General features: G+C 38.5%; 2 protein-coding genes across 5 annotated transcripts; one reads left to right on the top strand and one right to left on the bottom strand.

Moving 5' to 3' along the window:
- The first annotated feature begins 1,707 nt into the window (after window positions 1–1,707).
- On the top strand, window positions 1,708–48,534 carry ESRP2 (epithelial splicing regulatory protein 2). 4 transcript variants are annotated; one of them, XM_057425414.1, is made up of 17 exons: window positions 1,708–1,839; window positions 2,236–2,388; window positions 3,287–3,415; window positions 22,459–22,572; window positions 24,428–24,542; window positions 25,263–25,361; window positions 25,487–25,541; window positions 26,348–26,458; window positions 27,290–27,422; window positions 27,618–27,660; window positions 28,169–28,470; window positions 30,168–30,389; window positions 31,600–31,798; window positions 33,041–33,233; window positions 34,224–34,401; window positions 43,229–43,340; window positions 47,188–48,534. In XM_057425414.1, the coding sequence occupies exons 2-16, from the start codon at window positions 2,254–2,256 to the stop codon at window positions 43,316–43,318; spliced, it is 2,118 nt and encodes a 705-aa protein (XP_057281397.1). In that variant the 5' UTR covers window positions 1,708–1,839; window positions 2,236–2,253; the 3' UTR covers window positions 43,319–43,340; window positions 47,188–48,534. The 4 variants fall into 4 exon arrangements, with proteins under 4 accessions (XP_057281397.1, XP_057281399.1, XP_057281398.1 ...); XM_057425413.1 differs by having other exon boundaries at window positions 1,729–1,991; XM_057425416.1 differs by lacking the exon at window positions 43,229–43,340 and having other exon boundaries at window positions 1,721–1,991.
- A 23,353-nt stretch (window positions 48,535–71,887) lies between these two features.
- Window positions 71,888–127,019, bottom strand: NFATC3 (nuclear factor of activated T cells 3; the record flags this gene model as incomplete). The annotated part of the gene is made up of 10 exons (XM_057425384.1): window positions 71,888–72,753; window positions 82,844–82,945; window positions 93,494–94,546; window positions 96,296–96,422; window positions 97,046–97,101; window positions 101,410–101,550; window positions 102,343–102,515; window positions 103,713–103,912; window positions 114,720–114,882; window positions 125,888–127,019. Coding segments are annotated over 10 exons (3,272 nt in total), but the record flags the coding sequence as incomplete, so codon positions are not given.
- Between the last annotated feature and the right edge of the window lie 17,160 nt (window positions 127,020–144,179).

Here is a 144,179-nt window from a genome sequence, read left to right as displayed (position 1 = left end):
CATTTACATGTATAGATACAGCCTCTCCCCAAACATCCCCATGGTATATGTGTATTCAAGAGGAGAGGGAAAACACTGGGACAAGAGAAGCAGTTCTCAAGAAGTCAGTATATTTTTATGGTTCTTATTACAGATTTAAGGGCTCAAAATCATCCCATACACAATGAACAGGCTGTTACCACCATATCCAAAGGACATAGCCAAACAAAAAGAACATGAATGGAATTTTATTCTGCCAAGGACTTCTAGACTTGTATTGACAGAGGAAAATACAGTTGCTGGGTAAATTCAGCAATGCCAGAAAATATACTGCTGAAAACATTTTGAGCATGCAATTATGTGTATGTTACCGATTAAAGTTTTCATCTCTGAGAGTCTAGGAATGTGCCCTTTCTGTAACAATGATCTATCTTCAGGACTGCTTTTCAGGCAGTTGCACGTGTGAACAGCAGAGACAACAGCTGAGAGGCAATTCACAATTACCTTGTAATGTTCAGTAAGATACATATGTGCCCTGCACAGTTCTCTGCATGGCCTATGCAGATATATACGTGCAATACATGAATTCTAAGACAGCATCCTTGAACTGCAGTTTATTTTTATTGAAATAAATGGAAATAGTCTTGGTGATGGTGTTAGCATGTGAATTGGTGTTTGCTGAATGAGGTCCACAATAACTGCTAAAATTAACCAATTACAGAATTAGAATGTTAAAAGAAAAAGAAAAAATTTTCTGTTAGTATTTAAACCCAGAAGATATTCAGTTAAATGTCCAGCTCTGCATTCTTCTGTGATAGACATCAGCAGTGAAATAGCAGCACCATTTTTCATTCAGTGAAAACTGTATTTCAATACCACACTAATACTGGAGTACAAACTGAAGATGTAATTAAGCAAAAGAAAAATCATGACTAATCTAACTTGCAGCATTTGACAATCATTAGTAACTTAGCAGTGGTGGCAACAGGAAAAATAGTAACATAGACAAAACAACTTAGATGCTTTTTGATTTTCATTTTTGATTTAAAGTAAATGTGAGTTTGACAGTATCTACAAAAACGGTCCCAGCCCCTTTGATGTTCCAAATATTAGCGCTGCTCCCATCTAGCAGAAATGCTTGGAGGAGTACTTTTGTAGTAGCTAAACTAGATGGTGTTTTCCTATTGGAGAAATAGAAGAGGTAGAGAGAAACTGTGGACCTCGGACCGCAGTTAACGTCCAGGAGGCAGCTCCTCACTGAGCAGTTAGTAGAAAATACAGGGCTTGCATTTCTGTTTTGCAAGACATCCTAGATATACCCTTTCTCCAAAACGAAAATTGTGTTATTAAGATCCACCTTTGCAAACCAGGTGCCGTGCAGAGTCTGAAGCACAAAGTACTTTCTGTCTGTGTAGCCCTTAAACATCCCCCTGTACTCCGGCGCTGTGACTGCGCAGTTACCACCGGCACAAAGGACGATCGGTCACCAGCAGGTGAACACTGTGGAAAGCGAAGTTGTAGAGGGTGTTTTAGCAACTATTCTTCACATCGCCAAAAGAAGGGTCCCGGTGTGAGTGCACAGACATCACCTGTCCCCTCAAGGGCGAGCACCGGAGCGCGCATGGTCCACGGCCGCGCCGGGCGGGTCCCCGCAGAACTGAACACAGGTAGAGGCACTTCCTGTAGGCAAGATGAAAGGGAGGGGAAGGGAGTTTTCCTTTGATCTCCCTCAAAACCCAATCAGGCCAGCTCAGCTGGGCGCTGATTCTCCGTCTGTCCCTCCTACACCTTTCCCAAAGGCCCAATGGCCTCGGCCCCCGGGGAGATTGACTCGAGTCACGTGAGCTGCACCGCGGGCAGGTAACTTGGGCGAGGGGAAGGGAATGGGGAAAAAAAAAAGAAAACTGCTCCAGCCCAGGCTGGATTTCTGCCATGATGTCAGGAGGGAAGCAACCCACAGCTTGCTAATTTCACCTCCTAATCAGCCCCGGGAAGGAGATCACCGGGAACAGGTAGAAATGGGAGCTTTCTCCATTGTTGTTGACTTCCAACATCCTAACCAGCTCTTTCGATATTGTGACTCCTTGTTTGCTCCTTTCTCCTTTGATTATTTAGCGGTAGGGGGTAAGCCTCGTGGGATTTTTTTTTTTTTTTTTGTTCTTGTTTGTTCGCGTATCTTTTTTTGTTTTGTTTTCTTTTTCTGTCTTTTTTTTTTCCTTCCTTTTTTTTTTTTTTGACCTCTGCTTTTGATTGTAGTTGTTTCCCCCTGTGGTCATGACGGCTTCGCACAGTGACTCTTTGGTGGTGTTGTTTGGGGCAACCGCTGGTGCATATGGGGCTAAACTGGGTTCGGATGAGAGGGAGCTAATTCTGTTGGTGTGGCAAGTTGTGGACCTACACAGCAAGAAGGTACGGCTTCGACCCCCGGGCCGAGGGCGCGTTCCCCGGGCGCTGGGCGGGCAGGCGCCCGGCCGCTCGCTGCCTCCCCGGAGCCGGTTCTTAATCTCCGAAAGCACTGAGGGGAGGGAACTGGGGGAGTGGGACCCGACCGCGGGGTCACTCCCTCGAGAAGCGCCGTTTTTTCTTCCCTTTCAGAGGGAAAAAAGTAACTTTTTAAGAAAGTTTAGCCGCTTCTACCCCCCCTGTCCCGTCCTCTGTAAAACGTCTGTAGCTTCAAATCTGAAGATGGCTACGGGCTTTTGAAGGTTTGAAACATAAAGCTGCCTCCTTGAGCTCCATGTGAGCATGCTTTCCAGGAGCTGGCTCAGGGTAACCACTGGACCCTCTGCGGCCTACTTTGGGAGACTGGGATTTTTCCCAGCCACTATTTGGATAAGCTTTAAGAGAATACTGACCTCATTGAATTTTTAAAATAACCTGAAAATGCGCTCTAATTTTTCTTTCTGGAAGCCCTACCCTAAACAATAACAAACAATGCCCCTACAGATGAAGGGCATTGCTAAGACAAATACAGCTATCAATTGCATTAACAGATTCAGGAAGCTGCCTTAATGTTATGTGATTTTCCCTTTGCAGTTAACAACTCTTGCAAAAATCGGTGTTAACTGCAAAAGCTGTTCCATGAAAACCGGCTCCGATTCAGGGAAGCTGAGAGTGTGACCCTCCTGGTGGGAGGGGAAGAAACCCAGGTGCAAGGTTTCGATGAACAAACGCTTCTCCTCATTGCGGTTGTTATCGGGACGGTGATAGTGCAACTTGCTGATTTTTCTGCAGCCTCAATGTATTGTTAAAACCAGCCAATTCGATTGTTCCTCACTGTTATCCACAATTTCTTAAATGATTTTAGGTAGGGACTCTACACAAATCCCTGGTGAAAGCAGACAATTTGGATTTAAGTGACCAGTGTCGTGAAGTGAGTGGCTTAACACCAGAGGGACTGGACAAAGCCGAACCACTGGACCGGGTTCTTCAGCAGGTGAGGCCCTGCTCTTGGGAGCAGGGGCTGCTCAGGGTTAAGCCTGGGGATGAGATTCAATTGATTTGGTGAAATTAATGGACTTTATTTTGCCTTTCACTTTGAAACCACTGGCAGGGTTTGTGCTGATTTTAAAGCCAACCCAAAAGAGACATTAATCATTTGAAATGGGAACCCTGTAATTCTGGAAAAGTTACATACAATACCGGAGTATCTGAGCTGATGCACTAGTCCTTGGAAGATCTGGCTTCTGATTATTTCAATAGGTCTACTTTTGTTCCAAATTTCTTTTACTCGAACCTTAAAAAGAGTAGGGTGATAACTGCACTACTTAATTTAGCAGTGCTAGTAAAACATTCAAAATTCAGTTTATTTTAATCTACAGGTTTATTGATCTAATGTCTATTAAAGACCTTGTCCTTATTTGTTATTCTGAAAGTGAGTTGAAAACTTTAAAACTATGCTTTCACAAAACATCAGCTGTGTTTGTTGTACCCCACTCATTTCCAGATGAGCCTAATTAGTTTAGTGGATTATAAGGTGATTGGTTTGGTTTGGTTTTGGTTTGGTTTGGTTTGCTTCTTTTTCCCCCTACAACTTCTGTATTTTTCTCTTTGATTCGTTTAATATTACACCGAGAGTGTAATTCTGTAAATTTATTTGATCCTTGCCAATCAAGAGTCCTAAGTTACCTAAAAGATTTTAATGCAAGTAGCGTATGCCTATGCAGTTCCTGCAAGTTTGTTTGCCTTCCCTGTGTCTTCTTTATATGAAATGTACTTGAATGGAAAAATACAATGGTGAGTTTTTGTGTAACATATAAAACTGGTTTTCCACACCTTGTCTGAATCATTCATAGGTGTGTTTCGGCAAGAAACTTGCCTAGGCAGTAGAACAGGTTCATGTTGCTGTAACTTCTGGTGACACAGATAACTTGGCAGACTAGGTTCTAACCCTCTTTGATACTGACTAGTTAATACTTCACTTCAGTTAGTATCTTGGAAAATAGAAACGTGTAATTTTTATGTGTCTTAAAATTTGTCAACATGAGCTACAGATGGCATTTATTGTACCTATGCTAGTTTTGTTAGAGTCCAAGAGCAAGGTGATTTCTTTTTAAAAAAAAGCTTCAAAATAACCCCTGAGAAAATGTGCAGCTGCAGGTTTGATCTTGTCCCAGATCTTGAACTAAAGACATCAGCTCAGCCTAGTACACTCCGTTTACCTTTATAACAGACATACTTTAATTATACTCAATACTTTATGAGAGATTGTATCTTACTGCCGTAAATTGCACTGTAGGTGGGTCTGCTTTAGCAAATAAAAGGAAATACTACCTTTGTGTGTAGGTGGGTAGAGACTCTTGAAAAACATTTTTTTTTTTTCCCCTCATTTTTTGTTTGGCATATCTATGCAACTAAATAATGATTTTGCAGTTGATTGTTGGATGGCAGTTGTGATATGGCCAGTTCTGTCATGGGTTTTCTGGAGCACACTTTACCTACGCTCACCTCTCTTCCCCTCTATGTGTCCTGACACCATGGAAGTTAGGAGAGAATTAATGCATCCTCTCACAATGGTGGCAAAAAGGAAACTTCTATATTCTCTAATAGTAGATCATTTTCTGCACCTTCAAAGACAAGTCCATCAAATATTTTAATTGTATTTTAAGAGCGATTTGGGTATTTGTCAACACATTTTTTTTTTCCTCAGTTAAATGTTTTGATTAGCAAAAGCACACCTGGGTGAAGAAGTGGTTATTTGGAAAGAAGGAGGAAAAGAAAATAAACTTGTACCTTGATTGGAGATGGTGTCATAGAGTATGTGAAATTAGCCTTCCACACCCTGGTTGGATGGTGGTAGAAAATTTGATGATGCAGCTGAAAATTGCACACTTTAGCACACATCTCAATCATCTAAATGAAAGTTTCAGTGCCTGCTTCTGGCTTTTGCCTTGGGTACTTAGTCTGTACATGCAGAAGGAAGTAAGAATCTCTAAGCACAAATCCATTGCAATTTTTATCTCTGCTTCAGAGGTTTCTCCCAACCTCAGCTGTTCTGTAATTCTGATTCTGAGATTTGTAATTGGTAAACAGTAGATCACTTGCTGTGGGTCTTGAGTTTTTCCACAGAAAAGTTTTTTTCCACAGAAATCCTCCTTCTCTTACTGTTTAGTTCCCTTTCCAGCAATGGTAGGGTCTATCAAAAGTTTATGGTGAAATATTTACTCTGCTTGTCACAAGGCGCTTAATCAAACGATGTGTCATTTCAATTTGACTTCATATCCTTACAGTGTTACGTATTGCACAACATACTACCTGAGTTTGTCTTAAGAAATAGTCTAAAATAGGGTTCCCCGCTGGTGTATTTTTACTGAGTAATTTTACAAAGTGAGGTCCTGAAGCACAGTGCTCCTGAATAACCAAGGTGTTTGCCGCAGCGTATGCTCCACACATTTTGCTGCAAGTTGTTAAATACTATGCTTGTGCAGGGTAACAAGCATTTGATTCCACAGATGCTAGTGCATTTATGGGATCGAGATGTGTTTTTCTGATAGATGATGTGCAATGTTCCAATAGATATGGTTGAGATGGGGAGGAGAGAAAGATCCTGGTAATGTACGAATAGTTACCTGAAGTCATAAAATGTGTGCCCTTTGGAACATTCTGCTTGATGTATTTAATTCATAATGACATTAATAACTTACCTGTTGTTGGACCAGTAACTTGCAGCTGCTGACTGAGGTATGTCGTTGTAGTTCCAGAATGCTACTGAGTAGAAAAATACGAGGTTTGGTGTTTTGTTTTTTTTTTTTTGCAGGAAAAGTAGGTGTTCTCTTATTGAAGTGTGTATCTGGAACTGTCTTGAACCTGTGACGCAAGCCTCTAAATATCCATTACCTACACTGCTTGCTAAAGGGAGCAGTTTCTTTCTGCACTGCTGGGACATTCTTGCTAGGTTTTATTGTTCACATCCTCAAATCACAAAACTGGCTTATCTAGCATATTTTTCTAAATAACTGCTGGAATTTTATGGTTTTCCACTTTCAAGCCTTTAATGGAGAGAATTATTTTCAGGTTGCTCTTTGAAACCTTGCAGGAGTGGAAGGTTGCTTTTCAAGAGCCAAACCAAAATGAAGTTTGCCTTTCTCTCAGCCCCATTACTGGATCATAAGAAAGCTGACATCTTAATATGCTTCTCTGAGTCTAGCCATCGGGGTTTTAAGTTGAAGATTGAATACTAATTTGAAAGTGTTGTGGATATCTTAATCCTTCCCATACAAAAAAAAACCTGGCTGAATCAGCATGATTTGCCTTAAGACATGTTACTTTACTTTTGCAAGGCAATATTTGCATGTCTCCCTGACAAAGGATATGTCTTAAGAAGAGCTAATAATTTTAAAGAGCTGTTTGCAGTATTTAGCTGTAATTACTGTCATACTTTGAACGATATACTAAAAAGGGAGAGGTTCTCATGAGAACTGGGTCTGCTTTTGGACCTGTTGAAAGCATCCACGTTTCATCTATGGATTGACATTTAAGTATTAAAAATTGGTTTGGAAGACTATCTGAGTCTTTCTAAAAGTTTGTTGCATTGAGTCAAGTACATCAGTGATGGATTCAATTCATATTCTTAAACACGGAAAGACAAAGCTGGGCCTTTTTTTCCCCAGTCTTCTAAAAAACTATGCACAAATTGAAAATCTTGAGGGGCAGCCACTTCATCAGGTGGTTGCAAATTACCAGTTCTCTGGAGCATGTTTGGATGCCTATTGATCATCCACATGAGCTGCAGGCACAATTTATTTTTTCACATATCAACAAATTCAGCAAAAAACAAGCTTGTTAGATTAGTAGTTGGAAACAAATGGGATGTGGGGAGAGGAGGAAGAGCCAGTGAATTCCTCTAACCTGACAAACTGGTTAAAACTTTTTTTTTATTTTATTATTTTTTTTTTTTAGAGAAACTTGTTCTGCAGCCTCTTCTTCACAAAGCACCAGCTAGAAGTTTTCTTGGCTCACTTGCCAGCTGTCACAAATGCATTTTGGATAAAAGATTTCTTAAAAAATTATTTTTTAATGCACCTCTGAACCTTCAGTCTGCAGAAAAAAAAGCCTGAAAATGCAGGATGATCTTTTTTTTTGTTGTTTGGTTTTGAGTCTTGTGGTTGGTCTTACAACTTCACATTATTTGGTGACTGCGTCACCTCAGTAAACCTGTTTTGGAACATTTACAGGATCCGAGTTCAGAAGTTTTGGAGCAGGTGTTTGACAACCATTTGGCAAGTGTTACTGAGCAAGCTGCTCTCTCCGCAACAGATACTTAGGGAGTAGTTTCACAAGATTTGCCTTTAGCAGTGAAGCCAGCTTCTTTCTTGCCCCTGCACCATACTTTGCCATCTTTTTTTGTTGTGACAGTAAAACTCTTTGTGAAGCTGAGCTGTAAACAGGATCACTGAAATAAGCAGGTAGGGTGGGAACTTCTGAGATGCTTTGCTGTCCAAGCTTATGTCCCATGAAACTACATGATCCAACATGTTTGGTGATACCTGCTTAAGGTATTTCTGCCCCCGCATCACATTCTCAAGCTGCAGTTGAACAAAAACTTTTTAGTGGCACCATTTACTTAGGTAGGTGCTGCTTCATGGACCTCCCTCAACAATTTTATTCTGCCAATACAAAGGTTTTGGGGGCTGCATATTAAATGAGTGGTGCACTATTCAGAGTGAAATAGAGTTCTGGTCTGGAATAGTTCTGTTTGATGTACAGTGTGGAAGATTAGGTAGCTTTTCTGAGGGCACCCATGGCACTGGGGTATGGACAAGCAGTGTGGGTGAAAGCAGAGAAATGTTTTAAGATGGGTTGACCAGCAAGCAGTTGGTATTGTGAAACTGTGGCCTTGGTTTGGGATCTGCAGTGAGTGGGAAGGATTCCCTGATAGGTACCTTCAAGTTGTCAGGGCAGGTCAGTGATAAAATCCTGCTTTTGCAGGAGGACAGAGTGTACTGTTTGCATGTAGCCTTATGCAGGGTTCTTAATATACATTGTCATCTACTAGCTCTTTATTTCCATTGGTAAACTTCAATGTGCATTGGTTAATTTGTGTTTGATACCTAATACTAAAATATCCTGTCTTTGCTGTGGGGAAGTAAGGGTGTGCTAATGCTTCCTGTAGCTGCAGGCTGTTAGAGTGGTTTTTTTTTTCCCTTAGTGAAAATGGATGGCTAACTTTTGTTTCAGAACCCTAGTTGTTATTCTCTTGTTGACAGTATATGTGAAAATTTTTTCTTTTACAAATCCACTGTGCACCAGCTCCCACTACATTGTTACTGAAACACTCAAATCTGTTCCCTCAAAACCAGAGAATAGTTAATAGTAGAAAGAGTGCATCTGTTTTATCTATGTAATATATATATATGTATACATGAATATACATATGTGGATCATGTGAATGCATTTATTGTTGGCAGCATTTATGTTCTGCTAGCTTCTGGGGAAAAGCAATAACCATAGCTTCTCTGAAGGCTGCAACACTTTCATCTGAATTCCTCAATGGTTCAGCTTGCTTTGTTCCTACAGTTTAAGTGCATCTCAGTTCAACATGAGCAGAGAATTAGATAAAGGAATTTATCCAAAGCTGCATATACTTATCTCTGCAAGCATAAAAAATGTGGTAGTCCTGGCTGGCTGGGCTCTCTTGTCCTTAAGGTGTAAGTGCCAATATTCAGTAGAAATGAATAATTTGGCCCAGTGTCTTGAGTATGAGCCTGAGCAGACTTTCTATGACAGCAGATGCTGTGACTTGTTCTGGTGAACAGTAACATTCAATCTCTTACCATGCCTGGGTGGATTAGCATATACAGAAAAATAAACTATAGAATCACAGAATGGTTTGGGTTGGAAAGGACCTTAAAGCTCATGCAGTTCCAACCCTCTGCCATGGGCAGAGACATCTCACACTAGACCATGTTGCACAAGGCTCTGTCCAGCTTGGCTTTGAACACTGCCAGGAGTGGAGCATTTACGACATTTTTAGGCAACTTGCTCAGTGCCTCACCACCCTGACAGGGAAGAACTTATTCCTTCTAATCTAACCTGAACTTCCTGTGTTTCAATTTACATCCATTGCCCCTTGTCCTGTCACTACAGTCCCTGATAAAGAGTCCTTCTCCAGCATTCTTGTAGGCCTCCTTCAGATACTGGACGGCTGCTATGAGGTCTCCACACAGCTTCTCCAGGCTGAACAGCCCCAGTTTTCTCAGCCTGTCTTCATAAAGGAGGTGCTCCAGCCCCTGATCATCCTTGAGGTGTCCTCTGGGCTTGCTGCAGCAGCTCCATGTGCTTCTTATGTTGGGGACGCCAGAACTGCACACAGTGCTCCAAATGGGGTCTCACAGGAGTAGATAGAGGGTTATGACTTTACAATGACTGCTCTGGAATAACTTGAAATACCTGTCCTCACTCAGCTATAATATATCTGAATACTTGAGTTTCTCTTGAAATTGTACTTGTGGCTTTTAAACAAGTCATTGGAAGACATTAAAACAGGGTAGAAGCCTTTTAGTACAGATTACTGGATTACATGATCCTCAAAGACTGTTCTTTCCTCTAACTTGCTATAAGTAGCTACTGAAAAAGTCACTTGGAGCGTGTTAATGAACAATTGTCGGTGTCCTCAAAAGTGGCTGAGGAATAATAAATGAGGAATGAAGGATTTATTTTCTACCACTTTGACAGCAAATTCAGTGCTTCTATCAGTTCTCACATGTTAACATTGAAGTAGCTTAGAAAACTGTGGATGCTCTGGTTCGTCTGCAAACTTCCACTGTTTCTCTCTTCCTCTGGTAGCATTTTATCTAGTTCTCATTACAGCTTTTGAAAGGGTTCATAGTTCTTGCATCTGTGTGTTGATTTATTTGGATTAAAAAAAAAAACAACACAAAACACAAAAAACACCCCCCCCCAAAAAAAAAACACCCAAAAACCAAACCCACAAAAAACACCCAACCACAAATCCAAAACAACAATCTCCCCTCCCCCCCCCCCCCCAAAAAAAAAAAAGAAAAAAAAAGCAACCAACCAAAAAAAACACCTGAAAATCACCACACTGAAGTTCTGAAGTTTTTTCTGCAAAAGATCTTGGGTAGTCAAGTGTTGCCAAACAAGAGCAACATCTCTGTCAACATGTTGCAGCTCTGTCAACATGTTGCTGAACAGTTAGGTTGAAGGCTGATGCACAGATACTGGAATAGCTCCTACCAGCAAACCAGTGTGGTGGCAAAAAAAAGTAAAAAAGCTGATTGGAGAAGATTTTTTTTTTTTTTTGCTTTCTCCCGCTCTCTTTTTTTTTTTTTGGCAATGTGTCAGCCCTGTTTTGTAATTTATGTGGTTAAAATTGAAATTTTTATGTCTCAATTAGAAACATAAGCAGCATTTTTTCCTCACATTCTTGTCTTTGCCATCTCTTGTCTGCTCTGTAAAAGCTTTTTTCATTTTTCTTTATAATAGCTGCTGCTTTGCTTCAAAATTGCAGAACTATCATGTTGTTTTCCTTCGTGATCAATTTTTGTTAGCTACAACCTTATTTCAGGAAATGAGGGCAATAATGGTACTCTGAAAGACATCTTCATCTGTGTGTCATAAGGAGCTACTGAATCAGAAGTCATGTTTGCCCTGTAAAACTTTAGTGTGTTGCTCTGATAAACATGTGTTGATGTTCTTTAAACTGTTCACAACTTACTCCAGTAGACTTTTATACAATAACCTCTGTTATTGCTTTGTTTATAAACAGCTGCTTTACTCATCTGTCCCTCATTCATTAAATCCACATGCTCTGAAGATAAATGCGAGTTCTAAGATATATATTATGCAAAAGGCATTGGCAATTGAAATTTAAATGAAATTTAAATGAAATTAAAATGAAATTTAAATGCTCACCACTTCCATTTAAAAATACTTTAACTTCTCTTCCACTACGTTTCTTTGCAGAACTATAGTGGGCAGAGAAGGACAAAAAGTGTTGAGAAATAGATACTGGGTTAGAACTAAAACATGGGAAAGAAACTTAATTTGAAGATTAAGAAACAGCTCTATTCTCTTTTGCAAAAACTTGGCTCCTGTAATGATTTTTGGACACCTGAAATTTAAGTATGTGCTTTAACATTATAATAGATTTTGTAGACATTGGCAGTGTGTAAAATTAAATGCCTTTACAGAAATTGTGGTAGAATGCCTTTCCTGATAAGTGAATCTCTTGCAGTGAATTGCACTAAGACTAAAGTAGAGCTATAGTATGCAACTTGGAAAATAAAAGTGCAAAAACCACTGTGTTTTGTGAGTAGATCTTATTGTAGCTGTGTGCCTAAAAGTTGATTTGGGAATCCTTTGCAGCTGAAGAGAGACACAAAACAGTGTATAACACATCAAACCTCTTGAATTAAATAATTATGGGATTGGAGGGGGATGCAAGAGACTGAGAACTGGAAAATATATAGCAGTCACAAAAATATGACTATGACAGAGTTTTGGGGTATGCTTGATTGATTATTTGAGTGTAATAGCCAGTGCTATTTCTTATAGCAGAATTAAATGGTTACAGGATGAACTTCTGCATATTGTAAAGTACGTAAAATGGCACCATGTAAATATGAAGTGCAGGAGAAGAAAACTGCTCATCTCATGGTATGCTTAATGAAACAAAAGAAAGCATAAATCAATTTCCCTCTCCCAGTAAGTCTCAGACATTGAGAACCGATCACAGGAACCTGTGTGACCTGTTTCATATGCTGGACAACTCGTACTAAGTCTTTCACTTTGGAAACAAGAAGCTGCCTGAACAAGAAGCTATAAGAGGAAGCAACATCTAAATAATGTCACCATTATAATGTTATCATTAATGTCCTTGGTCTGTATTGGGCCGGTCTGAATCACTTGCCCAAATATAAGTTCTGATATTACTCAGTTATGAACTGCTAAAAGTTAGGAGGCAATAATCTCTTATTCTCTTTTTTTACTTTATAACAATCAAACATAATTAATTTCCGGTGCATGAAGTCACTGTCCTCATCTCTGACTTTAAAATTTCAGAAATTAAAGGCAAGCTGGTTTAGGCATCTACTTCCACTTCTGCATTATGTTTTTGTGAAAGCATGTTGAATAAGAAAGGGGGAACTCCCCATTTCTGAAGCAGAGAAGAGTGATTTAATAAAAGTTCTACTTTTTCATTGATGTTTGTGTGGGTTTTAACAAAAATTGCTCAGATTCTTCATGGATCACAGCTATTATTCAGGAATATCCGTGCCTGTGATATTCTTATTTGTAGTATCAGTTTGAAGGAGAGGCACGAATATGAGAGAATCTTGAAGGAAACACTGAATTGTGGATAATATATATGTCTTCTTTCTTTCTGTATCTCTACTTCTTTTTACTTTCCCTGGATATTAATACAAAAGCAACTTGAAAAAGAATCCAATAGAAAGAAATGCTGTAATTTTGCAGGTATTGGCTATTCTCCCACAAGTGGTTATGCTTGCACTACAAACAATGAGGTAGTGTTGAGTAAATACAGCAGTACCATGCATTACAGTCAATACAGCTAGTGCTAAAGATCACATTGCTGGTGAAAGTTTGTCCTTGAAACAGAGGTAAGTGAAAATGGTGGAGCTATAGAAAGAACACTGTGAGAGGGAGCCTGGGCTTAAATCAAGGTTTTAGGAAGAATTGCAGCCATGGCATTAATTAAAACATAAGGTTTGGAAAGTATGTTTGACCTTGTCTTTCAGGCTGCAATGACTTGCTCTGTGAGCTGAACTGATAGCAAGCAGCCTGTGAGGAGTGTGAGGCACCATGTAATCCTGCTTAAAATGTAGATGAAAGCTTGACAGTATGGATTTTTTGCACTACTAATATTCAGAGCTTCCTTTTGCTTAAAGACAGACTCATAAATAATCTATGTTAACGAATGCCAAGGCATTCTGCAAGATGTATATCTATTCTGCATTATTTTGTTGTATTTGGTAGCTAGTGACCTTTTCATACAGGTTAATTTAAAGATGAAAACTTATTTTATCACAGTGTTTCCTTATTTAGCAGTTTCCTGACACATAGTAGTAAAGTAAGTCCCAAGACCTGTGAAATTCTTATGTTGCTGGAATGGGGTGCTTTATCTTTCACAAGGCTAACTTCAAGTAGTTTATTTGTGGAATACTGTGCATATTTCAACACTCTTTTATTAAAACAGATTGTGCTTTTGAAGATAAAAGCTGTGGTCTGATTGCCATGACATTTAGATGGCCTGAACCATGATCTTACCTTTTATGCCTAATGCATTACCTAAATTTGATGCTGTAGACACCATAGCTGGAAAGCTTGCAAATACTCCAGTGTTGCAATTTCCATCTAAGAAACAACTAATAAAGAATGGGCATATCATGCTCAAATGGCATGTCTTGAACAGATCTTTTTCTTGGCAGAAGGTTAGATTTTTGCATTCTTTCCTAGAAAGAATTACTACTTTCAGTTAGCTATTGCTTACTTTGTCACACAGAGACCCAGGCCATATAAAAAGAGCCAAAGAAAGAAATTATAAGGAAGCTTAACCCTTGAGATAGTTTATCACAGTCTTGAATCACAGTGATCTGTTTTCTATGCTCTACCAACTGTTAGTGGACAAAGCATGAAGACTGTTGTTCCATTTCTGTATTTCGTATTCTACCTGTTCCTGAACTGTGTTAAACAAACCTATTTTAATGCAGAAAGTTAGTTGTAGTCTACCCTCATGTAAGCTGAAAGTTTTCAGGGCATCTATGTAATTCTCAAGGAGTATGTTTTGTGGAATGTAAGGATGTGATAAACTTCCATTATTTTTCTCCCTTGACCTCTTGCAGTCAGTATAAAAGGTATATGCAGGCTGTGTGTCTTCCTGACTTGAGAGCTCTGTGTGACAGCAATGAGGAAGAGGACAGGGTGATATTCCTTCCTGGTAGTTCAGCTTCCCAATAAAGTAGTAGATAAAAGTGGATATCTAAAATAACTTAAAAAAATAATAATTTTTTTTTTAAACTATTTTATTTTTTTAACTACTACTTCTTTGAAGAGTCATGATGACTGGAATTTTATGACAGAAAGCAGAGCATGGGGTAGGTGAGACCTTAACCCTGTTACCTTTGTTAGCTCATGCCACAGGTGGAGAAGAATTAGTTTCTTTTTATGAGAGGTAAGAGCGTGAGTTTATGTCTGTATAGACACCCAGTTCAGGTGGAAGCTCTTTTGGAACACCAGCAGGATGTGGGGAAGCTGCTTTGCTGTTGTTGGACCTCTCCTCAGGAAAGAATACAAAAATGGCAAGATTAGTAGGTAGTAATAAGCAACATAATATACCTGGGGAGAAGACCGTCTACAGTGTTTGAAGCTCAGGGCCACATTCTGCATCTGAGACTGAGGAGAACAAACCTGCTCTTACACTTGCAAATTCCAAAGTTGGATGGAAATAACTGGTTTTGGGTAATACGCATGTTTATCTCACATACATTTTTGATGGCCATTGTGGTTGATTGCTCAGTTATTTAATACGTTTTATAGTACCTTAAGAGGCATAAGGTGATATGTAACTTGACTGGTCATATTGAGCACAGTTGTAATGTCTGTGGTGTGCCAGAAGTAAAAACCATGCTTTTGTTCAGGCTAGTCTTAAGTCCCTAAAAGTTTTGGGCATCAGTGTTCAGTAGAGCAAAAAAAATTATTTTCCTCCTAATAGGAATAATCAGACTGGCAATATTGGTTTTGAACGTTCTTAGTGAAGTGGGCCTGATCTCCCTCTGTCATCTTCTGCAAGTTTCCCCTGCAAAGAAATAAAACCAAGGGGCAATTTCTTTTTCATGTTTGTGTCTGAATAGTATTTAAATATAGTAATTTTTCCTATTTTGGTAGAAGGGGAAAAGGTAGCTGCAGCTTGTGGTTGCACTGTGGCTTACACTTAATTTTATTTCCTTTTAGCAGCTTCAGTACAAGGTCACTATGTAACCATTATCAGCCATGTGGAAGAGCAGGTAACAGTGAAGTTAACCAGTGAGCAAATGCAAGGTCTTGCTATGGGATTCTCTGTTTAAAAAGTTACTTAGCACAATAAAGGGTTATCATATTTGTAAATACTGCTGAAATGCAGTCTGTGCACCTCCCAGGAGTACTGACATGCTTTAAATTCCTTCATAGCATGGATAAAGCTGACATTATTGCCATGGTTTGAAGAGTGAAGGAGCAGAAACTGCCCATGGAGAGTGTTGTAAATAAATGTGAAACCCTTATTGGATGTAGGAACTGAGGTGCAAAGTCCAGTCAAAAATATTTCCCAAAGCTGGTGTGTCATGGTATGCTGTGTGTGGTCAAGCTTTGTGTACCAAACCTGTGGCTTGTTACTCTTGAGATTTCTCATGCGCCATTAGAGCCTTAAAGTCTTAAGGGAGACAGTAGGGTTGCTGGATATTTGTTTTTTTTCAGTGGTGCTCCAATCTTGTTTATGATTTGGTGGCACAATTTGGCTGCATCTCACCTTTTGATTTCCTCCTCTCTACTTCCTCCTCCCCCAGCAGACAACACATTCTTCCCCAAACACACACCCCCAAACTCCCATATGTACAATCTGATGGCATTGATGTAATGATCTTTACCCTAGCTGCAGAGTAAGCAAAACAGAGCCCAAATTGATCAAAGAATCACAGAATGGCTGAGGTTGGAAGGGAACTATAGATATCTAGTCCAACCCCTTAAAACAGGGTCAGCCAGAGCTGGCTGCCAAGGACCCATGTCCAATTAGGTCTTGAATATCTCCAAGGATGGAGACTCTGCAACTCCTCTGGGCAGCCTATTTCAGTGTCTGACCACTGGAGATTTACTTTCAGGAACTGCACCTGTAACTGTATAATTGTTTTGTGGTGTTTTCTGTCAATAAATTGTAGAGGACTTTCCATAAAATCAGCCTTTCAGGCAAGAACTGAAATGTCCTTGCCTGTTGAAGCAAAACTTGGAGTAGAGAATATTCAGAGACACCTTTCTGGAGATTGTTTTCCGTTTCTGTTAGCTGAAACAAGGCAGATCATTGTTATATTCTCTATGCTACCAGCAAAGAATGACCCACGCCACATGCTTAGAAGACAGTCTTAAACTAATGTAGTGAATAACAGTAATGTCTAATAAGTAATGATTTTTCTTCTTTAAAACACAAGACTTCATATCATACTTCAGTCAAAACACATGTGATATTTGTTGCAAAGTGGTAATGTAATGTTAATGTATGTATGGGGTCTCATTCCTAGAAAAGCTGCAATTATTTTAACATCCCTTTTTCAACTGATAATTCACATATGGTGAAGAGTGGAAGTATGCATGAAAGTTAACTCTGACATTTCTGGATTGAAAAAGAAGTGTTCTATGTGGTTGCTATTTAAGTTGTTTCTACAACATAAAATTTGTACTCTGTGTGTGAGTCTGTAGAGACCTTACAGTATTACTGTTGTTTTGGTAAGTTGTTAGATAATCTGATAGAATAAAAGATGTAGTTCTTTCACTTCATTATGTTAATAAAATGTAACAAATTTCAGGACTTAAAACATTCAGAGGTATAATGAATTGAAATTTAGAAATAAGCTTTTAAATTTAGAAACTGTGTTAGACATGCAAACATGAAATTCGAGCTGATCTGATGAGACTTTTAATATTATAATTTCTGTCACAATAAATCATTTTATACATAAAAACGTGCATGTATACACAGAGATGCATGTACCTCTGTGCTAGAGATGACTTCCTGTAGTGGTTTCTATGCTGCCCTCCACCTTTCTTCTAATAATTCCCTACTGGAGGAAGTCTCTTATGTAAGTAAAATAATTTGTGAAAGAGATCTAAAATCTAGCTTCTGCTTCTGCTTTGCATGGACTTGTGTGCTGGTCAGAGTGGAAATTTATGGAACAAAAAAATCACATGTAGCTAATTTTCCAGGTTTGAGCTCACATTTATGTTACTCAGATAAATCTTATTCTCAAATGATGTATTTTACAGATATGTAGAGTGTATTTTCACTTTCTCTAGGGCAGTTACATATTATTAATAGTAAGAGATACTTGTCTGTCTTATGTCTTAATTTTTGACTGAAACAAGTGTGATTTGTCCTCCCACCTAGGTGTAAAGACGGTATAGAAGTCAAAATGGGCAGGTTTTTACATGCTGATTTGTAGAAACTTGATCATGTATTCATGTGTAATCATTAAATTGTTATCTCTTGGCAATTTAGTAACATACTTGTCAATACCATTAATTAGAAATCAGGTCCCCATGCTGCGAGGACCATCCTTTTTTCAAATATTTATTAATAACTTGTATCTTTCTATTCCAGAATAGATGTATGTTTAGCTGAAATGTGGACTACAAGCTAAGTTTCTTCTGGATTTTTACATTATGCTTTACCATAACATTCCAGACCTGGTTATATTGCAAGGATGCCTTTAATTCTGAAGTTATGTGAATAATTTGTCTTGTCTTGTACCATTAACTGTGATAGGTCAGTAAGGCTAAAAGAGGCAACACAGAGAAGCCTTGTGCCCTGCTAGGGAAAAGGATTCCATTTTGAAGACACACTAGGAGCTGCTGGAGGTCTGAGAAAGCAGCAGCCAGATTTTCTGTTACTTCTCAGAGGTGAACTAAAGAGACTGTACCCCAGAGCATGTTTGTGTTCTAGAAATGGTTCAGTTGACAGTGTGGGTGCATTCTGTAACTGGATTATCTTAGTATTTCATTACCAAGTTATGCACAGATACAGCACCAATGCAGTGGCCTTTCTCAAGGATGTGAGCTATTTTTATTTGGGGAAATGGGAATATCCAAATAACCAGAGGTTTATTTTAGCGCTTTGTGCATCATAACTATATAAAGAGCTTAATGAGAAATCATCTTGTTTCTCTAAGATCCACAGCTTTGCTCAGTTGTAGTTAAGGCAATTCGAAGGGGGCTGTATCATTTCAGCCACTTGGGATTCCTTTGCAGACAGCACATCAGCTTGTGCTGGCTGTCATCCAGCTTTGCTGCTGGCAAAACATGTCTCTCCATTCTCTTTGTACTCTCAGCTACATCACCAAAATCCTGTTCAGCCAGTTTTTCAAACTGGTGCTCAAACTTTGTCTTTCCCTCTTACCACCTCTTCTCAAAGAACTGTTTCAAGTTTCATGGAAGTAAATGTACAGAGCAGGTTGCTTGATTCTTCCTCTTCTCTCTCTCTTCAGTTTTTAATCTCAGTATTGAATTATTGAATACATTCCTTTAAATATAGAGTGATTCATCAGAGCTCTCCTAGAAAGACTGGTCTGCTGGAATAAGCAATAAAAGGTGGAGGGTGATGCCAATACATGGTGGCTCTTGCAGTTGAAATGAGGGCTGGCTGCAAGATGCAAACAGTGGTAAATAGCGCGTGCTAACTGTTCCTATGAAATGAGTAGATTAACAGGGGAGATGCAGGGTGTGTGAGCTTGGTGGAGGAAGTCTTAAGGTGGGGCAGCTTTGGAATCTAAAGTTGGGGGAGTGCTATGGAGGGCAGCATGAAGGTGAATGACAGGATGTAAATAGCAGAGATGTTTTTTATTAGTGGAATGAAGGAGATGTGGATGAAATTTACGAAATGACAGAGTTGTGGACAGGTTGTTCAACATGTGAGAAAGAAATTTTAATGTAAATCTGGCACTGGTCTTAACTTGTCCTTAGCTTGCTACATTTGGGTGTGTGCCAGTTTGAGGCTGATATTTGAGATGCTGCCTGAAATTTATAGTGGGGGAAAAAGAAGGCTGAAGATGGCTTTTCCTCAGGAACACTGAATTGCTTAACTTACATTCATAAACCCACACTGAAATATGTCTGCACTGGTTGCTTTAACTCCTTTTGATACATGTGGTAGGCAGTATTTATTGCTTGAGAGACTTTGAGGTCCAGTGCAATCTGCAGTAATGAGAGCAGACATGCTTTTTATACTTAACCTTTCCAGAATTTGGAGATATCTCATGTTGATGAAAAAAACCAGTTCAGGGTAATCCCCAATATATGCCATCTATGTGATGGTGCTTTACTCACTATTTTGTCGCCTGTTTTTCTTTTGGGTGAATCTTCCCATTCACACTCCACTACCCCATTTCTCTCCTCAGTTAACCCATGTGATAGTTAAGCTGTTTTGGATAGGAAGCATTGTTTATGTCTTCTGACTGTTCTTCCCACACTCCTTTTGCCCTCTTCTGAAGCAGTACACTCCTAAGTTTGAAAAAGGCTGGGTTTTAAAATAGAAGTTTCTAAATAAGCACTGAACAGGGCTTGCCAACCATGTAGCAACTGTAAGCTGCTAGCCTCTACTAAGAAAAGTAGTGAATAGTTTTGATGTGGTGATTTTTCCACTGGAAAGGACTTTGCAATGTTGAATATTATTGCTGACATTTAATAAATATGCAGTGCAAATACTTTGGCTCAGTTGAAAATAAAAACAAATGCTGCCTCTCATGCCGTCTTTAAACCATAGTACACTTGGAATATTTGGCTTATTGGTGTCCTTATGCAATATTTCACTCTTCTTGGTATCTTCTCTGGGCCTTCTTAAAATAGCTGTGTTGTCTATCAGTCTTTTCAGCTGTACATTGTGTGGGATACACCATCTGAAAAAAAAAAGTGACTATTTCAGTGCAACAAAACTGATTTTTACTAACATAACTTAAACTGTTTGGCCTGAGCATTTTCTCCCTAGTCCAAACATTTTTCTCCTCTTGTTTTCTAACTTGAAGACTTTCTAAAACTAAAGTTCTTCTGGTTTATTTCTGAAGCAGGTGCCTGCATACACTTGCTACTTCCCTCAGATTGTGTGTGTTGGATTTCTTCTTGTTGCTGATCAAAATAACTCCCTAATCGCACTCTCTATATAGGCTCTTGTGCACTTTCAGAAACAAGAAGCGCAGGGTACAAAGTTGAAGGTTTGGGGAGTGTTTTATTACTGTTCCATCAGTAAGACTCTGCTTCCTTTTTGGCAAGAATGCACCTTCTGGAGGTTAATTCCTATCACCATTTCCAATCCCTTTTTACAAATATTTGCTCTTTACTGTGCCCAGAAGTTAAAACAGAAAGTAAGATGGTCCTGTATTTAGTAAGAAGACAATTCTTATGTTTGTGGTGTGAATATTTGCTCACATTCTCATTTGTTGTTGGTCTGTGATGGTGTCAGTCCCCAGAACTGCAATTCTGAAGTAGTTCCTTTTGAGTCCTCTGGAATTTTCATCCTTTTCTGGTGTTTACACATCAGAAGAAGTATTTTGAGCACTCTCAGATCTCAGTTTTTTGACTTTCAGCTACCCTTAAACAAAGACTTGCCATATAGCCTTAGGTTCTTCAAGACTTCAACTTGGGTAGGAACACAACATGAACCTAGCAGTCAGAAGGAAACTGGCTTTCTGAATCTCCAAGAGTTAGGATTAGTTGTTTGATTTTAGTGTTTGCCCACTACCAAAGCAAACAGAACCAAAGAATTGCATTGTAGAGGGGTTTTTTTGAAGGATATTTCACCCTTATTAAGGTTTAAATTATCTTCTACTTTGGTACTACTATCTATAACTTTGGTTTATAGATTTCTATCTACATCTGTATTTTTTTATCTGCAAATTAAGCAGCTTGCACAAGATGCTTGTGTAAGTGTCTCTGCTTACCCTGCCCCTCAGTTCTCTGTCTGGGTATGTAGTAGCCACTACTACAGCATTTCTGAACTCTAATGGCAGTGGGACACTGGTTAGCTGTCCAAGCCTAGAAAGGGGCCTGAACTGTATTTGAGACATTGTTTTGAAACAAAGCATGGGTAATCATGTCTCTGCTCCTCATGTTCAATACATGTTTTCTCCCTTGAGGAGCCTTACCTTTGGGAAGCAGATCTGTAACGTTTGTTCGCACAGTGAATACAGTATAGCTAGGGATCAGATCATTGGAACATACTCTTTTCTGAGCAGAGAATGTAACTGTAAGCCATTGATGATAAATCAAACCAACACGCCTTACCTCAATACAGGTTAAAAGACAGCATAAAGATATTGTCTGAGTTTCAAGTCAACTTGCAATTTGGTTTTGGGGGTGGTTGTTTTGGAGCTGCAAACTACTGCCTAGAGCAGTGGGTGGCTTCTGCATCATGACGTTAATTACTGCTTGCTTTGTGAGGTGAGGCTTTCCTGGGAGGGAGTTGCATCAAGAGGGAAGCTTAGAATAATTATATCTGTCCTCTGGAAAGTTAGCTAACAAGCTACTACTTACTGATTCAATTTGTGTAGGTACTATAATACATTAGTTGACTATTATGAGCAAGGAATTTGACACTAGTATGGAGTAGTAAAAGGATGGAAAATAACATTGAGCAAGAGAAATTGAGTCCTTTCCTGTTGAGAATTAACTGTTGGGGGTTATGCATCCAGAAGTTAGTTATAACTTCTATATATATCCCAGGATAGTTATTATCTATTAGCTAGTGTTTGTAACACTGTTCTCCTCCAACAACTTTCATTCGTTTGGATCCAACTTGATTATAATTTCACTTTCGAAATTATCAGACCACATTTGTTTGGATTTTCTTGGCATATAACTTTAAAAATTTTAATAAATGCTGATGAGTGGCTATTGCAAAACCAGTATTGTGATTGATCTTGAAAATATTTTTCTTTCAAATATTTCATAGTTTTTATTATAGTTCAGCTTACCAGTATAACAGCATGACTTTTCATATGAGCTCGTAATTCTGCCATATTGTCCTAATGGTTCTTTTTACCATACTGTTGGTGTTCTTATTTTCTGTTCCACGAATGTATATAGTTTATTTGCCTGCCTTTCTCTGGAGCCCCTATTTGCTCTTCAGCATGTTTGCAACAGCTCGGGGGGGGGGGGGAAATGTGCTGAATTATTGTATTTTCTTAAAAGTAAGTTAGTAGTGGTAAGTGCTCATTTTATGGAATTATCCGTATCAGTCAGTACAATAAAGTTTATTGCTTTATTTTTCAGTTTAGTCAGCTGGTATCCAGTGATTTGAAAGTACTTGGAAGGAGCAATTACACACTCTGCAGTGATGGCCAGTTACTCATTCGACAAGTCCTCCACCCAGAAACTTCTAAGAAGGTATGAGATGAGAACTGCTGTAGAAGGGCAGTACTGTGTTTTAAGGACATCAAAGAATATAACTTATGAGCAACACAATTCAACCTTGAGAACTGTGGTGTTCCAGGAATATTTAAGATGATCCCCACCCTGTCTCAGACCATGAGTAGTAGAGAAGTAGTTCTTGGCATTTACTCTTAGAAGCCAGCTACAGCACTTGAGGACTCCCAATGAGTGTAATAAAGAGGAAAATTAGGAAAGAGGTTAGAAACAGGAACAAAACAAGTACTTTAAATTTTAGGTCTTGGGAAATGGAAGCAAAGGTACGGGGTTAACCTCAGCAGTGGTGATGGAGAGCTACTGCCTTGTTTAGGCTTGAGTTAATCCACAGGTTCTGTGTGGATCCACGGGTTTCTACCAAGATCTGAAATTGGTAGGAGCCATGTGTCAGTGTTCTATAGAGAGTAAGCACACAGGCAGTGACTTGCCCTGGAGAATGGCAGTGATTCCCCATCTGTGTTTATTCAGTGGGAAGTATTAATACAGCTTACTTGCTACTCCCACAAGAAGCAGGAGTTTCTACATTCCTGAAAGGGCTTAGAGCAGACTGTCCTGCACAGGGAGAAGAATCTTGCCTATGTGTAGGGTGGTGGCTCATGGGTTAACCTGCTTGGCAGGATCTGCAGGAACCCCACAGGAATGAGAGCTGCTGACACGGAAGGAGTTGACTGACCAGTTGTATTTATTTTTTTTTTTCTTTTTTCTCTATATATAAGGGTATACACTGAGTTTCTACAAATATTCATTTGGTATTTGTGTTATATTAAAACATAACACTGACTTTTTATGAAAAGCACCTGTTTGTGTAGGGATGAAGCAAGTAAGGAAAAAGGAATGATATTTAACATTCAAACATGATAGCACTGGTTTTTGTAGGTAATTCTTTGTACTTCTCTATTGAATCAAATAAACTAAAACAAAGCTAACACTGTAATGCTGTGGAAGAAATAATTGTCCATACCAGATCAAGGAATGGATCTGATCAAGAGCTGAGCCTCTTATTAGAGCATTTCTTTCTCTTTTTTCTTTTTCCTCCTCCTATGATACTTTTTCATTTGCAAAAGTGTATTTCTCCCTCCAGAAATGTTAATAAGCCTCAGATCTTGGCTCTTACTCTTCCTACTGTTAAAAGAAGCATTACCTTGTGACTTTTCTTAATTCTTTATTTACAAAGGTGAATGCTGTTTGACTAGGCTGAAGTAAAACTTCTATGTAGTAAAATAGTTGCAGAGTGAGAAAGTACTGAATTAAGCTAGAATTATCTGTTTTATCCCTTGAAAAAACAAGCTAATGTTTTGTGAAGTGCTGTTTTAAATTTTGATTAACAATGTGAAGTATTTTTAATTAATAATGGATAAAACAGATAATTAAAGTTCCTATCCAGTATAGGACAGTAATGAAGAAATGTCTTTAACTTGCTGGAAGATATTTTGTACACTGTTATCATGTTTCGGTTCATTATTGCTTTTCAGGGTAGCCACAAAAGAGAAAATACAGTATCCTAAATGGGAGTGGTTATAAAACAGCACAATGTAGATTTTTTTTATTTTTTTTTTTTTAATCTTCCCAGCTGTCTTGTCCAGAGGCAGACCTTTGCATAGGTCTGCCTCTGAGAAGCTTTTTGGTTTTGCTCATCTAGAGGTCTGTTAGGCTATGGAATTTGAACTGTGTCTCAAAGGAACTAAACTGGTCTATCATAGACAAGCTGGTGACATGCAACTATGTAATTTTTAAGACTACCTCATTCAGTCCAAAAATATTAATCAGAATTTAAAGGAATGGTGTGTACAAAACAAACTTTTTGCCTTCCTTGTAGAACTTCGTGCTGTCAGACTGCTTCTATTCCTTTTATGATCTGCGCAAAGAATTTCACACTTGCTACCCTAGTTCAGCCGCCGTGAAAGATCAGACTATCAAGACCATGGCAGAATGTATCCTTTTGCTTCAGCTTCTATGCCAGAATCAATTCTACATCCTTAGGTTTTTTATCTCTGTGATCATCACAGGTCTTATTCCTCTAATCCAAGATGTGGGTTCTAAAAATTGATAGGTAAAATAGAAGGATGTTCACTTGAGTGTGGGTTGGGAGGAGCAGCTCTGCTTGTAATAAATTTTTGTTTTCAGTTTGAGTCTGACACTGAGTTCTAAACCATATTTAGTAACTCTACCAAGGAAAAACATTGCTTGTTGATCTTAAAAGAGGGGCTTTTCAGTACCAGTTGTCTGTAAGCTTCTGCTGTTTGCAGGTAGTAATAGTTATCTTGCATGATGCTTAAAAAAAAGCCCCAAAACCCAAACCAGCAACAATAAAGCAAGTTAAAAAACTTGCATCTAAATTTTAGGAGGATTGCTGTGGCCTGGCTGAACGTGGTTAAAGTTCAATTGTGTTTGAAGTGAAAGGAACTTACTCAGCCTTTTTTTTTTTTTAACTGTTAATGCTGAAATGATGAAAGCTATCGCTAGTTTTTAGACTGTTGACCATTATAGTGAATATTAACTGGTTTATGAGCAGAGTAACACGTCTAATGGTCATGTGTCTCAGCTAAGACCAGTAAATTTGATTACCAGTTCTTTGTTAATATCAGGAAAGCCTTATGGCTTGTTTACAAATGATTGTGCAAGTCTTTTATTTTCTATAATCGCCTGTTTAGATCTAGGCTTGGGAACAGATGAAGCAGAGGAAGACTTTGGTGTCTGGCAAGTGAAAACCATGGTGGCTATAATATTCACCATGCTCTCTGAAAGTTGTAGTAAGTGAACTATTAATACAGACTGCTGGAGTTTTTTATTTTTTTTTTTTAAGAATTGGCAGTGGTACTGTCATTCTTAAGTAATCTCTGACCCTGGTTAATTTAAACTTCCTGTTTTGTTGCAGGTCACTTATTTACTGAGCCTGAAAATGTGAAACACAAGTATGAAACAGGTCCTTGGTAAGTACCTTTGTCATGGTTGTTTACAACCAAAGATGAAACTTTTCTTCAGCCGGGAAAGCTTATGGATATTTCCCCATTGTCACTGTTGAAGTAGGTTAGCCCTGAAAACAATAACAGGGTATTCAGCCTCCTAGGGCACACAGACTATAGCTGTTATTTTGAACGCTGTACTTTAGTCCATCTCTTTAAAGTCACTGCAAGTTAAATGCTCTTTGTTCTTTAGTTTCTGTTTAGCATGGCAGCGAGGCTGACTTATCTTACCCAGCGGTGAAGAAATATTTGTTAACTTTCCCTAAGTCAACAGGGGTAATATCTAGTGCATGCTGCTGAACTACATGGTACTTCTGAAGAGTGATCTAATATGCTTTGTATTACATATTGGATTTAGGGAGAGAAGAAACAGACTAGTTCTTTGAGAATGGAACATCTTAAGCATAAATTCTATGTATTCATAATTAGGAGTGCCTTTATAATAATCTATGCTGGATTGTTTAATTTTTCCAAACAAGATTAATCCAGTTCCTTATTACTTCACTTTGAGACAGTCTTCCTACATTTTTTTAATTTTTTTTTTTTAAGGATCTGCAATGTGCTAATGACAGCACGTATTTTAGGCATTGTGTATATAAAAAGGATTAGCCCAGTTATCTTTTCTTTCTTTATTAAAATGATTAACAGAATTAGAAGGGACTTAACAGCAAATACACAGATTTGCAAGCTAAATTAGTAGCAAACTGAAATCTGCTAAGGTAAGGAAAACCTAGATTAAAGCTTACTTTGACTTTTTTCTCCTTTCTCTGCAGTAGTAAATCTGAAATGGTGAACAGTGAGACGGTAATACGTGCCAGGGGTTTGCCATGGCAGTCTTCAGACCAAGATATTGCTCGGTTTTTCAAAGGACTCAACATTGCCAAGTAAGATAATAAGAACCTGTCTTGCTTTATCACTTTGTCTATATAGCAAGTTTTTTTAGTGTTTGTTTAACATGCATCCCCCACTGGAGCCCTCACTTCTGTCTTTCCTCAGCAAGGCCCCTTTGTACCCAGTGGTCATGATAACTGAACAGGTTTACCAGACTTAGGTGTGCAAGAAAGAGTTATGAGTGGAGAAGAAAAGAGACTTGTTAGTTAAAAACCAAAATCCTTTCATTTTTTTGCTAGTACTGAAAGGGAGAAACTCCTACTGCATTAATCAAGGTAGAGTCCAAGATGTAAAAGAAGGTTGAATTTTGTGTCAACTCTTCGATACCTCTTAAACAGGCTGGATTCAGGAGCATTCAAGTGCTGTTTGGAAGAAATTTTCGCATGACTGACGTGTGTACACCTTTCTCTGTGTGTGTGTATTTATATATATATATGTTATATAGAGTGAGTTTAATTTAGCATACCTGTCAATTAATATATATTCCAGTTTCTTAACACTGAGAGAGCCTATTTTTCTTCTGTTTAGAGGTATAAGGAAATACAAATCTGCATTTCTGAGATGATAGGGGGGTCTTGCAAATTTACATCTGCATGGAAGCTGAGAAAGTGGTGAAGAGCATGACTTCCAGGATCTCACTGAAGGGGATTCTGCAGTATAATTGTGTTACATAAAAAATGAAATTAAATTATGTGTAGTAGCATTTTCTTTTTTAATCTGTAAACTCTATGTCAAAGTCTGATTTCCCTACTATTCTTACACAATTTTTATTAAATGTATTAAAGATTCAAACTAAGTCTATTTTTGTTGGCTTTACCTTCCAGAGGTGGTGTGGCTCTTTGTCTGAATGCTCAAGGAAGGAGAAATGGGGAGGCATTAGTTCGATTTGTCAATTCTGAGCAGAGAGATCTTGCACTGGAAAGACATAAGCATCACATGGGTAGCAGATACATCGAGGTAAGAAGCAGTGACCTGAAATAGATCCCTGGGGAGCAAACTGGATGTTTTAGACTACAGTTTTAAATGAGAAAAAAATGCACTTACATTTTGGTACTTTGGTAAAATAGAATTCTCTGACATGTGGAAAAGTGTGTTTTGGTGTTGAATGTTGTAATTTTCCTGTGAGGTTTTTAAAATCTCTTTCTCTTTAAGGTTTACAAAGCAACTGGGGAAGAATTCTTAAAAATTGCAGGAGGTAAGTGATACTGGAGTTCAGTGTGGTTCCTTAAGTTCATAGGAGTATAGTACTAGTTATGATATTTTTATTTTTTTATTTATTTTTATTTTTTTTTCCTCTTGGCTGAAGACACAAGTAGTTAATAAAGTAGCTTTCCTTGTTTTGCCTTCTAAGAATACTTGACTCTGTCAAGTTTTGGTTTCACATGGTTGAATTTGAGTTGTGAGCATTTGGGCTGTGATGTTCACAGCCACATCGGTCTGTTAGGGAGGAAGACGAACCTTTGCAGTAGAATTCTGTGTATCTTGTAAGTGCACACCCACCCCATCTTTGTTGCAATTTCATTAAAATATGAGATACTTTCAGGGTAAAGGATTTTCATTTCAAGATAGATTACTGGGTGTTAGTATTATCTCAGGTCTTCTGTGGGTTTGTTGCTAGCTAGTAATCTCCTGCTTTTACTCCTTAATGCTTGCTGCTCCTGCAGCCTATGGAATTGACTGAGCATATGTTATCTTTCTACCAGGAACCTCCAATGAAGTGGCCCAGTTCTTATCTAAGGAGAATCAAGTTATCATCCGGATGAGAGGCCTTCCCTTCACTGCTACTCAAGAGGATGTCTTAGGGTTCCTGGGGCCAGAGTGTCCAGTCACAGGAGGGAAAGAGGGACTTCTCTTTGTTAAATATCCAGATGGCAGGCCCACAGGAGATGCATTTGTGTTATTTTCCTGTGAAGAATATGCACAGAATGCACTTAAAAAGCACAAAGAAATACTTGGAAAACGTTACATTGAACTCTTCAGGAGCACAGCAGCAGAAGTCCAACAGGTTGTAGCTATTAGCAGTGAGACTTGAAACTTAACAGTTAAAACTTTTCTTCTAACACTTGCACATAAATGTGTTGTAGACAACCATGAAAGTCTATGACATTAACAATGTCAAGTTCTAGAAAGGGCAGTATGTGCTTCCTGATTGCTGTGGAAAATTGCACGGCATTGTTTTGGGGTTTTGCTGTTTACTTTTTTACTACCACTTTTTCTTTTTTTTTAACATTCCTCAGATTCTGAAGTAAAAATGATGGGATAGTTTTCTTCTACTTCCTCAAGGTTGACTGAAGTTACACAAATAATTCTAAAAACATACTAGATTGATAGTACTGTAGTAATGCTTCTTGAAAATCTGCAGTGTTGTCTTTAAATTCTGGTCTCTCTGTACAGAATTTCTAACATTAAATTCAAATCTGGATGCATTAAATCAGCTTTTCCTCCAACTGCTTTGTTGGCAGCAAAGAATTACCAGGATGTATCTGACTTTTGGTGAAAAGAAGTGAAATACCTGTTTTACTAAGATAATATATTTCACTTTTGTCCTTCACCAGTTCCTGTCATCACCTTCTTACACTGGTACAGCCATTTTGTATTGGCACCAGCAACTCAAGCCTGTGAAAACCATCCCAAGATGCATTTTTCTGCCACAGTGACCAAGTCTGCTCTCACTTTTGTTATGGAGACCAGGATAAAGCTTCTATTCTACCATTACTTCTTCCTCTATGACAGTTTTGGATTTTTTTTAATTTTTATTTTTTTTTCCCCTTAAGCAAGAGATGATTTTTAGGGAATTACAGGTTTGAGTAATTACAAGAGGTAAAGCCAGCTCCCAGCTATTCAGTGTTAATACAAAGTAATTACAATAGTCTTTTTGCAAATAAGAGAGAAGATTTCTGGCCTGTAATGTGCTAAAAATGAATTCCTGAAAAAAGGCTTCTGTTGAGACAACCTCCCTAGACTGAATCAGTATTGACAAAACTAAACCTCTTGTTTAGTATCTCTTTCAAAAGAGTGAAATCTCTTTTCTTTATTTCTGGTAATCATCACTAAATACGATTTTCAGCATTACATCCCAACATCCCTTTGTCATTTGGGAGTGAGTCAAGAGAAAATAAAATGTTGAGGTCAAGGTCTCCTATAGTTCTTTATCCCTGTTTTTAAATACTAATTTTTTCCTCTCTGCACTGGACTTGGAGATGAGCACTCAGGTTAAAAAAACAAGCTCACTAACTGGTCAAGTTTTATTAATCAATTAGAGCCACTGTTTTTATTTGTTAGTTATTTAAGGTCTCAGTTCTTCTAGAATGACTGGTTTTAATTTACCCTAATTTAAGTAAGAACTGCATGTGACAATACTGGTTTATTAGGACAAATGTGATTTTCAGATGTTCCTTTTTGGGATATTCTAAAATGAACTGTAATCTGCTTTTAACTTATTATTAGAGATTAGAAAGGTCTGTTATTAGGGTTTAGCAAATTAAATTTTTTAGACTTCCCCTCTCCCCTTCTGATTTTGAAACTAGATGCCCAAAAGGAAACAATCAGAAATCATTTGGTTTAAGAAGGTTTGGTTTTATTTTGGATTTTTTCCCTCTGATGTTGGAAGTAATTTAAGTATGTGAAATAGTATTGTGAGAATTGATTTGTATTCAGCAAGATGATGTGTTAATCTCTATCTATGTGCTTTTTTGCCAACAGGTACTCAATCGATATATGTCAACACCTCTTATTCCCACCCTCCCAACTCCCATCATTCCTGTCATACCCTCCCCATACACCATTGCCACGGGTAGTGTACGTGACTGTGTTCGGCTCAGAGGCCTTCCCTACACTGCTGGCATCGATGACATCCTGGAATTCATGGGAGACGCCACGGGGGATATCAAGCCCCATGGAATTCACATGGTCTTCAATCAACAGGTAACAGGATTTTGCACAGGAGAGCTAACTTTCCTCTTACTGAACAGGGTTAGTAGTCAGGGTAGCTTACCTGTTATTGGTTGTGCTTTGTCTTCTGTAACTTTGAGAAAATAGTGTTGTTTGTGACTTTTCCTCATTTCCACTTTTACATACATGCTTTTCTTCCTATATATGTATGCATTAGACTGGGGAGGATGAAGTTGGTTCTTTAAGAATAGCTTTATCCTGGAGGCTGTCTTAAATAGTCCCTTGTGTTTCAGGCAAGTGCAGGTAATACACAAGATGGAGAGGTCTCATGTTTGGTAGCGCAGCTGCTCTGTCAGCTTCAGGGTTTCTGCTCAGTGATAGCTGTGGAAAAATGAAGGTTTCTAACTTGATAAGACACTTATCAGGCTTTAAAGAAAGTTGATAATGTAAAATTGTGCTTTGGGTATGTTTTAATGACATAACCACAGGGATAGTTTTCCCTGTTGTCTTTTATTAAAAATAAGCTCCATTAGCCACAGAAATATTGAGGTACTAAAGAAAATAAATAAGAGATTTGCTACGTTTGTTTTGTTTTTTGTTAAGAAAGTTTTAAATATTTTTATATATACAACAATGTCTGTCAGGTCACAGAAAATCAGACCTGGAAATCACTCATGTAGTTATGGACCTTATAAAGTCATGTCTGGAGCTTTATATTTTTGCACTATCACCTACAAAGCAGTTACAGGGAAGGCAAAGCCAGACTCTTCCTACAGCTTACAGAACAAGAGACTGTGTTTATAACCTTCATCAAGGAAAATTCCAATTAGGTGAAAAGGAAAGAAAATAAAACTATCCTAAATAGAAGTTATTTAGGTACTAGAACAGGTTCCCAGCGATACTCTGGAATCTTAGCCTCTGGAGATGTCTCGATTTCAAATATAGAAGGCCATGAGTGGCCTGATGTAGCTTGAAAGTTAGCCCTGCTCTGAACATCTTTTGAATTGAAGGCCTCCAAACTGTCTCCGTGATAAATTACTCTCTTCCTCCAGAAGGTGGAAGCAGAATTGTGTTAACTGGCTGATTATACAAGTCTCTTCTGCTCCTAAAAGTAATTGTTATTAGTGATTAGTGCCAGATGAGAAAGAACAATACAGATTTTCAGTAGACATTTGATCTCCATTCTTTCTGCATTTCTAGCCTCCTGGCTGTTTTAATAACAGATTATTTCCCCATCCCATAGGGACGACCATCAGGTGATGCTTTTATCCAAATGAAATCTGCTGATAAAGCCTATATGGTAGCTCAAAAATGTCACAAAAAAATGATGAAGGACCGTTATGTGGAAGTATTCCAGTGTTCAGGAGAGGAGATGAACTTTGTTTTAATGGGTGGCACTTTAAATCGTAGTGGCTTATCCCCACCGCCATGTAAGTTACCATGTAAGTCTCCAATTCTTCTGCTCTTTGCTGCTAAAGGCTGATATGTGGTAGGTGCTGAAGCTTTGTGGCCTTTCACCTTTTGAGTTGGGTTTTGCCATGATCAATAATTATCCATCTGTGTACATGCTGAGATTGAAATTGTTCCCTTTGTTCAATAATGGGACTGATCAGAGGCATTTTTATTGTAATTTCGGTGATGAGTAGGGGCCAGCAAGGCCTTGCTAGTGAAATTGTTGCACACTTTGCTTTTTGTGGGTGTACTGTTCTGAGCTCTGCAGTTGACTTGCCTGTAGTGTAACCTACTTGGAATTAAAGGGATTATTAAAATGGGGAGAAATTCTAGATTCTATCTGTCTATGAGTGCTCTTGCCATCTTGCCTTAGAGCATTCAGAAGGTACTCTTTGGGCTTACTTTTGAAGGAAAGCAGCCACTGGGATGGTACATTAACAGACCATAGTGGTGAAGTTGGATTGATTTTTTTTCTTTCCCTTAATTTATTTATTTATTTATTTATTTATTTATTTAAGATTACAGTGATAGTCTTATTGTGGCACTATAATGGAACTTTACTGTACCATTCTAATTAATTTCAATACCAAATAACAAAGCAGATATCAACATGTATTTGCAAAATAGTAAAAAACTGCCAAATATAGTATATAAAAAGAATTTCACTGCACACCAAGCCAAACTTGATGTTTTGACACAAAGCAGGTATTTGTTCATGAAAATGCATTAGACTAGTGATCTAGTGGGGTATTATTTTTTCCATTTGCTAGATCCCAAAAAGTATTTTTGAAGTTGCAAGAGGCTTACACATGAGGATCCTGGTGTCAGCAACTGTGGATGCCCTTGTGTAGCTAATCTTACGGTACTTCTGCCCCACAGAGTACTACTTCTGTTAGAAAGAACAGAGGATGTGTTGGTGTGCATGCCTGTTTTCTGTATGTACATGGCTTTATGCTTTCTTTGAATAACTCTGCGGTTCCCTACTTTCCATTTACATATGGACAAGGTTGTTCAGGTCTAGGAGTTGTGAACTCTTAGGAATTGCTTATTTCGAATGTCCCCGTTGTCATTCATGATGATGTAGCAGGGGTCTCCAGGGGAGAGGCTATAGAGGTCTTTGCATAAGTGTTCGCACCCAGATGGTATTAATCACATTGGGATGAATAATTCCTGTTGTATTGCAGAGATCTCTATTCTGATCCTTTTTTGTTGCTCTGTCCTTGTTTGTTTAGGTCTCTCTCCACCAGCCTATGCTGCTTTCCAGGCAGCAGCTGTGATCCCAGCAGAGGCAGCGATTTATCAGCCGCAAGCCCTTTTGCCAGCCACCAGGACTCCCCAAGCCTCTGCAGCTGCTCCTCAAACTGTTACCTACTACCCAGCTCAGGCTGCTCAGCTTTATATGAATTACACTACTTACTATCCCAGGTAACCCCTAGACTTAGCCGCTTCCCCTCACATGTCATCTCCGTGGAGCAGGCAATGTGTGCAGTCACCTGTGAACACCTCTTAAACTTGTTTTTCTGGTGTAGATAATCCTGGGAACTTGATGTTCGTCAACAGAAGCAGCAGTCATTTTGCCTGATTCTCTGTGGCCTTGTAATGAGTGGCTTCTCTGTAGGTTCTGTTTGAGTTTCTTGATAAAGTTGGTCTAATATTTAACAGTGTTTTTGACACTGGGGCAATGTCATCAAGGCGGTTCTATTTCTTGGACAAGTGAGAGGCTGCGTCAATACATGTCTCTACCCTCAAGTTTGTTCTTGTACTTAAAATACTGTTTCCATACTGGAAGACTCATCACAGGTGTGTACTAGGTTTGATTTCTTATATCAGTGAGACCAAAGAACACTCTGCATGTGTAAGCAGAGCAGAAAATCTCCACTTTTTTCCCTTCCCACAGATGGTATCAACATTGCTCACTAAAGTCTGGAAATAGCTTGCTCATTGATAGCTCTTAGGCTTCTGACACTTACTAGCTGGAGCATCTGGTAAATTGCTAGGTGGGCCCTGACTAGAGCTGCTACTTTACTCAACATTTTGTGACTCAGAAGTCCCAGTGTTGAGCCCTTGCCTGCTTCTTATACTATGACTTTCTCTCTCTTCCCCATTTTCTTTTTCCTCATGGTTTTATTAACAACCTTAGAACAAATCACCTGCAGCTACTACTTTTCTTCTCCCCTGTGAACTAACAAATGACACTCTTTGCCTTCAACTACAAACATTAGCTATGTTCCTTTCCCTCTCTTATCTAAAAATAAATTATCAGATGCTGAAGAGAAATTTTAAAAGCCCACGTCAGGGCTGCTTGGATTTCTGTGGGTTTGGGGCTTATTTAAATTTTCATTTTCATCTTTGCTTATTTCAAGTACTAAAACCAGTTTTTAGTTTTCATAACAATTTTGCCTCCTTCTCTTTCAGTCCTCCAGTATCCCCCACCACAGTGGGGTATCTTACAGCTCCTCCAGGAGCTGTAGCTGCTGCTGCCACTGCCACCCACACTCCAATTCTGCCCCAGCCTGGAGCATTAGTCCGTATGCAGGGCTTGCCATATAATACAGGAATAAAGGAGATACTCAGTTTCTTCCAGGGGTACCAGGTCAGTATGTAATCCCCCTCCTTGGTATTGTATTTGGAACCCTGAGTAATGATCAGTGGGGATCAAACTGAGCAAGTGGGTGTTGTTGGAAACTACTGAACAAGTGTGCAAGGTCAATGTTGTATATTTAACTGGCAGACTAAAGTCTACGCAATTTGCCTTATTTCTTATGTAATAAACATATACTAATTTGACAGCAGTAGTTTGGTGTCTAAGGGTTAGGGCTTGAGCTTAGAGAGGTACAAAGCCCCAGGGTGAGTGGGGCTGCCAGAGGAAAGTGGGCGCTGTTAAGAGCTTTCAGTACTGGCCTATTTTTGGTGAAAGCCCTATGCAGGGACAGTGTTTGACCTTCAAGACTTGGGTGTTAAAGCCTCCTGGGGGCAAAGTTTTAGTACAAAAGCCTGTGGCATATATGTGGTAACTTGTTTGCAGAAGGAGAGGGACAGACACCTCTGTCAGACACTTTTCAAGGACTAATTGTTTAGGTTACAGCCAGGAACAATTTCCATTAAGACTGCATTACATTGTAACCTAAAGGAAAACTTTATTCATCAGACCATTTTCTACTGTTAGCAAATGTTCTGTGTGCTGTAGGTAACTTCCGTCACTATGTGCTGATTCAGTGCTCTGTCAGTGAGCAAACATATAGAAACTTGAGGGACATTTAAAACAAAGCAAATCAAAAAAAAGAAAAAAAGGCAGAAGAAAAGGCAGGAAAGCAAAGCACCATGTAAAAACATTTTTTTTTCCAGCAGCACTTATTTAAATTCATGGAATTGGTCCTTCCATGTCTTCTGCCTTTTTTCTCAGAGGATATTGTACCTATACCTTTGTTTTGTCATCACTTTTGCTGAAGGGAAGATAATTGAATATGGTTATATTCTGGTGAGTATTTAATTTCTGTGCATAAAAGCAGTTGCACAAATAGCAGAAATACCCTGTTGCTACTACTGCCAAAGCCCTGACTTAACATCCTTTTGGTGGGTCTCAAATGACCCATTCAAGTGATGTGCGTGGAAAAAAAGACAATTTTTGCATGTTTGTCCTTCAGAATTCTGTAAGTTGTGTAACAGTGATATTGCTAAAGCATAAGATGCAGATGAGTTCTTTTCAATGCATAGCAGGAGTTAATGTGAAACATTCAGGCATGATATGTCTTTTCTTTAAGATTGTTAGAGAAAAATGGGCTTTAATTAATAGAGTCAGATGTCTGCTATGCAAATGAAGGTAGACTGAGAACCGATGCTTAGACATGCATGTTTGATTTTTGGAAGATGTAGTGCTCTACCTGTTGTGGCTTCTTTTCAAATGGTACATTTGTGTTTGAATATAGTTTCACATACTTAGTTTTTCAGTGGAAAAATTTGTAAGTTAGATTATGAAAAGTGCATTGAATTTTGATAGTAATCAAAAAGAAACAAAATGTTGTATTTCAGAGACTTTTCTTTAACAGATACTTCCAGAGTTCAAACCAATTACGTGTGGCTTTCATTGTTTCCAGACAAACAGTAGTAATCATTCGTCTGTTGCTTAGCCGTCGGTATTTGACTTTTGATTTTGTTTTTGTTTTGTTTTAACTTACTGGGCATTTTGGTGGATGAATGGTAGTTGTATTAAAACCTAAAGTGGAGAAGCCTATTTTCTGAATTGAAATTCATCCAGAACTGTAAGTGCACCATTGAAAAATGTGACCTGAACCTGTCCTTGCATGGAACAGGTCAGTGACAATGTCTAGTAGCTCTGTCTTCTACTAGATCTTCAGTTTGGTGAATATGGACTTTGGGTCTGGTGCTGAGTTTTCCCTTGTTTCTGCTTTTGGAGAACAGTTCACAGTGTTTGTATTGCACCATTCAGTGTTTCAAATGAACAGAAATTTTGCTACAAGGTGGAAACTATATACTTCTGCTGCAACCTCTTGTCATCATCATTTACTGTTATTACATTGGTCACCTCTTTGATTTCTTTAGAAGATGTTGTCCAAAAGAGATCGGGTTCAGTATCTTAGAAAGGAGCCAAGGAATTATTTTGCATTGTTCTTGGAATCCCACATGTGGTAATACTAGTTTTATACTCGCTCATTCCTTTAGGGGAGAAAGAGGTGGTGACTTACTATACAATATTATGGCTCTGGAGCAATAACTGATTTTTTGTTTGTTTGTTTTTCTTCCCCCTTCCTCTCTCATTACATTATTTTTTCGTTTTCTGCTGCTGCCAAGGGTTTATTGCATGATGCTCCTGCTCGTTTATAAAGTGAGACCCTAGTAATCATCAGTGGTTTGGGCATGGTTTTAATCTCTGTATAACTAATTGATGTTGGTATTCTGGGAACCAGATCAGAGATGCTGAGATCAAAGGGTGATTTTTGTCTTTCTGTGTCCTTGTCTGAAAGGAACAGGTTTTAAGTTTCCATTCTTGCTTTATTCTCTTCTGTTTTCTTCCTTCAGTCTTGATGGGCTTTGTATGTTGCATGTATGCACATGTTGCTACTTAAAGTGAAAGCATCTTTCATACCAGACCTGCCTCTTAAGAGATAGACTTTGCTTATCATGGGCTTCAAAAAGCTGGTCTCAATATCAGTACATGCTTCTTATAAGTAATGTAAAAATCTGTAGATCAGCATTTTAATTTTCATATAATTGTATCAAACCTTGTTTAGTGGTTCAGAAGTTTGATTTATTCTTGTAGTTCTGCTTTCTTATTTTTATTGTTGAGAATTCCTTCCAGGTTGCATGTGTTCAATGTATCTTGCATTAAACAATCTTGAAAAACCTGTGAGGAATTTTAATAGTAAATCTTGGAGATGTTATTTTTTCTCATCATCTTCCTGTATAGTATTGTACTGTAATCTTCAAAAGAGTTAATATTAGTACACTGATTCAGTTAGTAGTTCATGTTAAACTGCTCTTTAGTTGTACTGTAATGCAACAGGGCTACTGATTTGACTCCAATCTTATACTGGATACATAGATAAAAGATACTTAAACCCCAAACCAACCAAAACCACCACAACAACAAACCCCATCATACAGTTTGGATAGCACACTGGGATGATAGTCATTGCTCTGACAGGTACTGAGTACAAGTGATGCAGCATTATGGGCATTATGTGAAAGTAAGGGATTTGTGGATGTTTACAGGAAACTTCCATTATAATTTTTTTAAAAAATGTGATTGTGAAGAGACCCTTCTAGAATTAAGAAAAATAATTAATATTTCAGATCCTATAGGGAAAAGTTTGAGGAAGAATTGGTGCAAAAACAGTAATTACATGCAACACACTGCTCTTAACAAAGTAACCTTTGTTAAGTAACCTTCAGACCATCACTCTACAGATGTAGAAACAATGAGAGAAATTAAATAAGGACCGGGTATAGATGAGTGATGGATTTCCATGTAGTTGTTTGTACAAATCAGAATGAAATGCTTTACTAAAAAGTCATTTTCTTTATTGACTGGCTAAATCCTCCATGGATTTTACTTTTCAGCCTTTAGATGAATCAATGAGAAATACTTCTCGTATCAAAAGAATGAGCTGATTTTATTTTTTTCTTTTTTTTTTACTGATTATGAGAATGCAGGTTTATTGCCAACACTGACAGAGTTAGTATTCTGACAACTGGTAGTTTATGTACAAGTGGGTGCAATTTAACTATGGCCGTGGTCTTACCTGACCAAAAGCTGATTCACAACTGTCATCTTAGCTAGCATTCAGCATGCATTTAGTAATAGTAGGCTGCTTTTTTGGAAGTTGGCATGTAAAGTGAACTCATGTCTAAAAGTTTGTATGGATTAGTTCTTAGAAAGCAGACTTCCTATTTAGGTAAGTTGTGTGTGATTATGGTAGAGCTTCAACTAGTAAAAAAAATAAACTAGGAGAAGACTAAGATTTAGGAGCCATGCTCATCATCTGAGCATTACTTAAAGCCTTCTGAATGTGCTGAAACAGTCTAGGGTGGAAATGAAGGGACTCCTTTGTGTACATGTTTTTTTGTAGGTGGAGTTTAAAATAAATACTGTTCCTTAAACGTGTACTGGGCTTAGGTGCTTTTTATCTGCAGCTAAAAAGAGCTTTTGCAATATATTAATCCTCCAAGTCTTCAGAGACCCAGAATTCAAGGCTTATTGTTGCTGGGGAAGAAGGGTAGCTTCTGCTTAAAACAGTAATAAGGAAGTGAAGGGGAGTGAATGGATAGCTTAATTCCAAAGGCATTAGCAACATTTCTCTTGTATCAGGACAGCAGGCTTCATTGTTACTTACATTTTAGGGATTAGGTTGTTTGTTTGTTTGTTTGTTTTTTTTCCTAAATTGTATGCTTGAACGAAGAAGTATTCTGTTTTCTATGGGTTCCTTTTGAAGTCTGACCCTTCATAGTCTGAAAGGGATATCCCACGTCTGTGTGCCAGCTCCAGGCATAGCACCTTGTGACTAAGCAAGAGAAAGAGAATGTGGTAGAGGATGAATGCCCACTCATTGGTATTTGAAGTCATCTGGCAATATAGATGTTATTATATGCTCTTGCCATGTACTTGTAATAGAGTATCTATTTTATTTGCTTTATTCCTAAATTTATCTCCCACCTGGGAATGTTACTTATGTGGGGAAAGCGTCTGTGGAACTGAGTGTAGTAAATTAGTGGTTACTGTTTCTTCTGTTTACTTCCATGCTTGAAGTAAGAGACTAAGTGGCACCATCTTCAAGCTGTATTTTTGGGAACAGGTATTACATATTTCACTGTGTTCCACAGAGCATTCAGGTGGTGACCAGTGCTTGTATCGGCACACTTGGGATACAAGTGATAATGGCAAAGCCATGCTAGGGTGTTTCTCCTCACTCTTGTGCCAAAGATTAATTACCTGGTCATCAGGTCAGACTCTGTGTTCCAGGCTTACAGTATCTAAACTTTTTTCCAAAGTCTGAGAGATAGATTTTTTTTTTCCATTGGGAACAGAGTTTATTGGCAGTTCAGGTTAGAATTGCAACAGCAATCCTGAAAATGCCATTTTGCGAGTGATGTTTTTCCTTCCACAGGGGAGATATATATAAAAAATTATCTTTTCATTTTAGCTTTCATTCTCCTCCTCCTTCCCTCTCCCCCCGCCCCCGCCCCCCCCCCCCCCATTTGTGTGACATCTAAATATACTTTCCTTTTTTAATTTTGGTTTTAGCAATGGATTTCTTTTTTTTTTTCCCTACGTTGCTTTGCATATGTCTTTTTAGACTGATCCTTGAATGCTTACTCTAGGAGATACAGAAATGAACTGGAAATCAGTGTCTTTCTGTTTGGTGTCCTGTTTAAATCTGTGTACAGTCTGTGAAAGACAAAGGCAGTCCCATATTCCTTTCAACATAGCTGGTAGTACCGAAAGAAATAGCATGGACAAAGAAGAAAACAACAGTTACAAGGAAAGTGTAGTATACTTCTTTTTTTTAACCAGTCTGTCTCTGATTTCTTTTATTTTTTTTGTTTGGTTTTTGTTGGTTTTTTTTTTTTTTATATACAAAACTATGGTTTTGCACTGTAGTAAGCATAGCAGGTGGTCTACCAAGGAGATGCTACTGTACTGGATACAGTCATAAATGTTCATCCCCTTTAGGAGTGGGGAGGTAGTGTTATTTATCATATATCTGTCACTTATTATCATGTTATTGAATATTATAGACTATATTGCAACATAATTTAATATACATGAGTTAAAATATCTCTGCCATTTCAAATGTTAATATCTAGAAATGTATTTACCTTATGCTTGTAAGGTAAAGTGCTGATTCTGTAAAGAACCAACATGTCCTTCGGGAAACAACATTTTGCCTTTGTCTTCAGCTATGAAATTCCCCATTGTCACAGGGAGATAACCGAAGAAAAATGCAGGGAACATAAAGTGCTATTCTTCACTATTTGATGGAACCTCTGTTCCATTCAGCTGTGGGATTTTTTTCCCCCATATATATATGTGTGTGCATGTATACATATACATATATATGCATATTCTTCTTGTCATCTTTCAGTCTGCTGTAGAGCTAATAACTGACCCCAGACTTCTACTTAGTAACTATTTGCAAAAGTTCTGTTTTGCTTCTATCTCCTAATTATGATTCTAAATGTCAACCCTATCCCATACCTAGTTGCCAGCTTTCTTGGATCCTACTTCTCATCTCTGATCACTGAAAGAGGCTATTATAGCATATGCTGAGAACCAGAGCGTATACTGAGAACTGTATCTTAATGACCTTCACTCTGTAGCTGACTTTTCTGATGGAGCTCTCAATTTGTATGGTATTTTGTGTGATCTTCCTTACTAGGTTAAGCAAGACTGCTTGATGGCTACTCAAAGTTAAAAGAAATTGCTTTATTGTCTGAATTTATTTCTGCATTCTTCTTCAGTCATTCTAGGAAATAGGTTCCTCCTTTTTATCATCTAGACTACTATATTTTAATGCTACTATTGACATACCAAGAGTAAGAGGAAACCCCTGGGTGAGAAAGAATAATAGACACTTCTAGGTTGGAATGGGAGTCCAACTCCTCCCAAGAGCTGTGAGCTCACAGGGAGAAGGGAAGAATGCAGCAGCTCTGAGGAAAGAGGTTGTGTTTCTGTTCAGAGAAGAAAGGAAGGTGGGAATGAGAGATTAGTGGGATAAGATGAGGGTAGTGGATGCACTAACACTGAGGTCTGCTTTAATCTTATTCCACTTTAAGAGGGACTATTGGAGTATTTGGTAACATTTTACTAGCTGTGTGATAAATGTAGGTATTTCAATATACAATGTGGAGTTTTATATTATCTCAGTATTGTCCTACTTCGATGAGAAACAAACTACAAGATTCTAGCTTAGTGAACTTTCGTCTAATTATACTGGGCCTGTTACATTGGAGGTGAAGAGAGCAAAACCGTATTTCTATTTTGAGCAATGAGCTTATAGGTTTACCCTTGGCTGTACACTTTATCCTGCACAGTTGAATGTTTTGTTTTGTTCTTATTGGTTTCTGAAATGCAGACAGAATCAAAAATATTCATGATTATGTACTTCCTCAGGCAAGTTACGGTAGTTTCAATTTCATACACAGGGAATAAGAATTCTGCCCCCTTATTTTCTACCTCGGTTTGCAGTACTACTTTTCAAAATCTGTATGTTCAAAAAACTTACTCATCCACAATTTCTGTTTTATTTAACTGCAGTCTTTTACCTTTCTTGTGATTAGAAGTTGCTTCTGTTGCTGGGTATTTTGATTTATTTTTTTTTTTCTTCCTTCCTTCCTTCCTTCCTACATGGTTTGTGCATTTCAAGTACAACCTTTTAAACACTGTCCCTCACAAGAAACTATAGATCTTTGCCTACTATACATCTACTGATAATCTAAAGTATGTACTATCTTGAGACATTCCTTCCAAAGAGTAAACTTAGACTTGTTTCAAGGGCAGGTCTGGGAACTGATAAATCTAATATTTGCACGGTCTGGTTGCCCTGGCAAAGACTATCTAGAAGGTACTTCTTGTATTTGTCTTTTACTTAATGGCATGGGTCTAGATGTGAAGGTGGCTAGAATTCAGTATTAAAATTCTGGGAGGTTCTTTTCTTTTATGTTCTCTGGGCTCTTGGTTATTGTCTCTGTGGAAGGTGTATACTGTGATGGTTGGTATTTTTTCTTTTCAACTTCACTTTGGATGGATACAATGTGTTTTGTATGCCAGAATATAATACCTTTTTCTCCCTAAACTGGCAGGAGACTCTGTATTACAGAAATAGAAAAGAAAGACAGCATGGTATGTCTACATTGTGTGCATTTTTCAATCCTCTAAAACGCTAGTCTTGGAGAGACAGGAAACTTCTTGCCACTGAAATGATATTCTGTAACTTGTATTTGTCTTCTGAATTACAGGAGCCACCCCAGTAGTCTTTGTACCGTGTGCAAGAATGCTCAGTCCCTTTCCAGGATATGTAATTTGGAAGGATTACAAGATGCAAAACAATGTTTCATATTCCCCAAGATCTATTTTTCTGGCAATAGATTTTATATTTGTACCAGGCCCTGCAGTACATATTACTGTTCAGATTTAGGATGTCAAATATTTCCTAGATCTGATCCACATTTTTGTTTTGTTTTTATTTTTGTTTTAATTTACTGGTGTGACTGTACTTTGAAGTCACTATAACTTAATATACTGCTACAAATCTATCGCAATGAAGTTGCACTCTATAGTTTTTCTTTTTCCTATATTAGTATAAATGCTATTTTATCTTAACGTGTATTCATGCTGGGATTTTCTTTAAGTATGCAGGTGTAGTCTATGTAATGTCAGTATTACATGCAGCTAGAGTGTTTATCACTCTACCCTAGGAAAGCTGCAGTTTATTTCCATGACTACATGAAAGATCTGAATGAGATCCATAATGCCCCACTTCATTCCCCACGCTGGAAGGTGCTCATCTGTCCCAGTGAGACTTGTTACTGAAAGCATGGTTATGCAGACTTAAGAGTTTTGGTACTGATGCTTCTGTCTCATAAAGTAGAAGGGAAAAAAGGAGCATTTTGTGGTCTGAGCTTGATAAGGAACAGTTCAAATATACAGTTTAGAATATTCCCTGTATGAGTTTACTTTAAATCTGTTTCTACAATCAGTAGCTCCAGGAGATTGTTACCTTGCATAAACCAGAGGTTTTTTCTATTTTGCATATAAAAAATAGTTATCTGTCAAATTCACTGTCTCCTGCCAGTTACTATAGATGATGTACTTAATTATGGTTGCAAATGATCATCTGTGTGGCTTGCTGTACCAGAGCTATTCCTTCTCTTGCTGATTATCGTATGTCACACTTGTACTGTAGTATGCACCTGATGACTACAATGGCCTTATTCAGCTGAGCGATCAAGCAAGGAGTGTGTTACAAGCACCGAAAGAGTGGGTCTGTTTGTAATTCTTTGTAACTTCTGAAGAAGGTAAGATCATCCGGCAAAAGCTGCTTCTCCAGTGTTGAATGGGAAGGGAAAGAAGGGCTTAGTGGTAAAGTTCTTGTTTATGACTTACTCCCCTTCTTAGCTTGCACTGGGATTCTTGCTTTAATCGTTCTGCTTTTGTCCTGTCAAAAAAATCAACTAACCTAAGGAAGTAGGCCAATTGTGATCTGTAGGTGATGGGATAGTAGTGGTGGAGGTAGTGTGATTGCCTTGTTCTGCGTAGATGACGTGTTAAATTTACGGAAGGATTTATTAGTCCTTGATCTGTATGTGAATCTTTCTGTACAATATTTTTAGCATAGCAGATGCTGACTTTATTTTTTTTTTCTGGATAGGGCTACAAAGCACGCACAAGTATGCATGTGAAAAGCCCTCAAACCTCTGACTTTCTTTCCTGTATCATACAGCCTCTGTTTCTTGGTCTCTCTGATACAATGTAAACTCATTCTTTTCTTTTGGGAGAAGCTTCTTTGGTGTAGTGGCTTTCTAATGCAACTGACTAAATTTGCTAATGGTAAGTTTCCCTGCTTTTTTGGTACTAATGCATAATTAAAAAAAAAAATTAGTATGAAAATTCTCAAAAGAGAATCTGGAATTTATGATGTGTCAGTACTATTCTACTCAAAATGCTACTGACCAGTTACTACTTATGTTTTTTTTTTTCCTTAAAAAAAAATAAAATCCAAAACCAAACTCCCCCCCCCCAAAAAAAAACCATCAAATACCAACAAGAACAAGACAAAACAACAACAAAAAAAAACCCACACAAAACTTTGAGTACAAAAAAATGACAATTAGATATTGGGCCTTGATAGAGTTATCTTCATATACTCACCATCACTTCTGCTTTTTTCAAATGAGTTGTTCTCTCATGGTACTATTAGATGTGTTAGGGAGAAGATACTGAGGCTGCATAAACTGGTGGCATACAGAACACCCATTATTACTCTGAGATTTTCTATGTTTATGTGACCTTAGGCAATCTGTTTGGCACTCTTGTTTTACTCAGAGTAACTGGAAAATAAATCGGTAGCATAGCAGGTTGTACACTGCATGAGATGAAAACAATCTTTGACTAGAAAACAATTCATGGAGTAGTTCATCCTGAATTCTAAGCAGTCCTCAGTAGTATCACACAGGGCTTTATTTTACGTTAAGTAGGTTGCTTGCAGAACATGTAGGCTTCTCTACTTTCTATGGAACTCTTATGATGTGAATTTCCAAATCCTGATATTGGTTTTACACCAATGCTCATATTTGAACTACTTTTTAAAGCTCTCCTCTGTGCCTACAGGTCCAAATGTGCTCCATATTTGTTTTCAGCTGACTCTAAACTGCAATATTTAACTTATGTCCAGGACTGATGGTAAATGACTCAATATGGATTAACAGCAAAGAGCTGGTTGAAAGCAGACCATATTTTAGCTCAGATTTATGGCTCAACCCAAACTGTGTGCAACTTTCTTACTGAGCACAGTGTTATTCTGAAATAAACCAAGATTAATTCCAAACCTGAACTAGGCTTCAGGCATGGTGTGTTTTACGTCTGAATTTCTTTCTGCATGCTATTTCCTGATTAACTTTGGTTCTGTGAGAAGAAATTATTGGAAATCTGCACTCTCTTATACCTGCTTTTAGTTTCTGAAGTGTACTGTTGCTTATATCTTAAGAATACTTCTAATGCCTGACAAGTGTTTGGGTGGCATGTGCTTGCTTTATTTTCTTATCTTTGGATGTAAAGCTGCTCAGAAAGTGCTATGGGGGGTAATAACTAAGAAGTCTGATATTTCTTTGCAGTATACCTGGCATGCATATATTCTATAAAAAGTTTAACCCTTAAATTTTTTAACCTTTTATAAACTCATGAAGACATATGTCACATGAACTTAACTTGGTTTGGGTTATTACGCATAAAACTGTTTGTTTTTTCAGTATGTGTTTTGTTTGGTGCTGATTTCTCCAGCAAACTAACCTTGTATTCTGAACTTCTGATCCTTCAACCTTTGGTTTTGAAACTTCAGAGATCTATTTCTATCCAAATAGGGTTTCCAAACTTAACTTGGAAGGAGTTCCAGCATGTTATAAGAAATAGCTGCCTACACTGGTGCCATAGGGTAGATGGATGTCTTCTTTAAACTCAAAATTTTGGAACTGTCTTTTAAGAATTCATGAGGGCAAATGCACTTCAAAGTAAATCAACTCCAAATACTAAATAATCTCTTGCTATCCTGCTTTTTTCCTAGCCTTGTTAAAATTACAGCAAAGACCTATTTAATTCAGTTGGTCTGCACCAAAATTTACTTTGTTTTGTGGAACCATTTCTCTTGTACTCTATACCTGTGTTAAGTTACATAATCATAGAATAGAATCATAGAATAGTTAGGGTTGGAAAGGACCTTAAGATCATCTAGTTCCAACCCCCCTGCCATGGGCAGGGATGCCTCACATTAAACCATGTCACCCAAGCCTTTGTCCAACCTGGTCTTGAACACAGCCAGGGATGGATCATTCACAACCTCCCTGGGCAACCTATTCCAGTGCCTCACCACCCTAACAGGAAAAAATTTCTTCCTTATATCCAATCTAAACTTCCCATGTTTAAGTTTGAACCCGTTACCCCTTGTCCTGTCACTACAGTACCTAATGAAAAGTCCCTCCCCAGCATCCCTACAGGGATCTACCTGGTCTTGCACAAGTCCAGGTAGATGACATCAGCTGCTCTACCCCTGTCCATCAGTTCTGTAGCCCCATCATAGAAGGCCACCAAATTGGTCAGGCAGGATTCCCCCTTAGTGAAGCCGTGCTGGCTGTCACCAAGCACCTTGTTGATTTTCATGTGCCTTAGCATGCCTTCCAGGAGAATCTGCTCCAAGATTTTGCCAGGCACAGAGGTGAGACTGACTGGTCTGTAATTCCCCCGGTCATCCATTTTCCCCTGCTTGACAATGGGGGTTATATTTCCCTTTTTCCAGTCATCGGGAACTTCACCTGACTGCCATGATTTCTCAAATCTGATGGCCAGCGGCTTAGCAACTTCATTTGCCAGCTCTTTCAGGACCCGTGGATGGATTTCATCAGGACCCATAGACTTGTGCACGTTCAGGTTTTTAAGATGGTCTCGAACCAGATCCTCTCCTACAGTGGGCCCAAGGTCTTCATTCTCACAGTGCCTGCATCTGCATTCCAAGACTTGGGTGGTGTGGTCAGAGCCTTTGGCAGTGAAGACTGAGGCAAAGAAGTCATTCAGAACCTCAGCCTTCTCCAAATCCAGGGTAGCCATCTCTCCCGAGAGCTTCCTGAGGGGGCCTGTGTTTTCCATAGTCTGTTTTTTTATTTGCTATGTACCTGTAGAATCCCTTCCTGTTATCCTTAACATCCCTAGCCAAGTTTAATTCTAACTGGGCCTTAGCTTTCCTAACCTGGTCCCTAGCTTTCCAGACAACATCCCTGTACTCTTCCCAGGCCGCCTGTCCTTGCTTCCACTTTTTATAAGCCTCTTTTTTGATTTCTTGCTCCATTTACTCTTTATTAACATGAAGTCCTTATTTTCTTATCAACCATTAATCTGAATTACTTTTCTAGCAAAATCTTTGCATGGAATTAAGTCTACAACATTGTGGTCAGCACAGCAGCAGAGTAAGAGCTGCTGCTGTTTGCCAAACTGAAAGTGGAATTCTTTGGTCCCTTCTTCCCATTCTCACATCCACAATCTTTATGCAATAGACACAGCAGTGGAGTGAACCAGATGCACAGCATTAGCAACTGCATTTCCAGGTGTGGTCTCTGGTCTTAATAGGTTTTATTCTTTTGTGCTCTTGTACCACTGCAGCTCCACCCAGATTCCATCCTCATGCTTCACGACTTTAGTGGCCAGCCCAGAGCAGAGGCACTCGTGAATTTTCCAAGCCTGGATCTAGCTACGAAAGCAGTAGCTGAGAAGAAAGGACAGCTTCTGGGAAGCCACTATGTAGAACTGTTTCTGGTCTAATTAAACTCTTTTTTGGGGATATAAAAAGAATGTCACGCTAAACACTGTGCCTTTTGCAAAATAAGTTTTCCCTAGCCACCCAGGCAGCACCAAATATGCCTTTTCAGCATAACAGAGTGGGGTTTGTCCTGTGTTTAATTTGAAAAATGGCTTATCCTATGCCAAAGATAAAAGTGAAACAAAAAATTATGCAGTTAATTTACTTAATTTCTTATGTGCTTATGTGAAAATAAGCAAACCCATTCTTGGCATCTAGTTAATTCTGAAGACAATCTAATAGCACTTCAGCTATTGTAGCTGTGAGAGAAACCTGTTTGGTAACATTTGAAGTGGAAAGCGAAGCTTGAGTCATTCAGATACTTCTGTGTGTAGTTTTTGAGCTTAAACTTGATAAAGTGTCTGGGTTTTGTAGAGTTTAAATGTCTCTAGAAAGTTTTTTTGGAGTGCACAGCTTTCCCAGTTTGAAGCCTAGATCATACTGATTTGTTATTGACTGAAAAATACCAGGATGCTGGACCCCAAATGCAATTGTGTTTTCTTATGTTTCAATTAGATATTGTTTTGCAAAAGCCATATTTGTCTTGCCAAAGTACTGCTGCCAATGTGTTAAGCAAGAAAATAAACTCACTAAAAGCAGGAAAGTCCTTCCTGCTCACCCATAAATCCCTGCCCCAGCCCCAGAATTTTTATCTCTACAGGACAAAAATGGCACATAAACCTGAGTACTAATAAGTTATATTTTTTATTTAAGCATAACAGCTTTCAGATACTGTATTAAATATTTTGCTGTAGTTTATGTGCATGCAATTTGTTTACATCTTTACCTACTTTATTTGTATTTTATGAAACAACAAGACGTGTTGAAATCTACATCCTGTAGTGCATGCTTCCTTCTTTCTCTCTGTATGTGTACGTACATTAGATAGAAGTAATTTTTTGTCATGTAGCATGTGTTTAAAAAAAGACATCTACTGTAGAAGCACTAAATGACTTCAGTTTTACTGTGCCTTACTTCAAAAACCATTCCAAGTGCAATACCAGCAAAAAGCAAAATGTAATCAAACGTGTTGTGACATGTTCATGGATGTCTGAATTGATCTTTCTGTTAGTGTACAGTTTGAGTTGCACTTAATGGAATGATGTATGCTTCTTTATATTACAACAAATAAAAGAGATTCTTATGATGTATACTGGCTTATGTTTTAATATATTTTAATGCAGTATCATTGTTTGATAAATAAACTTTTACTAATTTTTCTCCTAGATTGTGGTAAGCATATGTACATTATGAGAGTGGGTTATGATTTTTTTTTTTTTTACACATGCTAGTAAGCCAGAAAAAGGCATGATACATATTTCTCTTGTAGGGGAACACTTCTTAGGCAATGTGATGTAACAACTGATCTACTAAAAGCACTTAGTCTTTTTACAGCTCTTGCATTGTTTATACGTGCTCCGCTCCTTCCTTGGCAGGTTGGGTGAGCTGAACTAGGGCTGGAATGGAGCACCTCCAGTAACACACCAGCCATGTTCACATGTACACATTCCCCATGCTCTTTGAGCACCTTCATGCACACAGTGGTCATGGGTTAGTTTTTAAGTGCAGTCCCATGCTAACACGATCTGTAATGTATAACCCACTCCACCGTGTGCACTCTGTATCTATCTGTCCAGTAAGAAAGAGGGCTGGCTGGCATCAACTGCAATTTAAATCCCTGTTTAGCGTGAGATGGTGGAAACCAGTTATGGAAATTGAACATGGTTGTTTCAGTCTGTGTGTTTGGTACAAAACCTCACATGTTGGACTGGAGTAGTGTGCATATCTTACCAGTTATCTGTAAAATCAATGGCAAGGGAGGTGGTAGCAGTTTGGTTAGATCAGAGACTCTGGGAGGGTGAAGGGGGGTGTCTAATCACAGGCCAGATCTGGAGACATGTTCACTCTGAGCTTTCCTGCTTATATTGAAAACTCTGCGGCCTTGCCTAAAAGAAATGTGAAAGAAAATGGTAGTAGAAGAATAAGCAATGCACACTGTTCCAATATTTAAATATATAAATAAAGGTGTCTGCCCCTCCTTACTCTCCTCATGGGGTGTGCCAGTAGCTCGTGCTGCTCTGTCCCCTCAGGGCACCACAGGGCCAAGGCAAAGGAGGCTGTGACTGCTTCCAGGCGTTTTGCCCTTTTCCCTGATGAAAAACAGCCCGTGCCAGAGTGAGCAGATGGCTGAGCCATCCTGCCCATCATGTCAGGGGCTCCTTCCACCATGTCCCAAGACCTAGCATAGAGTCATAGAATGGTTTAGGCATGAAACAACCTTAAAACTCATCCAGTTCCAGCTCCCTGCCACAGGCAGGGACGCCTTCCACTAGGCCAGGTTGCTCCCAGCGCTAAACTGGCCTTGAACACTGCCGGGGATGGGGCAACCATAGCTTCTCTGGGCAACCTGTGCCAGGGCCTCAGCACCCTCACAGGGAAGAACTTCCTAATGTCTAATCTAAATCTTCCCTCTGTTGGTTTAGACATCTGTTTTCCCCATCTATTTGCACAGCTAGGCTGCATGAGCAGTCGGCATTTAAAGTTTTCTTGCACCAGGTTAAGGAGCCAACACCAGGCAATTAAGCCCACCCTTAAGAGAAGTGGTCATGTTGAGGATATTTTCAGTGTTGGAAACTTCAGGCATAGCAAGTAACTTCTGGAAATTAAGGTGTGCTTACATTTATACCTCAGCTGTACTTATAGAAGTAGTGTCAGGTTGGAGCTGCTTACCTGCAATTTGGCAGTAGTGGCTTTATAGCTGTGAGATCATTTTCAAATCCAAGAGTGCTCCTTTACAAATGGAACATAAACACATCATGCAACTTGGAAGGATGGCTTATGTCACTGGAGAAGGCTGGGGGCTTGAGGTAAGGCCTAAATATTTTTTCTTCTCTTTGTATACATTTACACCTTGTGATTGTCTTTTTAGACTGCTCTGTGTTACAGTATCACAGTATGCTAGAGATTGGAAGGGACCTCAAAAGATCATCTAGTCCAATCCCCCTGCCGGAGCAGGAACACCTAGATAATGTTACACAGGAATGTGTCCAGGCAAGTTTTGAATGTCTCCAGGGAAGGAGACTCCACAACCTCCCTGGGCAGCCTGTTCCAGTGTTCTGTCATCCTCACTGAGAAGAAGTTTCTTCTTTCTGTTGCAGAAGCTTTATCAGAGGTATTGCTGTCTTTACATGTGTGTGATTTGATGGAATAAGAAAAAGAATTACAGAAAGTGTTAAGTTTTAATTGTTTCATCAAAGAAAAAGTGGAGTTTGGAAAATAATTGTGATTTGACTGTTACTGTTGTTAAAGAAAAGGTCCTTATGCTCTGTCATCAGCCACAAAACTTGTTTCTCCAAAAGAAGCTTATTCTGTGCTTACAAAATGCCTTACCTGCACTTCTATTGTAATACTTCTAGTAAGTAATTGAAGAGCAGAATTAACATTGTTTGTACTTTGTCTCCTGGTTTCAAGCTTCTGATAACACTAGTTTAGAGGTGACACATTTACTCATGCATTTCTGCTCCCATTCTCCTGATACTGATAGTTTTGCCTAGAAACTGTTTATGTGTTGGTCTATTCCATACTGTGTTCCTCCCCACTTTGGAGAGAAGATAGTTTATTTTTATTACTTTTATTTGGGATGATGTGAGACTGGAGAGTTTGAGATGGCCATTTGCTATTTTAATAGCTGCAGATGTGCTTTCAAATCAGGTGTTTTGTGCTGGAATTTATTCACCTACAGAGAGCAGACTCCCATTAGGCAGGCTTACAAGTTTTACTTATTTTATGTGGAATAAGATATTTGCAACAAACTTTTAATAGTGAAACTCAGTTCCTGATTTACTAAGAAAAAAAAAAGTTAATTTGTAAATAAAATTCTTTCAAAACCTTAATTTTTCAGATAGTATTTGTTTCATTTCAGTCAGTTAGAATTAAGCAAAAGGCTTGCTGCTAAGCCAGTTGAAGCCTGTTCTGTATTGACCTGTGTTTGACAACATCCTTGGTAATGAGTTTTGAGTCTACCACTTAAAGTATCTTCTAAAAGGTGATTGCATCTAAAGATAACCTGAAATAATTTAAAGCAGAAAACTCTCCTGCTATGTGCGAAGATATGCCTGTAGTCAGTTTTAGATTTTGCCTTGTTATATGTGGGCGTTTTGTTGGTTGTTTTTTTTTTTAAAGCAAACCCAAAATAAACCAGAGGCCTGACTTATTTTGTTTTCCTTTTTTCTTTTAATACAGTCAGGCGAGGGCCACTGTATTATTTAGCTGGATAAGCAGTTGGAAATGTATACATACAAATAAAGATGAGATGTTACTCTAGACTTGCCCGTTGCCATTTCTTATTTTACTTTATATATTTGGTGATTTTTAAAAAACCCAAATTAGCTATTTGATGGTGCTTTCTGTGTGCTTGCTGATAATTAGAAGTATAGTTTAGATAAAATGCCTTTCTTTCTGTAAATATTACTAAATTATATTACTAAAGTACTGTTATAATTTTGTCTATTTGGTGTTAGCTGTTAGCTTTGATAGACTACCTTTTGCAGTGGTTTTTTTTTGAGTAATCTTTATTTAGTGGCAGGAGTAGAAGGTTTTAGATTTGCCAGGAACATCAGTGGAGTTTTTTGGTATTTACCGCCTACACTAATCTTTGCTACCAGTAGATGTCTCCTTCCGATAACGGTTTCCAAGTACGTGCTTGAGCTAGAAATGCTTAGGGGGGCCTGAGAGCTTCGTCGTTAGCATTGCAGTAAAAGCTTCTGCATGCATACAAATAAATGTCTGCAAGTAATCTGGTGTCTGTTAGTCTTAAAATTGGAGGTCATTGTGTTTCCCGTAAAACAGCTGATTTTCTTTTTTTTAAATTTTGTTCTTATTTTTCTATTTTAAATGTTCTCTCCAGAGAATGGGGTTCATTGATATTTGATAGGGTTGCTTTGAAATGTACAAATGTATTTCAAATTGTGAAAATTACAGTAGTATCTGACTGCAGTTGGAAAAATAAACTTTTTAAAACTGTTGTACAAAAAGAAAATTTTGAATTATCTTACAAATCCAGTAGAAATTGTTGGAGAAACCAAGCATTCTTAAGCGTGATCCAGGTGTGAACACACTATGTTAGAACACAAGAGACTAAGGAACCAAGAAATGAAAGCAGAATGACTCTTTTGTCTTCTGGCTTTAAGAAAAAAAAAAAAATCTATACCAATAGTATAAAGTTAGGGGTTTACAATTGATTAAAATTTGGTAGCAAAACCCTGTCTGAGCTGGACATATGTTTGATTGTGATGGCTCTCTGCTCCCAGCTGGTGGCTAGATCTGAGAGTGGTGTTCATGCTTTGCTGATTGATTTACTTGCTCTTGGCCTGGTGGTTGGTTCTTGGTTTCCTTGTGCAGTATAATGGCTTCAATATTGGCAGGGTTTCTCTCAAAGAGGTGGTAACTTGTTCAGCTCTTCATTGTGGGGGGTTATAAACTACAGTTGGCAGAGTTCTTGTTGTTTTGAAACCTGTTTCCAGCCCACTCCAGATCCACAGCAGCTGGATATCATGGCATGGTGGCCAGACATACAGGGACACCAGCACTTGCCCTTCTCCTGAAGCTGTCTTTGCAGAGCAGACTGAGTATACACCTTGGAGGGGTGAAGCTCAGCATGAGAAGAACTAACTTGACATTTACTTTCCCCCTCCATCTGATGTTCTGAATCATCCTGTGTGTGTTAATTTCCCCTTGTCCTTTGGTTATGCTGAGCACCATGACCCAACAGTCTTCAGAAATTCTCTTTGTAAAGGATCTTATGGCACATTAATCACTCAAGCTAGAGTGTGTACAGGAAAAAATTTCATAAAAATGGGGAGGGGTTTTCAATGCTTAGTATTAGATCTTCTTGTGTTGCTCTAGCACTTGCCACATTTTGGGATTGTCTTGTTTGAGCAAATTCCATTAAATTAGGAATGACTAGGGGGATGGGGAGTTGTATGTCAATAGTTCTGCTATTTAAAAAATTAAACAAACACACACTGTCTCCCACAACCCTTAGCCCTTGAACACGTGAGTTGTCTTTGTAGGTTTTTGTTGCTTCGAAGCATTCCGTGTACTGGGTGTCGTGAGGTTTCCCACACAGTTCAAGAATGAGTGGGGTATTTGTAACTCATTTAAAACATGAACATAACAATAGAACTATAAGAAAAAATTATTACCTCTTGAAGTGAGGAGTTTGTGACAGAAGCTTGTGTTTCATTAGAAAAAATACAGTAAGCTCAGTTTTGAAGTATATTTTAAAGTGAAAGCATATATAAACCCCTAATTTCTGACATTAAAATTTCTAGTTTCAAAATGCTATGGGGTTTTCTGTCTCTTTTTTTTCATTCTCCTTATTCCTGTAGGTATAATGGGTATCTATTTACTCAGACTTCTGACCCTGCACTAAGAATGTTGAGGTAGCAGGAAGTACAATGGAATGGTGGGAAACAGGACAGGTTAGAGACAAGTTAGCAAGGTTGGACTAGTAGCAATAGAATAGACTTATGAGAATGCAGCCCACCTCGGCCAGAAGCATGGGGACATTCAAGGGAGCCTTTATTGCTTGTAGACCTTTAAGAACATTCCTCCCTTGTAGTTCACATTTTTACTTACTGCTCAACATGTTGCGCTGGTTTTATTTTGGGGGTGAAGCTTTTAGAATAGACCTGATGAATGTGCAGTTGTTCTGGTTTATATCACTTTCATGTAGTAGTCTCTACTTCTGTCTTGGCTGTGACAGTGTTGTAACTTTTGTAAACTGTTTTGTTGCTGCTCTTTGTTTTTAATATGTTATCAGCAATTAATTTTCTGCTTGCTGAAGTTGGCAAAAAATTAATGTGCAACTGCTATGTGCATGTAAGTCCTTTTAAAATCACTTAGAATACTTTAAAATTCATGGGAATCTAGCTTTTAAAAAGTATACTCATATGCAAGAAGCTTATAAAATTTCACTCTGGGAGCTTTGAGAAGAGAAATTTTTAAAAGCATGCAAAGGCATGAGAGGTTAAATGAAGAAAAGGCAGTCTGAGTCTCATCTTGAGTGTAACATTTGTTGCTACAACTTAATCCCATAAATTCTTATTTAAGCATGCTCTGAAAATACGGGTCTAGTTCCCCTTGGATTAGGTGTGTCTTTCTTTTGTTTGATGCAATGCAGTCCTTGTGCAATCAGGAATTTTACTATGAAAATCCACACAAACTACATGGAATATTAATGGCAGTAACGGGATCAATTTAAAATGCCCTTGAGAAGGTCAGGACAACTTCCTTTGAAAAGCAATGCAGAAACTCAAAAATGTAATCAATTTTGCTTAATTCTTACTGACACTGAAGTAATCTATGCCTGATGAATAGAACTTGTGAGACTGCTTACAATGCTGTATGCTTCGTACGTGCTATCTACCTCTTAAGTCCTTCTAAAATGGCTTATCAGAAGTCAAGTATATGACATTTCTGATGGGATCTGGACGAAAGGTTAGGTGATGGTCTGCAGGCCATAAGTAGGTACATCCTAAACAAGAGGTAAGAAGTTTGAATTATGTCTATAATTACTCATGTGAATAATAGACCATTTCTCTTGCTTATGAGGAAGAAAAGGCTTACAAGGATGCCAGTTTCCATGTTTTCAGGGAAATGTGACTTCTTGTCTCAAAATTCAATTTTTTCACTCAGTTAGAAGATATTGGTGACTGAGGGACAATAGCATATCAATGGTTTTATTACAGTTACCTGATCTTCCTTTGTAAGAAGTAAGGCCCAGAAAATGAAGGATTCTGAACTTTCAGGTTGTGGAGAGTTTTGGAACTGGTTTGGGAAAGAAATTAAATTATAACGCCATGAACCCAGACACTGATAGTGGCATCACAGTCAGTGTGCTACAGCAGGGGGAATTGTGAATGTACTGAAGGCAATATTGAATGTTTGTTAGTTTGAGTTTTTTCCTATTCTGTTCACTGGCACCAGGAGATCATCCAGTACTTTTTGAAATATAACCACTCTGAAGAAATAGCACAATGGTGTTGTAGTGTAGTAACTCACAACTAAAGAAGGCCTGATGACCTTCCAGCTACAGGGCAAGTTCAATTTTGGGTATTTTTGCTTTCAAAGGATACTTGATAATGACTAGACTGTTCTGGCTAGTGGCATAAGGATTAACATTGCTCTTCTAAGGATTTAGTAGGTGGTATGATTTTCTGGCTTGTTGCAAACAGGAAAAGCAGGCTGGAAATATGCTAAGGAGGCAGTCTGTGGTATTAGCCAATCCTGTGTATAGGATGGAATGAGCTGGATGAAAAGGACATTACTGCTGGCAGACTGTTATTGAGGTAATTCCGGACAAGCCAGAAATAGAGCAGTGAAAGTGAGGAGGAAGATCAGTCAAAGCATGTTGCAGATTTAACTAAACCAGCTTTGAGCTGGGTAGCTTTGGAACTGCCATCAAAGCAGCCTCAGCAGCACTGACTATAGTTATGTCAAAAAGCTGGACAAGGAGGGATGAAGGACAGAGGTTGTTCTGTTCCTGTTGCCAGTCTCATGAGCTGCTGTGATCATGAGTCACAGCTGATGATAAAATGATGGACTCTAGATTTTTTTTTTTTTAAGACATTATGATGAACCAAAGTTGGGGAAAGGCTGCTGAATACAGTTGTAGTGCTTGTTGCATGTCTGTCATTGAGCATAAATGAAGGTTTAGCCTTTACTTATAGAATAGGAAATTGGATTTGAAATCAGAAGGGACAAGGAAAAGCTGCTCTAATGCCATTACCTCAGTTTTCATCCTTATAAAACAAAGTTTATTTAGGCAGAGGGAACATGGCATTTTTATTCATGCCACTGCAGACAGCATTTAACTTTGAGGCATAATTATGGAGCTGGTAATGAAGTAGCACCCTTAGATCTTAGAACCTTTGAATTTGTAATTCTGTCATTTCAAGTCAGAAATTCTTCAGAAAAGCTATTGCTGAATTAGACTGACTTTTGAATTCTGTTTAGCAAGCACGGCACATCTCTTAAATTCTTCTCATTCCTATGTGTTACTGATTTCAGTAATATTCCTTTTCATATCAGGTATAGATATAGCATTTGTGAGGAATACAGGAGAAATCTGTGTTTAACAGACTGTACCACTAAAAATCGAACTCTGCAAACTCTTTCTGCAAGAGGACTTGCATTTTTTCCTGAATGCTCAAAACCACTGCCCTCCCCCCACAAACTGAATGTTTTTCTCCATTGTTCAGTGTACCCAGGAAAAATAAGATTCTGTGGCTTATAATTAATTTTTTTTTTTTTACCCACATAAACCATAGGGTGTTTTTTGTATCTCATTATTGAAAACACTCCATTCTTAGTCCCCCAGATCAACAGTGGAACACTGATATCTAAGTTTTTTCAGTACCTTTCTTAATGCAAGTAACACACAGTGCTTTGCAGATCCATATTCTTTAGATAGCATGGCTACTAATGGTACTACGCAGAATGGTAACTGACATGACAGTCTGCTTCACTGACAGATATAATGTTGAAGTGAACACCAGTTACTCTCCCTTCTCTCTTAAATAGGTTCTGCTGATGTGCTTTAGGAATTGTATAGTAAAGTTTCATGCCTTTCAAGCACCCAGATTTGATACAGTTACAAGATATTTTTTATGAATGACAAATAAATTCTAGGATCTGAATCTCAACCTTGCAACTTTTTCACTAGTGGCAAGGTTTGAAAAATAGGTGACCATGAATACTATGGGGAACAATCCAAATTATTCCCTGTTACCATGGTGGCTTTGCTGTGCTAAGAGGAGTAAAGCATAGTTTGTTTAGTATGGAAATGGAAGTGGCAATTTATACCCCAAATGACGTAATAAAATTATTGTGCAAGGAAAGCTTTTCTCCTACCTTTTGATGCTCATGTGTAGCTTCTCAAATTGTTCTTCCAGAATGCCTTGTGGCACAGCCTAGACTGTTTTGTATGCAAGAGTCTTGCTTTTCTCTGGCCTGTTCTTTGTATATTCCCTCTTCAGAACATACCTGTCCTGAGTTCAGCAGTAGCAGTCATTTTTTCTCCTTCTTAGTAGCTGGTGTAGTGCTCTGTTTTTGACTTTCGGCCTGGGAACAGCACTGATAACACCAATGTTTTTAGTTGGTGCTCAGTAATGTTTAGTCTGACCAAGGACTTTCTGAGTCTCATGCTCTGCCAGGGAGGAGGGGAAGCCGGGAGGAAGCAGAGACAGGACACCTGACCCAAACTAGCCAAAGAGGTATTCCATACCACAGCACATCATGCCCAGGATGTAAACTGGGGCAGTTACCCAGAAATGCTAGTTGACTGCAGGGGTCAAGCTGGGTAGTATTGGTCAGCGGGTGGTGAGCAATTGTATTCTCTTCCCTTGTTATTTCCTTTATCTTTATTATTTTGGTGGTAGCAGCAGTGGTTTCTGGTATACCTTAGTTACTAAACTGTTCTTATCTTAACCTGTGGGAGTTACATTATTTCAATTCTCCTTCCCATCCTTCCTGGAGCAGGGGGAAGAAAGGGCCAGCAGGGAGTAGACTCTGTGGTTCTGATTGATGGCCTGGGCTTAAATCAGGACAATACCCACTTTATAACCCCTGTGCACCAAGCCTTTTGCATCAAGATACCTGTTGTGTGATTTCTTTGGATCTTTCTCTGAATGGATTGCAGAAAAAGTAGTCTGGGAGAGCCATCTGCCCAAAGCAGCAGCCATCATTGCCCAGGTCTCCTCTGATACGCCCTAAATTGACTTTCTGAAATATGCTCATCTACTTTTGATTACGTTTGGGTACATTTTAAGCATAATTTTTAATTAGTTTAAAATTACACCTCTCTTTTCCACATAGTATCACAGCAGTGAATAAATTTGTAACTTTTTTACTAAGAGTTTTTTCTTTTTTTTAAATATAACCCCCATTGTTCAGACTTCCCTTTAGAAGCTCAAGAAATATTAAAAAAAAAAAAGTTTTTTAGGTGAATACAGTAACTGCAGTCCATTTCAGACCAATAGCCCAACCACACATAACCTTTTGACTTGAATGTATTAAAATATTGAAGATAATGCCCTCTTGATGATGCTTCATGATGAGAAAGCATTCCTCCCTTTCAACAAGTGCCTTTGCATTTATTTTGCTGCAGCATCTTATAAAAGATTGCTAATGTGGAGCTTTATAAATAATCCTTTCTGCACTGCTGTAAGAATAGCTTAATGGACATTTCTGGGAGGACATGCTGATGGGAAGATATTTATAGGAAGCATCAAGAGGTGCCTGACAAACTGAGGTGCATGGTTTGGCTTTAAGTGAGGGGTGGGAACAGAGAGGAGTCCTGGTGCTGGTGAACAGTTTGCGCTGTACAGTTTGAGGACACTCTGCGCCTACTGCTCCCAGCCCACCCACCATGTTCTGAGAAGAGCTCAGCTCCTCCGCTGTTGTAAACATGGCTCCAGCTGTGTGAAGCCAGTTGAGTGGCTACAGTAGTTGCTGAAAGGCTAACCAAGGCCAGCCTTAATTATGCAGACTTTTCAGTGAAAATAACTTGAAAGCTCCCAAAAGTCAGGAAACAGCAAAGATTTCCTCTTAACCTTGCTATAGCAGAAAATGCTTTTCCTGAAGGGTTTTTCTCTTTTCAGAATGGCTTTTCTTCCTGAAAGCCTTCACTGAATCATCAGTCCTACCTGGCTGTGCCTCTGAATCCAGCCTTTTTTGCCAAGTATCTTCTGTCTTACAAAGGAAGATTCCTCCATGCAAAATTCTCCACTACGTTTTAGGTAAATAAGGCTGTAGAGTTTTGGTTTTGTTATTGTTTCTCAATTTTTTTTGAGACATGCACTGTGGTGCATTTGGAAATACCAGGAATCTGTTCTGTAAGATTTAATAGTGTCTTTCACAAATGCACATTCATGTTCCTGTCCTTTAGTCATGCATTTGTTTTGTAGAAACCACCAGATGTGTAATGCTGTCTTTCAGGGAGTACCTTTTGTGGCAAGGAGACTGAAGACTTGTTTGCAATTGTTTAGCATGGCTGGTGTTTGAAGCAATTGTTTCTTGTGGTTTGGATGGTTCTGTACTGTTGTAGGAACAAGAGAGGGACATTGAATTAATTGTTTGTATATAAATTATTGATTACTTTTAAATTAATGAAACTCTGAGAAGATAATTGCATGTTAAAAATTTCTAGGGTTCATCAGCCACCGTCTGTCACTTAAGTGAATTTGATGTTGGGGCATAAATAAGGCATTATGAACCTGGCTTTCTTTGAGCAAAAGCAGAATTTTGGAGCTGAAAAGGACTGTAAACGCAAGATAATAGCAACCAGATGGAGTGAGGTAACACTCTGTAATATAAAAGCTGACAAGAGGCATTATTGCCATTGCAGATACATGTTGCAGGTAATATAAGCACTTGAGTAGTTGTATCATGCCCCTCTCCCCAGGTGTTTGCTGCTTAGCAGCTTGCTTCCTTCATGTGAGAACTGGGGACGTATTGTAAGCCCATCACTTGAATTTCTCTAATCCTGGCTTATGAATTTGGTTTCCTAACCCAAGAGGGTCACTGGTGGTCCTCTTCTCCTCCGAAGATGAATCTGATATGGGTTCACACTGTTGCATGGAGGAGGAAAAAGCAGCTATACTTCCAGTGCCGCTTAAAATTTCCTCTGGTTTGGGAATGACTTTAAATGGTGACTCTCACTGAGCGGGTAGGGAGGGAAATAATTGATAAAGCTATAAATGGTTGGAAGTTTGAGCTACAGGAAGGATCAGTGATGGAACAACTCATGATCAATATGTGGTATGTTGACAAATACTGAGATTAAAAAATGCAAGACTCTAAAGTAAGACTCTAAAATGCTTTATATATGTGACCTGAAATGTCAACAAAAAATGTATTTTGAATTCTGGGAACTGGCGATTGCAGTACTTAACAGAGGTTTTATGTTATCTCTGTTGGACATGGTAGAAAATAACTTGACGGAATTCAAATGAAGATTGCTTAAGAAAACATTTACTTTAGTGGCCTGCACAAACTTGGACAATTATGTAATACCTACTTGAAACTCAGCTGTATTTCAGCTATCACCTGTTATACTTCTTTCTTGACTTCCTGTAATTAATATTAAACACTTGCTGCATTCCAGCTGAGTGGAGGTTGTCTTGCTGGTGACTTCAGGAGTGTTTTGCATTTATTTGAGATATCTCATAATGGAAAGTGGATTAAACCCAAAATTATAGCACAAATTCTGTGATACAGTGATACTGAAAAATTAGTAAATCCTGACATCTTTGTCCATTTTACCAAAGCTTAATCAGTGCTGTGATGTTCTGCTCCCTGAAAGCCTTGGGGTTCAAGTTCAACCGATTGGTTATCGGTAACCAATTGCCAAGCAGATCCTCCAGTATGGCAAACAGTTATTAAATGTTGTTTTTCCTCTCCGACATGTATGCTTTCAGCTTTTCCCTGAGACATGCGTGTTGAATTTGGATGGGGCTTTGAGAAAACTAATCTAGTGGAAGGTGTCACTACCCATGGCAGCAGGGCTGGAACTAGACGAGCTTTATGGTCCCTTCCAACCCAAACAAGTCTACAGTCTATGTTGATGTTTGTGGTCTTTTTTTTTTTTTTTTTTTGTCTTTTTCATTTTTTTCTTTCAATAAAAGACATAGAAATAAAAAAAGAACCAACCCCATGCTTAGTCTAGTTGCATTTATACAATGTGAGAGCACTCTCCTTTTGGGCAGTAAACAACTTTGCTCTTTCCCCTTCTGATAAGAGCTTATTAAGGGTTTAGCCTTTGTGTCTTCCACCTTTTTAGTGGAGCATCTTTACCTTTTACAGCCATTATTCCCTTTTTTCCTTTCAAGTCTTCTAGAGGATTTATACCAGTTTAATCTTTCCTACTGCCTCCCTATTTTTCTTGACACGTTGGGCCACTCTTTTAGAATAAAGGTTATTTCCCTTCCATATGTATGTAAATGTTTCCACATATAAAGCATTAGTTCTCTTACTTACTGCTTAGGTTTTGCTCAGTGGGGTTTCTCCCCTCCATTTTATGGATACTGCCCCTTGCAGCAGAACACAGTTTCATTGGGGCCCTGTATTCCGTATCAGCCTGTACACTGAAGGCCACATGCTGTAGTTATGAATGGCTTTTTCTAGAGCCTGGATGCTGCTCACCGCTCTGGGGTAGCACACTTTAACCGTTCCTCTTTGTAGGTTTCCTAGCATGTTCTTCTGCTTTGTTCTCCTCAGCCCTGTGATTAGGTATACATGACTGCCTCAGTAGTAGTAGTACCAGAAACTGGGACTTGGAGACATTATATCCTGGTTAGCTGCCATGCCATTAGTCTTTTCTGGGAAAGGCTATTTTCTGTCTTAGCTTATGGTCAGGAAAAGGTGTAGGATAGTCCAGCCCTTAGTTAATTAAAAGTAGAAGCAGCAGTGGCTTCGCTGGACCTTGGTACAAAGGGACACTCTAGAAGTGTGAACCTCCTGATTAACTTTGTTTCAGTGCAGGTGAGCCAATTCTGTTTTCCTCAGTGACCTTTCTGCATGTGAGATTTCACCTCTTCCTACTTAGGTTTATTTTGTGGGATTTATGCTGAGAACAAAATGGCCCAAAATACACAAATGGGGAGAAATAACTCAAACTACCTGTGGTTGCTCTTAGTTGCAAATAGAAAGCTAAAGCTGGAGTGCTTTCTCACTTTATGCCCAATGTGTATGCCTTTGGGAAGCTCATGAATTATAATCTGAATTCAGGTATCTGTTTTGTGAGCTCTTGCATCTCATTTACTAGACAGAAGAGACTCCAGAGTCCTGATGTGAAAAGGTGGGTTGTGTCTAACTGTGAACCTTTTTCTTACCTCTGGCTCTTCTTAGGGGCAACTAGAACAGCAGGCATAAACATGGGATCTCTGTTGACTAAATGATGTAGCAATCCTGCCCCCTCTCCTAAACTGCAATTTGCCTTCTAAAAATACCCCAAAAGTAATCCTACAAAAGTCAGCTTGCTGTTGAGAGTAGAAAACTTGATTGCATCTATCTGGTTCAGTAGAGTTCCAGCAATACCAAATGAAGACTTGAAGGTGCTTGCTTGATTTGAATGGAAAGCTTTAGGAATGCTTCCAGAACAGCTGAACAAGCAAGCTCCACACATCCCAATAATGCCATTTATTATTTTTAACATCACCACTGAGCAATTTTTGATATCACTTGATATCCAGTTCTAATTCTGCTTGCTTGGGTCCATCCACAGCAGATCTCTACAGTCTGCCAAGTGGCCTTCTTTGATGGTTAAGCTACCCAATGTATCTTGGATGAAAGAAACACAGTGTAGCTTAAAAGCTTAGAATCTGAGTGGAAAGGTAGAATTTAATTGCTATTTTCATTTTTGCTACTTTGTTTATGAAGGAATCATAGAATCATAGAATGGTTAAGATTGTAAAGGACCTTAAGATGATCTAGTTCCAACTCCCTGCCATGGGCAGACATGCCTCACAGTAGACCATGTCGCCCAAGGCTCTGTCCAACCTGGCCTTGAACACTGCCAGGGATGGAGTGTTTACCACTTCTCTGGGCAACTTAATTATTTAATGTCATTCAGTATTGTACTGTATTTAGGATGTGTCCTTCTAACCAAAAGGTATTTTTTTGTGTTACAATTGATAGAATTTTACAGGGCTAGTCTGGATGTTGTTTGAGCAGCAAAGAATTATTGTTCTGTTGGAAAATTTCTTGAGCTATGGTGTAATGTATGTGCAAGTGATACACAGCAATGAAGGCACAGTCCCTGCAGGGGAATGAGGAGTGAGGGCAAAACTGGCACAGGGAAATTGAACAACAGACACTAGACCATATCCTGTTTACCCAGTGATATGTTCAACTATTGCTTACCCAAAGGGTGCTTTATACAGCTTAACTGCTATCTAAAAAGAATTGCTAAGAACTTTGTGAGAGGTCTTCTGCTTTCTGCTATAGGAGTTGAGGTTAACCTTTTGTAGTAACGGAAGACTGCAATTGGAGACAGACCTGCTCAGCAACCAAAATATTTTTTTTTTCTCTTTTCCTTTTTATTCTGTATGTTTTGTATCCTTTCTAGCTAAGGAAACCTTATTGGCCTCCAGTGTGGTTTCAGCAGCTGGATTAGTTCCAAAGGGTTTAGGCTCAGACAATCAGAATTTAAGACTCTCAGTGAAACTCTGTTGACAGCTGCAAAATGTATGTCTGTCCTGTCTCTCCAAACCACGATGTCATTTAGCCCAGTATTTGGCCAGTGTTGGATTGCTTGTTTCTTTGTTTGTGCAACTTTTGCATTAAAATTTCTGTCAGTGGTGAGGTCAGATGGCAATGCTGACATTCTTGGCACAGCTTCTTTTTTCATATCCTTAAAAGAAAATAATCCCATAGTAGCACTTAATTCAGTTTCAGTATTGCCTTATTTGTCCTATTGGCTTGATGTCTTGTACTGCTCATCCAGCTACTGTGACTACAGCCAGGCAAATGCCACAGGGTGGTATTTGCTGTTACTTGAATAAAGTTTTCCTTGACCTCTCATATTTGCTTTCTGTTCCAGATTTTATAGGCAAATTTTCATTCCTGGTAAGGGAAGAAGTGATGGGAACATGTAATTGCACAGATGTGTGTGTCAGCAAAACAGTAAGCATGCCAATTAGCGCAGTAGAGACAGAAACAACTACTACAAGAACTTGAAATGATCACACAGCACAGACCTGAATATGAACTGTTGTAAGTTACAACAGCAGTTGCCAAGATCAATATCTTATGAGTGACCAGTGGACAGAGAGACACTGCATGAAATGCATGCAGTGCACACGTTGAACTAATGGCAGCTACACTGGCAATCTGCATGTCTGCTGTGAACTGAAACTGTTTCTGATTTGTAAATGCTTGCACCTTAATTATGATGCATTTCTTACAATGCCAGACCTTAAAACTAAATCATAACTCGTTAAATCATAGAAAACTAGTGTGTTGGATAAGGTTGTGCAGCCTTTCAAGGCATTTGTTCAAATGACAGAAGACTGGAAAAATCTGTTCTTACATCACACTCACAGAATTCCTACTTGAGAACGGTGACATACTGACTTCTGAAAGCTTGCCTTGACCTTTTCCAGCACATTGTAAGTACAACTTGGCTTCTGGATACACCAGGGAATTAATGGAATATTTACAAACAGATCATTTTATTGCAGTGGAGAAAAATTCATCATGTGTGTAAGAGAACCAGGAGAAGACACAGCTATTCTGTGTTGCTTCTTGCAGTGTTGTTGCCATCTTGGCAAGGAGAATCTGATGCACAGATAGACTCCACAACTCATTAAAGTTGTAAAGTAGGTATGCTTTTTATTCAGCTGAGACGCACGGGGATAATTCCTCAAAGTCATGCGTACCTCAGTGTTGTTTCCCTCTACATTTATTCTCTAAAGTTATATATATTCATAAGGTTGCACAACACGCCTATACATATTCATGTCCTATCCCGGCTTCGTATTATAATGAGTTAGAAGGTCCTTTGCGCCTGCGCAGTGCCCCCTCTGGTCATGGGCAGGGGTCTCACGATGAAGTAGCTGAGTCTTCCTCCTGTAGGTAGGGGTCTTCAAGATGAAGTAAATGAGTCTTCCTCTTCTTGAACTTTTCACCTTTTAGTCTTCACGTATGGCCTTAGGGTTTGGTCGGTGTCCCAGGCATAAACCATCTGCTTCTCCCCCTTCAGGCATCTGCTTTTCCTTATCAATAGCTGCTTATCAGTAGAATCAAGCCTCTGCTTTTCCTAGTCAATAGAACCAGGTGTCTGCTTTTCCTTATCAATGGATAGTGCCTTTGTTCTGCTTAGTAGGCATGATAGGTACAGACAATACTTTTGTTTAAGCAAGCAAATTCCTCTAACCCCTTGTACCACCACCCCCCACACCCCCCTCACCCCCCCCCCCCCGTACAACCCCCCTGTACAACCCCCCTGTACATTGGTTAACCCTGTATCAAATCCATCACACCTTTTGTACCAAGCTACATAAAATTTAGGAAGGCAACCCCGACTTTTCATGCCTTGACCTAAAAAGTGCTTGATACCAGGTTAAATCCCCAAAGCTGATGTTGGTATCAAAGCCAGTGCTGTGCTAGCTTTACTGTTGCTGCTCACAGAATATCTAGCATATTAAGTTTGGCTTAGGGACTCAAGCATATTAAGAAGTTTGGCTTTGATACTAGGTGCTACAGTTGTTAATGTGTGGAGGTGCTTGTTGTTTTTTGAAGCTACCTGTTTTCTGGAAAAATTGGCCTGACCAACTGTCTGCTTGTCTTCTGATTTTTGTTAAAAGAAGTACTTCCCAAGTCACCAGTTATTTCTCCTTCCCCAGACATGAGAACTTTTAAAAGTAGTTGCTCCCTTTTCCCTCTTATTCCATGTGATACCACTGATTGTCCAACACTGCTTTCCCAAGCAGTATTTTTAGGAATGTCAGAGTCCTCTTTAGGTGCATCACTTTTCTTTGAAAACTGACAGGATTAAAAATTACAGAAAAAAAACAGGCCAATGGTAGTTTCCCTCGTATACTAGAGGTGGATAGGAAAGAGTGTGAGTACATGACAGGAAGGAAGTGCGTTGATCCTAGGAACAAAATTGGAGTTTTATTACTATGACTGGTGGGGAAAAAAAACAATACACAAACACCCAACAAACAGCATCTGGAGTTCAAATACTTGCTGTCAATTATTTGTAATACGAATTGTCAATCAGAGTTACCTTTTGGCATTGAACTTCCTAATGCAGTGATCAGACCTCTCTGATCAGAACTACTTTACTATTATTTTCAGGCTGCCTTGCCTATCCATTTTCTGGCCCTTTAGGCCACGCTCTCTGCTGCCTTACCTAGAACCAGTCTGTCCAATCTTCAGGAATTTTCCATGCTGTACAGTTTTTGATTCTTTCTAGACACAACTCTTTAGATTTTCATTGTTCCCTTATATCTCTACAGATAAGCCAGCTCCTGCCTGCACCGGTGATTATCATCAATAATTTTGCCTTTTTTATTTGCTTTGTCATCATGAATCTTTCTGTAAGAGAAGATTAATGGCAGCATTGGCTTTTTCAAAATAAATCTGGAAGGGCTGAGACCCTCAGGCATCAAATCATCATTTGAGAAAGATACGAATGTGAGCACAATAATTACTTTTAACAGGACTGGGTTGGTTAATTAATGACCTTGCACCTAAACACAGCCTGGCCAACAAAACAAATGGTGACTAAGACTTTGTTGTTCATTGCTTATCTTCCCACCCAGTTTTATTACCCTCCTCTTAAGTGCTTGCATCTCATTATCATCGTGTCTTAGTGATTGGGCTTCTGAGAGATGTTCTGAGTGTTTCTCTACGGAAGGTTTAACTCACTCTGCAGTGTTTTAAGAGGACAGGCAGGACGAAGTTATCTTAGCACGTTGGGAAGCTCTGTTACGTGCCTTCTCTTCAGCTGCCTTCAGCATGATCATAGTTTTCTTCTGTCTTCCTTCTAGAAGTGTAGGCACTTCTCTGTGATATACAACAGTTGTGCCAACACTTAACTGGGTATTTTTATGAATAAAGGTGTCAAATGGCTTTGGGGGGGAGGAGGGGGGGGGGGGGGGCGGGCAGGGTGAGCCTTTGCAATGGGAGCACGGACTACGAACACTCTTCCAGCTCTTACCAGCAGGTGTCACAACGGTGACAGTAAGTAAGGGGTGAGGTTGGTTAACTGTTGGCTTGGGTTTTTTTTCTGTTTTCAGACAATATTTAAAGATAATAAATGTTAATACTAATAAACAAACAAACAAATAAAAAATCACTCCGTTTTCAGACACAGCTCAGATAACTTGTATAGCTTGACAATATTTTCTAAAATAAAATTCATGGTATGTACAAGCCTTTGCAAAGCAAGCATCCTATTTGTGCTGCCCCTTAATCTTAAGGTCTGCTCATTTTTTAACCTTCTGCTCTCTTTACATGTAGCAGATGTTACAGGTAACAAGGTAACAGTAGGTTATCATAAAATAATTTGTTTCTTAGAAAATCTTGGCAAACCACAATGCTTTTTGTGTGCCAGGTGTGACTGATAAACATTAGTCTTTTCAGCAGGCAGAATAAACTTCCATTACCAGAGAAGTCAGTATGCAAAACTATGCAGCATTTTAAATGTATTAAAATACTTTTTCTGTTCTATGTTGTTTTTCTATGTTAAGAGGACACTCTTAATGGCCTTTCACATACCTTAATAATTTAATCACTACAGCAGTAGCTAGTTCCTGAATATTCTTCTTGTAAATTAATTAAAGCCAAAGGCCAAATAAATAAAAAAGGTGGGGGGACCATTTGTAAAATATCTCAATCATCTTCCCTCATTGCCTACGGTAGAACAAGCGCTGGATTTGGGGCATACAGCAACACTGCGAGTAGGCAGCACAAGTAATGCAGTGGAATATTGTAAAGAAATACTAGCTACAGTAAGAGAAGTAAAAAGCCTTGATTTCTGCCCGTACTTACTTTGGGTTTGGGTCTTAAATGAAGAGGAATTTCTGGCTACTCTTCTAAAGCAACTAGCGTTCCTCCTCTCTGTTACCTGAAATTACAAAACAGTGTTCTGCAAGGTAGAAGCAGTGTTTTTACAATGCCTGGGATAAAGTATTGCAAATCTATGTGTCAGTGTGAATGCTCAGGGTTAGCCACACTGCTTTAAATGCCCTGGTGTTACTGCACATCCTATCACCTCTTCTGTCCCCTCAATCTTGGTGAGTCAGCCTTCAGCCTATTTACATCTGAAAGAAGACTTAAACTGACACTAAAGTGTATGCTGGCAATCCATGGATTATTACTAGTGCTGATACATGCTAATTACATAGTGGGTGATCATACTAGAAAACGTGGAACAGTGTGTGCTATTTTTAGTAAAGCAGATAAAATTACTTTGCATTCATTTACTGGCACTGCAGCCACCCCTTTCTGCTGTATTTATAGATAAAAAACATTGGTGAAGGTAATCGGCTGGGATGTGCGCTCTAAGTAAGAGGCTAACACCAAACTGGCCTGTGCTGTCCCTGGGCAATGTGTGTAGATCGCTGTGTGATCACTGTTCCTTTTTGCGCTTGGGCTGGTATGTGTTGCCAACCAAAGGCCAGAGCTTCTGCTTCAGTGATGAGTTTAGAACACTTGTCTACATTTACATTTACTTCCACAGAGAAGTAAAGGACCCTGTAAACAGAGCTGCAGGCGAGATAAAATAGAAGTCTTTTCACTAGCACTAATATCGAGAGAGAGCTTTTAAGGCCTGACTCAACTGTACTATTTCCAAACGCATTTCCCTCAGTTCTACTGGTTCAGCTGAGATTTGGCAAATTATGCAGAGTAACAGGAATTTTACATCTATTTCTGAAACAATTTAACTGCATCTTCTCTATGGTAATACCTTTCAGGAATGGCCATTACTGTTTATGATGTGCTCTCTGAACAGTGATTTCTGGAGTAATTTCTCAGAATAACTTTCTGATCATCTAATTGAAACAATGAAAAATGCAAATAGGAGATCACCAGTTATTCTGAAAACTGGTACACTGTCAGCACTAGTGGCTGTTCATTACATGTGTATATGCTCACTGTGCTGGCTCTCAGTTGAGCCTCAAACTCTTCTCATCATTGCTTTGGAATCACCACTTTTCTAGGGCAAATATTACATCTCCTATGGCACAACTGCGCACAGCTGTTTACAGCTACATTGCAAATGCGGAATTTCTTCCCACCCTGTGTTTGCTTCTGTATTTAAATAAATGACAATGCATTTGCATTCTTTTTATTTATTTGAACACTATGATTTAGGAGCCTAAATGCGAGCTTTTCCCTTTATTTCTGCAAGTAGCACTGCAATCATAACTTACAAAAATGTTTAAAATACAAAATGTACATGAAATTACAATACAAGGCTCTGTAAACATCTAGAACTTACTTAATCTTTATTGTCCCACATTTTTAAATATAAAACTTCAATTTGAACAATTTCTGAACCTCAAGGAACGACATCCATTATGAATATCAAAAATAGAGTTTCAAAGCTTTGTTTGTATAAGAACAAAACTGCGATGTTATTTTCATTCTTTGGTTTAAAAAGGATGGCAGTTCCCCTGATAACATGTAAGCAAGTTTTACTACAGAAATTCAGATTGCTAGTTTGTGGTGATTTCAGAATCACCCCTTCTCCCTCCTGGATGAATATTACATTTTGTTTTTAACATTAACCTCTGACCCTACTTATAGAAAAGCTACTTCATCATTAAGGCTTTCCTTCAGAATAATCATCTAAATTATTAAAAACTTTTGGAAAATATTGAGGGAGAAGAAAGGACTTAAGGGTAAGGAAGTGGATGCCAACAAAATATCAACAGTTGTCGGGTTCTGTGGTTTAATTCAATTTGCATAGTCCAATAGAGATTGTGTGCTTTTTATATCACTAAAATTATACAAGATTAACAGTCTTTACCTATGTTATCACACAAGCTAAAATAAAATTAAGTCCCTTGTATTGAAGCTTTTACAAGGCAAATACAAGACTGCTTTAGTATCCAAAGCTGTATTTTTTTTTTTTTATTATTTCATTTTTAAATAGGAAAGCATCTCTATGTCTACAGGCATCAAGGTATTTAAAGGCATCAGAAAATTTAGTGCATAGCAACTCCGGATTGTTTGGGCTCCCATATTTTAGGTACAGTGTGAATTCCAGCTACTTGGAGAACTTGCAATAAGAGTCTGTACCAGCGGGATTAGGGAGCATAAATCCCATACAGTATGGAAATTTGTTCAGTTAGAATTCTACAAACAACGGTTAATGCAAAAGACCCAACACACGAATGAAAATTGGAACATGCCTTGCCACCAGCACACAGTCCAAAAACAATTACATCAATTACAGTGTTGTGTGGTTTGTTTTGTTTTGAAGGTGTTAAAAACATAAGCAGATGTATTTCTGAGCACGTGAATCCTTCTCTAGGATCTTAAACATAAATGAGTAGAGGACAGAGTAAAGCACCATCGCTGAGGGACGACTAATACAACACACTTTTCAGATTACAACCCTGCCCATTTTTTTCTTGCAAATTTGAAGATTCGCACCATTGAACAATGTATTCACAAAACGGATGTTCAAGATTCCTAGCATGCACATTGTGGCCTTGCATTAAGTTGTCTGCAATTTCTGTGAAACATCAAGATAGTAGCCTTAGGCTGCACTCTTACAAGAAAGTATATACTAAAGAGTTATAATTTCACCCGCTTAATACATGGTCTTCTAAAAAGTTCATGATTCAGCTTATTAGAAAGATGCAGTTACACCTACTTTAATGGTATTGCTTGGGTGCTGACTTAAATATAGGTGTAATGTTGTGCCTGCAAAAAGGCTCAATAGAAAGTTTTCCTGGGACCATCTGCCAAAATGCAAAAGCAGTAGAATACATGTTTGCTCTCACTGGTACTAGAATGCAGTTCTAGTATCCACTTTAAGACCGTTTTACTGACATTTCAAGAATCTCTGTAAAATTTTCTACAGAAAGAGTCATGTGCTCCACATGTTAAACCACTAAAAGGTCCACAATTGTCTGAACTAGTTTCAGTGCAAATACACTTCCTATATTTGGAAATTTTTGAGTGTATTTGGTCTTGATTTTCATTAGAGCATCACGGCTCACCCAAATGGGGAACTAGAACTAACACCCTCAGTATCTGGATGTTCAGTGTATTTCTAATCGTACTTTGCCACGATTGCTGTACCCTGTGTGTTCCATGTCAGCAAGCTTTGTAAATGACAGTGTCTTCTGGGGGACAGAAACATCTGTGGGCTGCATGGGCAGTTTCAGATCCTCTCCTAGGTTTCTAATCATAGGGGCCTGAGATTTTTAATAACTATGTAAACAGATTGTCTTAAATGCATCAGATTATGCATGTAAAGGAAATGCACCCTTTGAACACATCACAAAGTTTACTGCTGCTATGAATTTTGTGTGTTTCTTTGGTAGCTTCTGCTTTTCACATTCACAATTAAACAAGGGTGAAATTACACTCCCGAATCCCTAATTCACAGTAAATTACTTTTTAGCAAACTGACGTTTATAAACAGCTTAAATTTAAGGAACTGTAACTGTCATCTCCTCAGCACTTCCAAGTGGCATAGTCAGGCATACAGCATATAAAAGATAGAGATGTGATCAAACCATTTATTGCATGGAAAATTTGAATACCACTGAATTGGTGATTTCAAAACTATTTTGCAGGGATAACAGGAACACCTAGATCCTCAGCAAATATTGAAATTTCTCCTGTATCATGGCTTTGATGTTGCTGTTCTTTAATCTAAAATCCTACTGCTTAAATTTGATTACAAATTTAACTAAGAAAAAGCTATTTCAAGAAGGAGCTTGTGCTAATAAAGAACAGGAAGATTATCCACAAAGTTATAAAAGCTAAATTTTGGAATGTCATTTCTATCCCAACACTTTCATGATGGAATGGTCTTTTTGCAGCCTATCAAGTAATATTTTCAGTTTATAAACAGTGCAGATCTACATTTGGCTTTGCTTCCTATGAATCTAAGAAAGAAAACACTACAGTATTTGCATACACAATGGCTTCCATGGCATTGGCTTCAGATGACAGGTATGATTTGCCACTGGAAGACTGTAGTAAAAAAAATAATTAAACAATAGAAGCTTTAAAGGCTTTCAAAAATGACCGAAAGGTGTTACAAATCATCAGTTACAAACTATACTACCTCTAAGGGAAAGCAGCACACTGAAGATGTGTATTAGATCTTTTTCCCCATTCAGTACTGTGAATAATATAAGAGCAAACTAACATCTCCACACATCTGAAGCACTTACAATATAAAAGTATTCTATTTAAATGAAAAAAGCAAAGCTTGTTTATAACTTTGAAAGAGTTAAAATATCTGGTGTAGATTCTGTGTGTCCATTTTACGAAGTCTCTTTACAGCATTTGAGGAACTATAATTAAAACGCTCTGTCTCTACATCAAAAATGTAACCCACTAAAAGGGCTTTGCAAGGATCCACTGTTCCAGTTCATAAAGGCCACAGAGTTGGAAGCACAGTAAGTCTAAAGAGGAAAAAGACGAAGAAATATCCAGAGAAACTGTAATGTTTTCATGGACGTTTAGTTGCAAGCTTATCCGCTACTGGATTCCATCAGATATTCTTGCCTCCAGAGATCCAGGACATGTTCGTGCAGACTGGCTGGCCACTGCTGTTCCATGTGACACTGAGATCTGTGACATATCTCTTCCTATAATCTCATTCACTATGAAAAAAAGAAAAAAAAAAAACAACTGTTTTTATGTTTTCCGGAAGGCAGAATTCATCAGTGTGTCTCTTTTAAAAAGAAACATTTTAGTGCTAAGCCTTGATGCAGCTAAGTAACAGAGGATTAATAAGGAACTTAATTCAGTAACAGTTGAGCAAGAGAGGGGGAGAAAGTCCAGTTTACTCTTAGTATTACACTTTGCACATACCATAATCCATGTTGGAAAATCCCTAAAACACTTGAAAAACAAACATACATAAGCACATACATATTCATGACAATGAGGTAACTGAAAGGCACAGCATAGGTGTCTCCAGACAACTCCTCCTGTTCAAGGCTGTTATAGACACAACAAATAACTCCAGTAATTCTTGGCTCTTTCAACCTACTTACAGAACTTGGATTTGGTTTGATAAAATATTCTTTTAATACTAGATACCTACTTAATTAGCAAGTTTTCTGGATACTTCCATTTCTGAAACTGCAGTAATAAAATCTTCTATAGTTATCAGTCAACTTTTCTTTAGAGAAGAATTAAGATTGACTAATAGCAGGTCACATCAGGTTGTGTGTCTGTGTATGTGCGTCAAATTCAGCAGAGATCAGTCAAATGTTACTATTTACAAGTGATGGACAGCTGGTGAATATGACAAAGCAGCTCTTAAGTTATTAACAAAAAGAAATTTTAAAGTGGTATGCTAAAGCCTGGGTAATCGATTGCAGTCCAACTGACTTCAGAAGATGACAAAATCAATTATTTTAATGGATATGCAGAAATGGTTTACATGGGTGACATGGTTTACTGTGAGGTGTCCCCACCCATGGCAGGAGGGCTGGAACTAGATGATCTTAAGGTCCTTTCCAACGCTAACTGTTCTATGATTCTAAATACAGGGATATAAATATCCATTTTACGAAATGGGCAATGGTAAGTTTATGAAAAGAGACTAATATTTTAAGTGGAGATGAAAAAAAAATCACATTAAATAGTAATGACAAATTTCAGCTAAATATTAGATGATAACCAAAATAGAATTATTTAATAGAAGAGGCAGTCAATCCTGTTGTTTTCCATGACTCTGTGGCAGTAGGTATACAGTATTTTTTATACAGCAGGACTATGAATTACAGTAATAAAAAAAAACTGCTAATACAGTTTGTTTGGACCTTCTATAAACAGGCAGTTAATGGGATCCTTTTGTTGGGTAAGGACTATTCCTAGTAAAAATAAGAACTTCTGCTGTGCTAGTAAGGTGCTTCTGTTTAAAATCTTAGCAGATTTGGAACCTAGGCTTTCACTCTTTTGTTCTCTATTGGGTAGCTTTACAGAACAATACTGATACACTTCACCACCCTTCTTAATGCTTCCTTCATTCTCATAGCAGGATTTAGTTTCCTACTAACCATTCCAGTTTGGTAGAAGAAAAATTAACAAAAAATAATCTAAATTAGTTAAACACAAAATCTAAAATCTAATTAAAATCTAATTAAACAAAGTTAATCTAAATGTAGTGTCAATTGCTCTTAATGTTTAAAGAGTGTTCAACAGTCTGAGCTTCATCTTTTGTTGCAGCACTAGCATAAGTGGGTTTGAAAGAAAATGCAGTAAATACTGTGAATGCTCTGAAGTATGTATAATGTACATAAAATCCAACTCTGATACCAAGGTTTGTCTATATTCTTTTAGTTTAGTTAGGAAAGCTTTAAAACCACTTTATGTCGTACAACTGCACCTAACCATGGAAGAGGTACTTGTTATCTAAAGGTCAATCAACGGCAATGGTGTTCTCTTGCATGAGCGCAAGGACAGCTTGTTAAAAATGCCCATTACTGCAGCCCAAAGGCTCAGATGGTTAAGACAAGCTATGTAGTATCTAAATCCCTTGAGCACTACAAGACTTAAAATCTACTGGGCTTCAAAAAATCTTTCATTCAATGAACTTAATTGTTACTATGATACTGAAATTGTGTAACTGCAGATAGGATACTCTTTCAAGTATTTTTATTATGCTAACACAAAGCATACACAAACAGCAGTTAAAAACCAAGACTTTTTTATTTTTTTAAACAGAATTTAGATGTTCACTTACAAGAACTATGTTCCATTGGTTTCTATCAGGCACTCTTATTTTGCTCTAACCACAGGACCTCTCACAGCTATTATCTACTCTGTGTGACCAAACCGTTGGTTTGTGCAAGTCAAATATTGCAGCTGTTCAGTACTACTAAAACTTTGATGAGTGGTACAAAAAAAAAAAAACAACATTAAATAAAACCACTTTCTATATTTTGTAATTGGATGGTTACTCCCTTTAAGTTTTGATAGATGAACATGTATCTGTACTGTCAATGTCAGGGCAAACTGGTCTATACTGTTGCAACGTTTCGTAGTTTCCACAGGCAAGAATGTTTAACTGATCAGCACATAGCCATGTGGCGGTAAACCCTCCTTACATCATGTTACACTGGGAATACAATAGCTGCTCATGTGGTGTTTTATTTGCCAAAGTTCTGCATAATCCATTATGGAGAGTATGACATTAAAGTCAGAGGTTTGTTTGTGTTGTGCTGTTTTGTTTTTAAAATAATCACCAGTTTGTTTACAAGAAGCTTAGTGCAATGGCTCTGTCACACCTTTCCTTTTGCAGTGGGGAGAACTTTTTTGTGGCAACATTTTTAGCATGTGGCCAATACAGATTTTCGGGCTTATTTGGATTTATATTAGAAACATCTACCATTTGTAAGGGAAATGCAATACCTGGCCTTCTTCCCAACAGAAAATTCTGGTGGAGTATTTACTTGCCACAGTGATTTTGTAAGGATTGCTCATTTTTAAACCCAACCAGTATTGCAGTGTGCGTTTTTTTTATTTTATAATTTTAATGTGCATCTCATTAGGTATTTGTCAGATCACCATGCAGGCCTGAATAAAAGACCACAGTCCTTTTTCTGCTGCATCTGGCAAAGTTGTTTTTCCACTTTTCACAGACCATAGCTGCCTGCCTAACACACCTCCTTACGGTATACCTTCCAAGTGTCCCATTTCAGCTGTTTGGAAATCTGTAAGCAACAAATGGATGGGGGAAGCCTGCAGGCTTGGGAATGCTATATGTTGATTTAGATTATGTACAGATGATGGTGAAAGGGCTTCAAAGAAAGCCCTGCCTGCAGAAGGCAGCAGCTGAGATCAAAGCACTCCAACCTTTGTGAAGCAGCAACCTGGCTCCTGGGCAGGGCAGTGCTGGGCGCTGCAGTGACAGGTTGGGGGCAAGGGCTGGCTGCCCAAAAGGCTGTGCCAAACATGTCTGGGAGGTGTGGAAGGGATGAGAGAGAACCTGTGGAGTCCTGAGCTAGCATACAGGCTAGCAGATGGAGAATGGGTGTTTAAACTAGGAGAGCAGCTTTTCCAGAGAAGGCTGGTTTCTGCAGCCTGAGAAAAACATTGTAAAGAAGCCATACTGGATATTTACCAAAATTAACCAGCTTGGAAGTCCTTTGGAACAGCTCTCTGAAGGGCTGTACAACTCGGCTTTAAGGTACCAAATCCTGAGATGCCTCTATGTATCTAATTGGGAAACATTTAGCTTTATATGAAGGACATCCCATGTTTACCAGCACTGGCATAATTAACTTGTCTTTCTGACCATGGAGTAGCATAAATAAGTTTAAAATGTAAACTGTGTAGTCAGTAAGAAGAGTTAAAATCCTGCATCGCAATGTACAAGAGTGAAGATGAAACCATACCTATCGTGTTTTCCTTTTTATATTAATTTGTGACAGAGAAAAATCGTATTTGTTTAAAGACTGAGATAAAAACCCAAAGGTTAGCAATTGAATGCCGGATATATTACTTTCTTCCACAAAGGGTCAATCACAGAACATTTAGTGGTCTGAGATTAATGCTGAAAACTTAATTTATGAACATAAACACAGGTTTTTATAATGTTGTCTAGTAAAATTCAAGTTTTTAGGTGACAAATTGGGAAAGGAAGTCAACTGCAACAGTTCTGAGTAAGGACAGAGCTCAGGCTATACCAATAATGTGTTAGAAGCAAAGAAAATTTCTTTTCTAGTCTATACTTCCAGAAGAACATTTATCTCACCTTTCCCATTTTCAACCGTGGGGCACATGGGCTACGCTGTCCTAGAAATACAGTTAGAAAGATTTCATATGTCTTTTTGTTTAACCTTAAAAGCCATTCAGTTAGCAACTAGATACTGGGAAACCAAGACGCACGGTGCTTTCAGTACATGCCCTTATTTTTTTATAGCATTTCCTTTCTCTCTTTAGCACAAGTTTCTAGGGGAAGGCTGTAGAGCTTGTTTGGGATTCAGGAACCCATATCTCAACCATGTTGTTAAAGTTTTGTAGGGTCTGTCTGCCAGGTTAATTTGTGTTTGTTGTGTAATTTATTCTTCTGTTGCCTCTTCAAAGAGAGCTGATCTCATGGGACTTAAGATGGAGGTGAACAGTTATGTGGGAAGGACCTTGACTCCTTCAGTCTACTGCCTTCTTACTGCCCCCAGATTAAATTCATGCCTGTTGGGTATGCTTAGTGCCAGGCAGTCTGAGTGCACCCTGGAGCTCTACTGTCAAGAGATGAGAATCCAGAAATATGTTACACACAGAATTTTACACACCTACAATTGTTTTGGATGATCAGTGTCAAATGAGTGGACAACATCAAAAATGTTATCAAATGTTTTACATGGTAACAGAGGCCAGGTTGCTAATCTTGAAACAATGACTGGATCACAGCAAGAGACAGAGGGGTGGCACACACAATACTGCATAGAGGTGTGGCAGATCCCTCCACAAAACTGGTAACTGCACTTCGAGAACCTGTTTGTCAGAAACGGCACGGATCAAACAGCAATACAGGGATGTTTTATTATGTTACTCATATGGGACTGTGAAATGGAAATTATTTTAACAACTTTCTTCTATTTAACTGACTTCTCTGGCAGTTATCCCAAATTTCAGATTTTCAGCTGTTACTTTATTTGCAATAGGTTTACCATTTTCTTCCCAGTGCCTACACATTGTGTAAGCTGGCTGGCAAATTTATACCAATAGTCAAAAATAGATTGCGCAGAACAGAACTGAACATGGTGGGGAGAAAATCTGCTACAGCCAGATTAGATTCGACCTGTCAATACTACTGATACCGCAGTTTTGTACCGAAAAAGGATTTTCTGTGGTGTTTCTCTTTTGTTTTGCTCTTCCTCTTCTGTGCCGTACTGAAAAGCCCTGGAGGTCAGCCGGAGGCTCAAGCCCCTATAACCTCTCAGAAAAATGAAGTGGCACACTAACATCAGTACCAGCAGAAGAACAGAGTAAAGATAACCAGCTCCCACTTTTGGACCTGCTGTCAAGCTTGTAAAATAAGAGCAACCACCAATTCTGCTTGACTGGATTGTTCCCACTGTTTTGATTTCACATAGTGTTCTGTTTGCTTTTTATGTCCTCACTGACTGCACATGCCCAGCTGTCAGACCTTGATAGAAAGCTGGGTCACAGCTCTTTGGAGGCCTCCCCCTCTCTCCTTATTCTCAAAGCCAGGGGCTTTACTTCTTGGTCACTGAAGGCTCTCTTGGGACAGCTGACAGTTACGGTTCCACCTGTTTGCTGCATGAACAGCCAGATTGGTCATGAAGATCTCTTAAAACTTGCAATTTGTAATCTTGAGTTTTAAGATAAACTAAAATTAGGTAGAACAGATCAGACATTTGTGCAGTGAGCAACACACAGAGCTAAGAGTGGTGATCTTATCAGGTGTTCTAAGAGAGATGCATCCTGTGAGCGGTACTGACCAGCCTCACCTACAAAAGTTACCCATGTTAGATTCAGACAGAACAAAGCTCTTGTGTTATGAAGCATGACAGCATCATGAAAGCTGGTGCTTTATATATGTTGCTGAGTGTTTCAGATACATTTTAAAAAAACCAACAAATCTAGAGGTGCAAGTTCTTAAAAGAGGAACTGGTGCTTTGATATGTTTGTAAAATCTATGCTTTTTTCCCACTGGTCAATTCTACAGTTTCACCTGAATTTATTCTCTCAGTGTGAGACCAATCCATAATCTGTTAGTCAACTTGTATACCTGTTCTGCCTCACTGAGTATTTTACAGTAGGACAAAAAAACATTTAGGTGCAGCATGATCTCCAAGATAGGTGTTTGAAGTTCTAACTTCAGAAGTAAAGGCTTTATCTTTTTAAATCAAATATTTTTAAATACGAGCATACTTCTAAATTGCTCAGTACTTAACTCTCACTATCTCTAAGAATGCTAAGAGAAAAGTATTTTATGCTTTTTTTTGTACTTCCACAAAGGAAAATACAAGCAACTCCTGAACCTGCACGCCTTACTGGGAATGGTATAAGTGACCTCTTTTCCCTTGCAGGATCTGGTAATCTATAATAAGCATTTATACTTTCTAGCAGAAATAGGCAGTTATGATGCATTTTTGGCTTTTGTAGGTGAAAAATACTGCCTGAAAACCTCCACGGAGAACTACAACAAAACCAGTTCAGATTACAAACCATTAGGTATGTAACTGGCAAGAGCAGACACCTAATGAAAACACATCATGATGTGTCTGGAACTTCCCCAGGATGTTCCACTAGCCTCCAAAATGTGTTTGTTCTAGGGAATTCCTGAGCCAGACACAGTATCTTTGGCACCAAATAGCTCCAGCTGGATTTTTCTCCCTGGGGTCTTTCAGGTCTGTGCAAAATTCTGTCACCTGCAACATTCTGAAACAGTAAATTCCAAAGTTTAACTAGGGATTGCTGTAGCAATGCTTTGTATGGTTGAGCTTGCTGCATGATTATGTGGTAGACATTATTTTCTTTCCCAAGAAGAACTTTACCTTTTCCCATGCCACCCATTAACTTTATTATACTTGGCATATTCTCATTCATTTTTCTTGCTGCAGGGCCCCAGTGTGTTCAACATAACTTCTGTACCAAATCTTTGCCTGTGCTAGGTGTCCTTAACCAAAGCACTCCACAATACAACACGTGTGCATCTAGTGCTTTCGCACATCAGGGGCAAGATGTGGGCATATAATACAGCTATATAGAAGCATTTGCTCATTCTCTGCTTCGTAAATATTCCTAGTACTTATTTACCTTTCTGAAACTGCTTTTAACACTACTCAGCAAGCTTTCATAGAATTGTGCATTTTAAATTCAAGACAATTTTAAATGAGAACAGTTCACAGAGCTTGTCACTGTATGTATGGAATTAAGGCAGGGTTTTTTCCTTCCCTTACCCTAACTTCCACTCCTTTAACTAACCAATTTTCTTTAATCATGAGGTCTCCCTACAGAGGTTTCCAGACAGTTTGGGTTTTTTTCACTTCTTTCAATATCTGAGCATTTACCAACTTCCAGTACCCTGGCTTTCAGCAAGAGGTTATACATTACAGTTAACAGTTCGACTTGCTTACTCAGCTACTGTCTGGGCACATCAGCTAGCTGAGGGGAGCTGTCACTGTCTGCTGATGTGTTTGTTCTGAAACCTTTTTACTGACACTTAAAGGGTGGCTACAAAGCAGATGAAGATTCCTTTTTTACAAGGAGTCATATGGAAAAGACTTGGGGTAATGGGTACCAGTTACTCCTGGGGACACTCAAATTAGGTATAAGAAGAAAATTTTTCACACTGAGAACAACTAGCCACTGGAATAATCTCCCCAAGGAAATGGTGGATTCCTCAACATTGGACATGGAATGTTTGGCTGGACAGGGTGCTGGGACATACAAAGTGTCTAGGTCATGCTTTGCCTAGTAAGGTTGGAACAGATGACCCCTGAAGTCCCTTCCAACCTGGGATTCTATGACTTCAACTTGACAGATCCTGCAACACGTCCCTTTTCCAAAAGACTTCGGCATGAGCATCTCTAGTTCCTCAACTCTGAACATCAATACAAAAACCTTTCTAAGTTGATCTACCTAATTTTAAGTGAATTACTGATTTGTCATCTGTTGGACAGGTTAACCTAGTAATTTTCATGTTTAACCTAGTGATCTTCATGTTCTCTTCTGTTCTCTGCATTTGGAAGCAATTTGCAGTCTCTCCCTCTGCAGAGTAGTTGTACACTTAATCTGAATCCTCATAAATAGTTCTCATACTGCTCACAACTATTTTACCCTTTTGACCACCTGATTTTTCTTAAGTAAGTTTTATTGTTTTCCTATAGTTCCCCTTCTGAAGTTCATTACAGCCTGTAATGCTGAAACTGCTAAAAAACAAAGGAAGATTTTAAATTTTTGTGGGTTTTTTGTTTTGTTTTTTTTTAAGCAGTTCCTGTATGCTCCTTTGGACCAAATAAAGAGACATTTCCCCTTGTGGGTTCTTATGACTTAGTGCTCCATGAAGAAGTCATCACACTTACCCATTCTATAAAGGATGACTCAAGTATTCCATTAATGTATTTCGTGTCTGCAGATTGGCTGATCTCTTCTCACACACGATAGTTACAGTTGCTCTCCTGCTCAGCAGTATAATACAGAAGCTATGCTCATCCTAATTTAAGCCTGAAAGCTGAATCTGTAAGCATTCCATACTAGTTGATACAGTCAGCTTGTCTGTTAGTTGCTAAGCATTCTTCAAGGTACAGAACCATTCTACTCACAGTCCTGAGTGAACACATCTCTTGCGTTAGTACCACACTATCTAGATTATTTTTCCTACATCAAATACCTAAAATATTTTAATAGTGCCACGTTTCTCAACTATGTTTCTCAGATGCTAGCAGTTATGTGTAAGCGTATTTCTCTCTGGGTCTGATGTTCTGTGTGTGTGCTCTTTTGAAAAGGGACCTGTTGGTGTAAGTTTCATAATTCTGAATTTGGGGGTTGCCAATCTGTGTGTCACTCTTTAGCTGAGGATACTGGTATTTGTGGGTTATTTTATTATTGAGTTTTCATTTTTCAAGAGCAACTGGTCTTCAACAATTATACTGTATCTACCAGATCCTGAGTTGCACAGGACATAGCCTAGAACACTGATGTAATCTAAGTCATAACTGCTATCTTACTAATTGATTTGCTGTTTCAACATGTAGAAATGTCAACTAGTTCTGCCATTCTGAATAGTAGCTATTTGCCTTAGCAGTAACATTTTGGTATGTAAGGAAAGCAGAACTATGTCACTCTTTGGAAAGGTGGTAAAAGACCAACATGGTGATTTCAGTTTCATGTGCAAACTCCTTTCACTCCTTTCCAAAGATCAGTATACACACCCCCAGTGTGAGAGTTTCATCAAGACTACACACAGAGCTTGGTCACCTTCCTGGTAGCAATGCCAAGGACTGTACACTTACAGGTATTCCTGTTTAAAAATCTATGGGGAAAGTAAATTGTGTTACATGTTCTTATATATGGGGGGGGGAGAAAAAGGGTCAGTATAGTTCTTTGGCATTTTAGGCATGTTTGTAATAAAGTGAAAAACACTTAAGAATGAGTATAAACACAAACACAACCAATATACCATGCATCAATTTCTAGTATCATTATTTAAGAGTCACATTGCATAAGTATCTCACTCATATGTGAAATGTGAAGCTGAAAGCATCTTAAAATAAACCCAGACAATCCTTCCTCTTTAAGCTCACATTCAAGTAGAAATCTATTTATGAGTCTGTATCCTGAGTGTTTGGATTGGCAGTGCATGACACTGTATTCCATCTACTTAAATTGACATTGCTTCCTCTTCTTAAAAAAGGGGAAGCATTCTAAATTTCTCACAGTTAACTGATCTGGCCACTGTACAGCCTTGCACATATCTGGCTTAAGTTTTTCATATCCTCTTTTGCAGTTGTACTAGATCCTACAGCACTCAGGAAGTTCTGCTGCAGCTACGTATACTTTTAGTGGGGATTTTTACTGAATAAGCATACACCTGGTTCATAGCTTCTAAACTTCCAACTATTTCAGAATACACAGGTGTGTGATTATAGCAATACTTAAGTATTACATAGCACTGTTCACTTGTAGATGTTAAGACTAATAAAACACTTTCTCCTTTCCTTCATGCTCCAACTTAAAACATTGAAGCATTTCAGTAAGCAGACTCACCCTCTAGATTTTCCACATAGGAGTTGGACATGAGTGCTGAATGTTGAGTCCATTTCTCTGTTGAACCTGATGGCTGGTATTCCAGGTCAGAGATAAAACTGTCTGTGTCAGAGAAGAAGACAGACATAACTACTGACTGGACTAAACCAAGATGTTACAGTTCACTCAACCAGGAAGTGACTTTCAATTTTCTTTTAATAGCACTAACTTTAAATACCCACTTTCATTCACAACTACTACATATGTTGACATAAGTAACTATTTATAAATTATCAGAGTGCCTATTAAAAACAATATCACTTATCTCATATATATAGTTACTTTTCAGTTAGCAGCCAGAGCCATAAAGGTAATGGTTAATATTTTTTGGATGTCTGCCTAGTTGTATCATGATGAATTTTATACTAAATAAATTTCATTTTAGTACGCATGTTAGTTCAGAACATTCCTTCTGCAATTTCCTCAATCTGTTTTACTTACTGCGGTCAAATTAAAAGTGCTTACATCCTCTGACAGCACCTCCACTGAACAAGGCAGTCAAAAGAGTACTAGCAAATAACATGTTTATTTTTATTTTTCCTATCCTTTCACCAGAGGAAACCGTTGCTACAACACGTTAGGTTCCCCTCTACTTGTCAGGCTGTTTTCACATTTTGCCCCAGGTACTGATCTGCAGTCAGGCCACAGACAGGCTGATGTGCTGGAAACCTAAGCATGATCTTGGTAGACCAAGGCAATGTGAGAAACCAGGGAGGAAGTGGAGAACTGTACTCCATTCCACTGTTTTTCCTGGAGGAAAAATGAATGTGGACCAGTGTATTTATTACTTTAACCAACAAAGCGTGTGTTTGTTCAGTTGTGATCAGTGACTATGCAGAGCATGCAACAGTATACTGGGCTGGGTTTGGGTTTGAGTTTTTTCCCTGCCAAAGAGAGAGCTGCAAGTTTAGTAGAACAGGTTTTAATACAATTAACAATATTACTCTGAAAGCTGGCTAATTTGTGCCTTCTGGATAGAGCCATACATTTGCTTTGCCGGCATGATTTCTAAGCCCTGCTTACAGGTGACTCCTGAGAGAATGAGTCTGTTCTTACTTCCTTATGAAATTCAAGCAGTTCAAATTACTTCTTTGAATGACTTATGCTTAATTGTTTAAAGTGTAAAGTTACATGTATTTAAACAGGAAGTGGAAAGCATTATCTGGGTTTCAATGCAAATGTCATAGAATCATACAATACTTAGGGTTGGAAAGGACCTTAAGATCATCTAGTACCAACACCCCTGTCATGGGAAGGGACACCTCCCACTAAACCATGTCACCCAAGGCTTTGTCCAACCTGGCCTTGAACACTTCCAGGGATGGAGCATTCACAATCTCCCTGGGCAACCCATTCCAGTGCCTCACCACCCTAACAGGAAAGAATTTCCTCCTTATGTCCAATCTAAACTTCCCCTGTTTAAATTTAAACCCATCACCCCTTGTTCTGCCACTACAGTCTCTGATGAAGAGTCCCTCTTCAGCATCCTTGTAGTTCCCCTTCAGATACTGGAAGGCTGCTATGAGGTCTCCACGCAGCCTTCTCTTCTCCAGGCTGAACAGCCCCAACTTTTTCAGCCTGTCTTCATAGGGGAGGTGCTCCAGTCCCCTGATCATCCTCATGGCCTCCTCTGGACTTGTTCCAACAGCTCCATGTCCTTTTTATGTTGAGGACACCAGAACTGCACACAATACTCCAGGTGAGGTCTCACAAGAGCAGAGCAGAGGGGCAGGATCACCTCCTTCGACCTGCTGGTCACGTTCCTTTTGATGCAGCCCAGGATGTGGTTTGCTTTCTGGGCTGGGAGCAGACACTGAAGCCGGCTCATGTTAAGTTTCTCATCCACCAACACCCCCAAGTCCTCCACAGGGCTGCTCTGAATCTCTTCTCTGCCCAACCTGTAGCCATGCCTGGGATTGCTCCCATCCAGGTGTAGGACCTTGCACTTGGCATGGTTAAACTTCATGAGGTTGGCGTCAGCCCACCTCACAAGTGTGTCAAGGTCCCTCTGGATGGCATTCCTTCCCTCCAGGGTATCAACCGAACCACACAGCTTGGTGTCATCGGCAAACTTGCTGACGGTGTACTCAATCTCACTGTCCATGTCACCAACAAAGACGTTGAACAAGACCGGTCCCAACACCGATCCCTGAGGGACACCACTCGTTACTGGTCTCCAGCCAGACATTGAGCCATTGACCACAACTCTTTGTGTGCGGCCATCCAGCCAGTTTTTTATCCACTGAGTGGTCCATCCATCAAATTGATGTCTCTCCAATTTAGAGACAGGGATGTCGTGTCGAATGATTTGCACAATTCCAGGTAGATGACATCAACTGCTCTACCCCTGTCCATCAGTTCTGTAGCCCCACCATAGAAGGCCACCAAATTGTCCATGCCATTTTGAAACAAAGCAGTAGATAAAGGACAAATTCTAGTCAAATAATAGGAGATTAAGAAAATAATGTTTTTTCCACCAACTATGATACAACCAGCAAGAAAAGGACATCATATAAAGATATAATGAATCCAGGGAGATGAGCAGAAAACTATGTTGGGATGAAACAAATCAACTTTTACCAGCAATCCTCTTTAAATCTCAGGCTTTCAAAGGAGTAGACAACAAACACTGACAAAAAGCCTCTAGAGAGGACAGTGGAGTTAATTAGCTCTTGTAAGCAACAGCCTCTGCACCATAAAGTCTGTAGAGCTTAGACGATAAGGATTATCTGTCACTTTAGCAGAGAAATATGCTTTGAAGCAATTTTTCTAATTGATTTTGTACATAGAAGGACTCTGAGGTTCTTGCATATCCTAACAAAGCTGCTGACAGCACTGAGGTTTTGCTCTTACACATCCCTGACAAAACATGTCATGCGTAACATGTCTCCAGACAGCACCTTCTGCAATGAAGCATGCACTGGCCTCAGGCACCCAGTTATTTGTTGTTTGTGAATCACGGTAAATAAAGCAACAGCCTTTTAAAAGCATGAAATATAGCATAAAGATTTTGTTCAACATGCACTGAAGTTACCAGAACTTGAGGCACCAGATAAATACAAATTAAAAGTACCTTTCTACCTCATGATTTCAGGAACATATGAGAGCTTTTTACTTCCTTAAGCAAGCCTATAATGTGCTTTGTACCCAAAGAATATAACATTAAAATTAAAGCTATTACACTGAAATGGAAATGAAGAAAACTGACATCCTGTAGATCTATTTAACTGGTCAAAAATACATGCTTTTATGAATCACCTCCTTGTCTTGGATTCTCCCTTAAAGAAAGAAATGTTAAGAAAAAACTTTAATCACTCCATTATCTGCATTTACTTTGGGTCAAAGCAGTATGTCTAGTTAAAATTAAGAGTTCTACTATGCATACAGTCAGACTAAAAGGCTACTGCAGTTACACCTTTGGTTTTCAGGACCAATTCCTACAGGAACCAATTAACTCTTTTGTAGCACTATTTGGATAAAAGCTTAGTTTTTCTATCCTTCACTGCTACTGAACTGAAGCAGGATATGTGGGCAATGGGACTTGGCCTAAAAGATATACTGGTTTTAGAAAAGTAGACTCCAAAATATTCTAGAACGCAAGATTGTTTGCAGTGGCACTAGGGTTTTTTTAATATGCTTTGCAAAAATGAGTTCAATGTGACTGTATGGTAGTTGATCATACCAACTGTCTAGGTTTCGTAGTATTGCTGCATCCACCTTGGAGTTTCTGTGGTTTAGAGGACAGGTGAATGAATTGCTGCATCTGCAGGTAATGAGGATCAGTTATCTTCAAAGAACATCGTGGCTAGATTGCAGTGCACACTTCCTTAGGGACAGGCCTTTGTTTGTCAACTCCAGATGGAACTTTATCAGCTGCATTCGTGTGAAGAATCCCTGCAGCTACGTCACAGGGGTTAGTGCAGCATATTTAGCCTGGTTTTGACTCCACATGACCAGCAACTAGGACAGTGTCAACTTTCCCTAAAAGAAAAAACGCAACAGGCACTGCCAGGCTATAATTAACCCTCAGTGTTCTCTGCTGTAGAGCTGCCAGCTCATTCTGTTGGTCTGTGATCAAAACCAGTCGCTGTGTTTGCAATGGCAAGTTATTGAGGATGTGGTGAGCTACCTTGCAAGTTACCATCCCAAGCCACAGGACAGGGTTCCTTTGAGAATTTTCAGGTTCAATTCCAACTTGACTAGAAAGTACTTTTTTTTTTTTCCTTCAATTGACTGATAAAATAAGGCTGTTTGAAATGTTAGGAGGAGTGTAGTTTTCCTGTACATATTATATATATAGCTAGACAGACAGGCTGAATGTGCCTGCAGAGTCACAGCACAAGCTCTACAATTGTTTGGCTCAGTAACAAATATCTCTCTTCATGTCATCATTATGTCACCACACCCAATTTATGTATCATAGTGAACCACCTCATTTCAGTCATATATTTACCCTTTCTCTCATGCAAGAAGAGAAACAGTCTAACATAGTAATTATAAAGCGTGAACCTTGGAGCTGGAGGACATGTGCTGTGCAGTGGAAAGCAGCGTGAAAGCACCTAAGCATACTTTAGCTGGTGTCACCAAGGAATGCCTAATGCCTTCCAGTTCCGCTACAATTGCAAATGTCTGCAACATGATGTAGACGTGCCATCTACGCTCACAGAGTAAGCTTCTACTCTAGTAAGTCTTACATGGGAATCTTTTTGCAGTGGTGCAACCAGCTGAGCTTACTTTGAATTGGTTATGAGGTGTCCTATGGCTCTCAGGGCAATAGGAAGTTTCATATGGTCATAGATGGCTGACGAGTTATCTGAAGTTCTTTACACATCAGCAGTCTCTATCTCACCAGGTGACTTGCTGGCACACATTTTATGAACACAGTGAATGAATCTACTAGAAGATATGATTGTAGCATCCTTTAACCGCTGTCAGAGGATAACTTCCTCTTCAACTTTTCTCCCTGTTTCAACCTCTTCCTTTTAATCTACTGATAAGTCTGGATCTTTCTCTGGTTCATTCATAACACCCATCCATTTCTAAAAGTAGATTTCCATTCTCTCCCATTGTGTTTCAGGTTCTGCCTTGTGTTGAGGCTGAGTGAGGTGACCTCATGCTTACAACCTTACTAAAGAATATATACTAGTGTAATTTTGGGAATGCCTGTTATAAATAGGAATATTCTGAAAGTTTCGTGGACAATGCAAGCTAGAGTTCTTGTCACATAAATCCTTCCAGGCATGCTGCAAGATGCAACATTTTGTTCCATGCTTAGGAAACAGTAAAAAAGCAAAAAACTGGTGCTGCAGACAAACATCTTAAGTTGGAGTTGCACTGGCAAGAAGACAGGTTTTTGAGATGCTCTCCTCCACACTAAGCTAGACTTTAGCATTTGGCATTTTTTTTTTTGTTTCTGTAGACCTTCAATGCTCTGTTTGGCAGGATGCTGCCTTAATTAAAAATTACCTGTTAATGCGTAAGTTTAAAATATAGAGAGAAATACCGTATACAGTCCTTCTCTAATGCTTTCTTATTAGTTACTACTGTAAATCTGCACAAGTTAAGCTGAAGCTACAGTAAAAAGCTACCTGCGAAGACACACAAATTTTCTATCAAAGAGCAGAATAAACCCCGAGTTTCCCAGCAAGAAAATTCATCAAGTGGAGAGTTATCACAGAACTACTAAAATGAATCAATGCAAAGGGCTTAGAATTCTACATGGAGTATGTCTGACAAAGCAGACTTACTGCTTTATGTACACAACTGTTAGAGGATTTCTAGTTACGATTTATGGTAAATCCATGTACTTCTAATCTTCAGCTTTATATAATGGAGATGCAATGAGTAATAAAATGTAAGAGGATTAGAAGGTCATCCAGATTTGCTGAATACGGCCTAACATAATATCTTAAAAATGGTTAAATAACAGTTGTACATGTTAGAAATCTCATCACCTTAGAATGCCATGAAATCCAAGGCAAACTCATTCCTAAACTGCAAATGACATTACATTTTAGATCAACAGTATGAGAACAGACTTAAATCTAAAACTTGACAACAGGATAGGTAAACCACCACACAAGGAACACTGCTGAAAAGCAGAGTGGAGAAATTATATAACTAGACTCAGTCTAATAGTTTGGGTTGGAAAGTACCTTAAGATCATCTAGTTTCACCCCACCTGTCATGGGCAGGGATGTCTCACAGTAGACCACGTTGCCGAAGGCTCGGTCCAACCTGGCCTTGAGCACTGCCAAGGATGGAGCATTTACCACATCTTTGGGAATCCTGTTCCAGGGCCTCACCACCCTCACAGAACAGAACTTCTTCCTTGTATCTAACATCAACTTCCCCTGTTTCAGTTCAAACACACTGCCCCTTGTCCTATCACTACAGTCCCTCTACAGCATCCCTGTAGGCCCACTCCAGGTACTGGAAGGCTCCTAATGAGGTCTCCACGCAGCCTTCTCTTCTCCAGGCTGAACAGCCCCAACTTTCTCAGCCTGTCTTCATAGGGGAGGTGCTCCAGTCCCCTGATCATCCTCGTGGCCTCCTCTGGACTTGTTCCAACAGTTCCACGCCCTTTTTATGTTGAGGACACCAGAACTGCACACAATACTCCAGGTGAGGTCTCACAAGAGCAGAGCAGAGGGGCAGGATCACCTCCTTGGACCTGCTGGTCACGCTCCTTTTGATGCAGCCCAGGATGCGGTTGGCTTTCTGGGCTGCAAGCGCACACTGCTGGCTCATGTTCAATTTCTCATTGAACCCCCAAGTCCTTCTCCATAGGGCTGCTCTGAGTTTCATCTCCGCCAAACCTGTAGCTGTGTCTGGGATTGCCCCGAGCCAGGTGTGTATTAGGGGAACGTACAACAATTTGGGAAATTGGGAAACAGATTTGGGAAAAGACAGAGATCACCAACTGCCTGTCTCTAGTCTTACACCTGTTTGCAGCCCTATATATGCCCTGTCTATACTGGGAGCTGTTAGCTCAGGGAGCTGGGCAGAGGGCAGACTTCCTGAAAGATGGTAAGGGGAAAAAAAGGGGCCAGCATGGGGAAGGCGGGAGGAGGAGAAAAAGCAGAGGGAACAAATAAAGAGCAAGAACCTGCTTTTTTGTAGTTCTAGTCCAAAAGTTTATCAGCTTGTGCAGACTGACTACTGCAAAGACCTAAGCAGAAAAAAGTACTGTTTTACAGAATACCTTTTAAGTAAGCATACAGTAGAAATTACGTAGAAATTGTGTTATATTTCAAATGTTTTCCAAAGTATCACTGAAATTTCATATTTCGCTGTCCTCATGCATTTTGATCCCTTATTTCTTTAAGTGAATTAGAAAGTGCTTCCTGTAGGAAGCATGTAGGGGAAGAGGAGAAGCCAAACAAAATTCAAGGTGGAGATGAGAAAAGCCTTAAGACATCAATGAGATCCTGGTGAAAAACAAAGGGAAGAGTCACATAAACTTCAGCAAGGGAAATAAAAGGTAAAAAGTATATTTTCTTCAGATACCCAGGCAGAGGATCTGCCGTTAAATGATGCAACTCTTTTTCACTCCTAGTCTGACCAGAGTCCAGCTTGCTCTGATTAATGAAGGGCAAAGAATACAAAAAGTTAGCCCATGCTGGTCATTGGCAAGTATGACTGGCTCTGCAGAGAGCTGTAAGTCCTGAACCCACATGTCAGCAGGAGATGCTGGATCAAGACTAATTCAGATGCTGTTGCCTTGAGCACTGATGTATGAAGCAGCTCTGTAGTTCTGTATTAAGTAGTGGATATGGGGTTTTTGGTGTGTTTTGGAAAAAAAAAAGCCTGAGGAGGCAGCAATATTCACTTTTAGGAGTTTTGCTTAAAGGGATTTAGGTAACTGCTACCCAGAATGTGTTGGTTGGTTGTTTTCTAAAAAGAATTTTAAATCCTACTCCATCAAGCCATACAGCTTTAATTTCAAGCCTAATTTTAGCATGAGGTAGCACATCCATACTACACTCAAATTTGGTTAGAATTTCTTAAAATATTTTTTTTTCTTAAAAAATGCAATATCTAGTATGCTGATTTGGAAACAGTACGTTACTTGAAAGAAAGAAGACTATTTATGCTGGCAAAGTTTTTGTTTACTTTTTTTTTTTTAAGACTACTGACTTAAATATTTAAGATCAGTAATCCAGATATGATTTACACAGTTCACAGTCGGCGTTGCCTTAGTATTTTAAGAGGCTTATTTGCCCTAATTGCTAATCCTTAAAAACCTACTTTCCAACTAAATACAGCTTCAGGTTTGATATATTAGCTGGGAGAACATACTGTATTAACATTCTTTTATGCATGCAATTATGTTTGGATTTTTTCCTTAAGTGTTAAACCATTAATACAGAGTAACCGATTTGCTGTTTGTGTCTAGCTCAATCTGTACAGAAACTAAAACTTGATTACACACATAAGAAAAATTTTGAAGTTATTTTTTAAACTGCAGTAATCATTAGAGAAATTATAAAAAAGTGCTCCTGCCCAAATGTGGTTTTTACTTAAAGCTGATTAAGCAGAAGAAGGCCTTACTTATGTTGAGAGAACTAAGCAGCTTGTTTACTGTCACTGCCCTTTAAGATTTTTTGAATGGCAGGTTTCAGGCTAGACACCTGATTGGTATTTGCAGATTGGAAATGAAGAAACAGAACCAAACCCAACCACCTGATCAGTTATCAAGTGGGTGTACTGTGAAACCCAGCTGAAGGTAATCTCTACACTTGCAAACATATTGCTGCTGCCAATTGCTAGTTTAGCGTTTAAAACTTTGTACAGTTTTCCATAAAGTTGAAGAAGGCCTCATAACTGCTGATTAAACTATAAACTTCTACAGCAAGAGTTATTTACAAAGAGAAACCAGTGAAACTGTGGCCATCTAACTTGTGTGTATGGATTATACATCTCTAAGTTCGGTAATGCTCTAAGTGTGGCTCTTGCAGATTTTCCCATGATACCATGTCTTTGTCAGCACAGAAACAACTTGGTCATTTCACAGTGTTAAGCAATGCGAACAGTTTCTAAAAGCAACTAGTATTTGTGCTATGGGGGGAAAAAAAAATGGCTTTCTTTTTACTGTCCACTGATTTTAATATTTGAACCAGTATAAACAAACTGCCAAGATGCTCATAAATGCCAAGCACTTCTACTTACGTTGCGAAAAGTTTAACTACTGCATTTAGTTGTATTTTTTTTATTTCTACATCTTTCTTTTTTGTGGGTGTGGAGGGAAGAAGGATGAAAAAACAATAAAAGGTAGGTTCTAATATGACACTTCTTGAAACATTAGATTTTTCCTCACTCTCTAGCACAGAAGTAGAAAATGCTGTTTCTTTTTCCATTGCATTCTGTTTCACAAAGCCTTGCTCATGGCCCCTCAGCAAGTCATTGATGGAATCAGTCTCTTTCTTCCTTTCTACATAAAGTTGACTGATAAACAGTGTTTCTAAAAAGAGACTTTTGCTTAATTAGGGTGACCATTTAACTGAAAGCCCAACTATATTAATTTCTCCCATTTTTTTCCTAATAAGCTGTTCCTTTAAAAGCATTTCTTCCTTTATTTTCCTTTTACTGACTGGAGACAATAATAGCAAAGGTCCATTTAAGCAAGGGCTGGCCCTGACATTTAACAGATGGCCTATGCTTATGCTTTTACACTACTGTTGGTGCAATTAAGTAATTACTAGGGATGATTGAAAAAAAATAAATCCCCAAACCTAACAAACCACAACAGTTAAAGCTCTCCTAAAAAAGAGGTACTTGTAAGAATCCCATCATTGATACTAAACAGCTTTTACACACCTTTTAAGGCCAGACCGTCTGTTCTTCCAGTCCTATTAACATGACATGGTCTTTAAATTGCTTTGCATCTATGCCTCAAACAGTCTGACGTTTAGGATCTGATCTCTCTTTGTTTTTCACTTGGTTGGACATGTTTCTAAGTGAACACTGTCCAAGTATTTGAAGTAGAAAACTTTACAGCCTGGCCTTTAGCCCTAGAATGCCCTTATTCTGTTGGTGTTAAACAAGTGAATTTCTCAAAATGGTGGCTAGAGTGGTAAGGAGAAAGCAAACAGCTACTGTGTGTGGAGGTGCTGAATGATGAAAGCAGATCTACAGAATGCCTGTGAAGAGGCTAAAATAGTGCCAAAATACCTGTGAAATATTTTCATAAAACTAGCCTGTCCTTCACAACTGGGACCCCTCCAAGAAACAAGACTCCAAACTACATTTATTGCAACTTAAGATGTATTATTACGACTCTCACTGAAACCTACCAACAAGACAATCAAAAAAATCTCCAGATTAGCTCCTATACCTAAGGCGTCAACGTGTAGGGGTTAATCCTCAATCCCTGTTTTATGACAAAAGGTCTACAAGCAAATTAGACTGAAGTACTTAAACTGGTGTAACTACAGACTTACACCAGTTTTAAGTAAGTTGTTGCTTTGGACAGGAAAATATGATCCCATTTTAATAATACAAATTTACTGCTGTGAAGAAGAGTGTGCTCTAAACAAAACAACCCTCCCACACCAACTCTGTACTCTAATGTGGGTTATGTCCCAGTATTAAAATATTATATCCCCTTACCATCATCTAGTGTGATGTCTTGTAGTCCTATTGTTTGAAAATTCAATTCTCGATCTTCAGGTTCCGGTTTAATGTTAATAGCTGCCCCATCTGGTGAGAATGGAGATGAATCGCATGTGGGGTGGTGCACCAGTGACGACGCTGCATTCAGACCACTCAGCGCCGGACTGTGTGCTTGAGGGGAGTGCTGTCCCGAGTGACTTACAGCAGCTGGCGGGGGAGACGAGGCAGGTCCTGAGCTAGGAGACTGGTAAGGCATAGGTTGGAGCTGGGGTGAAGAAGGTCCTGACAGCGGTGAATGGATCAAAGGGTGGGAAGCTGTTGGGGATGGGGATGAAGTGGATGCTGGATTTGTAGAATGATAAGGGACTTGCTGCAGCTGGGGAGAAGACTGCCCAAGGGAACGACTCATTGCAGGTGGGATGGAGCCCTGCCCAGCGCTTGGACAGTGGTATCCCATTGAAGGCAGGTGAGAAGATGACTGTCCTGAATGAGCTGGGTGTGCTAGTGGGTGTCCTGCTGTACTCGGTGTTGACACAGAACCTGGGCCTGAAGAATGAAACGGCATTGGTGGTAGGGCTTGGCAGCTAAGATTTATCAAATGAGGTACAGCTGTGTCTTGCTGAAATGAAACAGCATCGAATCCTTGGCTGGAGGCAGAGTTCATAGGAAGACCAGACTGCCCATTGTATACATCATTAGACTGCATAGGCTGGTAAGAAGGCCTCACAGGAGGTGCTGATGTTACCTGAAAAGATGGAACCACAGCAGGAGCCAAAACACGACACTCTTCACTTGGACTAAGGTTTCTGCCTTGCATATGTGGCAGGTGGGATACTGCCGAGGTCACCATGGCTGTGTATGGTGGTTGAACAGGACACACGAGGCTCCTGGGTGACGTAGACAGTAAATTGTCATGAGGATGCCCTTGCTCTGGTGAAGGCAATTGAGTTTGGACAGAATGCAGACCTTGGACATTGCTTGTGTGAGGCAGGGCCAAAGATGGAACAGCAGACAAATCCACCTCATCCCTGTGCTCTTGCTTCATTATAACTACAAAAAGAAAAACACTGTATTAGAAACCCAAACCATTTGTACCCTGTTCTAAATATACAGAAATTGCTAATCAGCCTCGAAGTCTCCCCAGCCTCAGAGCAAAACAACTGCTGAACTTTAGCAACGCTAGCCCAAGTTGTGTGTGTTGTTTTAATTACAGCAGTTCTTTCAGCATATCCCTGATTTCAGTGATGGCAACAATTGTTCTTATAATACAGGTATGAACTGACACACTTTATTACAGTGGTGATAACACTGTAACAAAGGGTCATGAAGAGATACTGATTTTAAGTACAAATAGCAGAAAAATGATAACACTCTAAACTCCTAATTACAACTTTATAAAATACACTGTTGAATGAATTGTTATATATCTTTATAGATAAAATGGATTTCAAAACATTTGTGCAATAATAGCTGCAGTTATAATTAAATGTGTTTTTTATTTAAACAGTGTCATTAGGCTGAGAAAGTTGGGGCTGTTCAGCCTGGAGAAGAGAAGGCTGCGTGGAGACCTCATAGCAGCCTTCCAGTATCTTAAGGGGGATTACAAGGATGCTGAAGAGGGACTCTTCATCAGAGACTGTAGTGGCAGAACAAGGGGTGATGGGTTTAAATTTAAGCAGAGGAAGTTTAGATTGGACATAAGGAAGAAATTCTTTCCTGTTAGGGTGGCGAGGCACTGGAATGGGTTGCCCAGGGAGGTTGTGAATGCTCCATCCCTGGCAGTGTTCAAGGCCAGGTTGGACGAAGCCTTGGGTGGCATGGCTTAATAGAAGGTGTCCCTGCCCATGGCAAGGTGGCTGGAAGGGTTGGAACTAGATGATCTTAAAGTCCTTTCTAACCCTAACTATTCTATAATTCTATTACTTAATTCCATCATTAAAATAATCTAAATATGTATTTCTCAAACAAAAATACAGTTTTAAGATGTATTTTGTAACTATCGTAGGAACTGATATTCTTAAGAATTATTGAAAAAGACCCCATAAACCTGAGAACATATATACTTAAGTGTACCAGATACCTCACTAACATGCTTGAATTACACATAAAAGTAAGTAGGCAATTTTGGAGCACAAGTGAGCAAAATTATTTTAAATCGTGTAACCTAATGGAAGTTGGCTTTGCCATCATACATATTAGCTTCAGGAAGTTTATATTAATAGCTGTATCTGTCTTGAAAGACTCCTTCAGATATCTGACTTCACATCCTTCAAGCAGTACTACCGGGTCTAGCCCCATTACTGCGACCTTGTGAACTCTGACTACTTTAAACAGGTATGAATTTCTGAGAAGAAAGTACATGTCAAGCAGAGGAGCAGGTTTGTTTTGTTTGGTTTTTTAATCTTCTTTGTATCTAAACCTGTTTTGGATTGGGTTTTTTTAGACATTTTGAAGGGGGAGGAATTTGTAAAACCTGTTGTTCTACGATCTCACTGTCCTCCATGTCATTACTAGGGTTACTTAAAGGGCAGCTTCTGAGACTCATCATCATTCTTAAAAAGATGTACAATGCAAATTGTTCTGTAAAAAGTGTTAACAAAAAAATACCAGGCTGTAACCACAGCAGTTTATTGCTCTGAATTCAGACATTCAATTAGACAAGCTTAAGTAAGTTGTTTTACAAACTATTTTAAACTAGTCTTATCTACCTGTCAAAGGTACAAAACTATCAGAATCATTTTCAAACGTCTACTTTAAAACACAAATTAAAATGCAACTGTTTAACTTTTTATTCAATACCTGGTGTGTAAGTAAAACGTTGAGACTGGCTTTTTTTCCTCTTGCCATTGCAGAGATAAAACTGCACCTGAACTGCGGCTGTAATGGCTTTGTTATGGTATGGAGGAACTTCAAGTATGATGTTTGCCTGTATGAATGTTGAAACAAAAATGTTTTACATATCAAATGCAAATGAAACTGCTATTAATTACAGAAAAAATAGAACACATTGCAAAACTAGAGCACACTGACATTCTGAAATTGGTAAACTGCAAGCTCATGTGTATTATACAGTGAAACAGTACTATAAGCAACATACATACTTTCATCTGGAGACTTTTTTTCTTCTTTTACACACAAGTGTTCTGAAAGTAATACTTTTAATCAAAACAAACACATCACCTAAAGGATGCTTTATCTGCCAGAACAAAAAACTCAAGCAGTCAAAAAACTGCATTTTGGATAATTTTGTTTTGAGAAAAATTTCAAGGCACTGGAAATTATCTGTCATCTTAGCAAAATTATCATCTGTTTTCTTTTTTCGATTTGTTTTTTCACTGCATTCACAACAAGGATGCTATTTCCAGTTCCTTTGCAGCATCATCTTAATGGCTACTTAGTATTAAGCCAATTTGGAAGTCTCCAGTTGTCTGTCTGAAACAGCCAGTGATGTACTTCACTAAATGAAGTCTGAATTTCAGAACAACGAAGATGTCTAGTTTCCCACTTTAAAACAGGAAGCTTTATAAAGTAAGAAAAATTGTTTCTCACCCCTTGACACTTTTCCCTCATTATTTTCCCTTCAACCTCCCATTGAGGTCGTCCATCTGTTGAGAGAAATGTACAAGCAATTCAAGCAAAAAGCATTTTCTGAAATACTTTAATACTTAACCTTAAAAATATTTCAATAATTCACACAACTGCATTTGTTTTTAGTCATAAAGAGGCCATTCAACTGACAGAGATACTGTAAACAAAGTGTAAAGTATAGAGATGCTTTAGGAATTTCTATGATATCCACAAGTTGATTGCTGCACAGGATTCTGCATTTGAACAGAAGCTGCTGCTGCTTATGTTAAGTTAGAGTCAATTCCAAAGGAGGCAGTGCGCACTGTAAGTGTACAGAGATAATTTTTATCCCATTTTTCTAAAAACCTTTCTGAAAGGTAGCTAAATTACTGCTAACTCCTCAGATTATCCAACAAACATGCTGATGACTTGTAAGTGAAGTCACCATGTGAGAGATAACACAGACCTACATGCACATACCCACAGGTTACACCTGTAAAATAAACAGTCTCCCCTGACCTGAAAGACCCTGTGGCTCAAACACTGGGCAATCCATCTGTGTTGCGAGGTGCAAGGGAAGTAAACTGCCCAGTGACCCTCTCTCTGGTCTGATTTTGCATAACCCCTCAGCCTGAATGTAATGCTCGGCACTACTGTCGCTGGTTTTTGAACAAATTTTTCAAGCAACTTAGCAGCAGTACCTATTTAACAGGCATTAACGTTGTTTGCTCAAATACATCATTACCTAAAACTCCCAGTTACCTTGTATTTGCTAATTAAAAAAGATCCAGCTCTTTTACTTAAATATTTAAAGAAACAATGTGGAAGAATTAGACATGGTTGCCAACTTTTCTTTTCAATGATTCATTTTGCTACTGTTTTCCCAGAAGTTCAAATCAAGTATTCAAGTCACAGCAATGATAACTTAAGTTGCTCAAATTTTATCCTCTCTGTATTAAAAGGGACAATTAGGGAAGAAAAGGAACTCTATGTATTAAGGCAGTTAGTCCTAAGTGTTTGATGATTTTGCATACATTTTAGTCTAAGTAAGAAATATTAAGATGAAGTGTATATCCCAGAAGAGCTATACAACCAGGAAGGAACCCTGAATAACTGAACACCTTTTGAGTAATATGTATGTATGTAACCAAGTGTGTATATAATACAAAACAAAGCTAAGAAAACTTTCAATACATTCATAGAATTATAGAATCATGGAATAGTTAGGGTTGGAAAGGACCTTAAGATCATCTCGTTCCAACACCCCTGCCATGGGAAGGGACACCTCCCACTAAACCATGTCACCCAAGGCTCTGTCCAACCTGGCCTTGAACACAGCCAGGGATGGAGCATTCACAACCTCCCTGGGCAACCCATTCCAGTGCCTCACCACCCTAACAGGAAAGAATTTCCTCCTTATGTCCAATCTAAACTTCCTCTGTTTAAACCCATCACCCCTTATTCTGTCACTACAGTCTCCGATGAAAAGTCCCTCTTCAGCATCCTTGTAGTCCCCCTTAAGATACTGGAAGGCTGCTATGAGGTCTCCACGCAGCCTTCTCTTCTCCAGGCTGAACAGCCCCAACTTCCTCAGCCTGTCTTCATAGGGGAGGTGCTCCAGTCCCCTGATCATCCTCATGGCCTCCTCTGGACTTGTTCCAACAGCTCCATGTCCTTTTTATGTTGGGGACACCAGAACTGCACACAATACTCCAGGTGAGGTCTCACAAGAGCAGAGCAGAGGGGCAGGATCACTTCCTTTGACCTGCAGCTCCTTTTGATGCAGCCCAGGATGCAGTTGGCTTTTTGGGCTGTGAGCGCACACTGACAGCCGGCTCATGTTCATTTTCTCATCGACCAACACCCCCAAGTCCTTCTCCACAGGGCTGCTCTGAATCTCTTCTCTGCCCAACCTGTAGCCATGCCTGGGATTGCTCCCACCCAGGTGCAGGACCTTGCACTTGTCATGGTTAAACTTCATGAGGTTGGCATCAGCCCACCTCACAAGTGTGTCGAGGTCCCTCTGGATGGCATTCCTTCCCTCCAGGCTATCAACCGAACCACACAGCTTGGTGTCATCAGCAAACTTGCCAAGGGTGCACTCAATCCCACTGTCCATGTCAGCGACAAAGATGCTGAACAAGACCGGCTCCAACACCGATCCCTGAGGGACACCACTCATTACTGGTCTCCAGCTGGACATCACAATTATATCTGGTTGTAGTAAATTAAAAATTAAAGTATTTAGTAGGTTTTGTTTTTGTTTTAAATTCTCTAGTTAATGGAGCTCCAGTATTCTGAAAGTGATAGTGAAAGTATATGGATTTAGGGGGAAAAAAACCTCAGCTTTCAAACCTGTACTTGTATTTAAAGAAAGATATTTTAGAAACACTTATCCAAAATTTGCAAGTCTCTTGCTTTGGAGATTCTGTGTCCTATATGTTCAAGTGAAAAATTTAATATTGGTTTTTCATTTAATGAGGTCAGCATGAAGAAGTTAAATTTTTCTGTTGCTTTCACTGCATGAAGGACACACTATGTCTTTAGTACACCTGAACTGAAATACATGCCTGCAATATCATTGTGAACTCTACTGTGCTAATAAACAAGTGTAACCGCTGCACTTCTCACCTATGACTACATGCTGCCATGCTGCCTAGGAGGCTGAACTTGGATTCCAGAAAATGCGAATCATGTAATAAACTAATTAACATTTCTGATTCTGTCTTGTTCAACATCTTTGTTGCTGACATGGACAGTGGGATTGAGTGCGCCTCAGCAAGTTTGCCGATGACACCAAGCTGTGTGGTTCGGTTGATACACTGGAGGGAAGGAATGCCATCCAGAGGGACCTCGACACGCTTGTGAGGTGGGCTGATGCCAACCTCATGAAGTTTAACCATGCCAAGTGCAAGGTCCTACACCTGGGTGGGAGCAATCCCAGGCACAGCTACAGGTTGGGCAGAGAAGAGATTCAGAGGAGCCCTGCGGAGAAGGACTTGGGGGTGTTGGTCGATGAGAAACTTAACATGAGCCAGCTTCAGTGTCTGCTCACAGCCCAGAAAGCCAACCGCATCCTGGGCTGCATCAAAAGAAGCATGACCAGCAGGTCAAAGGAGGTGATCCCGCCCCTCTACTCTGCTCTTGTGAGACCTCACCTGGAGTATTGTGTGCAGTTCTGGTGTCCTCAACATAAAAAGGACATGGAACTGTTGGAACAAGTCCAGAGAAGGGCCACGAGGATGATCAGGGGACTGGAGCACCTCCAGTATGAAGACAGGCTGAAAAAGTTGGGGCTGTTCAGCCTGGAGAAGAGAAGGCTGCGTGGAGACCTCATAGCAGCCTTCCAGTATCTTAAGGGGTATTAACAAGGATGCTGAAGAGGTACTCTTCATCAGAGACTGTAGTGGCAGAACAAGGGGTGATGGGTTTAAATTTAAACAGGAGAAGTTTAGATTGGACATAAGGCAGAAGTTCTTTACTGTGAGAGTGGTGAGGCACTGGAGTGGGTTGCCCAGGGCGGTTGTGAATGCTCCATCCCTGGCTGTGTTCAAGGCCAGGTTGGACAGAGCCTTGGGTGACATGGTTTACTGGGAGGTGTCCCTGCCCATGGCAGGGGTGTTGGTACTAGATAATCTTATGGTCCTTTCCAACCCTAACAATTCTATGATTCTATGATTTCTTGGCAATTAAATAACTGATGGGTGTCAAACTCACATGTTTAACACACATGAAGGAAATCACTACTGTTCATACTGTTGCTTACTGCCAGTATTTTACCTACATGCACACTTGTCTGTTTGCAAATTGGACATAGACATAGCTGAAGGATACACTGCACCCCAAATCTGAGCCAAATCTTGAAACTTGTTAATAAATGCAGCCCTGAAGAATAACCGAAAATCTTATGCATATATATGGGGGGGGGGGGGGGGGGGGAAATCAGTCGTACTTTCTAACTGATATTACATTAGCTTAGGAGTAAGTCAGTTCCTGTGCAATAATTAAATCAGATGTAACATATCATCAATGCCAAACAGTACATTTCCTTTTTATTTTTTAATTTCTTCTTTTTTTAAATGAGAAAATGCACAATAATATCTGTTAACAGCATCTTTCAAATACACACAATTCCAAGTTAGGTAATCTGTAACTGTCTTCCTGAATCACAAGTACATCTTCATTAATAATTGCCAACCAGCATACAGATCAATGGCCAACCTGAAGTTTCAGATTACTCCTTGTGACTGTTTTTTTTACTTTAAGAAATGTCCTTACTTCCTAAAATTAAGCTCAGGCTTGTGGTTTCAGCTTTGTTTTGAAGCCAAAAAAGCAAGAGTACTTACCTTGTCCTTTTTCAAAAAATATAATTTTGGATTCTGGAAGAAAATTGGATCCTGTCACCACCATTTCATGGCCTCCATTTACTGAGCAACTGTTGATGCTGTACTTCTCAATCTGAGGGAGTTCTTGAGCAGATCGCTGAGCTTTAAAAAAAGACAATTAAGGGAAAAAGTCATTATTCTCAATTTTAATCATAGTGACATATCTTTTATGATCCTAACTTGAAGAATCAGGGGTGAGAACAAACCAATCATCTATTTACATATATAAATAATGTTTTTGTATGATTTATCTTTGTTTTTAAAATTATGTTGAAATTATATAAATATAGAAAAGGAACACCAAGAAGCCACGAATCCCAACAGTCTCTACCTAGTGTTACAGCAAATTAAATATTTAGTTTAGGAATATTGATTTAAAAATTACTTCAGTATTTCATGAAGAAAATTAATTCTAGGAGAAATTCAGGTTAAGGTCACGTTTTGATTCCTCACTGTCAGCATTAAGCAAATGAACTCTTTAGAAGTTCAGCTGTGCATTAGGTAATACTGTCACAAAGACTAGTAATGGTATAGACTCTTTTAAATGAAAGGGTATTAGCTCTTCCTAAAATGAATATTTATTTATTTTCACTGAGATGTATCAGCTGCCTCTGCCCATATTGATGAACCACTGAAGCTGCTAGCTGCATGACTGCAGTATTAGGTTTAAAGCCTGTAACGCTGGTTTTCCTCCAAATCTTCAGGCTGCCATTTAGGAAGTCCCATCTTTATAAAAAGCTGTATTAATTTTTGGTAATTTAGCTCTTTACACACAATGCTTTTTACACACACTTGTTACATATAATTCTGACAATAAATATTATCAGAATGACAATATTACTAACACATGCAGAAGACATGAGTATAAATGATGTATAGTTAAAGCAGTCTTACAGCATTCAACAGGTATGGAAGCAGTCTGCAGGGATAAGACTTTTCCGCTAGGTTGTGGGATGTGAACACGAAACACAAGCCGCACTCTGGTATTCTTTCTTCCAATATCTGTCTCTCCTTTACGGAGCTCTATATCTGAATTGCGAAGTTTCAAAATACCAGCACAATCGATACTGGAGGTAGGTGAGGACAGATGGAGCAGAAGAAAAATGGAAGAAAATTAATCAAACTATTAATAAAGTACACTCTGTAAGCCTTTCTTTTGTTAAAGAATGAACAGCATTCTGTTTTACCCCATGTTATGCTATTTTAAATGTTATTTTAAATGTCTGAGATTAAAAGATCTGCTAGTGTCAAAACCAGCAGCAAGTACTCTGTTGAAACTTTTCGTTTTATAAATAACTAGCTGCTGTTTTTTCGAACCTTTGAAAGATTATGTTGTTATTGCACATTGTTTAACCTTTGTAGTAAATCATTTAACATAATGAACATCATCAACAATAGGAGCAAGAGAACTAACTATATTTACTTCTGTCTTAGGAAGGACTAGAGAATGACAAAAGCATAGCCGTCAAATCCCAGCTGCTATTCCACATAGCTCTTGGCTATTCATATGACACACACATAGTTTAATCAAGTAACACCTATAGACAAACTGGTGAGGAGTGCTCTCTTGCACATCACCATGGCTTCATAGCCTTCAACAGAAGTAGCATAAAGTCTGCACCTAGGAAAATGTAAACTGACTTCAGAAGTCTACATAAGAAATAAATGTGCTATATAAACAAATAATTGTACTTTGCTCTGTTCACTGACCCTTCAGATAGAATGGAGCTATTTAATTGTTGCTGTAACTTACCATTAAAGTATTATTTGGCACATATGATCCAGCAAGACCTGAAAAGCCAGATTAATGCAACTGCTAAAAATAAAATAATCAAAACAAGGAGAAGGCCTACTATGATACCACAAGTTAAAAATCACCATATTCAGTCAAGGAACAAATAGCTAAGTTGTATATGACGGTATTTTTGTAGAAAAAAAAAAAGTCTGTCTTTATAAAATCAAACAACCTCCACTGCCAGTAACCCACATGCAATCTACAAATGTGGAGTCAGATGTATGTATAGATTGCATGGGGAAAAATAATCCCAGAAGTGCTCATCTATCTCCCTGTCAATCTTATGAGCTACCGTCTGTCCCCTCCTTTTCTTTTGAGTACCTGAACACTGGCATGTTTAAAGAGATGTGTCTATCTCAGTCATGAGCCATATTTGTGGAAAATAAGATGTTCTACAAGATTTTCTTTCACCTTTGCACAAATGAAAAAGGCACATACAACTACACAGCTAAATTATGCTGTGACATACCTGGCTGACATATTATTTTCAGGAAGAAGCGGTATTTCCAGAACTTTTGTGCTGGCAATTATTATCTCTTGACTAGCTGTTGCAACTGTTTTTCCAGTGATTCGGTGCACCTGGTAGAACGCATGAGGTCTTAAGTACCGATCATCTGCTGTGCCGATAAACATCTGCAGGTTTACTTGCTTTTCGCTGTAACCCAGGAGCTGGTGAAAAAGTAGGTGTAATATTAAAGTATTAGTTGACTCTTAACTGCACTTGTACGTGCATAATATAAATACACAACTAGTACAAAGACTTAAGAGTCAAAGAGTAGCATTTACTTACAAACTTCAATATCTTCAGAGAACTAAACACAGGCATCTGTCTGTCCTCCAGTACAATAACAGTATCAACAATATTTACCAAAACAAACTAGCATCTAACTTTTTACTTTTACCTCTCTCAATTCTTATGTACAGGATTTCTACATCAAAGCTATGCTATGTTATAGGTGTGTTTCTGATATTGGTTTTAATCAAAGCCAAATTACCAACTGTACTAAGATACACCTAGTTTCTAAAAATACAAAAAAAATATTTTCAAGTTTAGTTTTTCTACTACAGAATGCAGTAATGAGTTTTATTAAGAGATTTGGTGTATGCAAATGTTAGGATACAGAAAATCTAATTCATAAATAGGAGATCATGTATGGTTTATTTCTGGCACATAAAATGTTTTTAAAACCAAAAGTTGATCAATGTTAACTCCTGCATCTTTCCTTTTCTTAAATATAAGGCTAACCACCAACTACTACTTTCAAAAAGTATTTTTTTTTAAATACCAAATGAACATTTTTGTATTTTCCATGAGTCTGAATTATTTTAGGAGTTTAAAGAAAATTTGAGAACATGGATTAGTTTAGCACTCACAGCAACCATCTTGTTCCAACTTCTCAACACCGACTCTACCATCCATTTTCCTCACAGTTAAAATTAAATCTTAATACACTGGAATACACCCTAAATGACATCCATTAAATGTGTTCACTCTAATACTGGGAATTATGTAAATTACAAGCCTATTAAAAAATTTGAATAGCTTCCAAATAGGGTCACTGTGGCAAAGCTAATTTCCCATTAAAACTATCTTCCCCTTCCTTAACAATGGATGTGCACACAATAGTTCCAAGAGAGAAAAAGAGGGTGAGGGGTAAGGACACTAACAAAACTAGGCTGGTGTGTCTGCAATCAGTGGAGAAGCTCCCATCTACACGAGCCTACACACAGCAGGAGTTTGTGAAGAAAATCTACCCCATGCCAGCAGTTAAAATGGTATTGCCTATGAGACTGTATGGCCATATGCTACATTTGAACTGCACAAAGTCATGTCTAATGCAGGTTTTCCTTCCATTTTTCCTTGGTGCTCACCCAGATATGCTATGACGGGAGATGTTTAGGGCTTGGTATATGCAAAGTACGGGGGGGGGGGGGGGGGAAGGAGGAAGTCTTACAAAAATTGCCCACCCCACTGGCAGATAAGTTATGTATCAGTAGGTTCACAAGTGCATTTCCTGTACAATGCTCTTGCAATATAAGCTCTTGAGACTGTTGACTGTCTAACATCACTGCAGTACATCAGCATACCAGAGTAAAGATGTGAAACTACGTTAGTACAGCTTCAGAAGAAATAATACCCCCCCCCCCCCAAGATCCTGCACAGTAGCACCACCTTTAGTTACCCTCCTTTGGTTTATGTATCAAATCAAATCAAAACAAAACAAGAAATCCAGCACCCCACGAAAAAATGTCACATAACAGAATACTTTTTTATAATAACTTAGAAGAAACCTATGCATGTTATAGTACAGAATTATATAAATAAGGCATCTCATAATTAAAAATTATCTGTGATAACATCAGGACAACCCCCTGATAATATATATTCATATATACTTATAAGCTGTAATAGTATAAGCTATATATTCATATATACTTAAAAGCTATAACAGTATAAAGCAGTCTTCAAACAAAAAAGCCATACTATAGCTTACACTACATATTTGTCACAAATGAACTGCTGTAAAGGCTCTGCAGTGAAGCCATATTAAAGGTACTATAATATATGGTATACATATAGCATATTCCAATATCTATAGATATATATATTATATGGGTAGATGGAGTAGTGACACACTGGCAAGGTAGCAGAGACTTCATAAATTTTTACTTTGCATTACAGAGGAGTTATTGCATTTATTCAAAGTTTAAAAATAAAAATTTAAAATGCATTCCATTCAGATACAGTTCTGTTCTAGTTAAAAACCACCCACAACTCGTTGATCGCTCACCATTGACACTGGGGTGACACTTACTATCTCATCTGTTTTATGCACAATTCCCTATGCTGAGCAGCCCAAACATTTAAGTCAGTAAAAAAATAATTTCTAACTGTTCTTCAACGAAAATACCTACATAATTAACTTGAAAGAACCTAATGAAACCATGGTACCTGTACCTTTCGTTCCCCTTTGTAAAGAATACACAGTGTATATAAATAAGAACATAGTGTCTCCATATAGACCATAGGCAGTTAACAGCAATTACAACCTATTGGTAAGTGCTGCAGAATCACCACGAAGCAGATGCACTAAAATAAACTGCTGAAATATCAGTGTGCCCAAGATGCTGTCACAGGTCACTTATAGGAAGACAACAACTTGAACCACTGGTTGAGCGCCACATATATTTTCAAGTATACCTTCCAGCACTTACTCTGTTAATGTGCAATCCTACAGCTGCACATTACGGAAAAAAAAAAAAAAAAAGGCAACCCCCCCCCCCCCAGATAAAATCCTTACTAATTTTACTTTAAAAGACATAAAACTTTCCCAGGAGTAACAAACAGCCTGCTGCAGACAACTACTAAGTTACTGCACGCTGTCACTACTGACCTCTAGAAACCTTCCTCTGCAACAGAACACTGATACACCACCCACTGCTCTGCTGAGGAAACTCAGCCAAGTTGTTTTTGTGTTTCTATATCGTTTCCATAGCAAAGGTCAGTGCATGCGTAAGTTAAACTAAAGCTGGAAGGCTAAAGACTGGAGGTCACCACAGGATAAGCCAGAAGGGCTTCATGCCAAAGCAGTTCCAGTCGTGTTACTATACCGCATACAGTAAACCCACGCATGCATGTCAATACTTAGCTTACAAATTTTACCAACGAACTACAAAGACAGTAAGCTGGTGAGAGAATTTTTGGATCATCAATAAACTGTATTTTAGATTACAAAACCATTCAGAAATTCTTATTGCACATATGGAAAATATTAAAAAAATGTGTAACGCTAGAGACTATATAGAACAATTCTATCACTCAAGACCACAGCATTTAAACCTGAAATTTTGCAGCAGTTGGAAGAACATTTTTGTTGCTGAGGAAAGCAAATAGGTCCTATTTGCTAAATGGGAGGCATCAACGTGGAAAAACAGCATTTTTCCCAATTAGATGAAGATTATGGCTCAGATCTCACCAGTTCCATGCTTTGATCTAAAGGAAAGTTTGCAACACTCCACAAGCTTGTGAGAAGACATTTTTTAGTCTCTAATGCTTAGAAGTTTCACCTCCCCCACCTGCCTTTTTAAAAAATTCAGAAGATTCTACCTATATTTTCCATTTACAGTTACAGGCCAAGTATCACCAATCTTGACTCAAATGTATTCACAACTTATGAATTCTTAAGACATGTAACAATATTTAGGAAAAATATAAAACAGAAAATACACACTTCACAGTAAAGAGGTCCTTAGCAGACAATACTAGTATAACTTGAAATAGTCTGTTTTCAAAACCCATACCCCCTTTGCTTATTTAAAAAGCCCAATACCTAATAGCGCCACTGAAACCAGAAACAATGTCAGGGTTTCACATGCCTACTGTTTCAGCCTAAAAATTAAAGAAAAAAATAGAACTCATCTGTGTGTGTTAGAAAACCCATTTAATTAATTAGTTAAGTTTTATGTTCAGCAATCAAGCAATACTATGATGTTAATGACATTCAGACAGAGCCCAAACCCATTTGACTATTTTAAAAGCATTTTTCTTGCAAAACTTCCCACCATTTATTAGGAGATTGCTATGCTTAATCAAACTTTCACCAGGGTTTATAAAATACTCATGTCTTCTCTTCCATGCGCCTTTTCTTTGCTTGCTAGTTGAAGATGAATAGTCTGTCAATGCTTTAGTGCTCCTTCACCTTTGTGCAATTAACTTACTGCTTATGGCATTACTGGATTGGTACAATAGACTGACTAAAAAGCAAGCTTTTACATACAAGTAGGCCTTCCTAAATACAGGGCAAAGTCTTGAAATACAAGACATGTCAAGGGAAAAGTTTGGGATAACTTCAGTAAACAAAAGACTTTATTAACAACAATATCTTCACCAAATGCACCAGTATTCATATAAAAATCCTCAGTCTTCCATGAAAAACATGGAAGGAAACAGCTATGTAAAGAACTATAAGCACTTACTAAGCATTTACTAGAGAGGGACATTTCCTAGGCTTTTCAATACCTTGATATGAAAAGCATGCTGTAACTAGTTATTTCCTCCTTGACAGTCTCATGGCAGCTGGATGCATTTCATTGACTTTTGTATTCCTTAGAACACCATTAAAGTGACAAGGCAAAAAGGGCAGGAGAGGAGAATGGAGGCCCCTTCCTAGGGGGGAAAGGAAAGATAAAGCTTTCTCTTGAATTAGGTATTTCCACTTTTACTTTGGAAGACTGAGTAAGGATATGGTCTAATTCACTACAAAACCTAAGCAATCCTAAAGCAAAAGAACTTGAACTGCTTAAATTTTAGTCCACATTTGAAGTAATATTTTTTTATTTCATTTAAAGATAAAAAAGTCAAAGCATCCCTTTGAAATGTTTGCCCTTTGAGACAACAGAGATGTGAGCTACAAGACTGGAATTTTTTTGGACAGTAATAACAGGGTGCACAGCTTTGAAGAACCGAATCTTTTTCTTCAGACATTTCTCCACGAAAATTTAATTTTCAAGTGGTGTGCAGCAACTTTCCTAAAGATCTGCGAAGGATGCTGGTTTAAACCTGAAGGGCTACTCTGCCAAGCTGAACAACACACCCATTAGCAATGACCTGGGAATAAAAGCAATGGATGACAAAGATCCAAAGGAATGAAAATGATATAGTTTGAAACAAAAGACACACAATAACTAATACCAGTGGTACAATTTATGACTAATTTATGAACAGTCACATTTGGAAAAGCTTGAAACAAACCATATATATAAACCCAAGGAATTATGAGTTCAGGGAGGTTACTGGAGTCAGAGTGACCATAGCCATACCCTGTGGCTCACAGCGGTGCAGGCTGTGCTGACTTATCATCTTCAGTGCACTGTTTAAAAGAAACTGAAGAAATTCATGAAAGAAAACTCCATTCAGACGTACTAGGCAACACCCCAACCTCTGGCTCAGAAAGTCCTAACATGGCAATTTTCTTATTCATTCAGATTCTGCGAAGGTTATAATGTTATATAAAGCTAAATGTCCAATTTCAAAGTTGAATATGTTAAACCAAAACATCTACTCTCCCATCCTGAGGGGCAGTACTATTTTCTATCACTTAATAATTTCATGTACCTTTCTGAGTACTGAGAAGGAAAAGCATGCACATCAAAAAAAGCATCTTCCTTCCCCTTTTACTAAATAACTGAGTACACTGACTTGAAAAACTTAAAATAGTACAGACATTTGCAATTTGAAAAAAAGTTTCATAAAAGAACTAACTTTAATAAAGGTCATCATAAATGGGTCCTGTAAACAAAGTAAAACAAACAAGCAATTGCAAATATTAGTGTATTATTGGTCTTGATACCATACGTTTACACAATGAACAGGACAACCTTCAAGGTTTAAAAACTTGGGACTTCTATTTCTGAAATCTCACCTCTACATGCTCACCCCCTGCTTGCAGACAGGATTGAAAGTATTTTAAATACTAATTTCAGGCATATTTTGAAGAGTGTTTTAGCTCAGATTCCTATCCCATTTTACACTACCCAAAAAAGGAGATCAATTCATAGCTAAAATAGTGTTAGACTAATAATACTACTTCACACAGTGCAGAACTGCCAGCCACATCTAAATAGCCATCATGATACACTTGCCAACTGCAGTCTGCTCTACAGCCTTGGAAAAAAAAAAAAAAAAAAGTGCTATTCATGAAATAGCAACATCTCTCAGTGCTAAATTATGCTATCACAGGTTTTTAGACAAGCATTTCTGGGACAGAAATAGGAAACCCTTTCTCAATCCTCCCCCCACACTCCCCCCTCCCAAAAAATCCCAAACAAAAAACCCACCATAAATGGATACTACATTTTGACATTATAGTAAAGATAGGACATAAAAAACCCAGATGACTGTGTCCCATCCAGTGTGCCTTTTTTAATGTTTTTGGTTGTTGTTTTTTATGTTAATTAATGCATTTTCTAGCTTAAGTATTCAAACATACAATAGATGCATCAATATGGCTTTTACTATCTATTTTGGGGATTCTGAAGCAGAAGGTGCCTAAATAGTTATCAAACTGATCTTGAAAGATATGTACTTCTAGAATCTCAACCAAAGGTCACTGTTTTTCTCAATACAGCCCCCTACACAGTTCACACTGGCTGAGACTTACCTTCTGCCTTCTAGATTTATTTGGGGGTTGTTCTCACCGAACACCAGTAGGCAATTAGAGCTGGGATACAGCCTGCCTTCTGGTGATGTACAAAACAGGGAAGAAGTCAACAGAAAAGTAAAAACTGAAATGTGAAAGGCAAGAAGAATGGGAAGGGTCATGAAACACAGGAAAATTGTGTTTTTTATTGGGTTTAGAGAACAGGAAGAACTCCGATATTATACCTGTTATTCAAGTAGTTACATGAATCAGCCAGACAGAAAACGTGGGGAAAGGTGACAGCCTCAGAATTACAGGCCAGGAAACATACATTCATTTAGACAATCCTTCATTAATTTATTTTCATTAGATCATCTCTGAAATGGCTTGGTTAGATCCTCTCTTGCAGGTTACAGTTTCTTCCACCAGAACTCAGGCAGAGCTTGACAGACTTTTTGAGAACACATTCCTGTTTCAGAATTTTCAAACTAGCTCAAAATTAGTTTACTTTAGCTTAATTAGTTTACTTTTTCTCCCACTCCAGCTCTTCAGTCATGACTTCCAAGCTCTGCTGTTACTTTAAATAGAACTGACATTCAGTCCCTCTTCCACAGATCTCCATTAGACCTCACAAAGGAGGTTACTGTTTGCTTGTCAGTGACTAGAATTTCATAACCATTTAAACAAACTTGGTTTTATTTAACATTTCCTTGATTTTTTATCTTAAGCCTTTGTTCAGCTGTAACAATGCTGAGTTGTCCATACAGATTACATGATGCTTCCCCTCCTCTGTTGTTGCAGAATCAACTACAGTATGAATTTTGCTTATGGCAGAGGAATTCGTGAACGATTCTATCGCTAGACCCTTTGTAGCAGGGCAAAAAACCATTGCTGGTACAGGCCAATTCTTAATGGCTACCAGTGAACCAAATCTGTCTTGCATGCATGGGGCCCAAGGGCTTCTACACAGTTTCTGTTGCAGGTACACGATATGTTTTAGAATAAGTTGCCCTTATGGTAGGTCACATCTACAACCCCTGGTAAATGGCCACAGAACAGAGAGTACTTCCTGCATACAAAACAGTGCTAACAAGTAGCGGTTAGCTCAACAGTCCCTCAGTACATCACATTGCGTGGTTATCAAGAAGAGTATCATGTAGATCACTTTCTTCACCAGTAACAAGACAAAAATAAAAAGGACATACTTCTTATGCACCATACAGCTTACAGAATTTACTATCAAAAGATCACATTAAATTTAAAATACTTACGAAAACTCAGAAGTCAACATGAATAGCAGGAATACAGTGTACGAGATTTTCTCTTTTTAAAACAAAGTCATTTCAGATCAGAAAGCCAAAATACAAAAGTAAAAACAAAACTAAACAAAAAAAAACCTCTCCACAAGGTATCCCGGAGAGATGCTTATCATGTGCCCATCTGCTCTACAACGCTTATGTGTTTTTGATCATAAGTATTATCCAAGTGAAATCTCATGAAGAGCCCTAACCATTCTAGGTAACAGTAAACCCTCATTCTAACAAATCATAAGTATTATTTTATTACATACAATCTGTCCTATGGGAAGGGTGGCAAATTCAAGCAACAATGATCATTCATTTAGAGTCAGATGAAATGTAGCAGCTATTTCTTTAAAAGCTTCGTTGATGGGTAAAGTACTCCCACCTACTGAATTAGAACGGTAGACAGTGCTCAGAGGCTTTCTATGTCTCCTGACAATGCAATTCAAAAATTCCACATAATTTGGATGCCAAAAATTCAACATGCCACCTTTCTCTTTCCTAATCATTCTGTCAAAGTTACTTATTCCTTCCTTGTGAAAACTGTCAACATTCTCTTGCAAATTCTTCACAAAGGTAAAAGAAATTGTTCCAGATGACATGGATTAGCTGGAACATACCACCAACAAAGCAGAGATTAAAATGACAGTTATCTGCCATTTAGAACGTTTTACATTAAAATAGCTAAAAAGAAGTGAGTTTCATTACAGACTTTGTTTCTTGAAGTCAATGGACTTACAAAGCAAAACACAATGCCCCACACATTTAATTTCCTCACATTTGGAAATAAGCTGATTAAATGTACTCAACAGATGATGCCAAATTTGTCAGAGCTTAGTCTCCTAGCAACAGGTATGGTACAGTATTAGTTTATGGACTAATGACAGGCACTAATAGATTAATGGCTTGAAGCTATGTACTATTTTAAAATCTAATGTAACAGGTCAGAAATCAAATATTCTAGCTTTCTATAAAATAGTATTCAAGAGCAAAACAAACTGTGAAGGAGGCAAAATTACACAAAGACCTTCAGGCACCCGCAGATGCGGCAGTTGGACTTGATGCTCTTTGTACGTCCCTTACAACCAAAATACTCTATTCACTCACATCCCTTCTTGTCTCTGATACTGGTTAACATACAGTTATTTCACACAAGAAAATGCTTAGTACTTTATTGCAATGATCACACACATGGAAATGATTGGTATAAACACAAAGAGCACCAAAAAGAAAAGCCAGGTCAGAAACAAATAGTAATGTATACTGTAATAGCAATTGGATTTGTGTAATAAGCTTCTGGAAGTGCTGGAAAGATTTTACTTTTGTATTTAAATAAGGTAATTTTCACTTCATTGCTCACAGCAATTGAATATTTACCTTTCACCAAACTTGGCCCTTAGCATACTGTTTTTTCCAGCAGTGAGTAAAAAGCTATTACAGATGGATGGTTTGTTTCCTAACAACCTCCTCTGTCCCATCAAGCACAACAATTAATTTCTAATCCAGCTGGAAGAGACAAAATTGCAAAATAGAATACTGATTTGCATTTGTATCCATTTAATAGAGCGACATAGTATAATCCACGTGTTTAAGCATAAGACTGTTAGACATATAAACATCATCCCCATTTTTAAAGCAGCATTCTTGTCATAGCAAGGTATTTCACAATTCTAATGCAAATAAATAACTTTTAAAATCATTGGTGTAAACCTCATTGATTGCAGATCTGTTTTTTTCTAGTACTGCAGCTTAGAAGAATCTAATTCTGTAAGCAAAAGAAAGCTTACATATATTCGTCAAATCTTACAAACATCAGGTTTGTAAGTTCCCTTAATGCAAACACTAGGGCTAGACACCCAGAGGGAAAAAAAAAAAAGAAAACAAAACTGAATGCAGCTCAGAAAAGCTCAGCAGACATTTACTTTGTCAGCCAGAATCTCTCAAGTTTCTGCCCTCATTAATGATGTGTTAAATTGCAGCACCAGCACCTTGGCATGTGAAAAGTGTGTTGACTTTGACTAAAGCAACACAATGCTCCACATGACGAAATGTGCCCAGCCAACTTTCAGATTCCAGCCTAGTCCAGGCATTCTCAATTTTCTCTAGTTTGCAGCACAGACTTCCCTGATAAACACTTGACCTTGCCTCTACTGTGCTAAAAAATCCAGCCGGGTAGATTTAGATTAGGTGTTGGGAAAAGATTCTTCACTATGAGGCTCTGGCACAGGTTGCCTAGGGAAGCTCTGGCTGCCCCATCCCTGGCAGTGCTCAAGGCCAGGTTGGACAGGGCTTGGAGCAGCCTGGTCTAGTGGAAGGAACGTGTCTCTGCCCATGGCAGGGGTTTGGAACTGAATGAGCTTTGAGGTCCCCTCCAGTCCAAACCATTCTGCAATTCTGTGACTGAAACTGTTCTAGGAGACAATAAGGCTTGCAGGATTCTGTTAACACAATGGAAATGACATCCACATACCATTAAACTGCGAGTAATAACTTTTGGTTCATGCTGAAGAAAGAGTCAAGTTTAATTTACTCCAAATAGTTAAGTGAAAGTTAACAAAATTTATGGGCACCATTTTACAGAAATAACCTAACAAATACATACACAAATGAGGCATTCATAGGATTCAGAAGCCGTCTCAGCACCAAAAGACAGGTGATTACTGATTCAAATGAAGCTGTATCATGTTTCAGTATAGCTCCAACTAGACTACTATTGTGACTTTTCTTACCTGCCCTCATGCATACCCCTTCTTCCTTAAAGTTCACGTTGAATATATTAATACATTACTGCACACTGAATTCATTCATAAGCATTAAACTACATACAGTGTAAAACTGCAACAGGCACTGTAACTGTAGCAAACTGTACTTTTTTAACCATCTAAAACTAACTTTTGTATTGAACAAGTTATATTTAAGGAAGAAAATCTTAGGAAGGACTGTAAGCTTCACACAAGGTAACAATTCATAGCATTATATATACCAATAATTGTAGTTAAAAAATTATCTTCTATTCAGGGAAGCCAGACTTCCTACCTTTACTACAGGGTGTCCTCCAGTAGACGCTTTTACTGCTCCTCTGCTTCCTTCTGTTTCATAGTGAGCTCTGTGATGAGTTTTAGGCTGGACTTCTATTTTCAGTTCACACTGCCCGTAATGACTTGGTAAAGGCCAGTCAAGAGGTGGCAATGAAGATGTGCTGCAATCAAGATGAGCACACTATGATGAAATGAACTATGCTGTCTGGCCACAGTACAAACAAAGTAACTTCACTGTAAAATACAGGCAATGATGTCACTTTCCTAACAAATGATGACCAAATAAGAATACCTATTAGCCTAAAACTGCTACTTGAAAATTCTGAAATTTTGCTGGTGCACTGAAATCTTCAATTAAGTATTTCCTTTGGGGATGAAAGAGTGGAATTTCTTCCTACCCAATTAAAAGAATGGTACTGTATGACCCCTGCTCCATGTTACCAGTGCTATTCTATAATAGCTTTATATTAATTTTTTTATCCCCATATATATCAGCAAGCAAGTTCAAACACTATTTAGAGAGAATAGTCTAAAATCAATCTGCAAGTCATGGAGTTTTAATTCTCTGCATTATGATCTTCCAGCTTGTTGGGTTTTGTTTATCTAAGATTGGCAAGCACTGCACTTTGTTAACTATCATTAAAATTAACTCTGTATGATGACTGAAAATTTTAAAGCTAGTAGTCCTATCTAAGCATGAAGACTTACTGCAACAGATAACAAAGCCCCTACAGTACATTGCTTAGCTTATTCATGGATTCTATATACCCTTACACACAGAAGTAGGGTCACACCCAGTAAGAAGGAGAACAAAATGGAGTAGTGGAAGAATCTCAAAGGGAAATAAGCCACACTGTATCATCAGTGTTTTCATACCTACCCTTTTACCTGTATAGATTTATAGACTTCTGATTCTAATAAGATGAACAGTCAGCTTCAAGTTAGTAATTATCTGGTAGAGCAAATCAATTTATGATCATTTAAAAGTGAATGTTTATTTTTTCATTATGTACCAAACAAGAACGTCTACAGTAATAATAAGCTTTTATTAAAATAGCTTTCTACTACCTTACTGTGAGCAATGGGGAAAGCAAGTGAGGTTTTAAAGAGATGGACAAATACAGTCATTTGAGAAAGCTCAGATCAATTTCTTTCCCCTTCAAAGGAAGTCAGGAAAAACACCAACCACCAAACCCTACAGATTTCCACAAACATGAATAACCACAGGTCCAAGAAAGATAAATTATGTCTTCTGGAGAATTTAGCCAAGACCAGTCAAGAAAAAAGATAATTTTGGGGCTGAATTAAAAAAAAGAAAAAAAGCAAGCTCTGCCTTTAGCAAGTATCTGGATGGACTTGGGCTCAGCCTGCAGTACCATACATTTACTTTTTATTACAAAAATCAGTCACTGAGCATGGGAAGGAGAGAGAATAGCAGCACCACTTGCTGGCCTCCACCTACAGATCAACCTCCAAGCTTGCTGTCCTCCTGCTTCATGGGGTACCTCTTCTGTGCACTTCAGGAGACAGCTAACATTGTAATAGAAGCCTTCTCTCCTGAAGCATCTTTCTGAGAGCAACTGGAAAACAGGAGTATTTCCCTTTCTTCTTACTGAAAGGAAGAAATGTGAACAGTAAATCACCTCCATAAGCATGTACTGGACAGCAAGGACTCTTCTTCTCCCAGTTAGGGAAGGACCACTGGTCCTTCTACAGCAAGAGTATTACTGTGCAGAACAGGATCAGTGATGTCAGCAATAAGAGAGGAAACTAGCAGGAATGCAGTGTAAGCCCAGTCCTTCCACATACTTATCACAGGGCAAGACATACTGCCTAAATGCTACTACTGGCTATCAACTAGACCTTTCCATTCACTTTTATAGCTACCAAAGGAGAAAGACTCAAAGACTCTTTAGTTTAAAAAAGGAAAGAAAATGTCAAGATTAGAAGATACTAAAAAGAGTTTAAAAAAGAAATGTAGCTTGTGAGAAATTCTTCTTTAGTATTCCTGGAAACTCCTCCATATAACCAAATATTCTATGTCAAAATAGTTGGTATACACAGTGAACACATAAAGGTCCCTAAGAGAACTTTGTGTAACATGCTCACCACAGACTACGTGCGAATTATTGGGAGGTATTACTGAAAGTTTATTATTAAATTCAATCAAATAAAAATGTAATTGTTGCTTCTGACCGCTCTCCATACACCCTCTCAACGTGGTTTATCTCTTCTGCTATTAGCTAATAAAAACGTGGCACAAGCTATATCAGACTTTCATTATCTCCTGAAAAAATATTTGGAATACTAGAACAAACACAGAGACAGGAAAATAACTGAGTCTCAACATTTTGTCGTTCTTTGAAAACGAATAGAAAACATCAGCATGAGAGAGCAAGCAAGCACACAGCACATGCACAGATGCCTAAAACATCACAAAATTGGAAAGATTTCAAAACACAATTCTCCAAATAAATTACACAGCCTTTGGGGCTGTGCTGCATCAAACTCATGTTTTCTAGATGTAGCTGCTTCCCTTTGGAGTTTCATGTTGAATATCCAAACTGTTGTGTCTCTCTGAATATTTTTGTTGCTCTCTTCATCACCCTCAACTTCTCAGCAGCCACGAAATATTAAGAAGTTTTAGAGTACACTGACACGCACCCTTCTGCTCTGTGAGGATTCCAGTTTAATCTGTTTCTGTTTCTACATCACCCTTCCACTTAGTCTTTAACAAACGCTGTAGAGATACATATTGATCCGGATCAGTGACTGATTTATTTTTGAAAGGTATATTTTTGAATTCTATTAATTTATCAGAGCCCCAGCTGTCTTCTTCAAATGGAACCAGTGGAAAGGGGACAGGGTGGAAACTTCCTGGCCAGCACTGTCACCTTCTGAAAGTCACACGAACCTGCAAGCTTGGACATTAAATTTAAAAAAACAAACGACAAAATAGCAGGATAAAGTCTACAAACTTTTTTTTTTTTTTTAATTCTACGTAGAAATCAATATCAAACATGAAAAATCATGTCAGTGTTTAGGGGGCAAGTGGTAACAAGTATGCATATATTTTGAGCACTTTTCAGCATGAAGCAACATTAACTTTGTACCAGATACTGAATATGGGTAAATAAGTCTGAAGCTGCTAGCTTTAGTACATTTATGGGTCTGTTCTCGAGAAAGTACTGTTCAGTCTGCTCTATTAGGTGAGGATCAGCAGTAAAACTGCTGTACGTTTGATTCACCACAGTTATTTTATCGGTTGTAAACTCTGCATTGAACTCCAGTGAGCTCTGATAGTTTAGAACTTACCTAAGTTCGAAGTTTAGTGCTGCATTACTCTTAAAATACCTGGAACATGTTTAAGAATAAGACCCTCAGCTGCTTCAGAAATGAGCCAAAACTTGGTGTCGCAAAAAGGTTAAAGGTTTCTGTCTCCCCCAGCTTACACACAGCAGAGCAGCATTATTGATAAAAAACATTTAACTTTGCATTCAGAACCCAGAATCCAGATCAGCTGCTGACTGTGGGGCTTTTTTCAAAAAATTAAAAGAAATAAGAATGCCTGTTATTTAAACCCCCTCATTTTTCAGACTTCGTGGTGGAGGAGCACATTTGTAGATACTTCCACATTTCATTAAAAAATTCTACCCAGTTCATAATGAAATTACTGCTACAATAGCTTATGACTCAAGTTTTTCATAGAAGTTTCTCTAATTTTTTGTTTTCTTTAAATGAGTAAAAACCTGGTTAACAATGTACTAACCTACCAGCAAAGCATCAAATCATGTCAGGATAAAGAAATAATGAGTGACAGTCATTCCAAAACTTTAATGAAATCAAATCTTAGCATGTTGTTGAAAAAGCACCAATCTATAAACGTACAAGTATTTTACCACTAATACCAAAGAAGTTTTATAATGTGATTAATGCAAGCCTTCAAAAGTTCATACTCCTATCACATCAACATTAAAGGCTTTAGAGAGCAGGAGCTATTAAAGGGAACTCAGAGCCCTTCAGCAGAAGCCACTTCATTTAAAATTATCACTTCAATGATAATTTTATCAGTATTAATTTAACAGGTACTTTCTTCCTCTGCAACCATTATCTATAAAACAGCATAAGGACAGCCAAATGTGTAGGCTTCAGTATTCAAACCTGCAATAGTCAAGGCCCAGCTCATGGGCTGACGATGCTTCTCTCATGCCAGAAGAAACAAACCCCAGAAACAAGACTGCTTGTTTGCATTTGACCAGGGCCCCACAGCAGTAAACATGGGACAGAAAGAAAAATCAAAAATCAAAGCCTATGAGAGCTATTAAAAATTACTCAGCTCCAAACTTAAAATACTTACCTTTCATTTGTAGCACTCTTCCTGAGTAATTCATGGGACAAATAGCTGGGGCTCTGTGCATACAAACTACTAACACTGATACCTCAGCTGAAGCACATATGCAATTAGCTCAATACATCTAATGCTCTCCTAGACTCCTCCCTTAGCTTTTAAACACAAGCAGAACTCATTTTAGGCACTCTGTGGCCACAGAACATATTCCTGCCTCTCTATAGTCTAAATAAGAGTCTAAACTACCACTAGTTCTTATTTCTTTTTCTGGTTGAGATGCAATTCTACAGTGATTCTTTTATTATTTCTTAATTTCAACAAAAGTAACTTTTTTCACTTACAGCTCCTCCCAGCACAGGAAGGAAAAGGGGAAAAGTTCACTGACCGTGCACAATGGACATGCCACATCTTTTCTTCCTCCCAATTTTTTGTAGAGATTAACAGCATATTCTGTGACAAGTCAATGAGGCAACACAGCAAACCACCAAGACTTTCAAAATGTAACCATGATCCAATACTGTTCAAGAACACATGTCGAGCCAAAATACTGCTGTGGATGCTCTTTGCTATCTAGAACAAAGCAACTTTTTCCCTGATGGATTAATTTTGGAGCCAAGAATTTTGGGTCATTACAGTTGCCACAGTGGCTTATTAATAGACTTTTAAACAGTGTTTACATTCAAAACATCACTGTTCTGCTGCTAGCAGACCCACAGTTAACTGTGCTTTCAGAGTATTGATGGAGTACACTGCCAAGTAAAAATCTATATTCTCTCATTTCAGAACAAAGCAGAGAGGCAAATCACATGTACAGCTCAAAGGTCCCGTATTAAACACTGCCTGAATTTCTCTGGATTCATTAATGGAGTGTAAACATTACAGCAGTAGCCTAGCTTATTAAAAGAGGTTCAAAGTTCTCTTCTTGTCTCACTGAAGTGGTTCTTTATCTTTAAAGTCAGCAACTTGCAAATAATTTCACCTTAAAGCTTTGCTAAGGTAGCATAGCTGGTGTTATTTCTATTCATCAAAATAAGTACTTAGCAGACTAAGTTTGCCTATAGTCCACTCACATTGAAAGATTAAGTCTTCTTAAAATTAAGACCAAAATCCCTCTATATTAAAAATAGAACTTAATTCTGTGCCTATTCCCTGACTTCCAAGAGAATTCAGACAAGAGAAGCAACTTTTCCAAGTATTTGACCATCTATCAGTCTTATCTAAACTACTTTTTTTTTTTCTGTCAGAGTAAGCAATCCTAGTGGTAACTGCCAGATAATTGCAGGTAACATACTCTCAAGTTGCATTAAGTATTCATCACTTAAATCCATCAAGAAATACCTGGGCTGTGGATACACCTATCAAAGCTTGTTTGTTCATCACCAGTGGAACAAAGAAACTACATAGATCACTTCTCAGTGCTCTGGATTAAATTTGTGACACAGCAGTCCGAGGACAAACATCAGTTTATACAATAGTTTTTAAATCAATGGGTGTCTAAGAATTCCATGAGGAAAGACATAGTAAAAGAAACTAGGTTTTATTTCAAGATCTTTTGGCATTACTGAATATTCCCTGGTTATCTACCAGACACAAAAATGCCATCTGTTCCCTTCAGCGGTTAAAGAAAAAAAGAAAAAGATGAACAACAACTTCAATTTACTACCCTGAGAAGTGCCTATTAGCTTGAGACAGGAATTAGATCCTCACTATGTGTTTTACAGAACCTGAAACTTACTGTTTCACTAGCCATTCATATTTAAGTTTAAAGCAAAAGAAAACAAACAAACAAGCCTAAAAGCAAAATAACAGATTCCATAATTTTCAACTGCATCATTATTGCCTGCTCTTCTATCAAAATGCCCCATGTTACCTACATCAGTGCTGGCCAGGTCTGTGATGGCTGTTAACTCCAGAACACCCCAACCATGGCTGTTAACACCATAAATGTTGCTCGTCTCTTATGAATTGTGCTTTTAGTCACAAGTCCTCACCAAAGGAATTATATTATAGTGATCACTCAGTACAGGTTTCTGGGTCATCCCTATATTCTTTTTATTCTCCTTGATGAAGTCTGTAAAACAGATTTTCTCACAGAAGCTTTATAACTTGTAACTGAGAACATTAACTTCTGTAAAACAAGTCTGTATATAACTTCAAAATATTATTTGCTACTCATCTTCCTCATATGGCAGCTTTGTACTTGAGAAGGCTCTCTAGAATCTGAACAAGAAAATTTAAATAAAAGGGATCAGTTTTGAAGAGCTTCCCAATATTACATGGGTCCATAAATATTTATGAAATAGCCTCTAAACAGAAATTTCACAAACTTCCAAAGACTTAAGGACACACTTAAGATAATTCACAGAAGCATACTAGCCCCATTCAGATGGTGCCTCTGTGTGAGCCAGCAGATCAAATTTAGATATTTGAATATGAAAAAACTCTAGGAAGAAGCACTTTCTCTAGCATTCTTCTACACTATTTATAACCTATACTGACATAGGCTATCTAAATAAGAAGTGAACTTCAGCATGTTTCCCTTCCAACAGCCAATACAGAATTTGGGAAAAGAGTGAAAGAAAAAGAGAATCCAATTAATAAAGGAATCTGAAATATCCATATCTGAAAGCCCAGAAAAATGTCTCTAAGAGATTTAGTGAGAGGCAGTAGAAACAATGATTTTTCTTCTGTGAGTAAAACTCAAGCTTTAATAGTAGATGTGCAAGAAAAAGTTGTAAAATCAGCATTTTTATGAAATGTTGAGGTAATAAGCAAATGGGGAGATCACATCTACTATCACTACATCAAGATACTCCAAAGAAATGGATTTTCCAAGTGAGGAGAGGCAAACAAGAGATGCAGAGATAAAGCCATTTCTCATTCATCATCCAGGAGGGGGAGGCTGGGGGTGGAAGAAAGGGGTACCTTAAATAACAGTAACAAGAGTAACTGTGTAATAAATAAAATTATCAAATAAATTCATTACTAAATATTCTGTAAAATGACCAATTTAATCTGCCACTGAAGGAGTGCTCATCTGACCAGGTACTTGATTAATGACATCGACAGACACCCTCACTATTCCTAGATACAAAAGACGCTACCTAGTTTCTTCATACACTACATGCTGTCAGATTATGGGTTTCTGTGACCAAATAACAACGTGTCACCTAACAAAATTGTCTGGATGTCTCAGAAGCATGTTCCATGTTTTTAAATGTTGTTAAGTATTGCACACATACTGACACAGAAGAAAGCATGAAAACATGGCCAGGACTTGACAGCTAAACTAGATTACAGATTTACAAAATTTCAGATAGCATTCAAAGAAGAAGGTGCTATCTGCACACTTCATACTGTGTCATATGGGAGGCAAGTTACTCCCACTTCTACCAGGGGTCAGGTTATTGCTGCTGAGTGTGCACACTGCTTGATCAATACTCCAGTTTACTCCATGCACTACTTTGTGCTTGGCAAAACAATCAAGACATTTAAAAAGTGTATTAACTTGAGTATAATGTTGTAATTCATATATCAATTAATATGCTACTATATAAAATATGTAATAAATATATAAATTAAAATTAATATCTATGACAACAGAGGTGCTCACTTTTGGTCACCGCCACAAACTAAGAAACAGTGGATCTCCTTGCATTTCATTTTTCTTCATAAAACATAAGAGTCAACTTAGCTCTTTTACTTTATAAGCATCAAAGTTGTAAAATATTATATGGCAGAATTAAATGTTTTAACATACTGAATGTTAATGAATGAATTAAATGAACAAATGTTAATGAATGAATTAAATGTTTTAACATACCCGCACAGCACCTGTGGAACAGGCTCCAACTTCTAAGAATTCAACATGTCACTAAGGATACAGCTGCCAGTGCAGCCATTTCCACTAATTCAATAGTGAGACTACATTTTTTGGCAGCAAATGTATACACTTAATAGTTCTATATAGTTTACTTCCAAATAGGTGTAAATCTTTATTGTCCTCTGCCTGTTTGCCCATTTTACATTTAGAGAAGTTCTTCAGTGACAACTTCTAAATAAATTGTGACATTAAAAAAAATATTTTTATTCCTTAAAGAGAACAGTAAAAATTATTTTTATTCAGTCTGAGCTCAGCTCTCTCCACTACAGGAGGAAGCAGGTTTAACTGAGTATCTATTTTTGTAACTATTTTGGTCATCCCACAGAGGAGCCATATATCCACCCCCCATCTTGCTACATGCCTGTATGTTTGTGTGCTTTTACCCTTAAGTGGTGCCCACCTTTAACAAACCATGTGTGCTGACAAAAATGCCATATTCAAACTGCCGAGTATCTTACATAATTATAATACAATTCAAACCCACATAATCAACAAAAAAATAGTTACTGTTCTTTAGTTAGAATGAAAAGATTCTAGCAACAGACTGAACACCTTTTGTTAACAAATGAGCAGACCGCAGCAAAACTGAAAAAAAAAAAAAAAGTACAAAACCCAACTTCAAGACAGCGTATTTATCAACACAGTAGTTTCAGATCTGGTAAAACAGAATTTTCCACCTAGAAGTTTTGAGTCTTTAATGTTAAATATCATGTTCATAAACAGATACGTGGAATGACATTAAAGAAAGAAAATAAATCACTTCTACTCATTAAAATCAATACATTTCTGAGAGATTAAAATATATGATTATATAATTATGAAAAAATGAAAGAATGCTGAATAAGCACTGTTTTAAATATTTAGGTATTAACAATATAAGTTGATGACTGCTAAAGAATTTCTATGAAACAGTTAAAATTCGTAGAAGCTTTGTATTACTAAAATTGAGCCTTCTGTGTGACACTGATCTACCAACACACAGGAATATGTCCAGCAGTAAAACTAGAATGTTCATTGTTAGAACTCAGAGAAACACTGAGATCTGTTTGTATGCTTTAGAAGCTTAGAAAATATTGGTTTATATCTCACCCATATGTGTTCATAGCTTCCTTCTCAGATACTCAATAGTAAAAGTCACAGCTGAATTTGTTGCATTATTCCTCTGCCTGAAGCACACTTGGAAAGGGTCAGCTATAGCAATCTTTACAAGAAACAAGATAACTGAGTGCTTCTATATTCCACTAGATGGATATTCCTAAGAATATTCATGTACTCAAATGACAATGGGAACAGGTATTCTAAAACATTTTTTGGAACAGGCTTGTTTATCTGGAAATAATACAGCAAGATGTTAAAATTATGCAAAAATGATATATGAATTTGGAAAAAGCCACTAGAAAGGGAAATTACATAAAAACTAGCATGTTGCCACAAAAGCCAGCATCTTCTGTTCAACAAGTTGTGCTTTTGAGGGAGGTTTCTGGAAAAGATACCCTTTCCGTAAGCTTGGCTTACCAGGCAGTAGTTAATTCCAGTTCTTCTGCTAAGAATTTAAAACTCTGAGAGGAGGAAAAATAAACAAACAAACAAAGCACACCAACCTCCTATAGGACATCTTTGTAGCTTGGTCAGAAACTGCTCTTTATTTTGCTTCACTTACTTTGGGAGAGGAGGTCATAGAGGGGAGGAAGATTTCAAAGACTTAAAAGTTTTCTAAGCCATACCTTCTAAAATTAGAAATAGTGTGAAAACAAGTGCTTTGCAAAGATGACTTTGCAATGGGAACACTACTATGTCACTGATTTTCAGTATTTAAGCTTTGCCTTTTTCAAATTAAGGCACGTACGTGGAGAATCCTACCTATTCCCTGCCCCTCACTTCAAGAAAGAGGAATTGCTTCATCCACTACATCCTTGAAGAGCAAATCTTAAGCACTGCCTGTGGACAGAATGATAAACTTTAATCAAAGTTATTTAACAATCAGTACAGAACATCATGGAAGCACTGACATTTAAACCTACAATACAGCTTTTATACAGATAATTGTGCTTTACTGATATTAACTGAATGTACCTTTCTTACAAAATGTCCACACAAAATATGCCCACAGCTTCCACTACCTCCCTACCCCTTATTTTTAAAATCCAGTAGAGCAAGGAAAAGGTTCAGGAATCAAATGGATAACTTGAATGAGTAATCATAGTAGCTGTCCATCCAGCAGCAATGCTGCTTAAGTTTTCATTTCTACTCTATCCACTGCTATATGATTGGAAAGATCACAGACCTGCTCCATCTAGAAGGTAACAGAATGGGAAGGAGGGTGAATTTTTTTCCCCAAAGTGAACTAGTTCCCTCTTCTGAACCTCCACAAATCTTCCTGTAGACAGGACTACAACAGAAAAAGAGCTAGTTAACTTGACACCACAATGGTGGAAATAACCCTTGGAACTACAGCTCAGCAATCAATTCTTTCTGGATGATATTCCACATGGCATGCAACTTTTTTTTCTCTACTCTATTTCTAGAATTCTAACAGTCCAAAGAAGCAAGTAAAAACAAAAGCAAATAAACTTCCCACTTCTTCTGTGGTTTCAGTTTTACAAATTCATGTAAGTCACATTTCTTCAGCTATATTAAAATGTTAACTGCTCAGATGGAACAGCAAAGTGTGCACAAAATCTGCAGACCTTTGATTCAGCTGGGCATATACAAACAAACTAAGTAAAACTAATCTGATGTTACAATTCATTTATTGTATTCTTAAAAGAAGAAAAAGATCAACTCATTTTTTCCTAATTAGAGGAAATTCTACCTGCCTAGAATAAGTTTTCTTTAAGAAGTCTTAATGCATCCCTGAAATACAAGCACATTTACATGTCTACTTAAGATTCACAGGAGGGGACAAACGGGAGGGAAGGACTTTCTAATCACTTACCGAAATATAGGAGTATGACCAGGCTTTGGTTTGTTCCAAGTAAAGTGTGAAGGAACAGAAAGAAATTGGTCTCCAGGCAAATCTTTTTTCAAGGTGTGCTGAGATCCAGAGCAGTCATCTACTGCAGTTTCAAGGGATGACAGTAAGTTCCCCTGTTCTTCAGGACAGATATCTATTTTTCCAGATAAAGTAGCAGTCTGATCCTCTGACGTCTTTCTTGTTTTTAAAGGAATATCAGTCTCTGTACAACACTGAAATGGTGAAAGGCCAGAATTAAGTCCTTGTACGTTATGGATGGAAGTGTTTAGCCAAGTGTCTTCTGTTATGCTTCCTCTGGGAGAATGGCCAGGTGACGGAGTTGGAGAATGGTGAGGAGAGAGAGAACCAGCATAGCATATCTCAGCACTGGAGTGTCGTCGCTTCCCACAGGGGGATGTAGGTCTTGATGAGGGCCTTGATGTTGGTCTAGGACTTAGCCAATTTTCATCTGTAATACTAGTTCTAGGAGAATGACAGGGAGACTGTCTAGGTGACAAAGCATGCCCAAATCCATAAGGCTGCTGCCAAGATTCATCACTGGGGCCTCTTGGAGAACCACCAGGGGATGCCAAGGGAGAGCCCAGGGTAAATCGAGCAGCTGCTTCATTTAGCTCCGAGTCTACATCATCATAAACGTGGGAAATGGATTCACAAGAGGAAGCATCTGAAAACCAACTTCTGGATGAAATGCTGCTGGCAGGGCTTGGACTAAGGGATGATTCCCTGTATGATGGCTCAAGAGGAAGATACAGATGGTCACGTGAAGGCCTTTCCATATATTCATTTTCTGTGCCATTTGCATGCAATTCATCTTCATTGGCTTCAATCCCTTGATGACAGTTAGGTGAAATAGATGTAATCTGAATACTAGGGCACTCAAATGGTTTGGGTCCACCTAGTGGACTATATTTGGATTCTGGTACCTCACAAGTTCCATCATAGTTCTTATGACTCTGAAGTCTTGTAGATGGTGAGAGAGGAGTGGAGTGAGACTGCAATCCATGGCGAGGAATACAAATTGGCTGATTTACAGAGGATGATGGTTGGTCTACATTAAAGATGTATATGGATGCGCAGTCATCTGACTCAAGATCTAAAACCAACATTAATAAAAAAAAAAGGAAGAGAATCAGAATGCATACAACATTGGAAAAGTGTTATAAACAAAACCCTTTGTTTCCCAGGTATTGCCTGCTTTAAACATCCTGGGCATTTCTCACCACACTAGCCACAAAAAATTAAGCTAACTCTTTCATTTTAAATTTTCCCCAGCTATATTCACAGCTAAATACGATTATGACATAGTTTGCTGTTATAAATCTTGTTTTCAACCAGATTCCAAAGCTTATATGCATCTTCAGTGGCTGAAAACATAATACACTCAGAAAAATCTTTAAATCTTTAAAATCTTGAAAATATCTAAGCTGGAACACTCAACTCAAACTTCCTATATCATAACTACATTCCATTCATAAATAAACATTTTCAATCCTAATCTATTAAAAAATAGTATTTTGGACATGAACAGGACTATGATACTTTCTGTAAGCTCACTAAGCAATACTTAAAAGCACCAGAATATCACATACGTAATATTTATCTCCGTTAACACCAGAAAGCATCTTACAGTGACTCAAACTTCAATGAAGACTACAAACATTCAACCAAAAGAGACCTAACAAAGAATGTTAATAAAGATATTATGAAGAATCTTACCCCAAAGATCTTTTTTTCTGTTGCTTAGAAACTCTCAAGTGCCAGTCCCACAGAATATCTTTTCTCAAGTGCAGTTTCATAAAGTTTGAGCACAAGTTCAGAAAAAAAAAAAAGGGCAAAACAAAATATTTGCAGATCTCACTAGCTTATCCAAATCACAGGAAATATTCCAAATTAAAACAAGCAATTGAAGGGAGTGCAAGTTCAGTTAACGTAAGCAGCAGCTTTGTCTCACAGAACCAAACCAGATTTTCATGCCCCACTTCTCAAGATTGACTTAACTGCTAGTATGAGGTGTATCTTTGAAACAAGAGTAGAAAACACAGTCTTCATCTTACTTTGTAACCACTACGCTTCCACCGCTGTTTCTTTCCCCTTGTAAAATACAGCCTTCCCTCTATAATTATAGAAAGTAACTATGAAGGAGACCTCTGGTAGTTCACTAGTCTATCATCTCTTAGAAGACGAAATTAAATGTTCTTGGCCCATCTCCATTAGACACTGAAACTAGCCTCAAAATCTGGTAACAACATTGTCTCTACAACCCAAGTAATTTGCCGAATCACTCTGAGAACTTTTGACCTATTTTTAACCCATTTAACTTCATCATTAAAACTATACAGTTTCTAATGTTTTGCATGTGGAACTTTACCTTTTAAAGTGAGTTGCTATTTTTTTTAGCAGCAGCAGAATATTATGCAGAAGCATAAATGTTTCTGCAAACTAAAATATTCCTGTGTCAAGTATGATGATGAAAAATCATCCAATTATTTTCTATAAATCCAGAATGGATGGCATTAATTGCATCTCAGGTATTACCTCTTTTTTTTTCTTTTTAAAATAGTTTTTACCCTGAGTATCTGTAGAATATTTAAAACAAATTAATCTCTCTCACAATCAGATAAAATATCCAGACAGGAAGCCATGTATTTCAGATCCTTCCATGACAAAAAAGTTAGTATGTTGATGAAGTTACTCTATTATCAGTTTCACTTCATAGCAATCAGATAAAAATTAACAGAAAAAAAAAAAAAGCAAAACAGCATCTCCTCAGAGACAACAAGGGAGCATTTGCAAATAGAGAGAAAGTGTATTGCTACCAGGGAATGACTATGTTCCTCAAAGAAAAATCTGATACAGGTTCATGGGCAGGGAACAGCTCTATGCGTAACCTATCTATTAAAGGAGGCACAAAACTGCATTCAAGACTAGTTTTATAAGCATTGTGTGGTTTTATATATGTTGCATATAGTCATATTTAACAATTATCCTTACTATATAATTATATCATTAGGTACGATGATACGTTTTAAGAGCACAGAAAATCAATATAGGTTAATTTCTAAATATGCATTCACTAAAAAGATCAGGATACTTAGGAAGGACTCTTTTGTGTACTGTATACTGAATAATCAACACAAGCTCACTACACTGAACACGACCAAAACTGCATTTCCCTATCCTTTCAGTAGGATAACAGGTTTTAAAACTTTAATTTGGAGTCTTTCATTTTGACATTTCCTATAACAAAACATGAAATGCAGATAGTAGTTACTTACAGGTTTTCTACATCTATCAGTATTTGTGTGCAAGATTACAAATGTTTCCTGACTCATTATTCCAGGGAATTACAGACCAGTCAGTCTTGCCTCTATGCCTGGGAAAATCTTGGAGCAGATTCTCCTGGAAGGAATGCTAAGGCACATGAAAAACAACAAGGCGATTGGTGACAGCCAGCATGGCTTCACTACGGGGAAATCCTGTCTGACCAATTTGGGGGCCTTCTGTGGTGGGGCTACAGAACTGATGGACAGGGGTAGAGCAGTTGATGTCATCTACCTGAAATTGTGCAAATCATTCGACACGACATCCCTGTCTCTAAATTGGAGAGACATCAATTTGATGGATGGACCACTCGGTGGATAAAGAACTGGCTGGATGGCCGCACACAAAGAGTTGTGGTCAATGGCTCAATGTCCAGATGGAGACCAGTAACGAGTGGTGTCCCTCAGGGATCGGTGTTGGAGCCGGTCTTGTTCAACATCTCTGTCACTGACATGGACAGTGGGATTGAGTGCGCCTCAGCAAGTTTGCCAACAACACCAAGCTGTGTGGTTCGGTTGATACCCTGGAGGGAAGGAATGCCATCCACAGGGACCTCAACACGCTTGTGAGGTGGGCTGATGCCAACCTCATGAAGTTTAACCATGCCAAGTGCAAGGTCCTACACCTGGGTGGGAGCAATCCCAGGCACAGCTGCAGGTTGGGCAAAGAAGAGATTCAGAGGAGCCCTGCGGAGAAGGACTTGGGGGTGTTGGTGGATGAGAAAATGAACATGAGCCGGCTTCAGTGTGCGCTCGCAGCCCAGAAAGCCAACTGTATCCTGGGCTGCATCAAAAGAAGCATGACCAGCAGGTCAAAGGAGGTGATCCTGCCCCTCTACTCTGCTCTTGTGAGACCTCACTTGGAGTATTGTGTGCAGTTCTGGTGTTCTCAACATACAAAGGACGTGGAACTGTTGGAACAAGTCCAGAGAAAGCCCATGAGGATGATCAGGGGACTGGAGCACCTCCCGTATGAAGACAGGCTGAGAAAGTTGGGGCTGTTCAGCCTGGAGAAGAGAAGGTTGTGTGGAGACCTCATAGCAGCCTTCCAGTATCTGAAGGGGGACTACAAGGATGCTTCATCAGAGACTGTAGTGGCAGAACAAGGGATGATGGGTTTAAATTTAAACAGAGGAAGTTTAGATTGGCCATAAGGCAGAAGTTCTTTCCTGTTAGGGTGGTGAGGCACTGGAATGGGTTGCCCAGGGAGTTGTGAATGGTCCATTCCTGGCTGTGTTCAAGGCCAGGTTGGACGAAGCCTTGGGTGGCATGGTTTACTGTGAGGTGTCCCTGCCCATGGCGAGGGGGTTGGAACTAGATGATCTTAAGGTCCTTTCCAACCCTAACTATTGTATGATTCTATGATTAGAAGTAGAGGTCAAGGGACAAAAACGGTAACCCTAACAACAGCAATTATCCAGCTACTCAAAACTTAGAAATAAAATGGTTATGGCTACAGAAAATTTTAAATAATACTAAAAATCTGATAGGAAAACAACAGTTGGATATCTCCAAATCCTGTGCATAAAACCATTAACTGTCATTAATGGCTTCTGGAACAGTAGCAGCACATTGTGCTTAAACTCTCACCATTGCAAAGAGTCCTACCTCTCTTGCAGCAATATTGAAGAAATCTTAAAATATTTAAGACAATTTGTCCACTTTCAATGTCCCTGGGATTTACAAAAAGCAGATGTACATTAAAATTTTAAGTTTCACAGAGCTGAGGTGGAGAGATCAGACTAGCACAGAATTAATAGCAGCTGGGAAGAGCTGGGGAAGAGGTGGAAAAGGCAGGAGAGCGCTCTTTTGACTCAGGCTTCCTTGGTCCTTCTCCATGACAAAAAAGGTCTTATGAGTTTGGCACTGTGCTCGCCCATTACCTCTCCCCAACAGCATACACGCGCATACTCAAAAAACAGGAGGCTAGAGACCTAGGGTAAGAACTATGCATTTAATGAACACCAAATCCCAAAAGCATGCTTAAGATTGTGGAAACAGTATATTTGGAAGTCTAAATCATGCAAACCATTTTTAGACACGATCACCAAACAGGTAGACTTATTTCAGTTTGCACACACAAATCCTCCCCCTTACAGCCATGTGTTAAAATAACTTGTTAGTTGGTCATACAAAGGACAACACCAACTACTGTGACTTTTACAATTCATGTCATTCATTCATGACCATTTACCAATCACCATGTTTGCCCTTTTAAAGACTGCAGAGACAATTCAACCTGGAAGCACCCCGTAAGTAATCTGAAGGAACTACTGAACATACAAAGATAAATATGTTAGGTGAAAGAAATCAGGCAAAAACAAAACAAAACAAAACCCATACTAGCTGATAACCCGTAAAAGGGAAAGGAGTGAGAATAGCTCTTAAAAAATCCATCACAGGTCTTCAGGAAAGCAAAGAGTAAACAAATTCAGGCAAGTCTCACAATAGGCAAGGAGAAAAAACAGAGAAGCCCAAGGGAAAAAATGGAGTTATGGCGCTCTGGTTACTGAGCAGGATAGCCATTACATCCAAACAATCCTACTGGGTGAGTGAAGGCAGTAAAGAAGTCTAGTTGGCCAACACATGAGGCTTTCACTGACCATAAAATATAAGGGTTCAAGAAACTGAAACTAGGTCAGATTACTAAAGTAGAGCATAAAAACTACCACAAGCACATGGGGGCAAGATGCTAGATAGAACAGATACAGCAAAATACAAAGATCAAAGAAGCAGTACCATTCACATCAAAAGACTGCCATGACCCTGAAAAGGCAGGTGTGTTAAATGCTTCTTTTAGTAAAGGCAACTGAGTAAATTGCTTACAAAGTTAACAGCAACGCAGAGTCAAGAAAACTGGAATAAATAAAAGGTTAAAAAGTACTGAAAAATTATGGGCCAGTAAGTTTAACTTCAGGTTCAGAAGTAATATTAATAGTATACTCATTCCAGGAAGCATTTAAAAGGAGACAGGGAAACAAAACAAGTCAATGTTTGCTAAGAACAAAACCATGTCAAACAAATTTTGTTTTACTATCAAAGGAGGTCTTCTGGATAGCTAGAAAGAAATCAAGCTTTGTTTTAACTTAGGACTTTTAACACTACCATGCATGGAGAAACCATTGAGTCTTTAGAAATTCAGTAAAGCCTTCTTCCCCATCCTGCTGAGATCAGGTTTATTGCTGAAGGGTCATGAAAGTGAGCAGATGCTGTATGTTCACATACTACGCATAAGCTATATAAAGCTGCAGACCTCCAACCTTACATGAGGCATCTGTGCCATCCTTAATCCATGAGAACCAGCAGATCTGTCATTTTGAATGTCCATTTACTACAGCCAGGAAAGGCTTGTTTACAGAAGCCCCTGTTCAGCGTTAAACCAACACTGGTTCACTTACTAACCTGCTAACTACACTTTCAACATAAGCTTTCTAACTGGAGAATATAATTAAATAATATCCAGAACAACTGCTCCTAAAGAACATTTTGCTCACTAGTTGTCGTATCAGACTGTAACATTCAGGACTTGTAATGTTTGCCCACCAGTTGTTCACTCCTCAACAATGTACTAGCACATGCATACGTGCAGCTGTGTAGTGAGCCAGACTTCTTCACAGAAGGAAGGTCAATTACTATCAAATGACTGAATAGGAGCCCTGTGCCAAAATTATCCAAACCACTTTATTATTCTAGGTTTGTAAGCCCATAAACAAAAAGGTTCAGACAATAGGAGTTGTCATAAGGTACTAAGAAAGTGCAACACGAACTAGGTCTTATAAAAATACTACTGTGGAAACACGATCATCCATCAAGTCCTTTAAATAGCATGAGGAAAGACCTGAGCATTGCCACAGACATCATGTGTATTCTCAGGCATATATAATCTGTCTCCACTCACAAACTTTAAAAGGAATGACAACCTCCTCTGTTTTTCAGTTGTCATGACAGTTACCATGATCTCTTTCTGAACACAATCGTATTATTAAGAACGCCACAGAAATACCTGTAAATAAGAGCAAAAAAAAATATGCAGCTCCGTTTTTTTTTTTTTTCAGTATCCTACTGATTTGCAGCAGTTCATATACTTCTAAGGATGAAAAGAGGAGTCTAAATCTTCACAAAGAACCCAAAATACCAAAGAGTCATAGTTTTCTTTTCTGCACCAATCAGAGTTCTTGCTGGTACGCTATCACATTAAAGCTCTCTGAACGCATATTTAACTTTAGTTGTCCACTGCAAGCTTAAACAGCACACACTTACTACAAGCTTAAACAGCAACATAAAAAATACAATTTAAAAACCCAAACAAAACAAAAAAAAAACACCACAGCAATCCATTATCTTATAAGAGTATAACTGGCTAGTAGACCACCAAACATGGCAGTGAAAACGTACAAATTGTGAAAAAAAATTCAGGTAGCAACGTGAAGCAGGAAGACATATCCTTACAGACCAAGTTTAGCAACACACAAAACAGTACTTCAAGTTTATGCTTTCAGAAAAGGATGAGTTAGAACAACTGCCATTTAATGAAGCAGTTCTCTCCAATGATTTTGTGCTGTTTCATGGCCATATCAGATTACTCAGAAAGGATAAAAATAAATTTTACTTCTGTCAGTCATGTACAGAAGGGGCAGCTCTGTCGTGCCCATTAGAACTTCACTCATTTTCTTGTGTTTAGGAAGAATACTGAAAATGTACAAGAAAACCAATCTTCTCAACAATGCGAGCTCATCAATGAGTCTTTTCCAAATTCCAGTCTGGATAAGAATTCATTGTCCTTGGTAGAAATGTAGAATAATAATGAAGCTGCGCTAGCTTAAGCAAGTGAATAATGAAGCATAAGAAGTGTTTACAATTGACATGGAATAACATAAGAACATACTGGCTCTCAGGGTGTAACTACGTGTTACTTTTTTTTTCAGCAGCAACTACCCTCACTCCTTTCCAAATAGGGAAGTAACAGTCATGAAATTTTATTTGGTATGTAAGAAAAACAGACTAAATACACATGAAAAGTCAAATGCACCTCCTTAAGCTACAAAGCATATTTCAGAAAATAATGTATTTTTGTTGCAGCAAATGGTAGTTACTCAGTTGAGGTTTATTCCTTTTTAAAAAAAAAGTAAGTACTTGTAATCTTTCATAGCAGAATGCCTGAGATACGTTGATAAAAAATGACATACAAAACAGGTAAAAAAAATCCAGCTTGTAACTGTATGGTTCAACAAGAATTAGTCATTCTAAGTTCAGTTACAAGAACAGAAAGTAGCAAGTGGAAGTGTTAGGCAATGCTTATAGCGGTGCCTCCTCCAGCTCTGCTGGTGTTCTAGCTTGATCATGAAGCACATCCGTAAATGAAAACTTTACACAGCTTGTGGTTCAGTATTTAAGGATTAATCCTTAATAATCATAACAGGTTAAAAAAGAAAAATATTTACTTTCTACCTAAAAAAATCTGTAAGTTCTACAGGCTTATCTTTGTCTCCTTATTTTCTCTATGAATATGTCATTCAAGAGGGCACATTATTTCACGGAAGATGGTGCCCTCCAGTTTGATAAAGCCTAATTTGCCATTCAGCATTAGAAAGACACTCAGCTTAACACAACCCTAGTAGTTCAGAGATACGAAGAAATACACTACAGCCTTAGATTCTTAAAATGACACAAGACATCCATGCAGCGGTTACTAACACACAGTATTAACAGCCTATTTGTCACTGCTATTTGGTAGATGAAGTACATTATTTTATAGGATCAGTTGTTAGAATTTGTGAAAGGACAAAAGAGTCCAGCGCAGGGCAACTAAGAAGATTAAGGGAGTGGGGCATCTCCCTTACGAGGAAAGACTGAGGGAGCTGGGTCTCTATAGTTTGGAGGAGACTGAGGGGTGACCTTATTAGTGTATATAAATATATAAAGGGGGAGTGTCACGAGGATGGAGCCAGGCTCTACTCAGTGGCAAACAATGACAGGACGAGGGGTAATGGGTACAAACTGGAACACAAGAGGTTCCACTTAAACTTGAGAAGAAACTTCTCAGTGAGGGTGACAGAACACTGGAACAGGCTGCCCAGGGAGGTTGTGGAGTCTCCTTCCCTGGAGACATTCAAAACTTGCCTGGACACATTCCTGTGTAATATTATCTAGGTGTTCCTGCTCTGGCAGGGGGATTGGACTAGATGATCTTTTGAGGTCCCTTCCAATCTCTAGCATACTGTGACTGTGACTGCACTCCTGCAATCCCCGAGCATCTGGTATGTATAGACATGGGAATTCAAAGAAAACTGAGCAATTCAAAACAACTGGCATGTTGTGTCTGACTCACAGGAAGAAGGCTGATCATGAAGGTAAGTGAGGACATTAGACAAATAATGATTGATGAGAACAAGGGAATCATGTGCTGTAGCTGCCAGCCAAAGGTTTGTCTAGATTCTTGGCACTGAAGGCCAGTTTATCATTCACAATCTAACTCTTCCTTTGTGGGGGCAAAACTAACAGACTCCATAAAAGGCTCTCTAGTTATTTAAAGTTCTGGTTTATGCTTTACCTATAAACTGCAATCCTCACCTACCTACCTACCTACGTGAATACCTTTGCTACTGATCAACTTCTAACACCAACGAGCTTGCTAATGCAACCTGTAGCTCTATAGACACACCTCCAGGTTTACAGTCTGCTCCAGACCTGAACCAAGCGCTAAGCAGAACCCAAGTTTCCAAGATTGGAATGTGTAAGAAGAGCCATAGCAAACGGAACACAAGAATGTGCAAGAAAGTGGGTATTTTAGTTTATGGGACAGTGTGGTGACATAAGCATAGGTCTTTGTGAAAACTGGTAGAAAGAGAATGCAAGAAGCCAAGGCAAGAAGTTTGAGTGGGGAGAGGCTTACACAGTAAGAGGAGGGGAGACTGAAATGGAGGCATGCCTCTCTCTGTTTACCAAACAGAGCATGACACAGATGCTGAAACTGGTATTGATAGTGTCTGAACAAACTAGTGGGGGAACTCTTCACACTTCAGCAAAATTACACTGTACTTCTGCCACTGTCTTACAACATGCGAAAGGGCAAATTATTCCACAGCAGGCAATTCTACACACAGTTAATTCAGTACTTCAAATCATTAACATTACACCTTTCACCAACGTATTTCATAATATAGCTTTAATGCGTACTTTAGGTGCATGAAACTCAAAGGCTCTCTGTAAATCAAAGGGCTGAAATGAGCCAGAATGATAATATGAAACTTTCCTGTTTTCCCAGCTGCTCACATGAGTGTAGAATCAGAAACACCTTGAATTCACTTTGCTAAGATTGACACAGAAAGCATTAACAGGGAGAAAGAGGAATCAAACAGCCAAATGAGAAAAGGGAAGCCGAGCACTAACAGCATGTTTCCAGCAACTTTCAGAATAACCCTCCAAAGTATAAAGGAGACCACATTAGCATGCCTCACAACTGTGCCACATGCAAGTCCTGAAACTTTGCATCTCTTCACAGTCCTAAATAGCTTGAGTTTATTCCAGCAGGATTGGAGGTATCACCACATACTGTACCGAAGCAGCCCAATCCCCTGCCCCAATTAGAAAAGCTAAGCAGTTTGAAAGATGTGAACATTTGCTCTCAAATGCATAAATCTGACAAATTATACTGACAAAATACAGACATTGTCCTAATTTAAAGAAGCTATGCAACACACAAGACGTTGACAGATTTTCTGAGTGGTTCTTTGGATTAAACCACACATTCTCTTGTGGCCTTGTCACTTGAGTACACTTATCCCAAATGACACTGTTAAAGACTTTTGTAATCTTAGAGTTATTACATCTCATCAACTTTGTGTTTCTGATGCAAGGAATAACCACTAGAAAGCATCTAAGATCAATGTGAGTAGTTATAAATTATTATAGACATTATTTCAGCCCATATCAAGAGCAGTGAATCATTGTCATTAATGGTTAATAAATGCACCATGACTATTACCAGCTTCTCATTCTGTTTTTAGTGTATGCTTTCATTTTAGGTATGAAAGGTTACTCTGCAAAGCAACTTCAGTTAGAAGGTAACAGTCTGTGCCCTACCCCAACTACAGTCACAAATCTATTCTCTTCCAGCACAGTACAAATGCTGCCTATCACTCAATTTAAGTGGTCTTCCCATTTATTCTATTTACCAAAGCCCTTTAAGAAAAGTAAAACCTGGGATTAAAAAAATATTTCTCCCAGCAATTGTTCCAAAAAGCAAAGTTATCAGCCACTAAAACATGAAGATTCTCAATAAGCAGTGAATTGAAAATCATTTGCTCCCTGCAATCTTGAATAACCTCATAAAGAAAATGGAAAGATAACAGTTTGAAAGGACCTATAAATTAAGTCCAAAGAGGAATATTTATGAGATTTCAAAAATAACTCTCTCCACCAACCTGTCAGAAAGAACCCAGAACAATTCAACGCCATCCAGCAATTTTGCTATGTTAAAAACATTTCTCATTTTTACGAGTGATGACTAATCTTCAAAACTCAGTCTGAGAGCCATTTTTTAAACACGCAATTCCTATTAATCTGAATATTAATATGAATAATATAATTCTAAATTTCTGGGAGTAATAAATTAGCTGTATCTGTTCACATTTCTACCTACAAACATAATTTATGCAGCTTCAAATGAAGTTTGTTTCTCTTAAAACAAACAAACAGAAACAAAATAAAACCCTAAACAAATAAAAATCCAAACAGACAAACCAGTAACACAACACAAACCCGAAGTTCTATTTTCATGAATTTATTGCTGTTAGATCATGGGTTTGTAGTCAGATCCCCAGAAAGTTGATTCTTTCCCCCAGGCACACAAAAATGAGGACTGGGCCTCTCAAAGAAAACTAACAAAAGTATCTTCTCTTTTATCACATCTATCGTCCTTCATCCTTTGTCAGAAAAATAACTATAAGCATTCAATGCCACCAGTACATTTAATCAGAAGAGCCAAGTAAGTGATTAAGTTCAGCTGTTTGGTTAACTCATGAGATCTGCAGGCCACAACCCAGCCCAAACACTTGCTTATCAACCAGTTCTGCAGTTCTTCACACTTAAACTGGTCTTCCCTGAATGAACAGTTCCACAATTTTCTAAATGTTCTATTTTGCGAGTATTTCACAAGAATACTCACAGATGGGTGTACTAAAGGTAGAAGAGAATGTGGCTTTGTTAATAAGCTTACTCCTGCCTTGTAATTCTACTTAGCCTTACTGATCACTCATCTTAAATTCCACTGTCATTTGAACCGCTCATGGCATGCCTGGACAAATGCAAGGACTTGGATGTTGTTTTACAGGCTGGGCTTCCTGCCAAATCTTCTCCACATACTTCCCTGGCCCACCAGGGCAGCTTTGGGCAACAACTCCCATATTTATATCACGGCTGTGAACAGCCAAGCTGCTGTGAACAGCCAAACTGCTGCTTAGCATTGACCCAGGCCCATTCTACTCTCACTTCTCACTCATTCACAGCAACATGACTTATTTGGCCACTATTCAGGTGGGACATGATAAACTGCTTTCAGCTGTACAACACAAGCAATAGGAAAAAGACCATCAAGCTTTAAGCAGAGGGCTACTTTGAAGAAAGAAAGAGCTTATTTCTAATTTTCACAAGTATGTAAGATAAAAGCATTAGCACAAATGCTTTTGTGTCCTGCTCATCTCCCACATCACAGCTCAAGATTCATTTGCACTATGCCCATAATTCACATGGGAGAGACGAGGACAGAAGGTTAGGTGCAACTATAAATTTAAACATAAGTGAAACTTTGTTAAACTAGAGGTAATTTTCAAATTCCTGCACTACATACAGACTCACGACAGTGATTCTCGAGGCACTATATAGTGACTCAAGAACCCTATGCCAAACCATAAAAGTTATTAAATTAGGTCAGGTGCAACTGCAACTGCTTCACAAGGGCACACAAGAGGATTTGGTATTTTCCCAAATGGTCTCCTACTGGCCAAGCTTTATCCAAACAAGCAAAACTTCATTCAGTGTAAAAAACCCACAATATATACAAACACATCAGCTTCCTAGTTAGACCTTAATCTGCTAGCCTCAATGGCCAGGCAATTCTGATTTCACTGACACCAGATTTTACTTCAACACACATTTTCCTCTGGTTCTCCCTCAGTGACTGTCCAAGCTATGCTGAAGTCACAAGGTTCTTGTCACAGACCCTCTATGTTTGGCCAAATGCAGCTGTTTGGTTTTGCCTCCTCCCCTCCATCAACAGATTATATAACCACACTCCAGTGCTGATTTACATTGTGTCAATCTTTTACATGCACAGACACCAGCATCCGCTGGCTTGCAAAATAAAATGATAGCAACTATATTTCCCTCACATGGTGGTTCCTATCAATATCTAAATAATAAACAAACATTTCTGTTAAAAAGTATCATTTATGTCTAAGGGAGAAAGAAAAGAAACAAACTCCAGCAACTTGTCTGTTTATTCCTTTCTCATAGTTGCACCAGTTGATCCTTGTGAGCACTCTTTGTATAGCAAAGGTTTACAGACCAGCACAGACTGCTGTATTTGTCTGGATAGCTCAAATTATACATACTAACCACACAGTTACCATTTTGTGGTAAGACTGTCTCTTACCCATTTATATAGGCAACTAAATCAAAACAGAATAAAAAGCCTTCAAAAAAAGGATTAATACTCCAGGTGAACCACGTAAGTGTGCAAAGTCATCCATTAAAAAGAGTTCGGAAGAACATATCTCACGAGGTTTTTTTTGCTCAGTTAAGGAAAGCAAACTTTGTAGCAGTTCTGGATCAGAAGTATGTGATCACAAAAATGAATGAGCAACCCTCATTCAGCTCACACCTCAAGTCCACAATTACTGCCAGCATCCAGCCCTTGATTTTCCACTCAGTCCAATTATGAGCCTCCTCTCTTTCCTACCACAACTCGGCTTTCTTAGTATTGCTTACCTTAATCATCATCTTAGGGATAATAACAAAAAGTACAAGCATACTGCAAACTTTTGTAAACAGCTGAGGCTGTTTTCTGTTCCCTACCAGCAATCCCCACCAGCAATACCTGTCATGAACACACATTGAAAAAGTGAAGAATACTTCACATATTAACGATCAAGGCAAATCTGTAAAGACTAGTTTCATGGTGGTATTTCTGTACAAATCATTGATTTTAAGACTTTTAATACATATCTGAATTAAAAGATTTCTATTATAGTGCTAGGTTTTGCTACAGAGATCTCTCCCTAGCTACTAATAAAAATAAAAAATAAGTCAGCGCCCATTATCACTTCAGAGTGCTTAACACATAGGCAGCAGGCAACTGCTGAGCAGCCCAACAGTTCACATGTTCATAGAGAAGGTCTGGCACAGAAACCTTCAAAAGAAAAGATCAGATATTATTTTGACAGTCAGCAAAATGTGTATTTCCATCCTGATATTCAGTAACAGCCTCAAACCAATAAGCTAACAGCTCTAAGCCAGAAGGGAAAGAAAAAAAAAAAAAAAAAAAAAAAAAAAGGAGAGGAACACGAGTAGTTTTCAAATAAACTAAAGATCCAAAGCCAGGAAGCCAGGAATACCGTTGTTAACCAGAGCGAGGCTCCAGCTCACAAAGATGTTTTGAACTGTCACTAAATTCATTACAGAATGAGGATATTCTTAATACTTTTCATACCATACTGTTCAGGAGAAAAATAAGAGAGATTGTAACGCTCATCTGTAACAAGATTACTACATAGTATTACTTAACCATATATTAAGTCACAGGAAATACACAGAACCCCTTTTTCAGCTTCTTCCAGTTTCCAAGAAAATAAACCAGACATGATGAACCAGAAGTCCAAGGAGGGTACTTTTATCAGTATTTTTAAAGCACTCATGTAATAGAAAAACAAATAAACAAAATAAACCATGGATAATTACTTATATTAAAAGATAATATTAATTTCTCCTCAAAGATAATATTAATTTCTCCTCCTTTACTCCACAAGAACAAAAGGGTGAAATTTCACACAGTACTCTTGTTTTCCTGTCTTTGCTCTTAGAAGACTTCATCAGAAATAATAAGGTACATTTTAGACAGAACTCTAAACAGCGGTATCAATAATGCAGTCAGGATTTCGCAAGTAATTAAATAATTATTTTTCTGAATATTGAACACTTTGCAGCCTCTCATTTTAAGTCAGTCCTCATTTTACACACCAACAAAAATTGTATTTTGGATGTTACAGAACCTTACAAGATCCTGAATTCCCAGCTTAGTACTACATACTCCAAGTTCTTTAAAGGCCCTTATCCTGTAAAAACCCCTTTGCTGAATTAGAAGATGAACCCTTAAAATAAAAATTCAGCTAAAGAAACAATCGCAGCAACTTGTATTTGCTCCTCTTTTGCACAGTTTGCTATTAAACAGTGTACTGCATCTTCAACAGGTTTTAACAGTATGTGTGAAGACCTTAATGCAGTTTGCTTAATGCTTAAATCCTAGGCAAAATTCCCAAAATACTGTACAGTATTGCAAAACTGAGTGTAAAGGGGATGGGAGCATCATTCCAGTTAAATCATTCCAATGTCACATATTACATCCTCAAAATCTCTTCATTAAAAAGGCCAAACTTGGTGGCATCTCAAATAAATTCTACTTTTGGGCACTGGGGGCCTCAATTATTTTGTCAGAAAAGGATCGTGCAAAGATTGCAGTATTAAAGTACAGACTTTCAACATCCTTAAACCACCTTTCATGCATTCCTCTCTGCAGCACAAGCTACAACGTTCAGACCAAGCACACAAGCATTACTGCAGAACATTAGTCTCCATTTCTGCCATTCAGCACAAAACTAAGTATGTTAGTTCTGCTACCCTACAATTGTCTGAAATTGCCCTGCATAATAACTCAGAATTCCAGTTAATTTAATTTCTCTTACTGTTCTTTTAATGTCATAAGTGTAATCTATTGCCTACAACTAGCATTTTCTTAGTAGTTCAGAAATCAAAAGTATAGTAAAGGAAACGGAAGAATAGCTCACTTTTTCTTGCTTCTGATTAAAAAACAGTTAAAGATAAAATATATATTATATATTCTCATATAAAAAAAGAATAAAATTCTCAGAACACTGCAGTAATCTAAGCATAAATGAAAGCATTAATGTAGATTTCCGTGTTATTTACACAAGAACTTTGTACTAGACACTTCTTCAACAAGGATGCCAATTCCAAACTTCTAGAGATACAGCACAAAACATGAGAAAGTGTCAAGTGTTCTCCATGATCATGGAAGACTCAGTAATTTTCGTATTTATTTATTTCAAATTCAGAAACTTCCTCTATGATCTGCATGTTTTATTATTATCATACATTAAAAAAAAATGCACTTATGCTTACTTTGCTGCACAATAAACATCATCAGTGATAAGCAATTATTCAATATATGCTTTAGGGACATGCAGGAACTTTTGTTCATCTAACTAATATACTTAGAAGAGGGAGAACTCCTTTCTTGTATGCAGTCTAGCTCTTTGTATGTAAAATACATGGGCAGAACCAACAGCTAAACTCTGGCAATCCGTTTAGTAGGATACTTGAAGGCAGAGATCTATTCTAATCCTTGCCTCTGAAGGCCACATCTGTGCACAGCAGGCGAAACCATCTCCAGTATTCTGCAAACCAGTGGAATTACTGAGTTAGAGACACAGATGATGGATTTATTACTGAAAGCTCCAGCAAACAGACCTGAATATCACAGTTTCAAATTTGCCTTAAAAATCGTTTGATTTTATCAAGCATGGAAAATTCCCTACATTCAGTGTAGTATCTGAACTGCTTGTTAAGGAAGGGTACCAAAATACAAGTATTAAAGAAGTGAATTGAGTATTACTAGTATTTCATTTCCTCAGCAACTTCTTCCTCGCTCTCATCTATCATTGAGAGAGAAGCACAGCTCAGACCACTAATGTTATATGAAAAGAACAGGGGTGTCAGAATTACTTTTGTTGTAATTTGTTAACATTCATCATTGTTTTCCTGCAGTCCTATAATGCATTTATTTAGCCAGCAGAACTCAACCCCTCTTTCCAACAACACTATCTACTAAGCTGGAAAACAGGCAAAAGAAATCTCTCCTTATCTGACAGAATCTGTAAATCACAGCATCAAGTCAGTTAGAGATTTTGTAAGAAATCCATCCTGATTGTCCACGTTGGATTACACACAGACTGTGTCAAACTGATCTGTTTTCCAACCAACTTCTGCAGACAACCAAGTCAGTGAACAAAACAACATGGCTGCAACACTTAGCCTGTACAGTCATGTTTCAGAGCTACCTTATCATCTACCCAGTTAGACTTAAGATAGTGCATTACCGATTAATACTTATTTCAAGTAGGTCAGAAAAACCAGCATGCAGCCATAGAGGTCTGGTCTAGCTATAGACGGCACAGCTGGCTTATTCTCTACATCATGATTTGCAAGCAATACTTCATTTTCTGCGGTTTAGAGAAATACGAGTTGTTTTAAAAGGGAGTTTCAGGCTTCAACATTACAAAACAGAATAAAACGAAAACCCTCTGAAATACGTGTATGTACCTGTCCATAGGGACGCCAATAGCCATCACATTCCACGCGCCGTGTTTTTGCCCATCCACACGTATACACACGTACGTAGACAAAGTTTGTAAGCACACACTGGAGTAACTACGATGCTTTTCGTACGGGGAACACCTCGGTCGAAACTTTCCATCTCAGAGCCCCGACAAGTTTCTAGTGCAGCCCCATTAGTCTTGTCGCTCCATGCCCTGTGCCAAGTTTAACGGCACGCTCCCCAAACCCTGCGGGGCCGCCGGAACCGGCACCCAGGGAGATCGCGGGCGGGTCCCCGCCGCTACCTGCGCGGGACGAGAAGACGC

Source organism: Pezoporus wallicus, unplaced genomic scaffold (genome assembly GCF_028554395.1).
Source record: "Pezoporus wallicus isolate ANWC-B61680 ecotype Strahan unplaced genomic scaffold, APGP_CSIRO_Pwel_v1 contig_8693, whole genome shotgun sequence".
Lineage (NCBI taxonomy): Eukaryota > Metazoa > Chordata > Aves > Psittaciformes > Psittacidae > Pezoporus > Pezoporus wallicus.
This window is presented reverse-complemented; position numbering and strand designations above follow the sequence as displayed.

Coding starts and splice junctions, on each gene's coding strand:
- ESRP2 (XM_057425416.1), top strand. CDS start 1,863: ATGGGGAAAAAAAAAAGAAAACTGCTCCAGCCCAGGCTGGATTTCTGC. Junction 1,992..2,235: donor AAGGAGATCACCGGGAACAG/GTAGAAATGGGA, acceptor TTTTGATTGTAG/TTGTTTCCCCCTGTGGTCAT. Junction 24,543..25,262: donor TATCAAGACCATGGCAGAAT/GTATCCTTTTGC, acceptor TCGCCTGTTTAG/ATCTAGGCTTGGGAACAGAT.